We start from the raw sequence: 144,179 nt of genomic DNA on the forward strand, positions 1-144,179 counted from the left end.
CGTCACTTTGGTCACAGGCAGCTGTGCCATCGAGCGTGTCACGTAGCGCTCAGATATCAGTGGGCCTCACACAATCCACAAGTGTCCAGTGTCCAAAAGTGTGCGCAGAGATTCAAAATCTCCATTATCCTCTCGTCACTTTGGTCACAGGCAGCTGTGCCATCGAGCGTGTCACATAGCGCTCAGATATCAGTGGGCCTCACACAATCCACAAGTGTCCAGTGTCCAAAAGTGTGCGCAGAGATTCAAAATCTCCATTATCCTCTCGTCACTTTGGTCACAGGCAGCTGTGCCATCGAGCGTGTCACATAGCGCTCAGATATCAGTGGGCCTCACACAATCCACAAGTGTCCAGTGTCCAAAAGTGTGCGCAGAGATTCAAAATCTCCATTATCCTCACGTCACTTTGGTCACAGGCAGCTGTGCCATCGAGCGTGTCACGTAGCGCTCAGATATCAGTGGGCCTCACACAATCCACAAGTGTCCAGTGTCCAAAAGTGTGCGCAGAGATTCAAAATCTCCATTATCCTCTCGTCACTTTGGTCACAGGCAGCTGTGCCATCGAGCGTGTCACATAGCGCTCAGATATCAGTGGGCCTCACACAATCCACAAGTGTCCAGTGTCCAAAAGTGTGCGCAGAGATTCAAAATCTCCATTATCCTCTCGTCACTTTGGTCACAGGCAGCTGTGCCATCGAGCGTGTCACATAGCGCTCAGATATCAGTGGGCCTCACACAATCCACAAGTGTCCAGTGTCCAAAAGTGTGCGCAGAGATTCAAAATCTCCATTATCCTCTCGTCACTTTTGTCACAGGCAGCTGTGCCATCGAGCCTGTCACATAGCGCTCAGATATCAGTGGGCCTCACACAATCCACAAGTGTCCAGTGTCCAAAAGTGTGCGCAGAGATTCAAAATCTCCATTATCCTCTCGTCACTTTTGTCACAGGCAGCTGTGCCAACGAGCCTGTCACATAGCGCTCAGATATCAGTGGGCCTCACACAATCCACAAGTGTCCAGTGTCCAAAAGTGTACGCAGAGATTCAAAATCTCCATTATCCTCTCGTCACTTTTGTCACAGGCAGCTGTGCCATCGAGCCTGTCACATAGCGCTCAGATATCAGTGGGCCTCACACAATCCACAAGTGTCCAGTGTCCAAAAGTGTGTGCAGAGATTCAAAATCTCCATTATCCTCTCGTCACTTTGGTCACAGGCAGCTGTGCCATCGAGCCTGTCACATAGCGCTCAGATATCAGTGGGCCTCACACAATCCACAAGTGTCCAGTGTCCAAAAGTGTGCGCAGAGATTCAAAATCTCCATTATCCTCTCGTCACTTTGGTCACAGGCAGCTGTGCCATCGAGCGTGTCACATAGCGCTCAGATATCAGTGGGCCTCACACAATCCACAAGTGTCCAGTGTCCAAAAGTGTGCGCAGAGATTCAAAATCTCCATTATCCTCTCGTCACTTTGGTCACAGGCAGCTGTGCCATCGAGCGTGTCACATAGCGCTCAGATATCAGTGGGCCTCACACAATCCACAAGTGTCCAGTGTCCAAAAGTGTGCGCAGAGATTCAAAATCTCCATTATCCTCTCGTCACTTTGGTCACAGGCAGCTGTGCCATCGAGCGTGTCACATAGCGCTCAGATATCAGTGGGCCTCACACAATCCACAAGTGTCCAGTGTCCAAAAGTGTGCGCAGAGATTCAAAATCTCCATTATCCTCACGTCACTTTGGTCACAGGCAGCTGTGCCATCGAGCGTGTCACGTAGCGCTCAGATATCAGTGGGCCTCACACAATCCACAAGTGTCCAGTGTCCAAAAGTGTGCGCAGAGATTCAAAATCTCCATTATCCTCTCGTCACTTTGGTCACAGGCAGCTGTGCCATCGAGCGTGTCACATAGCGCTCAGATATCAGTGGGCCTCACACAATCCACAAGTGTCCAGTGTCCAAAAGTGTGCGCAGAGATTCAAAATCTCCATTATCCTCTCGTCACTTTGGTCACAGGCAGCTGTGCCATCGAGTGTGTCACATAGCGCTCAGATATCAGTGGGCCTCACACAATCCACAAGTGTCCAGTGTCCAAAAGTGTGCGCAGAGATTCAAAATCTCCATTATCCTCTCGTCACTTTTGTCACAGGCAGCTGTGCCATCGAGCCTGTCACATAGCGCTCAGATATCAGTGGGCCTCACACAATCCACAAGTGTCCAGTGTCCAAAAGTGTGCGCAGAGATTCAAAATCTCCATTATCCTCTCGTCACTTTTGTCACAGGCAGCTGTGCCATCGAGCCTGTCACATAGCGCTCAGATATCAGTGGGCCTCACACAATCCACAAGTGTCCAGTGTCCAAAAGTGTACGCAGAGATTCAAAATCTCCATTATCCTCTCGTCACTTTTGTCACAGGCAGCTGTGCCATCGAGCCTGTCACATAGCGCTCAGATATCAGTGGGCCTCACACAATCCACAAGTGTCCAGTGTCCAAAAGTGTGCGCAGAGATTCAAAATCTCCATTATCCTCTCGTCACTTTGGTCACAGGCAGCTGTGCCATCGAGCCTGTCACATAGCGCTCAGATATCAGTGGGCCTCACACAATCCACAAGTGTCCAGTGTCCAAAAGTGTGCGCAGAGATTCAAAATCTCCATTATCCTCTCGTCACTTTGGTCACAGGCAGCTGTGCCATCGAGCGTGTCACATAGCGCTCAGATATCAGTGGGCCTCACACAATCCAAAAGTGTCCACTGTCCACAAGTGTGTGCAGAAATTCTAAATCTCCCCTGTCCTATAGACACCTTGTACCTTGTTTTACATTACTATATAGTTTGTTGGATTTTGTCTACATTTCTACCAAAAATGAGGAAGGTTGGTGGAAGAGGCCGTGGAATTGGGCGGGGGTTGGCAGCTGGTAATGATGGTGTTGGTGGTGGATCTGATGGTAGTGGCAAGAGCAAAATAGGACCGAATGCAAGAGGTGCTGACCCTGCGTCATCGTCTGGCTACATAAGGCCTCGAACGCTTAGTTTTCTAGGAGTTGGCAAACCGCTTTTAAAGGCAGAGCATCAGGAAAAAGTTTTGTCTTACATTGCTGACTCAGCCTCCAGCTCTATCGCCTCCTCTTCTTCAGTTGTAAAAAGTAAAAGCACTGAGTCGTCATTGGAGGCTCATGTTCATGAACCACACCTTTCCTTGTGTCCTTCACCCCAACCAAGATTGAAGGATGACGCAGGCCATACTACTGATTACTCCATGGAGCTGTTTTCACATACGATGCCTGGATTATCAAGTGAAATGGTGAATTACCCAGGCCAAGATGAATCTGACATGGAGTGCACTGATGCACAGCCGCTGATGGATAATTCTGCTGGTACATTCACTCAGAGCACGACATTGTCCTCGCAGTGTACAGAGCCAGATTTTGACCCTGATGAGACTCAGGTGCCCCTTCCCGCACACTATACCACCATACACGGTGACACAGAGAAAGGTACACATGACATAGAAGAGGAGGTGATGGATGACCCAGTTGTTGACCCAGATTGGCATCCATTGGGGGAAGAGGGTGCTGCTTCCAATAGCTCAGATGAGGAGCATCCACAGCAAACATCGACATCGCAACAGCTGTTATCTGGCAGGCCCGGAGCACTCCAAAGACAGGTTCCAAACATCAAAAGAGTTGCTGGACAGCTTGTCCAGAGGGTCAAAAGATCACAGCGTGCTAGGCCGCAAAATGTCTGCCAAAGTAGGAAGAGTGCAGTGTGGCACTTTTTTGAACAAAATCCTCATGATCAGGCCAAGGTTATCTGTAAGAAGTGCGCAAAGACCTTTAGCCGAGGGAAAAATCTGAAAAATTTGAATACCAGTTGCATGCTTAGACATTTAACCAGCATGCACTTGCAAGCGTGGACACAACACCAAACCTCAAGTGCCACATGTGCAACTGATCACAACGAAGGTAGTCAGCAACGCTACATTGTTTCCCCCACTGTAAGCCCACCGGTTAGCACAGCAGCAAATGTTGAGGTGTCGTTGCAAGACCACAGCAGTCAGGGAATCCCACTGTTATATCAATGAAAGACTGATTCTAGGCCATCAGAAAGAACACCAACTCCATCACCATCATCAACCCTCTCTCAGTCCGCCCTGTCCACCGCTACTTCCACCATATGCAGCTCTCAAGTCCAGCTCACCCTCCCAGACACTATGAGTAGGTCAAGAAAGTACTCAGTCTCTCATCCGCGTACACTGGGTTTGAACGCCCACATTGCCAAACTAATCTCGTTTGAGATGATGCCCTTTCGGTTGGTGGAAAGCACAGCTTTCCGCGAACTCATGGCCTATGCAGTACCACGCTATGACCTACCCAGTCACCACTTCTTCTCTCGCAAAGCCATCCCAGCCCTCCACCATCATGTGAAAGACCGAATTGTCCATGCACTCAAGCAGTCAGTGAGCGGAAAGGTGCACCTCACAACTGATGCATGGTCCAGTCGGCATGGCCAGGGCCGTTACGTGTCCATCACTGCGCACTGGGTTAATGTGGTGGATGCAGGGTCCACAGGGGACAGCGGTGGTGGGACAGTGCTGCCTAGCCCACGGTATAGGAAACAGTTGGCTGTAGGCGTTCGACCCTCCTCCTCCTCCTCCAGAAGCGAAAGCTCGTCCACAGAGCGCAGTCGTACGAGCACTCCATCTGCAGCTGCCACTGTTGCACACGATGTGTCCCCCTATCGAGCAGCTAGTGGAAAGTGTCAGCAGGCTGTGTTGCAGATGATGTGTTTGGGCGACAGACACACCGCCGAGGTGCTGGCAGAGTACTTGAAGCGACAAACTGAGTGATGGCTGGACAGTGTACATCTTGAGGCAGGCAAGGTAGTTAGTGATAACGGCGGTAATTTTGTGGCAGCCATAGCCCTTTCAAAACTCAGCCACATACCTTGCTTGGCTCACACCTTGAACCTGGTGGTGCAGTGCTTCCTCAAAAATTATCCGGAGTTAACAGCCCTGCTCCAGAAGGTGCGAAGACTGTGCGCGCACATCCGCCGGTCGCCTGTACACTCCGTTCGTATGCAGAAGCTGCAGCGATTGCTCCACCTTCCCAACCACCGCCTCATTATCGACATTGCAACAAGGTGGAACTCCACCCTGCACATGGTGGAGCGGCTGTGCGAGCAGAGGCAGGCCATAATGCATTTGTGGGAGGATACACGGCCAGGCACTTTGAGAGCAGACATGGAGTTGACAGGCGTGCAGTGGTCGAAGCTGAAAGACCTTTGTAAAGTCCTTCAGTGTTTTGAGGAATGCACACGGCTGGTAAGCGCAGACGACGCCATCCTAAGCATGAGCATCCCACTTATGCGTCTGCTCATGCAAACTTTGACGCACCTTAAGGAGCAGGCGTCTGCAGCCAATGTTGATGAGGAGGAAGAGGAGGAGGGAATCCTTGATGACATTCAGCCATTGTCTGCTCAGGGACCTCTCCTGGACGAGGTGGAGGAAGAAGAGGAGGAGGAGGAGGATGATGGGGATGATTACTTAGGGGAGGAGGATGCATCTCGTGGGGCAAGTGAAAATGTTGGCGTGGCAAGGTCTGGTACAGGGTTTGTGCGTAACTGGAGGGATGTAGATTTGCCAGAAAGTGCTCCTCCACCCAGCACTCGCAGTGCATCATTGACACCGGGAACATTGGCCCACATGTCAGATTATGCCTTGCGGATCCTAAAAAGGGACCCCCGCATTGCCAAAATGATGAACGATGACGACTACTGGTTGGCCAGCATCCTGGATCCACGCTATAAAGGCAAATTACAAAACATCATGCCACAGGAGAACCTTGACCTAATATTGGCTAATAAACAAGCAACTCTGGTAAATCGGTTGCTTGAGGCATTCCCAGCACACAGCAGCGGTGATGGTTCTCACACGAGCCGTACGGGCCGGGGGCAGCTTGGCAGAGGTGTTCGTGGTGCACACAGCAGAAGTGGCATTGGAGACAGGGGTTTCATGACAATGTTGTGGACTGATTTTTCAAATACCGCTCACACAACTGGTAATACTGCATCGATGGAAAGTGACAGGAGACAGCAGTTGTCAACTATGGTTACAAACTACTTTTCCTCCCATATCGATGTTCTCCCACACAGGTCATTCCCCTTTGACTATTGGGCCGCTAAACTGGACACCTGGCCTGAATTGGCCCAATATGCCTTACAGGAGCTCACTTGCCCAGCTGCAAGTGTGCTATCGGAAAGAGTCTTCAGTGCAGCTGGATCAATCCTGACAGAAAAAAGGACCCGTCTGTCAACCCAAAATGTGGATGATCTAACCTTCATTAAAATGAACCACGCATGGGTTTCCAAGGATTTTGTCCCACCTTCCCCTGATGACACATAGGGTGACAGAAAAATGGCTTGCTTTGGTCCACCTCTTCCTGGTACTTCACCTATTTCGCCTTTTGCATCAGCTGAATGTCCAACATCAACATATGCCACTTTCTAAAACTCCCTAACTGTGCTGCCTACCCCCCCATGGCCGGGGTCACCACCTACCGCACGACACCGTGCGAGTGCCGTTGCCCTGGACAGGTGGGTAGGCTGACTCTTGGGCGCGGGCACTGGCACAGGGTCCCTCATAGTGCAATCAAGTGTCTCTGACGGTGGTGGTGCACACCCGCCGTCAGACACACCGCTCTACTATGAGGGGCCCAGTGCCAGTACCGACGCCCACGAGTGGGCCCCCCTTGCTTGGGCAGGGCCCCAGCATTTGCAATCTTTACCTCTCCCTGCTCCTCCGCTGTGTAATCTGGGCCGTCAAATCCATACTGTGCCTGACACCGTCTGAGCCTGCCTCCTGAGACATATATTTTGAATGTGTACGCTATCCATACATGTTATCCGGGGATACGGTACCCTTTCTTACCTTTGTGCAATCACGTGCAATCCATACTGGGCCTAACACCGTCTGAGCCTGCCTCATGCTGTATAGACATATATTTTGAATGTGTACGCTATCCATACATGTTATCCGGGGATACGGTACCCTTTCTAACCTTTGTGAAATCACGTGCAATCCATACTGGGCCTAACACCGTCTGAGCCTGCCTCATGCTGTATAGACATATATTTTGAATGTGTACGCTATCCATACATGTTATCCGGGGATACGGTACCCTTTCTAACCTTTGTGCAATCACGTGCAATCCATACTGGGCCTAACACCGTCTGAGCCTGCCTCATGCTGTATAGACATATATTTTGAATGTGTACGCTATCCATACATGTTATCCGGGGATACGGTACCCTTTCTAACCTTTGTGCAATCACGTGCAATCCATACTGGGCCTAACACCGTCTGAGCCTGCCTCATGCTGTATAGACATATATTTTGAATGTGTACGCTATCCATACATGTTATCCGGGGATACGGTACCCTTTCTAACCTTTGTGCAATCACGTGCAATCCATACTGGGCCTAACACCGTCTGAGCCTGCCTCATGCTGTATAGACATATATTTTGAATGTGTACGCTATCCATACATGTTATCCAGGGATACGGTACCCTTTCTAACCTTTGTGCAATCACGTGCAATCCATACTGGGCCTAACACCGTCTGAGCCTGCCTCATGCTGTATAGACATATATTTTGAATGTGTACGCTATCCATACATGTTATCCAGGGATACGGTACCCTTTCTAACCTTTGTGCAATCACGTGCAATCCATACTGGGCCTAACACCGTCTGAGCCTGCCTCATGCTGTATAGACATATATTGTGAATGTGTACACTATCCATACATGTTATCCGGGGATACGGTACCCTTTCTCACCTTTGTGCAATCACGTGCAATCCATACTGGGCCTAACACCGTCTGAGCCTGCCTCATGCTGTATAGACATATATTTTGAATGTGTACGCTATCCATACATGTTATCCAGGGATACGGTACCCTTTCTAACCTTTGTGCAATCACGTGCAATCCATACTGGGCCTAACACCGTCTGAGCCTGCCTCATGCTGTATAGACATATATTTTGAATGTGTACGCTATCCATACATGTTATCCGGGGTTACGGTACCCTTTCTAACCTTTGTGCAATCACGTGCAATCCATACTGGGCCTAACACCGTCTGAGCCTGCCTCATGCTGTATAGACATATATTTTGAATGTGTACGCTATCCATACATGTTATCCGGGGATACGGTACCCTTTCTAACCTTTGTGCAATCACGTGCAATCCATACTGGGCCTAACACCGTCTGAGCCTGCCTCATGCTGTATAGACATATATTTTGAATGTGTACGCTATCCATACATGTTATCCAGGGATACGGTACCCTTTCTAACCTTTGTGCAATCACGTGCAATCCATACTGGGCCTAACACCGTCTGAGCCTGCCTCATGCTGTATAGACATATATTTTGAATGTGTACGCTATCCATACATGTTATCCGGGGATACGGTACCCTTTCTAACCTTTGTGCAATCACGTGCAATCCATACTGGGCCTAACACCGTCTGAGCCTGCCTCATGCTGTATAGACATATATTTTGAATGTGTACGCTATCCATACGTTATCCAGGGATACGGTACCCTTTCTAACCTTTGTGCAATCACGTGCAATCCATACTGGGCCTAACACCGTCTGAGCCTGCCTCATGCTGTATAGACATATATTTTGAATGTGTACGCTATCCATACATGTTATCCAGGGATACGGTACCCTTTCTAACCTTTGTGCAATCACGTGCAATCCATACTGGGCCTAACACCGTCTGAGCCTGCCTCATGCTGTATAGACATATATTTTGAATGTGTACACTATCCATACATGTTATCCAGGGATACGGTACCCTTTCTAACCTTTGTGCAATCACGTGCAATCCATACTGGGCCTAACACCGTCTGAGCCTGCCTCATGCTGTATAGACATATATTTTGAATGTGTACGCTATCCATACATGTTATCCAGGGATACGGTACCCTTTCTAACCTTTGTGCAATCACGTGCAATCCATACTGGGCCTAACACCGTCTGAGCTTGCCTCATGCTGTATAGACATATATTTTGAATGTGTACGCTATCCATACATGTTATCCGGGGTTACGGTACCCTTTCTAACCTTTGTGCAATCACGTGCAATCCATACTGGGCCTAACACCGTCTGAGCCTGCCTCATGCTGTATAGACATATATTTTGAATGTGTACGCTATCCATACATGTTATCCAGGGATACGGTACCCTTTCTAACCTTTGTGCAATCACGTGCAATCCATACTGGGCCTAACACCGTCTGAGCCTGCCTCATGCTGTATAGACATATATTTTGAATGTGTACGCTATCCATACATGTTATCCGGGGATACGGTACCCTTTCTAACCTTTGTGCAATCACGTGCAATCCATACTGGGCCTAACACCGTCTGAGCCTGCCTCATGCTGTATAGACATATATTTTGAATGTGTACGCTATCCATACGTTATCCAGGGATACGGTACCCTTTCTAACCTTTGTGCAATCATGTGCAATCCATACTGGGCCTAACACCGTCTGAGCCTGCCTCATGCTGTATAGACATATATTTTGAATGTGTACGCTATCCATACATGTTATCCAGGGATACGGTACCCTTTCTAACCTTTGTGCAATCACGTGCAATCCATACTGGGCCTAATACCGTCTGAGCCTGCTTCATGCTGTATAGACACATATTTTGAATGTGTACGCTATCCATACATGTTATCCGGGGATACGGTACCCTTTCTAACCTTTGTGCAATCACGTGCAATCCATACTGGGCCTAACACCGTCTGAGCCTGCCTCATGCTGTATAGACATATATTTTGAATGTGTACGCTATCCATACATGTTATCCAGGGATACGGTACCCTTTCTAACCTTTGTGCAATCACGTGCAATCCATACTGGGCCTAACACCGTCTGAGCCTGCCTCATGCTGTATAGACATATATTTTGAATGTGTACGCTATCCATACATGTTATCCAGGGATACGGTACCCTTTCTAACCTTTGTGCAATCACGTGCAATCCATACTGGGCCTGACACCGTCTGAGCCTGCCTCCTGAGACATATATTTTGAATGTGTACGCTATCCATACATGTTATCCAGGGATACGGTACCCTTTCTAACCTTTGTGCAATCACGTGCAATCCATACTTGGCCTGACACCGTCTGAGCCTGCCTCCTGAGACATATATTTTGAATGTGTACGCTATCCATACATGTTATCCAGGGATACGGTACCCTTTCTAACCTTTGTGCAATCACGTGCAATCCATACTGGGCGTGAGAACGGCTGGCGAGCTGTTAAGCAAGCTACAGCACCTGTCCAGACAAGTACAGGGATTCCCTAGCGAGGAGACTTATTTGATTGTTTTCAATGTTGGGACAGCAATTTTTGGGGAGCACTATACTCTGGAGAATGATAGATGGGGCCCACCATACACTGGAACATTCCAAAGGTGGACATCAGACACTGGAGCAGCATTTACAGGGCCCATTATACACTAGAGCATTAGAAATGGGGCCCATTATGTTTGGAGCATTATTTGGGCCCATAAGACAGTGGAGCTTCATCCATGGGGACCAACATATACTGTAGCATTATGTGGAGCTCATCATATACTGTTTCAAACATTATATGGGACCAATGATTCTGTATGGAGAAATAGATGGGCCTCGTCCTGAGATGTAAAAAGTGAGGTATTTTTCATTGTACTATACCGCTATTTATCTGCCGTATCGGAGCATGATGAGTTGTGGTATGTGTTAAAGGGGCGCTCTTTCACCCAGGGCACATGAAAACCTGCAGCCAGCCCTCCCCCCCCCCACAACTTTAGCCAAATAACCCCCATTTTTCAGTGCGTAACTTGTATTATGAAGTTAATTAAGGTTGACAAGCTTAAGTAAGAAGAATTGATGCTTTTGGCATTCAAATGGGTACTGTAGGTGTGTTTCCTGTCCTCCTCTCACTGCCGACTTTTATTACCCATTGACTTACATTGGGTTCCGTGTTTCGGGACGACCCCGACTTTTCCCTATAATCGGACGATCTTGCTCGACCCGACTTTTGGAAAAGTCGGGTTTCACGAAACGAAACGCGACCCTAAAAAACCAAAAGTCGCTCAACTCTAATAATAAGCTGTGTTTTTTCTGTGGAGACGCCTCTCGTACTATTTCTGTCTGCCCTAAACGAGAGAAACGTTTTGCACACACATTTCTGGTGGGCGGTGTACAACCTAAGTTTCTTTTGGCAATTACTCTGATCTGCTCCTTATCCACATTTTCCGCTAAGGCTTTTGTAGATTCAGGAGCTGCTTTGAATCTGATGGTTTTGGACTTTGCTAAACGTTGTGGTTTTCCCATGATACCTCTGTGGACGCCTATTCCTTTGAGGGGTATTGATGCTACGCCTCTGGTGGAGAATAAACCCCAGTTCTGGACCCAGGTAATAATGCGAGTTGCCCCAGACCACCAAGAAAATTGTAAATTTTTGGTGCTGCACAATTTGCATGATACTATTGTTCTGGGTTTCCCTGGTGGCAAACTCATAATCCAGTTTTGGATTGGAAATCTGTGTCTGTGGTGAGTTGGGGTTGTCACTGTGTCCTTAGGGACATTCCTGTTTTCTCCACCTCTCCTCAGTCTCATGATATTCCTGATTATTTGGCTGATTTTTCTGATGTATTTAGTGAGAGTAAGTCTGCGTCTTTGCCTCCTCATAGGAGTTATGCCTGTGCAATTGAGTTGATGCCTGGGTGTAAATTTCCCAAGGGTCAGCTTTTCAACTTATCAGTACCCAAACATGATGCTATGCAATCCTATATTAAGGAGTCGTTGGAGAAGGGTCATATTAGACCATCCTCTTCACCCTTAGTTGCTGGGTATTTTTTGTGGCTGAGGCTGGTTTCACATTCGCGTTAAAACGCTGCGCACTGCGTCGGTAAGCCCCACCCCGGCTCCCTGCCTGCCCCATCCAGGATCACCGCCTACTATCGCATTCCCTTACTATACTATCGTTCCCTTAACAAGATGATGGTTAAATATCAGTATCCGTTACCCTTGATTTCTGATTTATTCTCCAGAGTTAAAAGTGCCTGCTGGTTTACTAAGCTTGACCTCAGGGGGGCGTATAATCTTACTCGCATCAAGCACGGGGATGAATGGAAGACGGCGTTTAATACTCCGGAGGGACATTTTGAGTACCTGGTGATGCCTTTTGGGCTCACTAGTGCCCCTTCTGTCTTCCAATCCTTTATGAAGTTTTTGATTATCTATCTGGATGTTTTGATCTTTTCCAGTGATTGGGATTCTCATGTGGAACATGTCTGGACTGTGTTCCGGATTATGAGGGAGAATTCCCTGCTTGTTAAGGGATCGAAATGCCTCTTTGGTGTACAGAGGATTTCATTATTGGGATTTATTTTGTCTCAGTCGACTATTGAAGTGGACCCGGCCAAGGTACAGGCCATTTATGATTGGGTTCAGCCCACTTCTTTGAAGGCTCTCCAGAAGTTTTTGGGTTTTGCTAATTTTTATCGTAAATTTATAGCTAATTTTTCTGGTATTGTGAAACCACTGACTGATTTGACCAAGAAGGGCGCTGATGTGCTGAATTGGTCTCCAGAGGCTGTCTCGGCATTTCAGGAGCTTAAGCGGAGATTCACTTCGGCTCCGGTTTTACGGCAACCTGATGTCTCACTTCCATTTCAGGTGGAGGTAGATGCTTCTGAGATTGCTGCAGGAGCTGTTTTGTCCCCAAAAGATCCTGTGACTTCTAAAATGAATCCCTGTGCCTTCTTTTCTCGAAAGTTCTCCCCATCTGAATGTAACTATGATGTGGGGAATCGGGAATTGTTGGCCATGAAATGGGCATTTGAAGAGCGGAGACATTGGTTGGAGGGAGCTAGACATTAAGTTGTGGTCCTCACTGACCACAAGAATTTGATTTATCTGGTGTCGGCCAAACGCTTGAATCCTAGACAGGCTAGGTGTGGGCCTTGTTTTTTGCGCGTTTTAATTTTGTGGTCTCTTTTCTTCCGGGCACTAAGAATATTAAGGCAGACGCCCTTTCTAGGAGTTTCTTTGCCGATTCTCTTATTGTGACCGAGCCTACTACCATACTAGGTGAGGGGGTAGTTCTTTCTACCATTTTGCCCGATTTGAGATGCGCCCTGGAGGAATTTCAGGAGGATTAACCTGAGCGTTGTCCTATGGGAAAATTGTATGTTCCTGACCAGTGGAGGAAGAGTGTGATGTCTGAAGTTCATTGCTCCACATTGGCTGGTCATCCAGGTATTTTTGGTACCAGAGATTTGGTGAGTCGGTCTTTTTGGTGGCCTGCCTTATCTCGTGATGTCAGGAATTTTGTGCAGTCCTGTGGGATTTGTTCTCGGTCTAAACCGTGTTCTCGTTCTAGGGGGTTGTTGATGCCCCTGCCGGTGCCCAAGAGGCCATGGACCCATATCTCAATGGATTTTATTTCTGAACTTCCTGTCTGTCACAGAATGACTGTTATCTGGGTGATTTGTGATAGATTTTTAAAGATGGTCCATCTTGTACCACCCCCAAAGTTGCCATCTTCCTCAGAGTTGGTGCCCTTGTTTTTACAACAGGTGGTTCGGTTGCATGGGATTCCTGAGAACATTGTGTCGAACAGGAGTCCAGTTTGTTTCCAGATTCTGGAAAGCCATTTGTTCCAATCTGGGAATTCAGTTATCTTTCTCCTCTGCGTTTCATCCTCAGACCAATGGACAGACTGAGAGAACAAACCAGACTTTGGAGTCCTATTTGAGATGATTTAAATCTGCTGATCAGAATGACTGGGTCTCATTTTTGCCCTTGGCCGCATTTGCGCTAAACAATAGAGCTAGTTCTGCCACTTTGATGTCGCGCTTTTTCTGTAACTTTGGGTTTCACCCTCGATTTTCTTCAGGGCAAGTGGAATCTTCAACCTGCCCAGGTGTGGACACTGTGGTAGAGAGAATGCAGCAGATTTGGGACCAAGTGGTGGATAAGTTGTCAGTCTCTCAGGAAAAGGCCCAGTGGTTTTCCAACCGGCATAGGACCATTGGTCCCCAGTTTAAGGTTGGTGATATGGTGTGGTTATCATCAAAGAATATCTCTATGAAGGTTGCGTCTCCAAAGTTCAAGCCAAGATTTATTGAACCTTATAAGATCTTGGAGATTCTTAATCCTGTTTCTTCCAGTTGCGTTTAAAATCCATAACGTGTTTCATAAGTCTCTGTTGAAGAGGTTTGTTGAGCCAGTAGTTCCTGTGGCGGCGCCTCCTGACCCTGTATTGGTTAAAGGCAATGTGGAATATGAGGTAGAGAAAATATTGAATTCTCGTTTGGTTAGACGGAGACTCCAGTATTTGGTCAAATGGAAGGGTTATGGCCAGGAGGATAATTCTTGGGTCTCTGCCTCTGACATTGATGCCAATAGATTGGTTCGTGCTTTTCACCGGGGCCCATCCTGAACGGCCTGGTGGCATCGATGAGGGTTCGGTGAGCCCTCCTCAAGGGGGGGGTACAGTTGCAAACTCATTTTCTGGTCTGCCTCTGGTTTCTGGTGAGGGAGCTGGTTGTGCTGACAGAGGAGTTGTGAGTTCTCTTTCCGGGCTCCCTCTGGTGGTGGCAGGAGGTAATGAAGCTGATCTAATTAAGAGACCTGCCACCTGATAATGAGGATGAGGATTGGACATCTGGAGTCTCAGACTGGATTTAAGACAGCCGACTCCATATTCCCATGCTGGTGATTTTTTTCCTGCCTCCTGAGGTCTTGGTTTCCAGTTCAGTTCCTGCCTTCTCAAGCTAAGTGTTCTCTGCTAATGTTCACATTTGTTTTGGTTTGGTCTATTCAGTTTTTTGTGTGGTCAGCCAGCCCCGGCTGGGGCTGTGCTGAAGTTCCATTCTTTTGTCACTGTATGTGCCAGTTTGCTTTTTGTCCCTTATTAGATTGGCCTCTTTTTGCTCTGTTCTCAGAATATGCCAGAGTGCTGATATAGTGGGATTAGTCTAGTGACTTCAGGGTATTTTTTGCTATCAGAAGTATTCGACATTTTTGCAGGTTTTTTTTGGCATGAATGTATCTTTCCTTTCCTGTCCTTACTAGTTAGTGTGGGCCCCATCATTTGCTCAGCCTATTTTCCTACCTGTTTGTGCTTTCATCTTGTCTCACCATCAATACATGTGTGGGGGCTGTCTATTCCTTTGGGGCCTGCTCTGGGGCAGTTTAGATTTCCCCTTTTCTTGTTTTTGGCTTATTTAGTCCTCCGGCTGTGATGAGGCGTCTAGAATCATCGTAGGTATGCTCCACGGCTGCTGTTAGTTGTGTGGTTAGGCTCAGGGTTCTGCAATCCGTGTAGTTACCAACCTCTCTGGTTTTCTGTGACTTAGCTTGGTCTTGTTTTCCTCCTCGGTGACCCATTCATAACAGGTACATTCTGTCTCCCATGCAAAAGACTGTGTGTGCTGTTCTGCCAGCACTGGAGAGGGGAGGGCTGTTTTCCTGTACATGTGTGCTGAGCTGAAGCTGCTGCAGGAAGCTGGCGTGCCTGGATCTGTGAAAAGACACGCAGACTGTGTCTGACTAAACTTATGAGATTGTGTAGACTCTTCTGGGGATAACAAAGGTGGCTGTCCTGTGTTATTGTGAGGAGCCACGAAGAAATACAAGAAAGGAATGTCATTTTCAAGGAGCATCTCCAGGACCCTCAAGCAAGTAGACTACGTTTCAGAGTTTCCAGAAATACGTGCGCACCATCTTACAGTACTGCTGGGGGACCCCGAGACTAGACTGAGGCTTCAACGTTACTGCGAGTTTTAACCCCTTGTGTGTAACCCCTTGTGTGTATATGTTAGGGCTTAGGATAGGCTGCAATAGACAGAGCACGGCAGCTGTGGCCTGCGTAGCAGAGGCCAGTGAGGCTATAGTTAAAGTAGCATCATACTGCGTTTACTGTGTTTTGCCTGTTGGAAAATATATTGTTCTGTAATAATTGGAGCACCATGCTATTTGATGGCCCAGCAAAAAATTATCACTCTTGTAAATTGTCTTGTGTCATTGCATACCTCTGCTTACACGTCTCTATCACTTCATTCCTTGCCTGTCCATAAATTAACAGTGTTGTTTGCACATCATCTTGTGTACCGTAGTCTCCCCAGCCATTGCTTCACATACACAACCTCCATATGCCAGCTCACTGCTGTATATGCCACGCACAACCTCCATATAAAGTAATGAAGATAAATGTCCAGCTCCACGATATAGTGAAATATAATTCTTTATTCACTTAGTCCATACAAGTGAGGTTAAAAGCCAGCATAAATCACAAGGCTTGCGATCAGATCGTCACCTTCTCATTAATCTCATTTCCACCTTGACAGTGACACTCTCTTAGGATACATTTTACTCTATGATGGCACTTTTGCACAGTCACTAGATGGAGCTCCATTTGCCTGTATTTTTATATCTACACATGGTTCACACAAATAATATTTTCTTGTCCTAACTATATACTATTTAACATTAGAAGCTGTTATTTTTGTAATTACTTGTAAGTATACATGTTTACCAAACAATCCCCTTTAACCCCTCTCTGACATCAGGAGTAAATGTACGCCATTGTCAAACTCCCTCCATTTGATGTGGGCTCCAGCGCTGAGCCCACATCTTTTCTGGCACGTCAGCAAGCGTGCCGGAAATCCCGCCCTTCAGTGACCCCGTCATGATTGTGGGTCACCGATGCGTTGGCCTCCAGCAGAAGTCTATGGTTGTCACTGCCGAATTGCTATGAGCGCCCCCACTAGCCGAAAACGCATGGACCATGGATCGTCCTGCCGAACTCCCGCTCTCCTTATAACATGGGCAAAATGTTATTCAGGCAACACAGGGTGAGGGTAAAACAGAGTGGCAATGCTTTATTGTACCACAAAACAGGCAGATAACACATAGAACAGTCCCAGCACAGTACCCAAGATGATGCACATTACTGAGTCTCACCCTTCCACTGACTTGCCAGGGTGGTAGCAGCTGTGACTACAGATCTTCCAGGGTCACTACCTCACCTGTGGCACGCACACAAAGAGGAGGTAATGACAAGCGTAGGAAGACGACAGTCCATACAAGGCCAGTTGATTTGAGGATCACAATCTGGCTTCTCCAAATGTATCCAAGGTTCAGTGATGGTCAATGGAGATCTGTATTCTTCCAACTCAGGCTGAAAACCCCTAGGTTGTTTCCTATAGAATGATACATCCGTGTCCCTCGTAATGGAGTCATGCTGTAAAATGGCTGCTGTCCTGTCTCTGGTCCTTTTAAGATGTATGGATGTCTTGGCAGAATCTCTGGCTGTTTCTCTCTCTCAGTCTCTTTATACAGAGGCATGTAACCTATTTTTAGACTTAACAAGTGTCCCTCATTCAGTATTTACATGAAGGGTAAGAATGGAGATGAGATCAAGTAGCATTACTTGATTATTTAAACTATTTGCATAGTTTTTCCCTCTCTGCTTTAGAAGTCAACAAACTGGCTCCATAACACAATGTATAAATTAGCATATCAGCAATCATCACTAGTGATCAAGGATAAGCGCACAATAAAAGTCAATATTACGGGCTTACACAAACAAAAGTCTGTTTTCTTGACCAACCAGAAATCTACACTTAAATTTGAAAGCCAACATACAGATAACATTCTACTATTCTTCTTTTGCTAAAAATAGTCATCTGGTTAATTAAGATACAATGCTGTATGTCTTCGCAATGCCAAAAGTTGCAAAAAATTATTTCGAAATATAGAAAAAAAATATATAAAAGTTCAAATCATCCCTCCACCCCATTCAAAATAAAACAATACAAAGAAAATAAAACATGCACATATTAAACCAATCGCTAAACGGCATAATGAGAAAAAGCCAAAACACCAGAATTATGTTTTTTTGATCGCCGCAACATTGCATTAAAATGCAATAACGGGCGATCAAAAGATCTTATTTGCACCAAAATGGTATTCATTAAAAGCGTCAGCTCGGCACACAAAAAATAAGCCCTCACCCAACCCAAAATCATGAAAAATGAAGACGCGACAAGTATCGGAAAATGGCGCAATTCTTTTATACTTTACCTAATAAAGAGGAGTTATTTTTACTGAAAAATATTTGTTTTGGGTCGTTTATTTTCTGTTGGTATTTCATTTATGCTATAAAAGTATTAAGTTACGTACCGGTAACGGTATTTTTCGGAAGCCCATGACAGCACCACGAGAGAGGGGATCTGCCCTTCGGGAACAGGAAACCTACAGATACAAAAGGGCGGCACCTCTCCCACGCATCAGTTGGATTACAGAGCTTGAGAGGCTACCATGGTTAGTACACCGCATATACACAATATATACAACCTATCTATCCTATTTACAATTCTTTAAACCATCTCCCACATAAGGTGAACTCGCGAAAACCATCCTCTAAAGGGGTGCACCCTTATACATGAACAAGGAGGGAACTAAGGGTGCTGTCATGGGCTTCCGAAAAATACCGTTACGTAACTTAATACTTTATTCGGACTCCCATGACAGCACCACGAGAGAATTACAGAGATGTAAACTAATTTAGGGAGGGACTACAGCCTGCAGCACCCTTAGCCCGAAGGTGAGATCTAAGGAGGCACCCATGTCTAACCGATAGTGGTTAAAAAAGGTGGAAGGAGATGACCAGGTGGCCGCCTTACATATCTGGTCAATTGATACTCCCGATCTCTCTGCCCAGGATGATGCCATGGCACGAGTGGAATGCGCCCTCAGGTTCTGTGGAGCCGGACCGCCACCTGCTGTGTAGGCAAGAGAGATAGCCTCCCTAATCCACCTTGCTAACGTGCGCTTTGACACTCTATACCCTTTCCTGGGACCTTGGAAGGATAAAAATAATGCGTTCTCCTTCCTCCAAGGATCTGTGGCTGCTAAATATTTAAGTAGGCATCTCTTAACATCTAGAGCCTGAAGCTTTTGTTCTTTAGGATTGGTTGGATTAGGGAGGAAGGAAGGCAGAACTATCTCTTGTGTCCTATGAAAATGAGATGCTACCTTGGGAAGGTATGTCGGGTCTGGCCTTAGGATTACTCTATCCTGTAAGAATTCTGTGTAAGGGGGCAATCTGGAAAGTGCCTGTATGTCGATTATTCTACGTGCAGATGTTATTGCTACCAAAAAGGCTGTCTTAAGTGATATCATTTTTAGTGAAGCAGAATCCAGAGGTTCAAACGGTTTCTCTGTCATGGCTGTCAAGACTAAATTTAAGTCCCAAGGCATACACCTATCTTTGAGTATGGGTCTCAATCTGGTAACTGCCTTAATGAATCTCGCTACCCAATGGTTACCGGCAATGTCGCATGCAAATAGGGCCCCTAAAGCTGAAACTTGTACTTTCAATGTACTAGTGAAAAGGCCCAACTCGAGACCCCTCTGGAGGAATTCTAGAATCTGTTTTACGGGTATTCCATCCCTGATATTAAACTCACAGGTGAACAGGAATCGCCTCCAGGTTCTAGCATATATACCTGTGGTGGTTTGTTTCCTACTTTTTAGGAGTGTATCGATTACATTTTTTGAGAACCCTCTATCCCTCAATAGTGTCCTCTCAAACACCATGCCGTCAAACGGAGTCCCGCTACTTGTGGGTGGTTGACTGGCCCCTGGTAGAGGAGATCTGGAAGGTTCGGCAGTACTCAAGGATCGCTTACTGACATGGTCCTCAACCATGCAAACCAGGTCCTTCTGGGCCAGAAGGGGGCAATCAATATGACTCTTGCCCTGTCTTCCCTGATCTTCCTCACTACCAGAGGTAGAAGATTCAAAGGCGGAAACGCATAAGCAAGCGAGAAGTCCCATTTTATTAGGAGGGCGTCCACGGCCAGTGGATTTTCCCTGGGATTTAGGGAACAAAGTTTTTCCTTCCTGTTTTCCTTGGTGGCAAAGAGGTCCACCTCCGGTTGACCCCATTTGCGGACAATCTGGTTGTAGATGTCTGAGTTTAAGGCCCATTCTCCCTGCCTTAGGGCCCTGCAGCTTAGAAAGTCTGCCTTCATGCTTTCTTTTCCGCTGATGTGGAGCGCGGTTAAAGATAGAAAATTTTTCTCTGCTATCTGAAGGAGACGTTCCGTTATCCGCATCAGGGCGTTGGAGCGGGTTCCACCTTGGTGGTTGACATAGGCTACCGCTACCTGGTTGTCCGAGAGTACCCTCACATGATGGCCCTGTAGATACATAATGAGTTTTTTAATGGCCAATTCAATCGCCAGCAGCTCCCTCTGGTTAGATTAGATCTCAGCATCAGAGTCCCACTGTCCCTGTACCACTATGTCCCCCATATGGGCCCCCCAACCCCAAGGACTAGCGTCTGTGGTTATTACGCGGGTTATCTGTATCACCCAGGGCACCCCCGAGGCTAAATTTCCGACATCGAGCCACCACCTAAGAGATGTAATAGTTGAGGGGCTTAGCAATACCTGACCCTGCAAGAAGCCCTCTAAGGTTCTGCTATTAACCAGGACGTCATTCTGAAGGGCCCTAGTGTGGAATTGTGCCCACTTGACCGCTGGGATACATGAGGTTAGGGAGCCTAACAGGAACATGGCCTGCCTGGGGGTCATGGAGGGTCTATCGATTGCCCGAAGAACCTGCTGCTCTAATTTATCTACGGGTAACAGACACTGCTGAGTTTCTGAATTTAACAGCAAGCCTAGAAACTTCTGGACCTTTAAGGGCTGAAATCGGGACTTCTCGTAATTTATTATCCATCCGAGGTTCTCTAATCTGGACTTAGCTTTTTTTATCTGAGATAGACAATGGTCCACTGAATTTCCCACAATCAAAAAATCATCCAAGTATGGGATAATTAAGATGTCAACTTCCCGTAAATGAGCCATAACTTCGGCCACTATTTTTGTAAATACCCGGGGAGCTGCTGAGAGACCAAAGGGAAGGGCTCTATATTGATAATGATGGATTATACCGTCTATTGATACCGCCACTCTCAGGAACTGCTGGAAATCTGCGTGGATGGGCACATGATAGTATGCGTCTTTTAAGTCCACTACCACCATAAACCACCCTTCAAACAGCATCTTTATTGTAGAACTAATGGATTACATTTTAAAGGTGCGTTTAACCAAAAATTCTTTAAGGAAACGCAAATAATCGTTGTGAATGTTTTATCCGGCTCTTGGATTAGGAAATAAGGGAGAGTAGAATCCTCTTCCTCTCTCAGACTCTGGAACCTCTATCAGAACGTTAAGGGTGTTGGTTTAAAGGTATCCCGTGGGACTTGAGTGAACTCCAACCTGAGTCCGGTGGATATCACATTCCGCACCCAGTCACTATTGGTGACCTGTAGCCATGCTGGGAGGAAGGATGACAGTCTACCCCCCACGGGAATTGCTAGTCATTGGTTCTGTCTTTTTCGCTCTCTCGACGAGCGTCTGAACATGAAGCCCGTACCTCTTCTCCTTCTATCCTCCCATCTGGGACGGTCTCTATTAGGTGAAGGGTTATGCCTTCTCCCTTGACCGAATCTCCTATTAAACGGACGTCGGTAAGATGGGGACAAAAGATTTGGGAATTTCTTTTTATCATCCCCGGCCTTCTCCAGTAGTTCGTCCAGGACTGCTCTGAATAAATATTCCCCCTCACACGGGATAGTACAGAGTTTCGCCCTGGACTGAATATCTCCCGGCCAGTACTTCAGCCACAGGGCTCTCCGAGCCGCATTAGAGTCCTGCTGCCCTGGCGGCCATTCTGACTGCATCAGCCGAGGCATCTGCTAGGAAGGCTGCGCCATCCTGGATTATTGGTAGGGCCCCAAGGATTTCCTGTCTAGATGTTCCTTGTTTTAACTGCGACTCTAACTGGTCCAACCAGACCATCATGGACCTGGCCGTGCAAGTCGATGCTACTGCTGGTCTTAAGGAACCGGCTGCCATTTCCCAGGTATTTTTAAGGAAGGTATCTGCCTTCCTGTCCAGAGGATCTTTAAGGGACCCCATGTCATCAAAGGGTAGCGAGGATCTTTTTGATGCTTTCACAATAGCTGCATCTAATTTGGGGGCCTTGTCCCAAGTATTCATTGCTGAATCGTCAAAGGGATATCTAAGCTTGAGGGCTGGTGGTAGCGACCCTCTTTTATCTGGCTTTTTCCACTCTCTGCGGATGAGATCCTGGATCTTTTCGTTTAGTGGGAAGACCCTACGCTTCCTCTGCTCCAGCCCCCCCAAACATCACATCCTGCATGGATAATTGAGGCTTCGGCTCCTCCACCTCCATTGTTCCTCTGACCGCTTTTACCAATTTGTCTACTCGGTCGAGCGGCAGGCAAAACCGACCAGAGTCCTCTTCTTCTGAGGACGAGGGAAATGAAATATGGGAGCCCTTACTTCTCCTCCACTCTGTCGAGGAATCCGACTCCACCAGGTCCTCACCCCTTACACTCTCTGGTTGGGACAGGGATTTTAGGGTTTCCTTCATCTCTGCCCTTACTATATCCCTTAAACACGCCGCTACTGCGGGCCACTGTCTGCTGGATACAGGGGGGACATAACTTTTTGGGGCATGAATTTGGTAACGGGCATGCACAGAGTGCGCATTCCCTGTGTCTGGTTTTACTCGTAGCTTTCTTCCCCTAGAATAAAACACAGAAGGAGGCCCCGTCACTGAGTGAACATTCACGAAGATCACTTACCAGTGCCACAATCAAGTACCGGAGAATGAGGGGGATTTTTCTCAGTCGCTGCTCCTGACCGCCTAGAGGAGCTTTTATGACTGGACTGGTCACTTCGTCCTGGATGCTCCTTACTGTCACGAGCCTCTTTCTTCTTCTGTTTGACCTGCCTAAGATCATCCAGGGGCGGCAGTGAAGATTGTCGCTGTTGCCGCCGTTGCTGCTGCTTTTGCTGCTGCTCCTGATTGCTCTCCATTACTAGCTTGCAATAATGTGGCCAAGGCAAGGCACCCATCTAGGGTCCTGCCTATATACCCCTCCTCCGGACAGATTTCCTCTTGCCGTGCCCTCCCCCCTAATAGGGCCCCCCTCCCCAGCTGGCGCCGCTTTGGGCAGGGGAACCGGCGCTTACCGGCGTCCCCCCGATGGGCGCCGCCATCTTGGGTCCCCGCACCTGCGCAGTGGCGCCGCTGACCCGGAAGCGCCCCGAGGCTGCGCCCCGACGTCACCGCGACTCCGACGTGACCTGAAGTCACGCGGGGCGCTCCACCATGGAGCACTCCCCGGCCCCAGCGCCCTGCAGCTGCGCCGGCCCCCCTCAATCCACCGTGATCGCGCCGCCGGAGCTGGGAGCCCCCGGGGGGCATACTTACCGGCGGCGGCGCACATATGGAGACGGACCTCCTCCGGATGCCGCTCCCTGCTGTAACCACTACCGCCGTGCCACCCATCCTGGGCCACAGTGGCGTCCTCCAGGAGCTCCGCACCAGGCCGAGGTAGGAGACCCCCTCGCTACCTGTACCGGCCGGCCGGCCTGGGATCTGGTCTGTAGGATCCCGTCCCCTCAGGAACAGGAAACCAACTGATGCGTGGGAGAGGTGCCGCCCTTTTGTATCTGTAGGTTTCCTGTTCCCGAAGGGCGGATCCCCTCTCTCGTGGTGCTGTCATGGGAGTCCGAATAAACTCCCATATAATATTCATCCTTGAATTTATCCTATAAAACTTCCATACAATATTCCATCCTTGAACGCACGCCGCGTGCATCATGTTCTTGTACAATTTGTGAATAATATATATAGGTTCTCCTCGTCGGAGTTATTTTTGAAGGTCAACAAAAAATGATTTTCCTGTAATTCATTTCTCACGCTCTAGGTATAATAATGACTTTTCCCTGTGTGGGATTTTTGATAAAGAGGTTGACAACTAGTTGGACAACCCCTTCTCATTCCTCATGTTTGGTCCTGTTACAATAAAAACACTTACACAAACCTCCCATGCTGGCACCGTCTCAGTGGTGTCGGCACTTGTGTTCTTGGGGCTCTTTTGAGGTTTTTACATCATGTGAGCCCTGTGCCCAATCAGCGCTGACGTCACTGTCCCCACCTTCAGACAAATCAAGCATCATGAGGCCGTCAGAGAGCAGCCGCAGCCCTGGCCTCCTGTTGATGTTCAATACGTGTGAAGGAACAGTGAAAGCTGCTGCTGATTGGGTGCAGGGCTCGTGTGATGTGACAACCTCACATAAGCCCCGGGACAGTGAGTCTCAACACCGCTGAAGTGGAGCCGGCACGCCAGCGGAGTATGAGTGTTTTTATTTTAATGAGGCCAAACATGAGGAATGAGTCCTTTGAAAAAAAAAAATATATACCGTATTTTTTGGACTAAAAGATGCACCTAGGTTTTAGAGCAGGAAATTAGGAAAAAAATTAACGCAAAAAGTGTGGTCAATTCTGTACTTAATATCCCCTATCCTGGTATGTATGGTCCCCTCACCCCCATCCTGATACACATGGCCATCTCATCCTTACTTAGTATGCATGGATCACTCATCCCTATCCTGGCAGAAATGATCACCCTCATCCCTATGCTAGTATGCATGGTCACATCCCTATCCTGGTATACAGTGCCCCATCCTTATCCTGGTATGCAGGGCCCCCATCTCGTCCTAGTATGCAGGGCCCCATCCCGGTCCTGTTATGCATGGCCCCATCAGAAAATATTAAAAAAAAAAATTACACTTACCTACCCAGGGCTCCCTCACAGCATCCTGCTCCGATGCCAGCAATTGTTTTAGGCTATGTGCCCACGCTGCAGAAATGCTGCAAAATTGTCTGCAGCATTTCCACAACTCCCTGCCGTGGGTAAAATGCATGCGGAATTTGCAAGCGTTTTCCGGCAAAACACAAGCATTTTTAGCTTCCATAATGCTAGCGCTTTCCAACCGATTTGAAGCATCGCTTGAAAAAGTGATACAGGTTGGTCCCACTTGTCAAGCATAGTGCTTGACAAGTGCGACCAACTTTTTACTATTGATGCTGCCTATGCAGCATCAGTAGTAAAAGATAGAATGTTAAAAATAAAAAAATATGTGTATACTTACCCTGTCAGCCCCCAAAGTCCTCCAGGTCCTTAGCGACGCTGCCAGCAACTTCCGTTCAGAGATGCATTGCGCGAATGACCTCTGATGACGTAGCTGTCACGCAACCGTGACGTCACAAAGCTCATTCGCGCAATGCATCCCTGGGAACGGAAGTTGCTGGCAGCATCGCTGGGGGCCGACAGAGGGTAGATATCCATTTTTTTAATTTTAATTCTATTTTGTACAGAAATATGGTACACAGGGCATGGAGGAAAGTCTCCTCCAGACCCTGGGTACCATCCGCACATGAAGCACTCACTTTACGTATAGTGGGCATAGCCACATGTGTAAAGTGAGCGTTTCAATGCAATCCTATAGCAGCGGAATCGCCGAGATTCCGCAAAATTAATGGACATGGTGCGGATTTTACTGCGATGCGATTCTACAGCGGAAAAATCCACGGCATGGGCACAGCAATTGCGGATTCCCATAGGATTGCATGGGAATGCGTTGTTATAGCGTTATTTGCACAGCTGCCGGAGTGCTCACCGGGACTGTTCATCAGAGATAGCGGTGAGTATTCATTACTCTTCAGTAGCGCGCAGTGTCAGCCACCGGCTTCCTGCTGCTGCTGGCGGTCACGTGTGCCGCTACTTAAGAGAAATGAATATTCATTGGATTCATTCATTCATTCATCAGGAGACTATTTGATATTGAACTATATTCAAGCGGGACTAGATGAAGAAAACCCTAAAATCATGTATCATGTTATCCGAAACAGTCAGAAAACTAGCCCCATATTGGCAGATCCCAGAACTCAAACTATATACTTTGTAAGTTTATAAGTCACTCCAGTGTCAGGAATAGATAGTATGTGACAATACCGTATATACCGCTCAGGGAGCACTTACCTTTCAGAGATAGTTTCCATATTCATACTAAATAATGGCACAGATCTCCCAGACATTATGATTGCACATATCCCTAGTCTTTATAACGATATTGCACTCATTCCCTGACAGACCGCAGCATGGCCATTAGTTAGAAGCTGCTAATGATCTTTGGAGCAGGTAAGTTTTCCCTGAGTGGTACGTATTGGGCCGTCTGAAGACTGAGTTTAGTCTAGGATAATTTGTCTGCACTACTAATTAACAGCAGTTACATTACCAAACTAGGGAAGTCCCTATAGGAGAAAAACACAAGAATTATACTGTATTTTCACATACTATCTATTCCTGACACTGGAGTGACTTATAAACTTACAAAGTATATAGTTTGAGTTCTGGGATCTGCCAATATGGGGCTAGTTTTCTGACTGTTTTGGATAACATGATAAATGATTTTAGTTTTTTTTTTTGTCTAGTCTCGTTTGAATATACACTCACTGGCCACTTTATTAGGTACACCATGCTAGTAAGGGGTTGGACCCCCTTTTGCCTTCAGAACTGCCTCAATTCTTCGTGGCAGAGATTCAACAAGGTGCTGGAAGCATTCCTCAGAGATTTTGGACCATATTGACATGGTGGCATCACACAGTTGGCGCAGATTTGTCGGCTGCACATCCCTGATGCGAATCTCCCGTTCCACCACATCCCAAAGATGCTCTATTGGATTGATATCTGGTGACTGAGGAGGCCATTTGAGTACAGTGAACTCATTGTCATGTTCAAGAAACCAATCTGAGATGATTCGAGCTTTATGACATGGCGCATTATCCTGCTGAAAGTAGCCATCAGATGTTGGGTACATTGTGGTCATAAAGGGATGGACATGGTCAGCAACAATACTCAGGTAGGCTGTGGCGTTGCAACGATGCTCAATTGGTACCAAGGGGCCCAAAGAGTGCCAAGAAAAAATTCCCCACACCATGACACCACCACCACCAGCCTGAACCGTTGATACAAGGCAGGATGGATCCATGCTTTCATGTTGTTTACGCCAAATTCTGACCCTACCATCCGAATGTCGCAGCAGAAATCGAGACTCATCAGACCAGGCAACGTTTTTCCAATCTTCTACTGTCCAATTTCGATGAGCTTGTGCAAATTGTAGCCTCAGTTTCCTGTTCTTAGCTGAGAGGAGTGGTACCCAGTGTGGTCTTCTGCTGCTGTAGCCCATCTGCCTCAAAGTTCGACGCACTGTGCGTTCAGAGATGCTCTTCTGCCTACCTTGGTTGTAACGGGTGGCAATTTGAGTCACTGTTGCCTTTCTATCAGCTCGAACCAGTCTGCCCATTCTCCTCTGACCTCTGGCATCAACAAGGCATTTCCGGCCACAGAACTGCCGCTCACTGGATTTTTTTTCTTTTTCGGACCATTCTCTGTAAACCCTAGAGATGGTTGTGCGTGAAAATCCCAGTAGATCAGCAGTTTCTGAAATACTCAGACCAGCCCTTCTGGCACCAACAATCATGCCACGTTCAAAGGCACTCAAATCACCTTTCTTCCCCATACTGATGCTCGGTTTGAACTGCAGGAGATTGTCTTGACCATGTCTACATGCCTAAATGCACTGAGTTGCCGCCATGTGATTGGCTGATTAGAAATTAAGTCTTAACACACAGTTGGACAGGTGTACCTAATAAAGTGGCCAGTGAGTGTAGGTCAATATTAAATAGTCTCCTGATGAGTCGTCTTTGGTGAGGACGATGAAACCCATAGAAATGAGAGGCTTGGAGAGTGAGTGTGTATACATCACCTCACCCTATGTACTGTACTGAACTGTGGGGTACATGTTTTTTCTATTAGTCACCTATTGACTAACCTTCAGGGGATGAATTATGGGTATAGTTTTATATTTGGAATTAATAAAACTTAGTTTTATCCTTTTGTCAGCAAACATGAGGAATGACAAGAGACAACCCATTTAAGAAGATTCAATTTTGGCTAAAACTATTCCAACAATATGAACATAAAAAAGTCTTCTCCCCTATGTGACATCTCTGATGTTTATTAACAGTTGATTTCCAAGTAAAACATTTCCCACATTAAGAAAATAAAAAAGGTTTCTCCTCTGTGTGACTGCTCTGACGTCTAACAAGAAGCACTTTCTGGTTAAAATATTTCCCACATTAGCAGGAAAAAGGCTTCTCTCCTGTGTGAGTTCCATGGTGATTAACCAATTGTGATTTCTGGTTAAAACATTTCCCACATTCTGAACAGGAAAAAGGCTTCTCCCCTGTATGAGTTCTATGGTGATCAACCAATTGTGATTTCCGGTTAAAACATTTCCCACATTCTGAACATGAATATGGCTTCTCTGCTGTGTGAATTCTCTGATGTGTAACAAGACTTGAATTCTGAGTAAAACATTTCCCACATTCTAAACATGAAAAAGGCTTCTCTCCTTTGTGAGTTCTTTGGTGTTCATCAAGATTCCTTTTCTGGTTAAAACATTTCCCACATTCTGAACAGGAAAAAGGCTTCTCCCCTGTATGAGTTCTATGGTGATCAACCAAATGTGATTTCCGGTTAAAACATTTCCCACATTCTGAACATGAATATGGCTTCTCTGCTGTGTGAATTCTCTGATGTGTAACAAGATTTGAATTCTGAGTAAAACATTTCCCACATTCTAAACATGAAAAAGGCTTCTCTCCTTTGTGCGTTCCTTGGTGTTCATCAAGATTCCTTTTCTGGTTAAAACATTTCCCACATTCTGAACAGGAAAAAGGCTTCTCCCCTGTGTGAGTTCTGTGGTGACTAATAAGAGTCCCTTTGTGGTTAAAACATTTCCCACATTCTGAACAGGAAAAAGGCTTCTCCCCTGTATGAGTTCTATGGTGATCAACCAAATGTGATTTCCGGTTAAAACATTTCCCACATTCTGAACATGAATATGGCTTCTCTGCTGTGTGAATTCTCTGATGTGTAACAAGACTTGAATTCTGAGTAAAACATTTCCCACATTCTAAACATGAAAAAGGCTTCTCTCCTTTGTGAGTTCTTTGGTGTTCATCAAGATTCCTTTTCTGGTTAAAACATTTCCCACATTCTGAACAGGAAAAAGGCTTCTCCCCTGTGTGAGTTCTGTGGTGACTAATAAGAGTCCCTTTGTGGTTAAAACATTTCCCACATTCTGAACAGGAAAAAGGCTTCTCCCCTGTGTGAGTTCTATGGTGACTAATAAGAGTCCCTTTGTGGTTAAAACATTTCCCACATTCTGAACAGGAAAAAGGCTTCTTCCCTGTGTGAGTTCTATGGTGATTAACCAATTGTGATTTCCATTTAAAACATTTCCCACATTCTGAACATGAATATGGCTTCTCTTCTCTGTGAATTCTCTGATGTGCAATAAGAGTTGAATTCTGAGTAAAACATTTCCCACATTCTGAACATGAATGTGGCTTCTCACCTGTGTGAGTTCTATGGTGATCAACCAATTGTGATTTCCGGTTAAAACATTTCCCACATTCTGAACATGAATATGGCCTCTCTTCTCTGTGAATTCTCTGATGTGTAACAAGACTTGAATTCTGAGTAAAACATTTCCCACATTCTAAACATGAAAAAGGCTTCTCTCCTGTGTGGGTTTTTTGGTGTGCATCAAGATTCCCTTTGTGGTTAAAACATTTCCCACATTCTGAACAGGAAAAAGGCTTCTCCCCTGTGTGAGTTCTATGGTGACTAATAAGATTCCTTTTGTGGTTAAAACATTTCCCACATTGTGAACATGAGAATGGCTTCTTTGCTTTAGGAGCAGTTTGTGTTTTAATGCCTCTTTTGTGACTTTGATTTTCCTTAGTAGTCAGTAATGAATCAGAAGATGGGACCTGTTTCATAGGATCAGATGACAGATCTTTGCTGTGAATGGATGATGATATATCTGGAGTAATGGCATTCACTTCATCTGTCAATAGAAAAACAGATTAGGCAGGTTACAGTTAATACAATAGTTAGGGTTACTGTTAGGCTAAAGTAAGGGTTATTGTTAGGGTTACTGTTAGGCTAAAGTCAGACTAAAGTTAGGGTTACTGTTAGGGTTAAATGGTTAAAATGGTCCGTCAGTATTATAGTGCAGAGGAGGCTTATGCACTTTTATGTTCTGACAGTGAAGAAAGTGCAGTGTCAGATGGCGATGTGGATTTCGAGGGCTTTAGTAGCAGCGACAGTGATAGCTCAGAAATGAGCAGTGATTCTGGTCCATCCTCACACACAAGGACCAGTACAACAAGAAGGACAAATAGCGCTTCTGGAGAAATGTCTCCAACTCAGGGAACAATGCCCAGTACTAGCGCTGTCCCTAGTGCTCTTGAATTGGCGCACACCAATGACAAATTGCACTACAACTTTTGGGGTCCAATTTCTCCTGTTACCCTTTGGAAAAAAAAATGGAGGGCGAAAAGATCATTTTTTGTGGAAAAAACATGACTTTTTATTTTCACGGCTCTACGTAATTAACTTCTAAGAAGCACTTGGAAGCTCAAAATGCCCATCACACATTTCCTTGGGGGGGGGGGGTCTAGTTTCCAAAATGGGGTCACTTGTGGGTTTCCACTGTTTAGGCACATCAGGGGCTCTCCAAACACGACATGGCAACCACTAATTATCCCAGCATATTTTACATTCAAAAAGTTAAATGGCGCGCCTTCCCTTCTCAGCCCTGCAGTGTGCCCAAACAGTAGATTTCCCCCACATATGGGGTATCATCGGCATGCTCAGGAGATATTGCAAAACAAAATGTATAATCCATTTTCTCCTGTTACCCTTGCGAAAATAAAAAAAAACTACGTCTAAAGGAAAATTTCTTGTTATAGAAATGTTTATTTTTTCCTTCCACATTCCATTCATTCCTGTGAAGCACCTGAAGGGTTAATAACCTTCTTGAATGTGGTTTTGAGCACCTTGAGGGGTGCAGTTTTTTTTTGAATGGTGACACTTTTGGGTATTTTCTGTCATATTGACCAGGGCTGTGGAGTCGGAGTCGGAGTTAGTTTTGGTTGGAGTCGGAGTCGGTAGAAATGTACCGACTCCAGCTTTAAAAAAAATGTATTAATATTTCATAATTGAACTTTCATATGAATTTTATAAATGTTACTCAAATATATATGTTCTATCAAACTATGAACAACAGTGATAAGCAGTTCTGCTGGAGATAGAGACATTTCTTACTTCTTGCGTGTCACTGTTCTCCACTGCCATTATCTAATCTTATACTTGGTTAACCTCATGCTGCCCCAACCCCCCTACTTACAATGTATGAAACTGAAAGTGAAAATATGTTGCAAATTCTTAGTAGTAAAGCTCCTCCTCTAGACTAGATCATACTAGGTGTGCGTCTTCCAAGCATCTCACAGCTGCCTGCTACTAAGAGGAAGACTGTAAGAAGTATTATCCTTTCAACAAACTTTGCATCAGTTAACTGTGAGTACATGAGGAATAATAACAGTATTACTGACCACTATATCAGTTGTACGACCTGGCAATAATTTTGTACAATTGTTTTTAGGAAAAACAATTGTCATTTGGATTGTGAATGCAACATTAAAAACCTGAGAATGTCAAAGAAGCATCACATTAAATCAGCTGTATTTGAACATTTCACCATCACTCAAGATAGAAAACATTATGTCTGTCTGTGTATGACAAATGATCCAGACGAAAACAAATGCTGTGAAGCCAAGATGAGTGCATATTCAGGCAAAGATAAAAATGCTCCTACCAGAGCTTCTAAGCTAAAGAGACATTTACAGCGCTTTCATCCAGAAGTACTGAAAGCAGTGGATGAGAAAGACTGCAGCCAAACCAATGAACCAGTGCCCAGCTCTTCCAGCCAAACAAAGGAGCAGAGAACTTTGCAGCCATCAGTTGCAAGATATTTTGTCAGTGACAAAGTTACTGTGACAATGACAGTAGATACATTTCAAAAACAGATCATAGAGCTTGTTGTAAAGGATAGTGTGCCTATTTCATTATTTTCACGACCAGCTTTTGTGTGTCTGAATGGGGAAATGGCCCGCAAGCTTGGTGTTTCTCTGGAGAGAGAATTAGAAAATTAGTAATCGAAGAAGCTTTTAAACAAAAGGAAGAACTTAAAAAAACTTTCAAGGGACGCTTTCTGTTTCTTAAAATGGATGCCTGCACACGTCACAGAGTGAACTATTTTGCCATCAATGTCCGATTTGTTTGTGACAAAAATGAAATAGTTACCAAGACATTGGCCTTAAAAGACACCAAAGCTCATCACACCAGTGAGTTTCTCCAGGTCTTGGTGGAAAAGGTTCTGCAAGACTATGAACTTAAAAAAGAGCAAGTTCTTTCTGTCGTAACTGACAATGCTTCAAATATGATAAGTACTATTAAGCTAATGAATGAGAGTAATGATGGTGACCAGCAGCTAGAAGAACATTCTGGGTCCACAGACACAGAAATGTTTGAAATAGAGGAACACAGTATTGTAACTGAGGAGCAAACTGAAGTTGCTTCAGATGAACAGCAACATGATAGTTTAGATGATCTTGTTGAAACTGTGTCAATATGTTCTTTCATTCATCACATGCGGTGTTGTGCATACGCTACAGCTGGCTATAAGAGACAGTCTGCAAGAAGGACATGCTGCTGCACTGATTGGCAAGGTGAGAAAATTGGCTACTGTTGCCAGAACCCCTAAAGTTGACTCAATTTTGAAGAGACGTGCTGGAAAAGGGGCAATTATTGATCAAGCCACACGATGAGGCAGTACTTACTTAATGATTCAGCGCTTGGTTGAACTGAAAACCTTTCTTGTAGACATGGCTAACCCTTAACTGACGCTAAATGAAAGTCAGTGGAATCATGTGACTGAGCTGGAAAAATTGCTAGAGCACCCATTTACAGTGACTAAAAAATTACAAGCAGAGGACTTAACTCCAGGTATTTTCTTAAAGGAGTGGAAGAACCTGATGTTTCGCCTGTCCCAAAGAGGAGGGTTAATTGCAAGTGGCATTGCTACATCAATGAAACGGAGAGAGGAGCTACTATTACAAAATAACATTCTTTTGGCAGCTGTTTATGTAGACCCAATGCATCGGATTCTTCTAGATGATCAACAGCTAAGTAAAGGAAAAGAAGCTCTGTTTGAAATAGCAGTAAGGATGAAAGGGTTGCAGAACAGTCAGGAGGAACAAGAAGAATTTGGTTGTCCTGCCACATCTTCACCCTCATCATCAACTGATGAAGAATTTAATTTTGAAAAATATTTGGATCACAAGGACCTTGCAAAGCGTTCCCGCATAGAAGAAGAGTCATCCCCATCAAGGAACACAGCCAGTACATTTCAGCAGAATTTTTCATGTGCACTAAAAGAAATTGAGAAATTTGACCGTTCATCAAAAATAACAGTGCAACAAGCGATTCCTCTGTATCCTGACATTGTCAGAGATGTTGCCCGAGTGGTTACTGCTTTGCCACCAACACAAGTTAGTGTACAGAGGTTGTTCTCTGCTCTCAAAATAATTAGATCAGATTTGAGGGCATCCATGAAGGAGGATCTGACAGAGGCAATACTTTTTCTGAGGACAAATGTATAGATTTCTTCTTATTAACTGCATAAAAGTGTTTATTGCATATTTACTTACAGTTTAGAAAAGTTTATAAAAGTTATTTGCTATATTCTAATTGTATTCTAATAAATGTAGTTTTTGCTCTAAGTGGTCTGATTACTTATATGATGGTGAGAAACTGAATAAGCACGATGTTTAATATTTTACAACAGTAAATTTGTTGTTATGAATTGGCCATTTATGAAGGAGTCGGAGTCGGAGTCGGAGCCTGATAAAATCCAGGAGTCGGAGTCGCAACTGTGGCTTACCGACTCCACAGCCCTGATATTGACCCCCAAACTCACTTCAAATGTGAGGTGGTTCCTAAAAAAATGGTTTTATAAATTTTGTTGTAAAAATGAGAAATCGCTGGTCAACTTTTAACCCTTATAATCTCCTAACAAAAGAAAATTGTTTCCAAAATTGTGCTGATGGTAGACATGTGGGAAATGTTAATTTATTAACTATTTTGTGCGATATGACTCTCTGATTTAAGAGCATTAAAAAATGTGAACATTGCAAAATTTTCAAAATTTTTGTCAAGTTTCCTTTTTTAACAAGTAAACGCAAGTCATATCAAATAAATGTTACCACTATCATAAAGTACAATATGTCACAAGAAAACAATCTCACAATCACCAGGATTCCTTGAAGCATTTTAGAGTTATGACCTCATAGAGTGACACAGGTCAGAGCTGAAAAAATTGGTCACAAAGGCAAAAACAGGTTCTGGCGTGAAAGGATTAATATTTTGTTGCACAACCTTTTGAGGCAATCACTGCGATCAAACGATTCCTGTAACTGTCAATGAGACTTATGTGGTGCTCTGATTACATGTTCATCTGTATTGGCTTATGACAGGTCGCTGATCCCTCACTGACCTGCCCCCATTATTACATAATGCATATAATAGCATTGATATTATTGGTGATAATGCCTATTATATTGTGGCTATTGTGAGGCATAGAAAAAAATTACATCCAGCAAATTGTCACCGGCGATGGCGGCGCCTGCGTAGTAGCATCTATTAGAGACTACACTCATCACTGTCCCCAATCTCCTCTTTTTCCTGTACTGATCTGGCTGTTCATCACTACAATGACACTCTTAGAAGCACCCTTGACCAAGTAGCTCCCCTCACCCTCAGAACCTCCAAGCACAGAGTGAAACAGCCGTGGCTCACATCGCAAACTCAACTTCTCCAGCGATGCTCTAGGAGTGCTGAACGCCTATGGAGAAAAACCTGCACACCAGAAGACTTTATCCACTTCAAATTTATGTTAAGAACCTATAACGCTGCCCTTCACCTCGCCAAACAGAGCTACTTCACCACCCTGATCTCCTCACTAGCCAACAACCCCAAGAAACTTTTTGACACCTTTCACTCCCTCCTCAGGCCGAAAGCACAAGCCCCTATCACAGACATTTGTGCTGATGACCTGGCCTCCCACTTTACAGAAAAAATAGATAATATCCGTCAGGAAATCTGCACCCAACCACCAAGTGCTGTGATTCCCATGGCTCACTTTCCATTTGATCCCATCACAGAAGAAGTCTCCAGACTCCTGTCTTCTTCTCGTCCGACTACATGCACGACCGACCCCATTCCCTCTCTCTCCAGTCATCACAACTCACCTAACTACAATCTTTAACCTCTCCTCGGGCATCTTCCCATTCTCCTTCAAACAAGCCATCGTTACTCCATTACTAAAGAAACCCGCTCTCGACTGGGGCGTGGCCTGGCGCGGATGTGAGAGGACGTGAGGCTGAGGAGCTCCACTGTCATTCTGAAGAATAATCCTTAATAGGCCGACATAACAGAGACCCGTGCACACTTACTGCTGTGGTGGGTGCCCGAGGGCCGAGTGGAGACACCGGGAGTGAAGAAGAGTGCGGAGATGGGGAGGAGGAGGCAGAAAGACGTCGGGGAGGACGGCAGTGTGGCTGCACAAGATGGCGCCGGGAGAGTGGAGGAGGCACAGAGACTGACTGAGAACTATGGCAGAAGGTCACAAATTATCCAGAAGCTGCAGCGCTTTGCAAGGGAAGATGAGGGGGGCACCGGAGAAGGTACTGTGCTGGAGGGAGAGAGAATGAGCAACGAAGCTGCAGGAGAGGCTGAAAGCAGGGAGGAGGGGGGAGGGGGAGTCACTGTCTCTGAGTGTGCATCTGAAGAGGAGGATAGTGAAGCTGACGAGGAGGGCCCTGAAGGGGAACCAACTTTAAAAGATGTCTTTCTGGTGGTATTGTTCTGTAAAAAAACACTGACTAAGTTGAGCAGCCGGGTTGATAATATTAAGGAAGAAATTATTGGAATTAAAGAGGCACTAAACAAGGCGGATGCTAGGATGGGTGCTGTGGAAGAGAGAGTGAGCACCACTGAGGACACTGTAAATAAAATGCAGAAAACTCAGAACCAGCACACGCAAAAGATTTCAGAAGTGCACTTAAAACAAGATGATCTAGAAGATAGATCTAGGAGAAACAATCTTAGATTTGTGGGATTCCCGGAAAAAGTAGAGGGTAACGACCCCACTGACTTTACTGAGTAATGGATCCTATCTAAAATTGGCAGAGACACACTCTCCAGTGTGTTTGCGGTAGAGAGAGCACACCGCGTTCCCCTGCGACCCCTCCCTCCGGGTAGTGCCCCCCGTACAATGTTGGCCAGGATACTTAACTGCAGAGATAGAGAGACTATCCTCCGGGAGGCTAGGAAGAAGGAGGACCTCATATTTAATGGACGCCGTATTGAAATATATCCGGACTATTCAGCAGAGGTTCAGAAAATGCGGATGAAATTTGGCGAGGTCAAGAAAGGACTGAGAGTGCTGGGAGTGAAGTACTCTATGTTATATCCCGCCAAACTGAGAGTAGCAGCTTTGGGGTCTGTTCAGTTTTTTCCAACCCCAGAGGAGGCCGTCAAGTGGATGGAAATCAACCACTCCAAACTAAAGGCTGAGAAAGAAGGAAAAGGCTGAAGAAGATGAATTTTTCGGACATTTTTTCTCTATTTTTGAATCTGTGCCCCGCGACGCCTGGGTACTCAGATCTATTTTTGGGTCGTAGATCCTGGGTTTTTTTTTTTTCTTTTATGTTTATTGAATTATCCATGTTAGAAAAAGTTATGTGGCCTATTGGGCATGTTTGTATGTGACGGTGGGAGCGATGTACGCCCAAGTGAAGGAGGTTCAGTGGCTATTCGAGGGCTCACAGTAGCTAGGTGCCAGTTGCACCCTCTCTCGTTGGAGAGAGAGAATCTGTTATACGGGGAAGGAGGGGAGAGGGGGGGCGGGGGGGATCAGGGGGGGATATGTTGTGGGAGAGTTTTCATACTGCAATGTGATAAAGGGACTACAAGAGACCGACTAGAACTGATGTTCATAGGACATAATGAGTGGTGATACAAGAATTCTAAGTTGGAATGTGAGGGGGGTTTCAGATCCAAGTAAAAGAGCGGCAGTCATGGCAGAAATTAGAAAGTACAATCCAGCTATTACGTGTTTACTAGAAACTCACTTGATTAAAGGAAAAGAAAAATGGCTGGAGAAAAAATGGATTACCCGGGCCTATCACTCTATGTATTCGGCCTACGCGAGGGGAGTCTCTGTACTGATACATTCTCATGCTCACTACGAGGAAATTGAATCTTACGTAGATAGGGATGGGCAGTTTGTTTCCCTGAGATGCCGAATTTCTGGTGTATGTGTGATTATAGTGGCACTTTATATTCCACCCCCATATTCGAAAAAGAAACTACAAGAGATTTTTGAGTGGACGGGGAGGGGAGGGGAATGTCCGGTGTTAATATTAGGGGACGTTAACAATGTCATGAACGAGTATTGGGATCGTGTGGGAATCGGGGGAATTAACCCCAGGAAGGATAGGATGACTCCATTCGGGACATATGTTAGTGAGATGGGTATGATAGACTTATGGAGAGTGCGGAATGAGGGGAACAAATGCTTTTCGTGTTATTCGTCCTCGTATCATGCCTTATCGCGCATAGACTTAGCATTAGGTAACAGGGGCATGGACGGAATAGTTGGGACGGTGGAATATTTACAGAGAGTTATCTCCGACCATAAGGCAATTGAAGTTAGTTTGAGACTGGGAGTGGGAAAAAGGAGGAGAGTAGGGGGGACAATACATCCGGAATGGCTCAAATATCTTAATATGGAAATTATTAAAAAAGATCTTATTGAATTCTTCCAATTAAATGAAGGTTCTGCTGACTCACTTATAGTGTGGGATACCATGAAAGCATATTTAAGGGGACTATTCATACGAGATATTTCGAGACGTAAGACACAAACGAGACAGGTAAACCAAGAGACTACAGACAGATTGAGCAGGGCAGAGGAGGAAATGATATGTAGGCCCAGTATCGCCACTAAAAAGGCATTAAAAGAAGCACAAGAAGAAGTAAATAAGTTATATTTACAAGGGATAGACAAGAAAAGGGCATTCCAGAGAGCACTGTTCTATGACGAAGGGGAAAAGGTGGGACACTTACTGTCAGTGATATCTGCGGCGCAGAAAGGGTCCACACAGATATATAAAATTGTCAAGGAGGATGGGGTAACTCATAAAGCCACCTCTGGGATATTGGAATGTTTCCGGGAATACTATGTAAAATTATATACCTCAGAATTGGGGGTGAGAGAACAAGAAATGGATAGATACTTACAAGAGATAGAGATACTTAAGTTAGATGATACTGATAAACAGAATCTGGAAGAATTATTTACTGTAGAGGAAGTGGAGAAGGCTATTCTGTCATTGGCAAATAATAGGTCACCTGGCTCTGACGGTATCCCGGGAGAAGCAAATAAGGAACTAATAGAGGTCGTAGCACCTAAACTTAAGGAGGTATTTGAAGATGCAGCGGAGAGAGGGGCTTTGCCGAGGTCTATGAGGGAGGCCGTAATTGTGGTTATTCCTAAGGAGGGGAAAGATGCCTCATCCGTTGAATCCTATAGACCCATCTCGTTATTGACGTCAGACGTTAAAATATTAGCTAAAATGTTGGCGATAAGAATGTCTGGGGTTGTTCAAAAATTGATACATCCAGACCAATCGGGTCTTTTACAAAATAGATCTACCGCCATTAACCTACGTAGACTCTTTCTTAATGTACAACTCCCGGCAGATAATGTAGGGGAAAGGGTGGTGGCCTCGCTGGATGCACGAAAGGCATTTGATAGGGTAGAGTGGAATTATCTATGGGCAGTATTGAAGTTAATGGGATTCGGACATAGATTTAATTCCTGGATTAAATTATTATACGCGGATCCAAAGGGGTACATTAGGATTAACGGGGAGACCTCGGAGTCGTTTGGGTTGTTCAGAGGAACTCGTCAGGGATGCCCCTTATCGCCGTTGCTATTTGCTACTCTGCAAGGAGTTTGTATGTTCTCCCTGTGTTTGCGTGGGTTTCCTCCCACATTCCAAAGATAGAGAATTTAGATTGTGAGCCCCATTGGGGACAGTGATGATAATGTGTGCAAACTGTAAAGCGCTGCGGAATATGTTAGCGCTATATAAAAATAAAGATTATTATTATTACTGCAATGCTCTATTAATTGGCCTCTCAGTTACTCTACTATCCCCTCTCCAGTCCATCCTCAATGCAGCAGCCAGGGTCATCCATCTGGCTAATCGGTACTCGCCCGCTCTTCGCCAATCCTTACATTGGCTGCCTATTCATTATAGGATCCAATTCAAAGTACTTGTTCTCACCCACAAAGCTCTCCACAGTGCGGCACTCCCCTACATATCCTCCCTAATTTCTGTCTATCGGCCTGACTGTTGCGCTCTGCAAACGACTTTCGACTAGCATCTGCACTAATCAGTACCTCCCACTCCTGACTCCAACACTTCTCCCGCGCTGCGCCAATCTTTTGGAATGCTCTACCCCAAGAAATGACTATCCACAATTTGCATAGTCTCAGGCGTTCCTTTAAAACACATTTGTTCAGAGCAGCCTATCACGTTCACTACTCAAAGTCATTGTATGTGTAAGTGTGCGTGTGTATCCCATTCACTATCTCCATCCATTCCTCACTCCCACAAGATGGTTGGACCATCATTGTAAATACACCATTGTAAATACACACCAGTACTTTGTATCTCCCCCACCTCATTGTAGATTGTAAGCTCTCACCAGCAGGGGTGCCTTATTTTGCTTTAATTATTGTATTGTTAACATTGTTACTTATGACTTGTGTTTTGAAACTGTTAAACTGTAAAGCGCTGAGGAATATGTTGGCGCTATATAAAGATTATTATATAAAAATGGGGGGCAGGTCAGTGAGGGATCAGTGACCTGTCATAAGCCAATACAGACGAATATGTAATCAGAGCACCACATGAAGCCCCGCCCACAGCCCCACCACAGAGCACGAGAATTTCATTAACTGAAAGCTACAAATACAGATTAAACAGTAAACCAGAGTTGCCCTCATTTATGGTGGACCATTGGAGCTACTATGGATCCTGAGCAGAAGATTAGAGAAAATAATATTGCTCCCCATTTCAGGAGAGATTGTGCAGTAATCTGAATTCCTTAGGATCAAAAACAATGTAATGTATGACGTGGAGTGAATCCATGACACCAGGGCTGGAGCCAACACATCTTCTGCAGGCGGGAATAAATGTATATTACAGCCATCAGCCACGCACAGCTTAGAGATCTATCATGGCACAGGTGGAATGTTTGTCCTGTAGATTATCACAATCCTCCCTGAAGTTAGTTGGTTTTAATACAAACTGAAATGTCAGGATAAAGGGAAACTCTGCTGTTATTGGACAGAAATTCACACTTGGCCTCACTGCACATTTACTGGTGTCACTCATAAAAGGGAAGTTTGGCCAGAAAGACTGGACCTGGTCTTGTAGGGACCATGAGACATTCAGCAGCACAGAAGGGAGAGAAGATTCATCCGATAAGATCTCAGTGATCTAGGAAGCCAACAGCATCATTACCCTCCGCTTTCTCTTACAGGCCCAGCATAAGATTTTTCTTCAAGTGATTTTCTAACCCGTCAGCACATTCTACGCACGCTGTCATTTGGCTTTATAGTTACAGATCTGGGCAGGTAACGGTCACCGTCTCCTAATGTGAAGTAGAGAATGGCTAATGAAATCAATTATTAACCCTTATACAAGTCAGTTCACATATGGTGTACCAAGATGGCGTCTGTGTCTTCAGACAACACCCTGGAAGGAATCCTTAGAATGCAGAAGCTGAGATACTGGATACCATATATGGAAGTGAAGCTGAAATGGACCTATCATAGACTGACACTGGCTCCTCAGAAGATTGTGCGACACCCATTTCCTGTCTCTCTGTCATAAGAATAAACTTCAGTTGTGTAGAAGCCTTTGCTGAGAAAGGAGTAGACATCTAAATCTGTGTTCGGTGTGACTCTTGAAGCGCACACTCAGCCTATATTGGGTCAGGTACAAGCAATCATATAGATCTCGCTTTAAGGGATCACCTTCACACTAATCCCAGGGGGTAGGATGATCCTCCAGGTTGTAAGTTCTATTGAAAAGGGCTTTCAATGCCCAAAGTCATTTGAACAGTTTTGGGTGGAGAATGTTGTGGTCTAGAGGCAAAATGGTGATCATGGTAATACGGCCGGACTACACCACCGATAAAGCAGCCACAGCCGGTGACTGAGAGGAATCTGTGACGTCTCTGCATTCAGTGGTTACTACTCACCTGGGTAGTCATATGTGGGAATCTCCTCTTTACACCACTCATCTTCTCTCACATATGTCTCTGTAGTATTAATATGGGTCAGATCTTCACCCTGAAACAAATATTGTAAAAGTCACAGACAGATGGAGAAGTCCCATCTATGATCAGCTCTAATCCTGCCATCTCCACCGTTCTCATTACACAAGTATAAAACATATCATACTGGTGGATAAAACAAGACTGAGCACAAGACCTTCACAGCCGTCTACACATCATAGGGGAGATCTCCTGACACCTTCTCTCCATCTACCTGATGATCCTGAGGAGCACTGGGATCTTCTTGGTTACAGTCCTGTGGAAGAAGAGGACGGGGACATCTCTCTGGTGTTGTTCTCTTACTGGATAGATCTGGAGGAAACACATACAGGGACTGAATTCATTCTCTACATACAGATAATTATAGGCCGTGTGTATTTAGTCCTATTACCTGGAGATGTGAGGGGCTGGGGAACCTCCATTATGACGTTCTTGTACAGATAGCTGTGTCCTTCTAAATACTCCCACTCCTCAATGGAGAAATAGACAGCGACATCCTGACACCTTATAGGAACCTGACACATACAATGATACAGTCATCCCCCGATCCCTTCATAGCGTTACCTTATAATGTCCCAGCATTCCCAGCAGTGTCACCTCTCCAGTCAGCAGCTCAATCATCTTGTAGAGGAGTTCTAGGATCTTCTGGTCATTGATGGCCTCATGGATCAGGGGGTGAGGTGGAGGCCCCGTGATTGGGCTCAGGGGTCTTCCCCATCCCTCAGACACAGGGTCCTGACAGCGATCACTAGAGGTCTTCTTCACCACTGTGTAATCCTGGTAATGGAGGGACACATTAATAAATCTCACTACAGACATTTCCAGAGTCCTCACCTCTCCAGTTCTGTCCATCTGTTATTCCCATAGATGAGAATAATGTAATGTGACGTCATCAGAATCTCTCACCTCTCCAGTGAGACGGAAGAGGATCTCTAGGGTGAGGTGTAACATCCTCTCCGCCATCTTGTCTCTGTCCATATCCATCCTTGATGGGTAAATCAGGAAAATTCTCTTCTGTAGAAGATCTTCCCTGAGAGGATCCGATATTGTAGAGACCTGAATGAGAAGATGATGATCCAATGTAACATCATAAGAATCCTGTGTAATAATACAATTACTGGAGATAATAAGGGAAACATATGAGGAGATTTATTATCTTACAGGGTTTAGTTTTCCTCCCTGACATCTACTAATAAAACCTATATATTTAGGCCACAGACAACAAGCAGTTTCCTCCTCGGAGTCGGCAGCTGAACACGTTCCTCATAGACTCATCTTCCATAACGCTAATTCTCGTCTCATTACCGACACTGGAATCGGCATTAGCTATACTGCAGGAGATATTCATTACACGCGACATGAGAAATAACTCCTTCATGATGAGGACGACATCTTCATCTTCTACTGCGGCTCTAGAAACAGATTTGGCCAGTCGGTCACTGACTCCATCCCCACCGGCCGTCTATATGAAGGTTTCCCGTCTTCCCCGCACTAGAATCTTCTATCACGTTAGATCTCAGCTCTGAGTCATACACAGAAGTTTGAGGCTTTTAGAAAAGATTTTTTGTTTCCACAAACACAACGGACAGAAATGATCTGATCCCAAAGTCTCCATGTACAGTGATTTATGGGGTTTATTTCTGGCCTTAGACTTTCCTATATAACAAGAAAAACTCAAGAAAAAGCCGACATTAAAACGTTTCTAATGAAAAATTGGCTCCAATAATTCTTGTAAAAAGAAAAACAAAGCAGAAGACACGTTTTACTATTTTTTAACAAGTGAAACATTTTTTTTTTTTTTTACAAATTAACTCTTTTTGGAACCATAAGGCTGAGTTCACACGTGGCGTTTTTCCGCGTTTCCGCGGCGGTTTTAACCGCGCGATTTTGCCGCAAAAACGCGAAAAATAAGCATCCCATGCATTCCTATGGGATTCCGCAATGCTGTGCTAATGCTGCGGTTTTTACCGCGGCGGAATCGCTTTGCGGTAAAAACCGCAGCATGCTCATTAATTTGCGGAATCGCGGCGATCCCGCACCCATAGGAATGCATTGTTCCGCTTATTTCCCGCATGTGGCTGTGCACACCATGCGGAAAGTAAGCAGAACAATTGCGGATGGTACCCATGGTCCGGAGGAGAGGAGACTGTCCTCCGGGCTTTGGGTACCATATCCCTGTAAAAAATAGAATTTAAAATAAAAAATATTGTTATTCTCACCCTCCGACGTCCCGCGCAGCCTTCCCGCTTCTCTTCACGCTCTCGTTCCCAGTAGTCCTTTGCGAAAATGCTCGCGATGACGTCCATTCTCGCGGGATCGCGAAGTCTCGCGGTTATTCTCGCGACGTCATCGCGAATTACCGCGAGACGTCGCGATCCCGCGAGAACTGACGTCATCGCGGGCATTTTCGCAAAGGATTACTGGGAACGGATGCGCGGGACGTCGGAGGGTGAGAATAACACCGTTTTTTATTTTTTTTTTACATTCTATATTTTACTACTGATGCCGCATAGGCAGCCTCAGTAGTAAAAAGTTGGTCACACTCATCAAACACTATGTTTGACGAGTGTGACCAACCTGTCAATCAGTTCTCCAAGCGATGCTACAGATCGCTTGGAAAACGCTAGCATTTTGCAAGCTAATTACGCTTGCAAAATGCTAGTTTTTCCGCGGGAAAATCGCGGGAATTTAAAATGTGATTTTCCCGCGGACTGGAATTCCGGAATTCTCGCGGTAATTTCCGCGAGAGTTCCGGTACGTGTGCACTTAGCCTAACAGATGTACACCGCAGGGACGGCACAGGAGCGGCTGCAAAAAAAACCCAAGGCAGTTTAAAGGGAAGATGCCATCAAAGCCGGATGTGGCGTTGGCCTGCGTTCCACATGCCGCATTGGCGTGCGTTCCACATGCCGCATGTGGCATTAGCGTGCGTTCCACATGCCGGAAATAAAAGGCTGTGGACCGCGCGTCATCAAGCCAAATCGGTTGCATATTCTACTTCTATGTGGTTCAAGAAACCACAAGTTATTTTGGCTTGCGTTCCACTTACTGGAAACACTAGGTTGTGGAGTGCACGCCTCTGCCTCATGGGACACAATTAGTAGTCTGCCTTCATTTGAGTGTCGCAGATTTTTTCCTTGCGGCTCACGCACCTTTATGGCATCCTGGCGTGCGTTTCAACCACCGGAAGTACTATGGTATGTATTTCATACCCCCCCTTTAGCTCAGCACTATGGCACCTCACCTCCTATCACAAGGATAAGTCCCCTGATGACTCAGCTTGGAAGAAACGCTTTGGGCCCTTCCATGGGGGGTGCAGGGCTTGTTTAGCACAGGGGGAGCTGTGGACGGTCAGGGGGGAGTCTTGGGGATAGATTACTGTTAGCCATTTAGGGTCTTGTAGGGCATTTTCTTCCCCTTGTCCTATATGGAGCATCCTGGACCCAGGATCTCCTTTTCCTCCCGCACCCCCTTCATGAATTGCTGAGCTTGTGCCTTTCCTCACTTATTGCTCTGGCATATTTCGGGTGGTAACTCTATTAATGTCATCCAGATTCCAGTCATTACTGTTATATGCAGCCAGAATCTGTCAGTCGTTGCTTGCAGGGTTCTGTGGGATTCTCCCAGATCCACAACGTGAGATTCTGGGACTTGCTGATTGCAGTTCAGCCATTGCAAGTGGGAATCATTCCTCCTGATCGGGCTGTGCTCCTCACGCCCCTTTATTTGTGACTTCACCCAAACATTTATATTCACTCACTCTGGGGGACACAAAATTGTTTTTATCCTACTATCTTACTAAAGGTTATGTCTTATCTCCCGTCCACCACACTCCAGCTGTGATGGAAATATATACATTTCATACAGATCTCACTTGCATATATCCTTATATACTGATAGACACATTTTCATAGCTATCTTGAACCTTATAATCAATTGCTGAAAATGACCTACTAACCCCATGAGCCAGTCTGGAGAACCAGCATAATCTCGTGGTAGCATTGTCTTGTGATATATCAGCCAGCCATGGGAAAGGAGGAAGTTGGACCAGATGCACTAGCTGATATCGGAGGTTTGCTGACATTGCAAGACAATGCATAAGAGTAAACCATATGATGCTAAATCACCCTCATGTCGGACACTGCCATATAAGTTCATTTACTCAAATAGCCAATAGCATTAAAACACAAGCCTTATGTTAATTGACTAACCACTCCTTTCTGTATGTAATGAAAAAACCATATATGTGCAATAAACCAGCAGACTGGAAAGAGATACTGCTAACAAGGTGTTTAGGGTGTCTTTTCTGTTGAGCGCTCAATGAGACTGTTCTAATTAGGACAGGCCGCAGCACACAGAGATATATCTATCCAAATTTCCATATCATCTGGCGCAGAGACGCGGGGCTGTGGACAAAACGCACGGGGACCCTGTTGACCAGAGAGACGGAGGTGCCGACTAAGGCCTTGACTCATGGGGACGGAGATTTGCGCAACTCCATAAGGTAAGAAAATCTGGTTATCTTACCTGAATGTCCCCTGTGCCCAGTCCGGGTCTGTACCTCTAGCGGGTCAGGTGTGGTCACCACCGCATTCCCAGGTAGTGTAAAAGTCCACACCCTTATCCAAACCCTGGGATAAGCCAAGGTGTCTGCTTTGTGTCCTGTTTGTGTCTAGATCCGGGAGAAAGCTGGTGGAACGGTGATTGATTGTGCATGTGGTTGCTGGGAAACAGATATCTGAGAGATTCAACTTCCCCTGCTAAGTCCTCACAAATAAACCTGTACACAGGGAGGACTGGAGAGGCCTATCCAGGTATGAGTTGTGGGGGCTTAGAGAGATATCACTAGTCGAGTCTCCTATCAAGCTATCACATATACACCCATGCATCGGAAGGGACAGGAGCACCCAGATCGCCAGGCACGTGGTGGTGTTTAGTTTGGGGGAGATATCGCAAGCCAAATCACTTGACAGGTTGCCACCGATTCACCTGTACATCGGAAGGACAGGAGAGGCCGGCCAGGTACAGATGGTGGCAATTTTGTGGGAGTTATCACTGATTCCTGTTACCGGCGGGACGAGTGTGTTAACATTCCCGGGTGACCGAGCGCAGTACACCCAGTGTGATTGGCAGTTGTCGGTTACCAGAGCTGCTTGTGCTACGTGTCACTAAAGAGGGCCTCGATTTCTCCCCGGACGTCTATATGTGCATCAACCTATAAATTCACTGCTGTTCTCCATGAAGATCTGAAGCAGAAAGTTTTTTTCCTTTCCTTTTACACTTCCTCTTTTGCCCGTGGGGTGCGTCTCTGATATTTTTCATATTGTCACATTTGTTCTGTACTCTGCTTTTCCCTTGTTTTATCTTGCATTTGGTGGAAGTTTTTTACTGTAGTGTGAGAATTTTTGGGAATGCTGGGCTGTTGAATATATACCATTGTCTCAGTTTGCTCTTTTGTTTCCATTGTTCTCAAAAGATTTTACTGAGAGACGCAGGCAGAGGAAAGGGGAAGTGTGTGTATCCTGCATTTGTGCATGGACATTTTATTGTTGGAAGTTGTACTGAATTTTGGATTTTTGATTTCTTTTTGGAGTGTTCTTTCCAAGTTTTACCAACTTCTTGATTATTCTTGTTTTCTTTTTTCTCCATTTTTTGAGTTTTTATTAGTTTTCCATTTTCTTTTGAAGTTTTTATAAATATTGTTTTTTTTGCTTTTTTCTTTCCTTTTTAAGCAAGTTTAAAAAGGGTTGTGAAGTTTTTATCACTTTTTTTGAAGTTTTTGGAATAGACAGTGTTATTCAGAAAGTTATGTAGATTTACAGGGGCAGCTTTTAAGCTGCAGCATGGCATAATGTATTGAGAAGAAAAAAGGGAAGTTATTTAGTTGAGCTGAATTGAAGTACGCGTTTTATAAAGTGGCAGCGGATTTACAGCATAGAAGTACTGAGAGTTAGGTGAACAGGAAAGGATTATTTTTACGTGTACAAGAGAGAAAAAAGTGTTTTCAGCGGAATTCTAAGCTGTGCCGTCTGTGAGGCACCCCGCTCCCCCCCCCCCCCCCGGGAGAAGGCACAAGTCCAAGCATGCCTTCTCTGACTGCAGAAAAGGTGAAGGCATGCTCTCCTCCCTCCATCTTCACTCCTCCCTCTCTTACCTCCCCTCCCTCATCTATTTTTCCTCCTATATTTCCTCCTCCCTCATCTTTTCCCTCTGTCTTTCCTCCTCCTTCATCCCCCTCCTCTTCTATCACCTTCCTCCTCTCCTCCCTCTTTCTTTTTTCATCTCCCCACCTTTCCACTCTCTCCTCTACCCCTCCCTGCTCCTCACCCTCTCTCCCACCTCTCAGTTCATTGTCACCAGCTGGGCCAGTGCCAAATCCAGAAAATTAGGTGTCCTTATCTCCACAGGGCACCCTCTCTAAAGAGCCAGCTGATACCAGGAGAAGAAAGTGAAACACTCCTTACACATAACACCACAGGTGCGCCCCCCCCAATACAACAGCTAGCAGAAGGGAGGTGTGAGTCATCAGCGTCTGCAGCTGCTGGGTCTTACAATGAGGATCCTAAGTGCCAGGCAGACCTGCAACCTCAGAAGGGGGGAGCACCCACACAATGTCACAGTTTCTCCTCTGATGAATATGAAGAGGGGACATCATACATGCTGCCCAGTACTAGGCGAAGAAACCCACAGACACCAAGAAGGCAGGGGCAGATAGAGCCAGAACTCTTACATTATGCGCCCTTCACCCCTAGTCAGGTGTTCAGTATTCTGAAAAATCTGCCAGACCTAGATATGGACCCCATGCCATTTTACTGAAGAATGCAGCAGAGCCAGCAAACATATCTGCAATCTGAATTGATCTCTGGTCCATAATGGAATTAAAAGCAGGTGAAACACTCTGGCCAATCATGAAGGAACACTTCAAGCTTCCATCAGAATTAGATGTGCACTCCTGGGAGTCAGGATCAAAGCTAATTGAGCAGCTCAGAGAGTGGGCCAAAGCCAGACAAGCACTCAGCCTACATAACATGAGCCAGGCCGAGACAGAGTCTGTAGACAAGTTTCATGGCAGAGTGAGGCAAGTATTCCAAGACTTAGGCTTCACTATTCATGATCAGATACACAGACAAATGTTGGCAGAGGCCTTTAGGCATGGACTAAGAGAACCAATCAAGAAGCTGCTGACAGTGACCAGGCATGAGTACAGGTCAATAGCCGTAGATGCCCTACTCGTAGTAGCCAGAAGAATTCAGTCCCACCCAGGAGTGCGCAAGACAGCCCCTCCTATGGTGGCCACCGATGTGGAAGAGCACCCACCCTGCAGGGACGCGAGACCCATCAGGTGTTACAACTGTGGCAACCTTGGTCATTTCCAGAACCAGTGCACAGCACCCCGGCAGCCCAGGACATCACGCAGGGGAATAGGCCAAGCAAGAAACACAGGAAACAGTGAAGAACCCTGTCTATAGGACAGAGGCAAGCCAGGTCCGCAAGACATCACGCCCCTGACATGTAAAACTCCATCAGCGGACCCAATACCTCAAATCTCCAGGGGTTGTCATATCTTTCCTTGTGGACACTGGTGCAGTCAGAAGTGTGATGAGGCATGTGGAACTCCCCGACCCCACCTGCCTATCAGAACACTATGTCTTGTGTGGGGATTGAAGGTCAAGTCAGACATTCCCAGCTTAGGGCCCCGTCACACATAGCGACTCACCAGCGATCCCGACAACGATATCACCTTGTCAGGATCGCTGGTGTGTCGCTACATGATCGCTGGTGAGCTGTCAAACAGGCAGCTTCACCAGCGATCAGCATCCATGCTAATTCGCTTGGATCTCTCTGCAGCATTCGACACTGTGGATCATCAGCTCCTCCTCACTATGCTCCATTCCATTGGCCTCAAGGACACCGTTCTCTCCTGGTTCTCCTCCTATCTCTCCGACCGCTCCTTTACTGTTTCTTTTGCCGGTTCCTCCTCCTCTCACCTTCCCCTTACTGTTGGGGTTCCTCAAGGATCGGTTCTAGGCCCCCTCCTCTTCTCCTTGTACACTGCCCCTATTGGTCAAACAATCAGTAGATTTGGTTTCCAGTACCATCTCTATGCTGATGACACCCAATTATACGCTTCTTCTCCTGACATCACGCCAGCCTTTCTAGAAAACACTGGCGATTGTCTAAACGCTGTGTCTAATATCATGTCCTCACTATATCTGAAACTGAACCTGTCAAAGACTGAACTCCTGGTGTTTCCTCCCGCTACTAATGTACCTACACCCGACATTGCCATTTCCGTGTGTGGTTCCACTATTACTCCCCAGCAACATGCCCGCTGTCTTGGGGTCATACTTGATTCCGAACTTTCCTTTGCCCCCCACATTCGATCACTGGCTCGCTCTTGTCATCTGCACCTCAAAAACATTTCTAGAATTCGACCTTTTCTTACTTTTGACTCTGCAAAAACTCTTACTGTTTTTCTTATTCATTCTCGTCTCGACTATTGTAACTCTCTTCTAATCGGTCTCCCTCTTACCAAACTCTCCCCTCTCCAATCTGTCTTGAATGCTGCAGCCAGGATCATATTCCTCACCAATCGTTACACCGATGCCTCTACCTTGTGCCAGTCATTACACTGGCTACCCATCCACTCCAGAATTCAGTATAAACTTATTACCCTCACCCACAAAGCCCTCCATGGCTCAGCACCACCCTACATCTCCTCCCTTGTTTCAGTATACCACCCTACCCGCGCCCTCCGTTCTGCTGATGACCTGAGGTTAGTATCCTCAATAGTCAGAACCTCCCACTCCCGTCTCCAAGACTTTACACGTGCCGTGCCAATTCTTTGGAATGCACTTCCCAGGTCAATACGATTAGTCCCCAATCCCCACAATTTTAAGCGTGTCCTGAAAACGCATTTATTCAGACTGGCCTATCGCCTCAACACATTAACCTAACCTATCCCTGTGTGGCAGAGCCAAAAGTTTTACCATAACCAGGTTCCCAGCATCATGTTCCCACATGCTTTATGCATCCATTAGCCCTCTGTGTCTGTACTGTTACACACTTAACATTATTGCTGGTCCATACAATCAGAGCAACTGTTACCACCCACCTTTCGTGTCTCCCTCTTTCCTCATAGACTGTAAGCTTGCGAGCAGGGCCCTCACTCTTCTTGGTATTTGTTATAATCTACTGTATGTGATTATTGTTATGCTGTAATGTCTATTGTCTGTACAAATCCCCTCTGAAATGTAAAGTGCTGCGGAATATGTCGGCGCTATAAAAATAAAATTTATTATTATTATCAGCGACACGCGGGTAACAAGCAACGCACGTCGCTTAGTTTACCCGCATTATATCTTAGTTACCAGCGTGCTGATGCAGGGAGCTGGTAACCAAGGTACACATCGGGCTTCTAAGGGGCGCGCGCCCCTTAGAAACCTGATGTGTACCTTGGTTACCAGCTCCAGTTCGCTGGTCTCCCGCCTGTCACACGCAGCGATGCGTGCTGGCCAGCGGGAGACCAGCGACCCCAAAAATGTCCAGATGTTTCAACAACGATCAGCGATACCCGGCAGGGGGCCAGTCACTGATAGCTGTCACACACAACGATCTCGCTGGTGAGATGGCTGTTGCGTCACAAAACTTGTGACTCAGCAGCGATCTCGCTAGCGAGATCGCTATATGTGATGGGGGCTTTACAAGCCCCTGAGCGTGTGGACACAGCCAGGACACCCCATCCTGTTTCAGTTTATGGTGGAGACCAGCCCACCCCACCTGATGAGACAAATTGACATGACATTTTCTCCACCTCTGACCCAAGAAGAATCCATCATGCTGGTTGCCCTGCAAGAGCCTCGAACAACCGGTGCAAGCCTACTCAAGGAGTAGGAAACGACCTATGCCAAAACATGGTATCCATCCACAGACAGCTGTTTCGGGGTATTGCCCCTCATCAGTGTGGAGTAGAAAAAATGGCCAGTAGGAGCAATGTCTAGAGGCATAGGTGGTTTCCTTCATTGGAGACTGCCCTTCCCGTAGTAGTTCCTTCCCGAGGAAAGACCTGGCTAGTCATTGCTTGCATTGAGAAACATGTGATGGTGTCTCCACGGCTTGTGTTTTGCATGTTTTTACATATTTCCCATAAGGGATGGGGGCATTGCTCTAGAATCACTGCGTTGAGAAACATGTGATGGTGTCTCCGCAGTGTTGGATGTTGATCTCCATGAGTTCATTCATCCTCATTTTTCACAGTCTTCTACTAGACATTGCTCCTACATTGCTCTGCCCCCGTCCGCCACGCACCAGCTCCGGCTCTGCCCCCGTCCGCCACGCACCAGCTCCGGCTCTGCCCCCGTCCGCCAGGGCTGTGGAGTCGGAGTCGTGGAGTTGGTGCTCATTTTGGTGGAGTCGGTATAAAATGGACTGACTCAGACTCCTAAAATATATAATAAATTGGGTACAGTAGTTTGATGCAGAATGTGCTGAATATTTTTTCATAGGAATTTGGGAAAGTTATGAAATGTCCTATAAATGGCTGTTCTATTCCTGATCTAAGGCTACATTCACACACAGCGTTTTCCCTGTTTTTTGAGGATACGTTTTTCAGTTGCCAAAGCAGATCAGCTTTTTAATACACTGCATCACCTGAAAGGTTTTTGAGCTCATAGATAATGTTTTCAATAGCAAAAGCAGATTAGAAATCTGCTCTATCCATTTATCCATATCTGTCTATCCATATCATATCTGTACCAAAAAGAATGAAAGCCGGATAGCACACAGACTAACACTCCTTTTTTTTAGCACCAGTCAGGTCCACCTCATAGCTGCCCAAAAGGACGCCCAGGACAGGCAGTGCTCGTCTTCAGTAACACATCAACATCAATTGATAGTTGAAATAAATAGACTGCATTCATCAACACATCTTCTTAAGGTGCAGGCTTTATTTTCAAGTGTAGGGGTGTGCAGTATGAGGTTCTGCAGCAGCTGAGGTGTGCAGTATGAAAGTCTGCGGAACAGTATGAGGTTCTGCCCCCCCCCCCAGGTTTGATCCTGGCTACGCCCATAGTGTGAATGTAGCCTGAGGATCTAGGCTTTATCTTAGCCGAGATAAGTCATAGTGTGTGTGTGTGTGTGTGTGTGTGTGTGTGTGTGTGTGTGTGTGTGTGTGTGTGTGTATATATATATACATATACACACACAGTACAGACCAAAAGACTCTTGGTCTTCCTTTCCTGGGGCGGTCCTCATGTGAGCCAGTTTCTTTGTAGCGCTTGATGGTTTTTGCCAGTGCACTTGGGGACACTTTCAAAGTTTTCCCAATTTTTTGGACTGACTGACCTTCATTTCTTAAAGTAATGATGGCCACTCGTTTTTCTTTACTCAGCTGCTTTTTTCTTGCCATAATACAAATTCTAACAGTCTATTCAGTAGGACTATAAGGCAAGAAATCCCACTTATTAAACCTGACAGGGCACACCTGTGAAGTGAAAACCATTTCCGTTGACTACCTCTTGAAGCTCATCAAGAGAATGCCAAGAGTGTGCAAAGCAGAAGAACCTAGAATATAAGACATATTTTCAGTTGTTTCACACTTTTTTCTTAATTATATAATTCCACATGTGGTAATTCATAGTTTTGATGCCTTCAGAGTGAATCTACAATTTTCATAGTCATGAAATAAAGAAAACTCTTTGAATGAGAAGGTGTGACCAAACTTTGGTCTGTACTGTGTGTAATCGATATTGTACAGTGTATTACATATTTACAATTTATTACAGTTTTTTGTGTTCTAAAGTTGTATTCCAATAAATAGATATTCTGTTCTATCTAAATATCTTGATTATTGGATCACAGAAATGATTAAATGTCTGATGTTCACATTGTACTACATTTTTCACTTAAATATAAGCAATATATGTGGGAGTCGGAGTCGGTGTAAGGGAAATTGAGGAGTTTGAGTCGCAGGTTTGGCTTACCGACTCCACAGCCCTGCCATCCACCACACTCGAGCTCTGCCCCCGTCCGCCACGCACCAGCTCCGGCTCTGCCCCCGTCCGCCACGCACCAGCTCTGCCCCCGTCCGCCACGCACCAGCTCTGCCCCCGTCCGCCACGCTCCAGCTCTGCCCCCGTCCGCCACGCTCCAGCTCTGCCCCCGTCCGCCACGCTCCAGCTCTGCCCCCGTCCGCCACGCTCCAGCTCTGGCTCTGCCCCCGTCCGCCACGCACCAGCTCTGGCTCTGCCCCCGTCCGCCACGCACCAGCTCTGCCCCCGTCCGCCACGCACCAGCTCTGCCCCCGTCCGCCACGCACCAGCTCTGCCCCCGTCCGCCACGCACCAGCTCTGCCCCCGTCCGCCACGCACCAGCTCTGCCCCCGTCCGCCACGCACCAGCTCTGCCCCCGTCCGCCACGCTCCAGCTCTGCCCCCGTCCGCCACGCTCCAGCTCTGCCCCCGTCCGCCACCCTCCAGCTCTGCCCCCGTCCGCCACCCTCCAGCTCTGCCCCCGTCCGCCACCCTCCAGCTCTGCCCCCGTCCGCCACCCTCCAGCTCTGCCCCCGTCCGCCACACTCCAGCTCTGCCCCCGTCCGCCACACTCCAGCTCTGCCCCCGTCCGCCACACTCCAGCTCCGGCTCTGCCCCCGTCCGCCACACTCCAGCTCCGGCTCTGCCCCGTCCGCTACACTCCAGCTCTGCCCCCGCCCCCGTCCACTACACTCCAGCTCTGCCCCCGCCCCCGTCCACTACACTCCAGCTCTGCCCCCGTCCGCCACGCACCAGCTCCGGCTCTACTCCCGTCCGCCACGCACCAGCTCCGGCTCTACTCCCGTCCGCCACGCACCAGCTCCGGCTCTACTCCCGTCCGCCACGCACCAGCTCCGGCTCTACTCCCGTCCGCCACGCACCAGCTCCGGCTCTACTCCCGTCCGCCACGCACCAGCTCCGGCTCTACTCCCGTCCGCCACGCACCAGCTCCGGCTCTACTCCCGTCCGCCACGCACCAGCTCCGGCTCTACTCCCGTCCGCCACGCACCAGCTCCGGCTCTACTCCCATCCGCCACGCACCAGCTCCGGCTCTACTCCCATCCGCCACGCACCAGCTCCGGCTCTACTCCCATCCGCCACGCACCAGCTCCGGCTCTACTCCCATCCGCCACGCACCAGCTCCGGCTCTACTCCCATCCGCCACGCACCAGCTCCGCCTCTGCTCCCGTCCGCCACGCACCAGCTCCGGCTCCGCCCGCCACACTCCAGCTGTGGCTCTGCCCCCGTCCGCCACGCACCAGCTGTGGCTCTGCCACCCCATGCCCAGTCTCTGCTCCCCCCACACTCTCTCTCCACACACCGTCTCCCTTCTGTCCTCTGCGGCGTGTCAGCCGCTCCCTCCTCCGGGCTCCTGTGCTGCGCGCTCTCCACACTGCTCTCCTGTAGCTCCACAAGAGCGATGATCTGTGATACCGGAAGTGAGCCGCTTCTACTTCCGTTTACAGCTGTTAAAAAAAAAAAGGTAGAGGCTAAATCCAAGTCGGCTCGGAGCTGTGCTGACGTCATGCCCATGTGACCAGAAGGGGCGGGGCCTCCTCTTCCTCCATAGAGCAGAGCAGCAGACAGGAACCTGCCGGTGTCATGGCAGGTAAGTGGATGTTCATGCACGAGCTGGGAGGGGGTGATGTTGCTTGCATAGGGCTGCATGCTGGAGGGGGGTCTGCCTGGGGAGAAGGGGGTGATGCTTGCATGGGGCTGCATGTGCATGCTGGAGGGGGGTCTGCTTGGGGAGAAGGGGGTGATGCTTGCATGGGGCTGCATGCTGGAGGGGGGCTGCTTGGGGAGAAGGAGGTGATGTTGCTTGCATGGGGCTTCATGTGCATGCTGGAGGGGGGTCTGCCTGGGGAGAAGGGGGTGATGTTTCTTGCATGGGGCTTCATGTGCATGCTGGAGGGGGGGCTGCTTGGGGAGATGGGGGTGATGTTTCTTGCATGGGGCTGCGTGTGCATGCTGGAGGGGGGTCTGCTTGGGGAGAAGGGGGTGATGCTTGCATGGGGCTGCGTGTGCATGCTGGAGGGGGGGCTGCCTGGGGAGAAGGAGGTGATGTTGCTTGCATGGGGCTGCGTGTGCATGCTGGAGGGGGGTCTGCCTGGGGAGAAGGGGGTGATGTTTCTTGCATGGGGCTGCGTGTGCATGCTTGAGGGGGGTCTGCTTGGGGAGAAGGGGGTGATGCTTGCATGGGGCTGCATGTGCATGCTGGAGGGGGGCTGCTTGGGGAGAAGGGGGTGATGTTGCTTGCATGGGGCTGCGTGTGCATGCTGGAGGGGGGTCTGCCTGGGGAGAAGGAGGTGATGTTGCTTGCATGGGGCTGCGTGTGCATGCTGGAGGGGGGGCTGCTTGGGGAGAAGGAGGTGATGTTGCTTGCATGGGGCTGCATGTGCATGCTGGAGGGGGGTCTGCCTGGGGAGAAGGGGATGATGTTGCTTGCATGGGGCTGCATGCTGGAGGGGGGGTCTGCCTGGGGAGAAGGGGGTGATGTTGCTTGCATGGGGCTGCGTGTGCATGCTGGAGGGGGGCTGCTTTGGGAGAAGGGGGTGATGCTTGCATGGGGCTGCATGTGCATGCTGGAGGGGGGTCTGCCTGGGGAGAAGGGGGTGATGTTTCTTGCATGGGGCTGCGTGTGCATGCTGGAGGGGGGGCTGCTTGGGGAGAAGGGGGTGATGTTTCTTGCATGGGGCTGCATGTGCATGCTGGAGGGGGGTCTGCCTGGGGAGAAGGGGGTGATGTTTCTTGCATGGGGCTGCGTGTGCATGCTGGAGGGGGGTCTGCCTGGGAAGAAGCCGGTGATGTTGCTTGCATGGGGCTGTGTGTGCATGCTGGAGGGGGGTCTGCCTGGGAAGAAGGGGGTGATGTTTCTTGCATGGGGCTGCATGTGCATGCTGGAGGGGGGTCTGCCTGGGGAGAAGGAGGTGATGTTGTTTGCATGGGGCTTCGTGTGCATGCTGGAGGGGGGTCTGCCTGGGGAGAAGGGGGTGATGTTTCTTGCATGGGGCTGCATGTGCATGCTGGAGGGGGGGGCTGCTTGGGGAGAAGGAGGTGATGTTGCTTGCATGGGGCTTCATGTGCATGCTGGAGGGGGGTCTGCCTGGGGAGAAGGGGGTGATGTTTCTTGCATGGGGCTGCGTGTGCATGCTGGAGGGGGGGCTGCTTGGGGAGAAGGAGGTGATGTTGCTTGCATGGGGCTGCGTGTGCATGCTGGAGGGGGGTCTGCCTGGGGAGAAGGGGGTGATGTTGCTTGCATGGGGCTGCGTGTGCATGCTGGAGGGGGGGCTGCTTGGGGAGAAGGGGGTGATGTTGCTTGCATGGGGCTGCGTGTGCATGCTGGAGGGGGGTCTGCCTGGGGAGAAGGAGGTGATGTTTATTGCATGGGGCTGCATGTGCATGCTGGAGGGGGGTCTGCCTGGGGAGAAGGGGGCGATGTTGCTTGCATAGGGCTGCATGCTGGAGGGGGGTCTGCCTGGGGAGAAGGGGGTGATGCTTGCATGGGGCTGCATGTGCATGCTGGAGGGGGGTCTGCTTGGGGAGAAGGGGGTGATGCTTGCATGGGGCTGCATGCTGGAGGGGGGGCTGCTTGGGGAGAAGGAGGTGATGTTGCTTGCATGGGGCTTCATGTGCATGCTGGAGGGGGGTCTGCCTGGGGAGAAGGGGGTGATGTTTCTTGCATGGGGCTTCATGTGCATGCTGGAGGGGGGGCTGCTTGGGGAGATGGGGGTGATGTTTCTTGCATGGGGCTGCGTGTGCATGCTGGAGGGGGGTCTGCTTGGGGAGAAGGGGGTGATGCTTGCATGGGGCTGCGTGTGCATGCTGGAGGGGGGGCTGCCTGGGGAGAAGGAGGTGATGTTGCTTGCATGGGGCTGCGTGTGCATGCTGGAGGGGGGTCTGCCTGGGGAGAAGGGGGTGATGTTTCTTGCATGGGGCTGCGTGTGCATGCTTGAGGGGGGGTCTGCTTGGGGAGAAGGGGGTGATGCTTGCATGGGGCTGCATGTGCATGCTGGAGGGGGGGCTGCTTGGGGAGAAGGGGGTGATGTTGCTTGCATGGGGCTGCGTGTGCATGCTGGAGGGGGGTCTGCCTGGGGAGAAGGAGGTGATGTTGCTTGCATGGGGCTGCGTGTGCATGCTGGAGGGGGGGCTGCTTGGGGAGAAGGAGGTGATGTTGCTTGCATGGGGCTGCATGTGCATGCTGGAGGGGGGTCTGCCTGGGGAGAAGGGGATGATGTTGCTTGCATGGGGCTGCATGCTGGAGGGGGGGTCTGCCTGGGGAGAAGGGGGTGATGTTGCTTGCATGGGGCTGCGTGTGCATGCTGGAGGGGGGCTGCTTTGGGAGAAGGGGGTGATGCTTGCATGGGGCTGCATGTGCATGCTGGAGGGGGGTCTGCCTGGGGAGAAGGGGGTGATGTTTCTTGCATGGGGCTGCGTGTGCATGCTGGAGGGGGGGCTGCTTGGGGAGAAGGGGGTGATGTTTCTTGCATGGGGCTGCATGTGCATGCTGGAGGGGGGTCTGCCTGGGGAGAAGGGGGTGATGTTTCTTGCATGGGGCTGCGTGTGCATGCTGGAGGGGGGTCTGCCTGGGAAGAAGCCGGTGATGTTGCTTGCATGGGGCTGTGTGTGCATGCTGGAGGGGGGTCTGCCTGGGAAGAAGGGGGTGATGTTTCTTGCATGGGGCTGCATGTGCATGCTGGAGGGGGGTCTGCCTGGGGAGAAGGAGGTGATGTTGTTTGCATGGGGCTTCGTGTGCATGCTGGAGGGGGGTCTGCCTGGGGAGAAGGGGGTGATGTTTCTTGCATGGGGCTGCATGTGCATGCTGGAGGGGGGGGCTGCTTGGGGAGAAGGAGGTGATGTTGCTTGCATGGGGCTTCATGTGCATGCTGGAGGGGGGTCTGCCTGGGGAGAAGGGGGTGATGTTTCTTGCATGGGGCTGCGTGTGCATGCTGGAGGGGGGGCTGCTTGGGGAGAAGGAGGTGATGTTGCTTGCATGGGGCTGCGTGTGCATGCTGGAGGGGGGTCTGCCTGGGGAGAAGGGGGTGATGTTGCTTGCATGGGGCTGCGTGTGCATGCTGGAGGGGGGGCTGCTTGGGGAGAAGGGGGTGATGTTGCTTGCATGGGGCTGCGTGTGCATGCTGGAGGGGGGTCTGCCTGGGGAGAAGGAGGTGATGTTTATTGCATGGGGCTGCATGTGCATGCTGGAGGGGGGTCTGCCTGGGGAGAAGGGGGCGATGTTGCTTGCATGGGGCTGCATGTGCATGCTGGAGGGGGGTCTGCCTGGGGAGAAGGGGGTGATGTTGATCGCATGGGGCTGCATGTGCATGCTGGAGGGGGGTTTGCCTGGGGAGAAGGGGGTGATGTTGTTTGCATGGGGCTGCATGCTGGAGGGGGGTCTGCCTGGGAAGAAGGGGGTGATGTTGCTTGCATGGGGCTGCGTGTGCATGCTGGAGGGGGGTCTGCCTGGGGAGAAGGGGGTGATGTTGCTTGCATGGGGCTGCGTGTGCATGCTGGAGGGGGGGCTGCTTGGGGAGAAGGAGGTGATGTTGCTTGCATGGGGCTGCATGTGCATGCTGGGGGGGTCTGCCTGGGGAGAAGGGGATGATGTTGCTTGCATGGGGCTGCGTGTGCATGCTGGAGGGGGGGGTCTGCCTGGGGAGAAGGGGGTGATGCTTGCATGGGGCTGCATGTGCATGCTGGAGGGGGGTCTGCTTGGGGAGAAGGGGGTGATGTTGCTTGCATGGGGCTGCGTGTGCATGCTGGAGGGGGGTCTGCCTGGGGAGAAGGGGGTGATGTTGCTTGCATGGGGCTGCGTGTGCATGCTGGAGGGGGGCTGCTTGGGGAGAAGGGGGTGATGTTGCTTGCATGGGGCTGCATGTGCATGCTGGAGGAGGGTCTGCCTGGGGAGAAGGAGGTGATGTTTATTGCATGGGGCTGCGTGTGCATGCTGGAGGGGGGGTCTGCCTGGGGAGAAGGAGGTGATGTTGCTTGCATGGGGCTGCGTGTGCATGCTGGAGGGGGGGTCTGCCTGGGGAGAAGGGGGTGATGTTGATTGCATGGGGCTGTGTGTGCATGCTGGAGGGGGGGCTGCTTGGGGAGAAGGGGGTGATGTTTCTTGCATGGGGCTGCGTGTGCATGCTGGAGGGGGGCTGCTTGGGGAGAAGGAGGTGATGTTGCTTGCATGGGGCTGCGTATGCATGCTGGCGGGGGGTCTGCCTGTGGAGAAGGGGGTGATGTTGCTTGCATGGGGCTGCGTGTGCATGCTGGAGGGGGGCTGCTTGGGGAGAAGGAGGTGATGTTGCTTGCATGGGGCTGCGTGTGCATGCTGGAGGGGGGATGCTTGGGGAGAAGGAGGTGATGCTTGCATGGGGCTGCGTGTGCATGCTGGAGGGGGGTCTGCCTGGGGAGAAGGGGGTGATGTTGCTTGCATGGGGCTGCGTGTGCATGCTGGAGGGGGGCTGCTTGGGGAGATGGAGGTGATGTTTGCATGGGGCTGCATGTGCATGCTGGAGGGGGGGCTGCCTGGGGAGTAGGGGGTGATGTTGCTTGCATGGGGCTGCGTGTGCATGCTGGAGGGGGGGCTGCTTGGGGAGAAGGAGGTGATGCTTGCATGGGGCTGCGTGTGCATGCTGGAGGGGGGTCTGCCTGGGGAGAAGGGGGTGATGTTGCTTGCATGGGGCTGCGTGTGCATGCTGGAGGGGGGTCTGCCTGGGGAGTAGGGGGTGATGTTGCTTGCATGGGGCTGCATGTGCATGCTGGAGGGGGGGCTGCCTGGGGAGTAGGGGGTGATGTTGCTTGCATGGGGCTGCGTGTGCATGCTGGAGGGGGGGCTGCTTGGGGAGAAGGAGGTGATGCTTGCATGGGGCTGCGTGTGCATGCTGGAGGGGGGTCTGCCTGGGGAGAAGGGGGTGATGTTGCTTGCATGGGGCTGCGTGTGCATGCTGGAGGGGGGCTGCTTGGGGAGAAGGAGGTGATGTTTGCATGGGGCTGCATGTGCATGCTGGAGGGGGGTCTGCCTGGGGAGAAGGAGGTGATGTTGCTTGCATGGGGCTGCGTGTGCATGCTGGAGGGGGGTCTGCCTGGGGAGAAGGGGGTGATGTTGCTTGCATGGGGCTGCGTGTGCATGCTGGAGGGGGGCTGCTTGGGGAGAAGGAGGTGATGTTTGCATGGGGCTGCATGTGCATGCTGGAGGAGGGTCTGCCTGGGGAGAAGGAGGTGATGTTTCTTGCATGGGGCTGCGTGTGCATGCTGGAGGGGGGGGTCTGCTTGGGGAGAAGGAGGTGATGTTGCTTGCATGGGGCTGCGTGTGCATGATGGAGGAGGGTCTGCCTGGGGAGAAGGGGGTGATGTTGCTTGCATGGGGCTGCGTGTGCATGCTGGAGGGGGGGCTGCTTGGGGAGAAGGGGGTGATGTTGCTTGCATGGGGCTACATGTGCATGCTGGAGGAGGGTCTGCCTGGTGAGAAGGGGGTGATGTTGCTGGAGGAGGGTTCTGCCTGGGGAGAAGGGGGTGATGTTGCTTGCATGGGGCTGCATTCTGGAGGTGGGTCTGCCTGGGGAGAAGTTGGTGATGTTGCTTGCATGGGGCTGCATTCTGGAGGTGGGTCTGCCTGGGGAGAAGGGGTTGATGTTGGTTCCATGGGGCTGTATGTGCATGCTGGAGGGGGGGTCTGCCTGGGTAGAAAGTGGTGATGTTGGTTGCATGGGGCTGGATGCTGGAGGGGGGTGTCTTAATGTGGAGAAGGGGGTGATGCTTGCATGAGGCTGAATGCTGAAGGGGGGGCTGCCTGGGGAGAAGGGGGATGTTGCTTGCATGGGGATGCATGCGCATGCTGGAGGGGGGTCTACCTGGGGAGAAGGGGGTAATATTGCTTGCATGGGACTGCGTGCTAGGAGTCTGCCTAGGGAAGGAAGTGCGCTGCCGCTCTCCCTGCCGGGGGCGCTGCCACTGTAACCAAGGTCGCACCTTTAAAAGATTCTGTAATGCTGTAGATAAGCCCCGGATGTAACCTGAAAGATAAGAAAAACAAGTTATATTATACTCACCGGGGGCGGTTAGTGTCGCGGTCCGGTCTGGGTCCTCCCATATTCATGTGATGACGTTCCCCTTCTTACTTCTGCTGCGGCTCCTGCGCAGGCGTACTGCTCTGCCCTGTTGAGGGCAGAGTAAATTACTGCAGTGCGCAGGCGCTGGGAAAGGTCAGAGAGGGCCTGCGCTGCTGCAGAAGTAAGAAGGAGGACGGCATCACATGAAGATGGGAGGACCCGGACCGAACCGCAACACCCATCGGATCGGATCCCGGGGTGAGTATAATCTGACTCTTTTTTTTCTTCTCTTTCAGGTTACATCCGGGGCTTATCTACAGCATTACAGAATCTTTTAAAGGTGCGACCTTGGTTACAGTGGCAGCGCCCCCGGCATTACAGAATGTTGTAGATAAGCCCCTGATGGCGGTGGCCGCAGCTTATAGGCTTAAAATGGGATCACAGATTCCCTTTAAAGCTAGGGCCCCCATGTTTTGGTAACAGTGACGTGGTAGTGGGCTTCATACAGGCTTATCAGAATGTAAAGTAATAACCTCATGTTCAGTTTGTACATTGTTGCTGATGGGCATTTATTGGGAGGGGCGGCCATGGCTTTTTGTACAATTTAGGCAGGATTTTTCTTACATAAATTTCTTTGTTTTCTTCTAGGTGTTGGGGGTTTCCTCTGTCTCTTTTCACCTTGCCCTCCACAGTAGTGACCTCTTTGGATGGCAATTCATCATTTGCCATCTCTCCACCAAGTGGAGTGCTGGTGCCTCCACCATCCGTGTTCTGCCAAAATTGGTGTGACCCAGCGCCCCTCCGATGTCAGATAGATGAGTCTAAGATCTCCGAAGTTCCCGTCCCCTCTTTCCACTTCTCGTGGCTTGCTAGGGTTGGTCCTGTGGGGGTCTACCACCTTTTCATTTCCTTTGTCCAATATTTATTTCTCACCTTTACCTTATCTGCTGTACATACTCTCTGTACTGTCATGCTTCTCTCTATTTTTTCGGGGCTTTGTTTTATGGGTTTTTTTTGGGTCATCCTAGGACTTGTTATATATGGCACAGGGCCCACCTAGGTCCCTGATAAAATTTGGTCACCGAGGAGGATAGCAGGCCCAGGCTAAGCCACAGAAAACCAGAGAGGTTGGTAACTAAGCGGATGCAAACCCCTGATCCTATCCACACAACTAGCAGTAGCCGTGGAGCGTACCTACGATGATCCTAGACGCCTCGGCACAGCCGGAGAGCTAACTAAGCCTAAAGCAAGAAAGGGGAAATCTAAACTGCCCCGGAGCAGACCTCAAAGGAATAGCTAGCCCCCAAACATATACTGTCAGTGAGACAAGATGAAAACACAAACGCAGGCAGAAAAATAGACTGAGCAAACGATGGGGCCCACACTGACTAGACAGGACAGGAAAGGAAAGGCACTGTCTGCAATCACGCAAAAAACCCTGCAAAAATCCAACACGTCTGATGCACAAAAACACAGAAGTCGCACAACTTCGCCCCCCACTATATCAGCACTCTGGTATATTCTGGAAGCAAAGCAAAAAGAGACCAATATAAAAGGGGACAAAACAAATTGGCACATGCAGTAACATATGGGCGGTGATACAGCCCCAGGCAGAGCTAGCTGACCCGCATAAAGCAGAGATAAACAAAACCAGATCAAATGCAAACAGAATAGCAAATGAACCACTTAGCTGAACATGCAGGGAAAGAGCAGGAGCCATCAGACCTCAGGAGGCACAGGAAGAAAATCACCAGCAGGGATAGAGGGAGTCAGCTGTCTTCGGCATGAATGTCAGAAGCAGAGACCCAAGAATTATCCTCCTGGCCATAACCCTTCCATTTGACCAGGTACTGGAGTCTCCGTCTAGCAAACGAGAATCCAATATTTTCTCTACCTCATACTCCAAATTACCTTTAACCAACTCAGGGTCAGGAGGTGCCACCATTGAAACTACTGGCTCTACAAACCTCTTCAACAAGGATTTATGGAACACGTTATGAATCTTAAACGTAACTGGAAGAGCCAAACGGGATTAAGGATTTCCAAAATCTTATAAGGTCCAATAAATCTTGACTTGAATTTTGGAGATGCAACCTTCATAGGAATATTCTTTGAAGACAACCAAACCATATCACCCACTTTAAACCTGCGACCAATGGTCCTATGCCGGTTGGAAAACCGTTGGCATTTTTCTTGAGTGGGACAACTTATCCACCACTTGGTCCAAAATCTGCTGAATTCTCTCTACCACAGAATCCACACTTGGCCGAAGATTCCACCTGCCCTGAAGAAAATTGAGGATGAAACCCAAAGTTACAGAAAAAGGCGACATCAAAGTGGCAGAACTAGCCCTATTGTTTAGCGCAAATTCGGCCAAGGGCAAAAATGAGACCCAGTCATCCTGATCAGCAGATAGGAAACATCTCTAATAGGATTCCAATGTCTGGTTTGTTCTATCAGTTTGCCCATTGGTCTGAGGATGAAATGCAGAGGAGAAAGATAACTGAATTCCCAGTTTGGAACAAAAAGCTCTCCAAAATCTGGAAACAAACTGGACTCCTCTGTCCGACACAATGTTCTCAGAAATCCCGTGCAACCGAACCCACCTGTTGTAAAAACAAGGGCACCAACTCAGAAGAAGATGGCAACTTTGGGAGTGGTACAAGATGGACCATCTTAGAAAATCTATCACAGATGACCCAGATAACAGTCATTCTCTGAGAGACAGGAAGATTAGAAATAAAATCCATTGAGATATGAGTCCATGGCCTCCTGGGCACCGGCAGGGGCATCAACAACCCACTAGAACGAGAACAGGGCTTGGACCGAGAACAAGTCCCACAGGACTGCACAAAAATTCCTAACATCACGAGATAAGGCAAGTCACCAAAAAGACCGACTCACCAAATCTCTGGTACCAAAAATACCTGGATGACCAGCCAATGCGGAGCAATGAATTTTAGACATTACTCTTTTCCTCCACTGGTCAGGGACATACAATTTCCCCATAGGGCAACGTTCAGGTTTGTCCTCCTGAAATTCCTCCAGGGCACGTCTCAAATCGGGTGAGATGGCGGAAAGAACTACACCCTCATTTAGAATGGTAGTAGGCTTGGTCACATCAAAAGAATCTGCAAAGAAACTCCTAGAAAGGTCGTCCGCCTTAACATTCATAGTGCCTGGAAGAAAAGAGACCACAAAATTAAAACGCGTGAAAAACAAGGCCCACCTAGCCTGTCTAGGATTCAAGCGTTTGGCTGATTCAAGATAAATCAAATTCTTGTAATCGGTGAGGACCATAACTTGATGTCTCGCTCCCTCCAGCCAATGTCTCCACTCTTGAAATGCCCATTTCATGGCCAACAATTCCTGATTCCCCACGTCATAGTTACGTTCAGATGGGGAGAATTTTTGAGAAAAGAAGGCACAGGGATTCATCTTAGAAGTCACCGGATCTCTTTGGGACAAAACGGCTCCTGCACCAATCTCAGAAGCATCTACCTCCACCTGAAATGGGAGTGAGGCATCAGGTTGCCGTAGAACCGGAGCCGAAGTGAATCTCCGCTTAAGCTCCTGAAATGCCAAAACTGCCTCTGGAGACCAGTTCACCACATCAGCGCCCTTTTTGGTCAAATCAGTCAGTGGTTTAACAATACCAGAAAAATTACTTATAAATTTACGGTAGAAATTAGCAAAACCCAAAAAATTCTGGAGAGCCTTCAAAGAAGTGGGCTGAACCCAATCATAAATGGCCTGTATCTTGGCCGGGTCCATTTCAATAGCCGACGGGTACAAAATGAATCCTAAAAATGAAATCCTCTGTACACCAAAGAGGCACTTCGATCCCTTAACATACAGAGAATTTTCCCTCAAAACCGGAACACCATCCGGACATGTTCCACATCAGAATCCCAATCACTGGAAAAGGTCAAAATATCATCCAGACAAATGATCAAAAACTTATCCACAAGGTCCCGGAAAATATCGTTCATAAAAGACTGGAAGACAGAAGGGGCATTAGCCCAAAAGGCATCACCAGGTACTCAAAATGTCCCTCCGGAGTATTAAATGCTGTCTTCCATTCATCCCCGTGCTTTATGCGAATAAGATTATACGCCCCCTGAGGTCAAGCTTGGCAAACCAACAGGCACTTTAACTCTGGAAAATAAATCAGAAATCAGGGGTAACGGATACTGATATTTAACAGTGATTTTGTTAAGGGAACGATAGTCCATACATGGCCTTAATGAACCATCTTTCTTGGCCACAAAAAAAAGCCAGCACCTAAGGGTGAAGAGGATGGTCTAATATGACCCTTCTCCAACGACTCCTTGATATAAGATCGCATAGCATCATGTTCGGGTACCGATAAGTTGAAAAGCCGACCCTTGGGAAATTTACACCCGGGCATAACTCCTGTGATGAGGCAAACATGCAGACTTACTCTCACTGAATACATCAGAAAAATCTGCCAAATAGGAATATCATGAGACTGGGGAGAGGTGGAGAAAACAGGAGTGTCACTAAACAGGAGTGTCACTAAGAACACATTGACAACCCCAACTCACCACAGACACAGATTTCCGATCTAAAACAGGATTATGAGTTTGCAACCAAGGGAAACCCAGAACAATAGTATCATGCAAATTGTGCAACACCAAAAATTTACAATTTTCTTGGTGGTCTGGGACGACCCGCATTATCACCTGGGTCCAAAACTGGGGTTTATTCTCCGCCAAAGGAGTAGCATCAATACCCCTCAAAGGGATAGGAGTCCACAGGGGTATCATGGGAAAACCACAACGTTTAGCAAAGTCTAAATCCAGCAGATTCAAAGCTGCTCTTGAATCTACAAAAGCCTTAGCGGAAAATGTAGACAAGGAGCAGATCAGGGTAATCGCCAAAAGGAACTTAGGTTGTACACTGCCCACCGCAAATGTGTGAGCAAAACGCTTTTCTCGTTTAGGGCAGACAGCAATAGTACGAGAGGCGTCCCCGCAGAAAAAACACAACTTATTACGCCTTCTAAACTCCAGACGTTGCGCCCTAGACAAAACCCTATCACATTGCATGGGTTCAGAAGTTTGTTCGAAAGGCGGCAACGCCTCTCGTGTAGTTTTACGTTCACGTAAACGCCGATCAATTTGAATGGCCAATGACATGGAGTCAAGACCAGAGGGGACAGGAAATCCCACCATAACATATTTTATGGTTTCTGCCCAACCCTTCTGAAAGAGAGCTGCTAGGGCATCGTCATTCCATTTATTAAGGACCGCCCACTTTCGGAATTTTTGACAATATAACTCTGCAGAATCCTGACCCTGGTTCAATGCCAATAAGGTTTTCTCAGCTTGATCAATAGCATTAGGTTCATCATACAACAATTCCAAGGCTTGAAAAAATGCATCCACATTAGCCAGAATAGGATCTCCAGGTGTCAGAGAAAAAGCCCAATCCTAGGCATCGCTGCGCAGCATGGCGATGACAATTTTAACCTGCTGCACCGAGCTCCCCGAGTAGTTAGGCTTCAAGGCAAGAAATAATTTACAATTATTCTTAAAATTCAGAAATTTAGACCGATCCCCAGAAAACACATCAGGAGTAGGGATTTTTGGTTCAACAGCAGAAGATTGAGCGAGATAGGCAGAAATTCCCCGCACTTCAGCAGCGAGCTGCTCCACACGATAGGACAATTGTTTAGTCTCCATTTAGACAGAAAATATCCTCCTACGGCCCCAGAAAAAAAAAAAAGTCAGAATTTTTTTTCCATATATTTTTTTCAATTCTTTCCTTCTTTAGAGTACCCTAGATTCTACAGTTAGGCTGGTGATTCTGTTATGAATGGGTCACCGAGGAGGATAGCAGGCCCAGGCTAAGCCACAGAAAACCAGAGAGGTTGGTAACTAAGCGGATTGCAGACCCCTGATCCTATCCACACAACTAGCAGTAGCCGTGGAGCGTACGTACGATGATCCTAGACGCCTCGGCACAGCCGGAGAGCTAACTAAGCCTAAAGCAAGAAAGGGGAAATCTAAACTGCCCTGGAGCAGACCCCAAAGGAATAGCTAGCCCCCAAACATATATTGTTGATGAGACAAGATGAAAACACAAACGCAGGCAGAAAAATAGACTGCAAATGATGGGGCCCACTGTTATGAATGAGTCACCGAGGAGGAAAAAACAAAAAGCAAGCTAAGCCCAGAAAACCGGAGAGGTTGGTAACTAGCGGATTGCAGACCCCTGATCCTATCCACACAACTTGCAGTAGCCGTGGAGCGTGCCTACGGTAGTCCTAGACGCCTCGTCACGGCCGGAGAACTAAATAAGCCTAAAGAAAGGGAAAATCTAAACTGCCCCAGAGCAGACCCCAAAGCAATAGACAGCCCCCAACATGTATTGAAGGTGAAACAAGATGAAAACACAAACACAGATAGAAAGGCTGAGCAAACGATGGGGCCCTCACTAACTAGAAAGGCCAGGAAAGAAAAGCTGCTGTCTGCAATCACGCAAAAAACCCTGCCAAAAAATGTCCAACACGTCTGATTAAAAAAAAGGCCCCCTATATCAGCAGTCAGGTATATTCTGAAGACAGAGCAAAAGAGATCAACTGATCAGAGACAAAATGGGGATTCAGCCCAATCCCAGCCAGGGCTGGCTGAACACAAAAACCAAGCAAACCAGACAAAAACTCATATGAACAAAGCAGAGAAAACTTAGCTTTAAGAAGGCAGGAACCAAACTGGAAACCAAAAGCCACAGTCAGGAGAAATCACCAGCAAGAAACTAGGGAGTCGGCTGCCTTAAATCCAGTCAGAAACTCCTGACATCCAATCACAGTCCTCTTCCTCAGGTGGCCGGTCTCTGCCATTTAGATCAGCTTCATTACCTCCCTTCACCAACAGAGGGAGTCCAGATAGAGAACTCACTACTCCTCTGTCAGCACAGCCAGCTGCATAACCCTCACCAGAAGCCAGAGGCAAACACGAAAATGAGCTCACAACAGCCCACACTGACTAGACAGGACAGGAAAGGAAAGACACTGTCTGAAATCACGCAAAAAACCCTGCAAAAGGTTCAACACGTCTAATGCACAAAAACACTGAAGTCGCACAACTTCGCCCCCAGTATATCAGCACTCTGGTATATTCTGAAAGCAAAGCAAAAAGAGACCAATATAAAAGGGGACAAAACAAACTGGCACATGCAGTAACATATGGGTGGTGATTTAGCACAGCCCCAGCCGGAGCTGGCTGACCCACACAAAACTGAGATAGACAAAACCAGATCAAATGTAAACAGAATAGCAAATAAACCACTTGGCTGAACATGCAGGGAAAGAGCAGGAGACATCAGACCTCAGGAGGCACAGGAAGAAAATCACCAGCAGGGATAGAGGGAGTCAGCTGTCTTAAATTCCAATCAGAAACCCCAGATCTCCAGTCGTCTTCCTCATTATCAGGTGACAAGCCTCTGTCAATCAGATCAGCTCCACTACCTCCAGTAACCACCAGAGGGAGTCCAGAAAAAGAACGCGCAACCCCTCTGTCAATCTGACCAGCTCCACTATCTTCAGTAATCACCAGAGGGAAGCCAGAGAGAGAATTCACAACAGGTCCTCTTCCCTTTACCCATGCTCGTGTCCTATAGTGGATTCAACGAGAGAGGAATTTTGTGTTATGTACCTCAATACATTTTTTGCAGCTAAAGAACAGGGGACTTTGGTACAAAATGTTTTTTTTCTTTTCTCATTAATCTCTAATGTGCCTTAACCCCTTTCCTACATTAGATGTACTATTCCGTCCATCTGACCTGGGACTTACAGTAAGTCCCAAGGATGGAATAGTACATCTAACGCGATCAGCAGCACTCACGGGGGGAGCGCCGCTTATGGCAGCCGGGTGTCAGCTGATTATCACAGCTGACACTCTGCACTATGTGTCAGGGGTGGTCACGGACCGCCCCTGGCACATTAACCCCTGGCACACTATGATCGCAGTGTACTGGGACATAGGAGAGAAGCGTGCAGGGAGAGGGCTCCATCCGTGCTTCCCTGATACCCCGGAGCGATGTGATGTGCTGCGTCACTCCGAGGGTCCTCCCTGCAGGCCTCCAGATCCGATATGGCCGCGGGGGCCTGCAGGGAGGCGGCTTCCTCAGTGCCTGCGGAGTGCAGGCACGGAGGAAGCCAGCAGTGCCTGTCATATCGCTGATCTGACAGTGCTGTGCAACCTGTCAGATCAGCGATCAGACACATGACAGTGATGTCCCCCCCCCGGGACAATGTAATAAAATAAAAAAAATGTAAAATTTATTAAAAAATCGCTAAATAAAAAAAAAATCCCTAATTCATTTTTTGGAAAAAAAAGCAATAAAAATTCACACATTTAGTATCGCTGCATCAGTAACGACCCGCCCTATAAAACTGTCCCACTAGTTAACCCCCTTGGTAAACCCCTTTAAAAAAAAAAAAACAATGCTTTATCATCATACCGCTGAACAAACAGTTCAATAAAGCGTGATAAAAAAACGGATATGAATAAACATGGTACCGCTGAAAACGTCATCTTGTCCCGCAAAAAAACGAGCCGCCATACAGCATCATCAGCGAAAAAATGATAAAATTATAGCTCGCAGAACAAAGCGATGCAAAAACAATTATTTTTTTATATAAAATTGGTTTTATTACATAAAATCGCCAAAACATAAGAAAAGACAAATGAGGAATCGCTGTAACCGTACTGACCCGAAGAAAAAAACGCTTTATCAATTTTACCACACGCGGAACGGTGTAAACGCACCCCCCGAAAAGAAATTCATGAAATGCTGGTTTTTATTCATTCTGGGTCCCAAAAATCAGAATAAAAAGCGATCAAAAGATGTCATGTCCCCGAAAATGGTACCAATAAAAACGTCAACTCGTCCTGCAAAAAATAAGACCTCACATGACTCAGTGGGTCAAAATAGGGAAAATTATAGCTCTCAATATGTGGTGATGCAAAAACTATTTTTACAATAAAAAGCGTCTTTTAGCGTGTGACAGCTGCCAAATATAAAAACCGCCATAAATAGTAAATCAAACCCCCGTTATCACCCCCTTAGTTAGGGAAAAATAATATTAAAAAAATGTATTTATTTCCATTTTCCGGTTAGGGTTAGGGCTGAGATTAGGGTTAGGGGTGTGTTGGGGTTAGGGTTGGAGTTATAATTGGGGGGTTTCCACTGTTTGGGCACATCAGGGGCTCTCCAAACGCAACATGGCGTCTGATCTCAATTCCAGCCAATTCTTCGCTGAAAAACTGAAATGGTGCTCCTTCCCTTCCGTCCTCTGCCATGCGCCCAAACAGTGGTTTACCCCTACATATGGGGTGCCAGTCTACTCGGGACAAATTGGACAATAACATTTGGGGTCCAATTTCTCCTGTTACCCTTGGAAAAATACAAAATTAGGGGCATAAATATCATTTTTGTGGAAAAAAATATAATTTTATTTTCACACCCGGGCGTTATAAACTTCTGTGAAGCACTTGGAGGTTCAAAGTTCTCACCACACATCTAGATAAGTTCCTTGGGGGGTCTAATTTCCAAAATGGGGTCACTTGTGGGGAGTTTGCACTGTTTAGGCACATCAGGGGCTCTCCAAATGTGACATGGCGCCCCATCTCAATTCCATCCAATTTTGCATTGAGAAAGTCAAACGGCGCTCCTTCCCTTCCAAGCTCTGCCATGCGCCGAAACTGTAGTTCCCCCCATATATCAGGTATCAGCGTACTCAGGACAAATTGCCCAATAACTTTTGCAGTCCTATTTCTCCTGTTACCCTTGGGAAAATAAAAAAAAATTGGACCTAAAGTAATTTTTTTTTTGTGAAAAAGTTAAACGTGTTTTTTTTTTTTTTTTTTTTTTACATTCAAAAAATTCCTGTGAAGGACCTGAAGGGTTAATGATCTTCTTGAATGTGGTTTTGAGCATGTTGATGGGTGCAGTTTTTAGAAAATACCCCAAAGTGACACCATTTTATCATATAGACTCCTCAAAGTGACTTCAAATGTGATGTGGTCCCTAAAAATAAAATGGTGTTGTAAAAGTGAAAAATCGCTGGTCAACTTTTAACCCTTATAACTTCCTAACAAAAAACATTTTTGGTTCCAAAATTGTGCTGATGTAAAGTAGACATGTGGGAAATGTTACTTATTAAGAAAATTCCAAGTTGGAAAATTGCGAAATTTTCAAAATTTTCACCAAATTTCATATCAAAGAAATGTTACCACTAACATGAAGTACAATATGTCACGAGAAAACAATGTCAGAATCACCGGGATCCATGGAAGCGTTCCAGAGTTATTACCTCATAAAGGGACAGTGGTCAGAATTGTAAAAATTGGCCCGGTCATGAATGTGCAAACCACCCTTGGGGGTAAAGGGGTTAATTCATTGTTTTGATTTCTAACACTCATTATCATTCATTTGTATGTATGCATAGGTTTATATATTTTAGTTCTAACTATTTGACTTGTAATAAAATAGTGTGACAGATACGAGTTGAATTTTCATTTCTAGAATGATAAAGCTCGGTGTGACATTAGTCTTTGTAAGACGCACTTTTTTCACCCAAAATTTTGGGGGAAAATGGGGGTGCGTCTTACAAAGCTGTGGGTGTTGGCCGCAGGCTGGGATGAGGGGGGTGTCCGGGTGCCTGGCGGTTGCTGGCTGCTGCTGCGGGTGTCTCCGGTGCCTAGCGGTACTGCATGGGTGTCTGGCGCTGGGCGGGGTTCTGCCGACATTTTGCGACATGCCAGAGCCCCAGAGCCTTCTATGTTTCCCTGTGCGTGTGCTGTTGACTCCGGGATTATGGCCGGCGGCGCATGCGCAGAAAATGATCTCGGGACCAAGATCTCAAGAGATGAGATCTCAGCGCTGAAATCTCCTCTCTCAAGATATTGGTCCCGAGACCACCGTCTGCGCATGCGCCGCCACTGCGGCGGCGTACAAATTATCGGAGTCCACTACCCACGCACAAGGAAACGCGTGGAGGTATCGGGGCTCTGGCATGTCGCAAAGTGTTGGCAGATCTCCGGGCAGCGCTGGACTCCCACGCAGCACCGCTGTGCATCGGAGACACCAGCAGCAGCGGCCAGCAACCACCGGAGACACCCGCACCAGCGCCGCACATCAGAGCACCCCCTCATCCCTGCCTGCGATCGGCAGAATCACCCCACTTCTGCCTCCTCCAGCAGCGACCCTGGGACACCGCTTCACCGCAGCCACCACCCCCCAATAAGCAATAAGACGCATGGATTTTAAGAAGCACCACCATTTTATTAAAAAATATTTTTTCCTTATTTTTCTCCGAAAAATCCAGTAACCGCAGTTGGATCTGTATCGGGCTGTGTCCACACCGTGCGGTTTATTGGGGGAACTACCTGCAGGGAAGTCCTCACCAGTAGATCAGACCCGCACTTCCGTGGAGCCCGTACAGCCGGATCAGCTGTATGTTTTGTATTTTTTTGTCCATAATTGTTTTTTCTTTCTTAAGCTGCTCCTCGCTGAGGGTCTGACTGCTGCTGTCACCACTGATGGGACAGGCGATGGTAGATTTTCCAGAGGAAAAATATCTTTGTAACGTTAGGCAATATTCACGTTTTATTTTTTGGATACTAACGGCTTACAAAATTCTGACGACCTGTGACAGAGCTGGAATGAATGTGTCGCGTGGATTTATGTCTTGCTACATCAATGAAGGAATGTGCTCCTCAGACCTCCTGAAGACCACAACCCTGGATCAGACCTAAAATCACAGGACAACAAGGGGATGTGCACACGTTGCGGAATTTTCCGTGGGGAATCTACATCTTTTGGCAGAATCCGCAGGTCAAAATCCGTGCGGATTTAGTGTGGATTTGCTCTGCGTTTTTACAGCTGTGGATTCCTATAATGGAATGGGTGTAAAAACGCTGCGGAATCCGCACAAAGAATTGACATCCTGCGGTTCTGCGCAGATTTTTCCGCAGCATGTGCACAGCGTTTTTTTCTCCATAGAATAACATTGTACTGTAAACCACTTGCGGATCCGCAGGAAATCCGCAACGTGTGCACAGACCCTAAAACCTCCCCCTCCTTATCTATGAACTTTCCCAATATTTATGGCTACCACTGTTTATCACTCTCCCATATTGATAGTTCTGCTTCCCTTATTTCCTGCCTGTTCTGTGTAATATGTGACTCTTCACATTCTGGGTCTCGCTCTTGCTGGCATCCAGCGTTGTACAACAAATCCATGTAGATGGCCAACATGTAATGTCCTCAGTCCACAATGTCCCCATCTTACATCTCCAAAACTCCATAGTCCATGGGGTCCTTTAAACGATGGTCCGTCTTCTGGTGGCAGCGGTCGGTCTCCAGCACTTTCCGCTGAGCCTCTAGTCCATAAACACATGCAGCCGAAACAAAACCGCAGCGCTCCCAGAGTGAAGCGTAAAAGGCCGTGCATCAACTGGCAGGGAGGCCGCAACCGTATGTCCGGTGCTCGGCATTCTCTGCTCTGCACGTGTGCGGTACTCACAGTCACGGAGTGCACAGCACCTTTCTCTGTTTCTGTCATGGGGCCCAAGGCACCTTTATCTCCCGAGGTCCCGCTGTGGACAGCGAACGCAGCCTGCCGCAGCGCCGATGCTCGGTGGATGGAGCGTACTGCTCTCTCAGCTGTGCGCTGCTGCTGGTTATCGCCAAACTGACTGCTGTAGCGCGCGCTTTTCCTTTTATCCTGGGTCATGAGGTCGGTCCAGCTCCTCATTACGGCCCCATGCAACATGGGAGGCAGCCTCAACAGTTCTGGACCAGGCTCGGTACAGGTACCTGCAGCCCAGTCTTCGTCCGTACAACAGCACCACCACCAGCAGTGTCACCGAGCATCTGCACCCCGTCCCATGGAAGTGTCCAGCTCTCCGTCACCCAAACCCTAGACAGAAAGAGGAAATACACTACTCACCCACTGGCCCTGAATAACAGCATGTACAGATTCCTGGCCTTTGAAACGCTGCCATTCCATCTAATGGAGAAAAACAGTTTTAAAAAAGTGATTGTGGTGGCTGTTGTGCAGTACGTGGTTCCCATGCACCACTAATTTTTCAAGCGGGGCCATCAGTGTCCAGCACACACATGTTGCAGCCAAAATCAGGTGTGCAACACCATCAGTGGCAAGGTCCAGATAACTACCGATAGGCGGAACAGTAAGCACGGGCAGGGACGTTACTGCGCAGGACTTGTGGACAGTGACTAAACAAGAGACCGATGAGTGGTTGGGGCCGCTGAACATAAGTCTTGGCCTGGTGGGTGCGATAAGGGCTCATGCTCACTTGCGGTGAAATCGGACAAATTCAATCCAATAAAAAAATCAAATTGAATTTGTACCAATGTTAATCTATGATGGTGTGCTCATCTGCGGTTTTTTCCAGCTCAGATCGGATCAAGATCAGGCTGGAGAAAAAAATCGCAGCATGCTGCAATTGTAATCACAAATCGGATCGCATCCTGCAATAGAAGTCAATGGGTACGATAAAAAAATCGGACAGCACTCGGACCATGCGAATGCTGTCCGATTTATACGCACCGCTGTCCTTTGAAAAGCCGGCAATTCATGTCCAGCTATTGTAAAATCACACTGACAGCTCAGAAAAGAATAGATAGAATAGATACAGTATATACACATAGAATACCGTATTTTTCCGACCATAAGACGCACTTTTTTCCCCCAAAATTTTGGGGGAAAGTGGGGGGTGCGTCTTATGGTCGCAATACAAGAAACTAACCTAGCTGGTGGCAGCGGGCGGGGCTCTGCGGTGCGGTGGTGGCAGCGGGCAGTGCTCCGGTGCAGGGGAGGCGGCTCCGCCGGCATTTCTTCGCACCCCGGAGGCCCCCGCAGATCCCTTGCTGGCCGCCGCCATGTTGCCCCTGCACCGGAGCACTGCCCGCTGCCACCACCGCACCGCCGAGGGCCACGCGCTGCCACCACCGCACCGCAGAGCCCACCTGCCCCAGCCCAACTGCCCCTACCCCAGCACAGAGCCGCCCACTGCCACCACCGCAGAGCCCACCTGCCCCAGCCCAGCTGCCCCAGCCCAGCTGCCCCTGCCCCAGCACAGAGCCGCCCGCTGCAACCACCACAGAGCCCACCTGCCCCAGCAGTTGCCCCAGCGCAGCTGCCCCTACCCCAGCACAGCTGCCCCAGCACAGAGCCGCCCGCTGCCACCACCGCAGAGCCCACCTGCCCCAGCAGTTGCCCCAGCGCAGCTGCCCCTACCCCAGCACAGAGCCGCCCGCTGCCACCACCGCAGAGCCCACCTGCCCCAGCACAGCTGCCCCAGCACAACCAACCTGCCCCAGCACAGAGCCGCCACCGCACGAGCCTGGACCACTGAGTGACCCCTGTGACTACTTCTCCACCTGTGCCGGATCCCTTCCCAGGTAAGCTGAATTCGGACTGTAAGACGGACCCCCATTTGACACATTATTATTTTTTTCCCTATTTTCCTTCTGAAAATTGGGGTGCATCTTATGGTCCGGTGCGTCTTATAGTCCGAAAAATACGGTACATAAATATATATACATGTCAGTGACACAAACACAGTGCCTTGCGAAAGTATTCGGCCCTCCGGAACTTTTCAACCTTTTCCCACATATCGTGCTTCAAACATAAAGATACCAAATGTAAATTTTTGGTGAAGAATCAACAAGTGGGACACAATTGTGAAGTTGAATGAAATTTATTGGTTATTTTAAATTTTTGTGGAAAGTCAAAAACTGAAAAGTGGGGCGTGCAATATTATTCGGCCCCTTTAGCGTAATACTTTGTCGCGCCACCTTTTGCTGCGATTACAGCTGCAAGTCGCTTGGGGTATGTCTCTATCAGTTTTGTACATCGAGAGACTGAAATTCTTGCCCAATCTTGCTTGGCAAACAGCTCGAGCTCAGTGAGGTTGGATGGAGATCGTTTCTGAACAGCAGTTTTCAGCTCTTTCCACAGGATGCCGTCAATCACCACTGGGAGGACCGGTCGCCCTCCAACATACTTGGCTCGCCACTTCTTTGGGCCTTGTGGTCCTACTCCTGGGGGGATGGCCCTCTGCCCCAGGGGTTGCTCATTTAAATAACAGAATCTTGCGATGTGGCCTGCCTTGCAGCAGTGACGACAGATGGGACGTCCATCCTGGTCATAGCGATCGTTGTCACTCCCCTCGGAGTGGCAGGATCCTCTTCTTCCGTAGCCACGGGACATCCTCTGGAGTGGAGGCCAGCTGGATCTTCTCCTTTGAGGACATCTGCATGGACTGCACAGTTTTGGCGAGTGCAGCCATATTTTTGGTCAGCTCTTGGACCTGAAGGCGCAGTTCTGTAGATGGATCATTATCCAAAGTCTGTGCGTCAGCCTCCGAGGGAAAGATGCTGCTTCTTGGTGGTATGTGATTGCTGGGCGCCTAGGGGGTGCTGGACGGCTGACATTTGGTTCATTCAGCACCCGGTTAGCCCTGTCTTTAAAGTCTGCAAAGTCTAGATCAGGGGTTTGTAGGGCTATGATGCGCAGCTGTGCTCTGGGTGCTGGATAGGAGTCCCTCAGTAAATTGGTCCTTTAACAACCTGTCTCCATCTTTCACACTGTCTGAGTCAATCTGCTTTATGGCTCGCAGCGCCTCCTGCAAGTTAAGAGCATAGTCCCATATACTGTCCTGCACTCTTTGCTTACACCCAAAGAATCTCATTTTTATTTCAGCTGCAGTGTGGGTGTCAAAGGTGCTTAGCTTAGCCAGAATCTTTTTAACAGTCTCTTTATCAGTGTCCTGCCAGGACTTTACTTCTCTTTGCGCTGCACCAGTTAGCTGCCCAATAAGGATGTTCACTTTTTGGTTTTCAGACAGAGGATACACCTCAAACAAGCTGCACAGTCTCTCTTTGAATTCACTCAGGGTATGTGACTCCCCTGAGTACTGCGGTAACCAGGCCACTCCCGGTATATAGGGCATGGACAGCGGCATTATGGGGACTGCTGCGCTGGTTCTTGAGGTGCTCTGGAGGTGGCGCTGGCTGCTGGATTCTGCGGTGCCATTGGAGCCGCAGCTGCGCTGGCCCCTGCATCTTGCACCGCTGTGGGGGGTGCGGTGGCGTCCACCGCTGCATCTTCTCTTGCCTCAGACATTCTCTTCCCCCCTAGTTAACGTTTGCCAGGCCCTGTGTTTCACTGGCTTACCGGTTGCCGCTCCAGAGGCTGGATGATCGGGGCTACCAGGACTGCAGGCCTCAGTTCCTCACTTCCCGCCCGCTGGTCTCTTCCCGCGCAGCACTTCACTTTTCGCGCTCTCTTGCAGGTTCCACCCATGAAGGCACACCCCTTTGGCTTCGCGCACGCGCCAAATGGCGGGGTAATGGCGGCAATTGCAAAATAAGTCTATGGCACACAATACAGTCTCTGGCACACAGGACCCGGTAGCACCGGGCTTCGTAAATCCTGTTCGTGACGCCAAAATGGATCGCCTGCCAGGGCAGTGGGGTTACTCGGTACCGGGCCGGTGTCTCAGAGGGACGTGTCACGGTGGCGGTGACCCGGTCTGTGGCCCTAGGAGTCCATGCAAAAGGGGTGAAATGTGGCTGAATAAAGTTTATAGGTGGATGATACGTGACACCACCTGTGGTGCTCGGCAATGAAGGGGTTAAGCCGACACTGCAGGCAGATCTTCTGGGACAGATGGTATAAGGCAGCAAGGTGTTAGAGCTCCCCACAGGTAGAGCTATAGTCCCAGGGCAGTGGTAATAGGTGTTGAGGGAGAGGGTGCAGTGTTACGCACAGAGATGTAGCAGTGCGGAAGAGGTTGCAGGAAGGAGGCAATGGCACAACAGGGTGCTGTTTCCTTTACCTTTACTTTGCTTTGTAAGTGCAGTCGAGGATCCAGATTACAGATGGAACAGGAGTTAATCAGCCTGGAAGCAACTTAGGAATCTCTTTATGCAGATGGGTTGTGTAGTCTCCTTCCTAGCGCTTATCTGAGGTACTTGCGGTACTGAGTTACACTGAAGTTCCCCTTGCTTGCTCTCTTTTAGAACTCCCCTTGTATGGCAGACAGCCGTAGCCTCCTCCTTCTCTGGCTCACACTCGTTGCTGCTGTGCCTCCGAGTCTTATGTGGGAACAGAGCATTTACAGCCTCCTGTTCCTCCGGTTTCTGTTGCCGGAACATCAGCATCCATACAACCTTGGAGACCAGAATCCCGTCCATGCGCTACAGCTAGAAGTGAGCCTGAATTCCGCTCAATCCTCCAGCTCATCTCTCCCACATCCATACACTTCGCCTTCTCCACACGAACTCACTAACTTCCCTTTCCTGGCCACAGAGAGCAGCTCCTCAGCAGTTTGGGTTCAGAGCTCACTCTGCTGGCCTGGAGTGGGAACTGTGCTGTGTGCTGGATTTACCTGACAGAGAGTTCCTTCATTGCTTCCAAGCAAGACATCACACTCCCTAGGAGGAAGGTAATGCCACTGTGGCGACCATACTCCTGGGGGTGCCACAGAAGCACTCGGCTGAGTGGTTCTGTTCTGAATTTAGACGTTGGGCAGCTGAGATTTCTTGGAGTGATGCTGCCCTTTGGGGGTTCCGTAGAGGCCTGTGTGAACGTCTGAAGGATGCCCTGGCACTTCATCCTCCACCTGACTCCCTGGAGGATGCATGACCCAAGCGGTTTGTATGGATCGCAGACTGCGGTCAAGAGGCGTTATGCAACTCAAAACATCGTTATTCTCCAGTCGAGGTGATACCCGGACTCCTCCTGTGGCTATGGAGGTGAGCGCTGTCACCTGTGAGGAGAAGGAAAGAAGACGCCGCCAGGAGAAGCAGTTGTGCTTCTATTGTGGGGAATCTGGATATTGGAAGAAGGACTGCCCTTCCTGTTCGTCGTCCTCCAAGGTGGCGGGAAATGCCTAAGTCTGGGTAGTAGTGGAGGAGGCTACAAAGACAATCAGGTACACTTTTCCTCACTTGCAAAAATTGTGCTTCAGTTGGAACTGGAACTTGATGATGGTCCTGTTCAGACTACCACCTTTGTTGACTGTGGTTCTGTTGTTAACCTGATTGATACCCATATTATGACTCTTAATAAGATAGGGACAGTCAGCAGGATCCTGTTAAACTTGTGACAATTGACTCGTCCCTTCTTACCCAAGATGGTATCTGTTTCAGGTCTGAACTTTTTTCTCTGAAAGTGTGTCCCACTCATGTGGAAAAACTAAGTTGTCTTGTGTTAGATAACTTGCCTGTGGGACTGGTACTGGGGATGCCTTTGCTTCAACGCCATAATCCTACCATTGATTGGGTAACGGGGGAGCTCACTCAATGGGGATGCAAGGATAAATGTTGTAACCTGAGACCTCTTGTTAACTCTGTTAAATCCGTACCTGTGTCATCTGTCGGTCTGGAAGGTATTACGGAATACCTGAAGGATTTCGAAGATGTGTTTTCCGAAAGCAAGGCTGAGGTGCTGTCACCACATAGACCATACGATTGTGCCATTGATTTACTACCTGGAGCCAAGTTACCTAAGGCTCGGTTGTTCAATTTGTCTGGGCCAGAGTGCCAAGCCGTGAAGGAGTACATAGCTGAGAGTCTCCGCAAAGGGCATATCAGGCCTTCTGTTTCACCCGTGGCAGCAGGGTTCTTCTTCTTTGAAGAAGAAAGATGGTGGTTTGCGGCCGTGCCTTGACTTTCGGGAACTTAACAAGATAACGGTTCGGAACACTTACCCGCTTCCCCTCATCCCTGACTTAAGGCCCCGTCACACACAGCGATCTTGCTAGCGAGATCGCTGATTTTGTGACACATCAGCGATCTCTCCAGCAAGATCGCTGTATGTGACGGGGATCAGCGACCGACCCCCCTGCTGGTTATCGCTGATCGTCGTTGAATGTCCCGGGCCATTTTTTGAACGCTGGTTTGTAATGTAAACGTCAGGTAACTAGGAGCCCCGCGGCTCTTGGATACCCGCTGTTTACCTTGGAAATGAGCATGCACGCTGATTTCCAGGGTAAACAGCGGGTATCTAGGAGCCGGGGGGCTACTAAAAAGAGAAGCAAAATGGATTGTGGATTGCGATGCACAAGTTCCCCTTGGCCTCAGTGATACATTGAATATGTCTGTGTGGCTATGATCTATGTTATATTTCTTTTAATCTTATATATTAATCATCTCACTGTACTCACTTTACATGTTTTGCACTTCTCAGTTAACCATTCCCTAACCCTTGTTAAGAGGAAGTGGTGTTACCCCCTGACAAGCATGTACCGGTAGAAGTGCTAAGCAAGTGCGAAATGGCCATAGTCCGTCAGGCTCTCTCCTCTGTATAGCTCCCTGCTACCTGCACGCCGCACTCTAATATGGTTTGATGTCACGGTTCACCACGGAATAAAATTGTAAGAAGGATCTGGGTGACAATTCTTTCAATTCCTTATGATTACTCTTATACGTATACACAATGGTGATGAATGGAAGGCCGCATTCAATACACCTGAGGGGCATAGTGAAAATTTGGTGATGCCATTCAGATTAAACAATGCTCCGGCAGTCTTTAAATATTTCATTTTTTTTCTCCTCGATGGGTAGGTTTGCGGTAGTTTACCTGGATGATATATTGAGTTACTCACGTCCTCTGCAGGAGCATCATGAGCATGTCAGACAGCTGGAATGGGAAAAACATTACCCAGCAATCCCTTTTTGACATTTTGAAGACTTCCATCATTGAAAAATGTCCTAGCACCAATAAACAAAAGAGAAGGAAAATTTGCTAAAAATCGCCTGTCTCCCGAATAAAATCATTACATGCAATCTGAAAACTTGCCTCTGTTGTGACTCGATCTGCCATGGTCTCTCTGAATTCACCCTTATTTCTACTGGTGAAATTTTCCCTATCAAAACTCCCATGTCATGTTCCACCAGTCATGTTACATACGTGATTATATGCTCATACCAGACATTATATGTGGGAAGGACGACCCAACCCCTCCACAAAAGGCTGAACTCACACCGCTCCAATACTCCATAGGGTTTTCTCCAACATGGGCTTTCACGTCACTGCACCATCAAACACAAGAAAGATTCCCCACAACTGAAAATATTCCCCACAGAGGAGATTCCCCCACAGGATCAGAATCGCATTGGACAACTACATCGGGAAGAAATCTTCTGGATTTATAAACTAAACCCCCTTACTCCAAATGGCCTCAGTGAGATTACAGATGTTACAGAGGCTCCTGCTGCACCAGCCTGGGATAAGTCAGATCATCGCCGGATCCCCGAACTCCTCCTGTGACCCAGCTCCACCAGCGCTGCCGACCCCCCCCGGGTTTACTGAATTCAGACTGTGGGACAGACCCTCATTTGACACATTAACTTTTGCCCTATTTTCCTTCTGAAAATTTGGGCTGCGTCTTATGGTCCGGTGCGGCTTATAGTCCGAAAGATACAGTATATCTTTATTCATTCTTTTAGGTGACCTCACTTCATTCATAGGCGCTTTATAATATAATTATTGTATGTAAGTGTGTTCTGTTTTCTCATGAACTATAATTTATCTTTGTGTGACGGACTTTCTCATGAGCTTTGACATTTTGTGATTTGTTGGCGTTTTTTTCATTTGAAAGACATACTGATAGGGAATTTAGATTGTGTGCCCCATCGGGGACAGCGATGATAATGTGTGCAAACTGTAAGGTGCTGCGGAATATAAGTAAATAAACATTTTTAATGAAAATCTCCATCTCCGATCGTCTCCATCAGCAGCGCAGGTACAGACACATTATACCCGGATCAGCTCTTCTGCTCGGTCTTTGGCCCCGGGTCCGGCAGCAGCTGATTTATGCATTGAGCATGGTGTATAGGCGCCACTCCATCAGGTGAGTGTAATACTCCCCTACTCTCATTACATCTGGTTATCAGGTAAGACTCTATTTTTCGCTTGTTTGTTCCTCAGTTTCTCGACTACAAGAAACCTCTGTAACACTTTCAGGTTACTTGGCTAAAACCAATGAAGGGACTGCTGGGACCGTAACGGGGTCCATCTGAGACCCCAATGCAGAAGCCAAATGTCCTGAGAACTGGACCTGCTGTACCACAAATTGTCATTTCTCCAGGTTACCAAATAAATAGTTGTCACATAGAACCTGGAGACCCTGTCTGACAGGCTCAGCATGCTCCTCCAGAGGACGGGAGTAACTCACTATATCATCCAGGAAAATTAACACAAATCTACCAATCAGTGAGAAAAAAATATAATTACTGACATTGTCACAGACTGCCGGAGCATTGGTTACCCCGAATGGCGGCATCAGGTTGGGTTTTCTTACAACGAATATTGGATTTATGCTGGGGCCCCCTGTCCCTGACAGCCGGTGTCGTTTCCCCTACAGAGGCTAATCCACAAGGGCACTGAGGAGCGAGACTCGGGCGAGTTTCTCCCAAGTGTGACCCCGGCCTCAGCCGGACTCTGGAAGGGGGGAAATAACCGAGATTTGGGCATTTTAGCTCCTGGAGTGGAGTCGATAGCACAATCATATGCCGCCATATAGTAGACGGCCGGTAACTGGGGAGAATTCCCTCCTGTGTGGGGTCTATTTGTCTCCAGAGAAATCACACGTTACATTCCACACATAACACTGTGTAGAGAAGGCGGCGCGGGGTAATTGTGCCAGTAGTGAGGGGCAAATAATGGCGGGAATATCACTGACTGAGGAGAAGGCTCCATGGAGCCTCTTCACTCCGGAGATCATGTGACCTCTGACTCCTCCCCTTCTGTGACCTCATCACAGGTCCTGTGCACAGAGCAGCCATATATGTGGAGTGCGGCTCTGCAGGTTAGTGATGGGCAGTCCGGCTCTTCTTGCTCCTTCCCCCACTTTTCTCCCTCCTGTCCCTTCACTAGACCCCTGTACAGCTGTATAATGAGGCCCAGGCTTTATAGTGAAGGCTTTTTAGCCCTTTCCTCAGTCTGTAGCTCCTGGGCACAGGCCCTCACTCCTGTCCCTTCACTATAAAGCCTGGGCCTCATTATACAGCTGTACAGGGGACTAGTGAAGGCTTTTTAGCTCTTTCCTCAGACTGTAGCTCCTGGGAACAGGCCCTCATTCCTGTCCCTTCACTATAAAGCCTGGATCTCATTATACAGCTGTACAGGAGTCTAGTGAAGGCCTTTTAGCCCTTTCCTCAGACTGTAGCTCCTGGGCCCAGGCCCTCACTCCTGTCCCTTCACTATAAAGCCTGGGCCTCATTATACAGCTGTACAGGGATCTAGTGAAGGCTTTTTAGTCCTTTCCTTAGACTGTAGCTCCTGGGAACAGGCCCTCCTGTCCCTTCACTATAAAGCCTGGGCCTCATTATAAAGCTGTACAGGGGTCTAGTGAAGGCTTTTTAGCCCTTTTCTCAGACTGTAGCTCCTGTCCCTTCACTATAAAGCCTGGGCCTCATTATACAGCTGTACAGGGGTCTAGTGAAGGCTTTTTAGCCCTTTCCTCAGACTGTAGCTCCTGGGAACAGGCCCTCACTCCTGTCCCTTCACTATAAAGCCTGGGCCTCATTATACAGCTGTACAGGGGACTAGTGAAGGCTTTTTAGCTCTTTCCTCAGACTGTAGCTCCTGGGAACAGGCCCTCACTCCTGTCCCTTCACTATAAAGCCTGGACCTCATTATACAGCTGTACAGGAGTCTAGTGAAGGCCTTTTAGCCCTTTCCTCAGACTGTAGCTCCTGGGCCCAGGCCCTCACTCCTGTCCCTTCACTATAAAGCCTGGGCCTCATTATACAGCTGTACAGGGATCTAGTGAAGGCTTTTTAGTCCTTTCCTTAGACTGTAGCTCCTGGGAACAGGCCCTCACTCCTGTCCCTTCACTATAAAGCCTGGGCCTCATTATAAAGCTGTACAGGGGTCTAGTGAAGGCTTTTTAGCCCTTTTCTCAGACTGTAGCTCCTGTCCCTTCACTATAAAGCCTGGGCCTCATTATACAGCTGTACAGGGGTCTAGTGAAGGCTTTTTAGCCCTTTCCTCAGACTGTAGCTCCTGGGCACAGGCCCTCACTCCTGTCCCTTCACTATAAAGCCTGGGCCTCATTATACAGCTGTACAGGGGTCTAGTGAAGGCTTTTTAGCTCTTTCCTCAGACTGTAGCTCCTGGGAACAGGCCCTCACTCCTGTCCCTTCACTATAAAGCCTGGACCTCATTATAAAGATGTACAGGAGTCTAGTGAAGGCTTTTTAGCCCTTTCCTCAGACTGTAGCTCCTGGGCACAGGCCCTCACTCCTGTCCCTTCACTATAAAGCCTGGGCCTCATTATACAGCTGTACAGGGATCTAGTGAAGGCTTTTTAGTCCTTTCCTTAGACTGTAGCTCCTGGGAACAGGCCCTCACTCCTGTCCCTTCACTATAAAGCCTGGTCCTCATTATACAGCTGTACAGGGGTCTAGTGAAGGCTTTTTAGCCCTTTCCTCAGACTATAGCTAATGGACACAGGCCCTCACTCCTGTCCCTTCACTATAAAGCCTGGGCCTCATTATACAGCTGTACAGGGGTCTAGTGAAGGCTTTTTAGCCCTTTCCTCAGACTGTAGCTCCTGGGCACAGGCCCTCACTCCTGTCCCTTCACTATAAAGCCTGGGCCTCATTATACAGCTGTACAGGGGTCTAGTGAAGGCTTTTTAGCCCTTTCCTCACACTGTAGCTCCTGGGCACAGCCCCTCTCTCCTGTCCCTTCACTATACAGCCTGGACCTCATTATACAGCTGTACAGGGGTCTAGTGAAGGCTTTTTAGCCCTTTCCTCAGACTGGAGCTCCTGGGCACAGGCCCTCACTCCTGTCCCTTCACAATAAAGCCTGGGCCTCATTATACAGCTGTACAGGGGTCTAGTGAAGGCTTTTTAGCCCTTTCCTCACACTGTAGCTCCTGGGAACAGGCCCTCACTCCTGTCCCTTCACTATAAAGCCTGGGCCTCATTATACAGCTGTACAGGGGTCTAGTGAAGGCTTTTTAGCCCTTTCCTCAGACTGTAACTCCTGGGCACAGGCCCTCACTCCTGTCCCTTCACTATAAAGCCTGGGCCTCATTATACAGCTGTACAGGGCTCTAGTGAAGGCTTTTTAGCCCTTTCCTCAGACTGTAGCTCCTGGGCCCAGGCCCTCACTCCTGTCCCTTCACTATAAGGCCTGGGCCTCATTATACAGCTGTACAGGGGTCTAGTGAAGGCTTTTTAGCCCTTTCCTCAGACTGTAGCTCCTGGGCACAGGCCCTCCTGTCCCTTCACTATAAAGCCCGGGCCTCATTATACAGCTGTGCAGGGGTCTAGTAAAGGCTCTTTAGCCCTTTCCTCAGACTGCAGCTCCTGGGAACAGGCCCTCACTCCTGTCCCTTCACTATAAAGCCTGGGCCTCATTATAAATCTGTACAGGGGTCTAGTGAAGGCTTTTTAGCCCTTTTCTCAGACTGTAGCTCCTGGGAACAGGCCCTCCTGTCCCTTCACTATAAAGCCTGGGCCTCATTATACAGCTGTACAGTGGTCTAGTGAAGGCTTTTTAGCCCTTTCCTCAGACTGTAGCTCCTGGGCACAGGCCCTCACTCCTGTCCCTTCACTATAAAGCCTGGGCCTCATTATACAGCTGTACAGGGGTCTAGTGAAGGCTTTTTAGCCCTTTCCTCAGACTGTAGCTCCTGGGCACAGGCCCTCACTCCTGTCCCTTCACTATAAAGCCTGGGCCTCATTATACAGCTGTACAGGGGTCTAGTGAAGGCTTTTTAGCCCTTTCCTCAGACTGTAGCTCCTGGGCACAGGCCCTCACTCCTGTCCCTTCACTATAAAGCCTGGGCCTCATTATACAGCTGTACAGGGGTCTAGTGAAGGCTTTATAGCCCTTTCCTCAGACTGTAGCTCCTGGTCACAGGCCCTCCTGTCCCTTCACTATAAAGCCTGGGCCTCATTATACAGCTGTACAGGGCTCTAGTGAAGGCTTTTTAGCCCTTTCCTCAGACTGTATCTCCTGGGCACAGGCCCTCACTCCTGTCCCTTCACTATAAGGCCTGGGCCTCATTATACAGCTGTACAGGGGTCTAGTGAAGGCTTTTTAGCCCTTTCCTCAGACTGTAGCTCCTGGGCACAGGCCCTCCTGTCCCTTCACTATAAAGCCCGGGCCTCATTATACAGCTGTGCAGGGGTCTAGTGAAGGCTCTTTAGCCCTTTCCTCAGACTGCAGCTCCTGTGAACAGGCCCTCACTCCTGTCCCTTCACTATAAAGCCTGGGCCTCATTATAAATCTGTACAGGGGTCTAGTGAAGGCTTTTTAGCCCTTTTCTCAGACTGTAGCTCCTGGGAACAGGCCCTCACTCCTGTCCCTTCACTATAAAGCCTGGGCCTCATTATACAGCTGTACAGGGGTCTAGTGAAGGCTTTTTAGCCCTTTCCTCAGACTGTAGCTCCTGGGCACAGGCCCTCACTCCTGTCCCTTCACTATAAAGCCTGGGCCTCATTATACAGCTGTACAGGGATCTAGTGAAGGCTTTTTAGTCCTTTCCTTAGACTGTAGCTCCTGGGAACAGGCCCTCACTCCTGTCCCTTCACTATAAAGCCTGGGCCTCATTATACAGCTGTACAGGGGTCTAGTGAAGGCTTTTTAGCCCTTTTCTCAGACTGTAGCTCCTGGGAACAGGCCCTCCTGTCCCTTCACTATAAAGCCTGGGCCTCATTATACAGCTGTACAGGGGTCTAGTGAAGGCTTTTTAGCCCTTTCCTCAGACTGTAGCTCCTGGGCACAGGCCCTCACTCCTGTCCCTTCACTATAAAGCCTGGGCCTCATTATACAGCTGTACAGGGGTCTAGTGAAGGCTTTTTAGCCCTTTCCTCAGACTGTAGCTCCTGGGCACAGGCCCTCACTCCTGTCCCTTCACTATAAAGCCTGGGCCTCATTATACAGCTGTACAGGGGTCTAGTGAAGGCTTTTTAGCCCTTTCCTCAGACTGTAGCTCCTGGGCACAGGCCCTCACTCCTGTCCCTTCACTATAAAGCCTGGGCCTCATTATACAGCTGTACAGGGGTCTAGTGAAGGCTTTATAGCCCTTTCCTCAGACTGTAGCTCCTGGTCACAGGCCCTCCTGTCCCTTCACTATAAAGCCTGGGCCTCATTATACAGCTGTACAGGGCTCTAGTGAAGGCTTTTTAGCCCTTTCCTCAGACTGTAGCTCCTGGGCACAGGCCCTCACTCCTGTCCCTTCACTATAAGGCCTGGGCCTCATTATACAGCTGTACAGGGGTCTAGTGAAGGCTTTTTAGCCCTTTCCTCAGACTGTAGCTCCTGGGCACAGGCCCTCCTGTCCCTTCACTATAAAGCCCGGGCCTCATTATACAGCTGTGCAGGGGTCTAGTGAAGGCTCTTTAGCCCTTTCCTCAGACTGCAGCTCCTGTGAACAGGCCCTCACTCCTGTCCCTTCACTATAAAGCCTGGGCCTCATTATAAATCTGTACAGGGGTCTAGTGAAGGCTTTTTAGCCCTTTTCTCAGACTGTAGCTCCTGGGAACAGGCCCTCACTCCTGTCCCTTCACGATAAAGCCTGGGCCTCATTATACAGCTGTACAGGGGTCTAGTGAAGGCTTTTTAGCCCTTTCCTCAGACTGTAGCTCCTGGGCACAGGCCCTCACTCCTGTCCCTTCACTATAAAGCCTGGGCCTCATTATACAGCTGTACAGGGATCTAGTGAAGGCTTTTTAGTCCTTTCCTTAGACTGTAGCTCCTGGGAACAGGCCCTCACTCCTGTCCCTTCACTATAAAGCCTGGGCCTCATTATACAGCTGTACAGGGGTCTAGTGAAGGCTTTTAAGCCCTTTTCTCAGACTGTAGCTCCTGGGAACAGGCCCTCACTCCTGTCCCTTCACTATAAAGCCTGGGCCTCATTATACAGCTGTACAGAGGTCTAGTGAAGGCTTTTTAGCCCTTTCCTCAGACTGTAGCTCCTGGGCACAGGCCCTCACTCCTGTCCCTTCACTATAAAGCCTGGGCCTCATTATACAGCTGTACAGGGGTCTAGTGAAGGCTTTTTAGCCCTTTTCTCAGACTGTAGCTCCTGGGAACAGGCCCTCACTCCTGTCCCTTCACTATAAAGCCTGGGCCTCATTATACAGCTGTACAGGGGTCTAGTGAAGGCTTTTTAACCCTTTCCTCAGACTGTAGCTCCTGGGCACAGCCCCTCTCTCCTGTCCCTTCACTATAAGGCCTGGGCCTCATTATACAGCTGTACAGGGGTCTAGTGAAGGCTTTTTAGCCCTTTCCTCAGACTGTAGCTCCTGGGCACAGGCCCTCACTCCTGTCCCTTCACTATAAAGCCTGGGCCTCATTATACAGCTGTACAGGGGTCTAGTGAAGGCTTTTTAGCCCTTTCCTCAGACTGTAGCTCCCGGGCACAGGCCCTCACTCCTGTCCCTTCACTATAAAGCCTGGGCCTCATTATACAGCTGTACAGGGGTCTATTGAAGCCTTTTTAGCCCTCTCCTCAGTCTGTAGCTACTGGGAATAGAGTTGAGCGACTTTTGGTTTTTTAGGGTCGCGTTTCGTTTTGTGAAACCCGACTTTTCCAAAAGTCGGGTCGAGCAAGATCGTCCGATTATAGGGAAAAGTCGGGGTCGTCCCGAAACACGAAACCCAATGTAAGTCAATGGGGAATAAAAGTCGGCAGTGAGAGGAGGACAGGAAACACACCTACAGTACCCATTTGAATGCCAAAAGCATCAATTCTTCTTACTTAAGCTTGTCAACCTTAATTAACTTCATAATATAAGTTATGCACTGAAAAATGGGGGTTATTTGGCTAAAGTTGTGGGGGGGGGCTGGCTGCAGGTTTTCATGTGCCCTGGGCGGAAGAGCGCCCCTTTAACACATACCACAACTCATCATGCTCCGATACGGCAGATAAATAGCGGTATAGTACAATGAAAAATACCTCACTTTTTACATCTCATGACGAGGCCCATCTATTTCTCCATACAGAATCATTGGTCCCATATAATGTTTGAAACAGTATATGATGAGCTCCACATAATGCTACAGTATATGTTGGTCCCCATGGATGAAGCTCCACTGTCTTATGGGCCCAAATAATGCTCCAAACATAATGGGCCCCATTTCTAATGCTCTAGTGTATAATGGGCCCTGTAAATGCTGCTCCAGTGTCTGATGTCCACCTTTGGAATGTTCCAGTGTATGGTGGGCCCCATCTATCATTCTCCAGAGTATAGTGCTCCCCAAAAATTGCTGTCCCAACATTGAAAACAATAAAATAAGTCTCCTCGCTAGGGAATCCCTGTACTTGTCTGGACAGGTGCTGTAGCTTGCTTAACAGCTCGCCAGCCGCTCTCACGCCCAGTATGGATTGCACGTGATTGCACAAAGGTTAGAAAGGGTACCGTATCCCTGGATAACATGTATGGATAGCGTACACATTCAAAATATATGTCTATACAGCATGAGGCAGGCTCAGACGGTGTTAGGCCCAGTATGGATTGCACGTCATTGCACAAAGGTTGGAAAGGGTACCGTATCCCTGGATAACATGTATGGATAGCGTACACATTCAAAATATATGTCTATACAGCATGAGGCAGGCTCAGACGGTGTTAGGCCCAGTATGGATTGCACGTGATTGCACAAAGGTTAGAAAGGGTACCTTATCCCTGGATAACATGTATGGATAGCGTACACATTCAAAATATATGTCTATACAGCATGAGGCAGGCTCAGACGGTGTTAGGCCCAGTATGGATTGCACGTCATTGCACAAAGGTTAGAAAGGGTACCGTATCCCTGGATAACATGTATGGATAGCGTACACATTCAAAATATATGTCTATACAGCATGAGGCAGGCTCAGACGGTGTTAGGCCCAGTATGGATTGCACGTCATTGCACAAAGGTTAGAAAGGGTACCGTATCCCTGGATAACATGTATGGATAGCGTACACATTCAAAATATATGTCTATACAGCATGAGGCAGGCTCAGACGGTGTTAGGCCCAGTATGGATTGCACGTCATTGCACAAAGGTTAGAAAGGGTACCGTATTCCTGGATAACATGTATGGATAGCGTACACATTCAAAATATATGTCTATACAGCATGAGGCAGGCTCAGACGGTGTTAGGCCCAGTATGAATTGCACGTGATTGCACAAAGGTTAGAAAGGGTACCGTATCCCCGGATAACATGTATGGATAGCGTACACATTCAAAATATATGTCTATACAGCATGAGGCAGGCTCAGACGGTGTTAGGCCCAGTATGGATTGCACGTCATTGCACAAAGGTTAGAAAGGGTACCGTATCCCTGGATAACATGTATGGATAGCGTACACATTCAAAATATATGTCTATACAGCATGAGGCAAGCTCAGACGGTGTTAGGCCCAGTATGGATTGCACGTGATTGCACAAAGGTTAGAAAGGGTACCGTATCCCTGGATAACATGTATGGATAGCGTAAACATTCAAAATATATGTCTATACAGCATGAGGCAGGCTCAGACGGTGTTAGGCCCAGTATGGATTGCACGTCATTGCACAAAGGTTAGAAAGGGTACCGTATCCCCGGATAACATGTATGGATAGCGTACACATTCAAAATATATGTCTATACAGCATGAGGCAGGCTCAGATGGTGTTAGGCCCAGTATGGATTGCACGTGATTGCACAAAGGTTAGAAAGGGTACCGTATCCCTGGATAACATGTATGGATAGCGTACACATTCAAAATATATGTCTATACAGCATGAGGCAGGCTCAGACGGTGTTAGGCCCAGTATGGATTGCACGTGATTGCACAAAGGTTAGAAAGGGTACCGTATCCCTGGATAACATGTATGGATAGCGTACACATTCAAAATATATGTCTATACAGCATGAGGCAGGTTCAGACGGTGTTAGGCCCAGTATGGATTGCACGTCATTGCACAAAGGTTAGAAAGGGTACCGTATCCCTGGATAACATGTATGGATAGCATACACATTCAAAATATATGTCTATACAGCATGAGGCAGGCTCAGACGGTGTTAGGTCCAGTATGGATTGCACGCCATTGCACAAAGGTTAGAAAGGGTACCGTATCCCTGGATAACATGTATGGATAGCGTACACATTCAAAATATATGTCTATACAGCATGAGGCAGGCTCAGATGGTGTTAGGCCCAGTATGGATTGCACGTGATTGCACAAAGGTTAGAAAGGGTCCGTATCCCCGGGTAACATGTATGGATAGCGTACACATTCAAAATATATGTCTCAGGAGGCAGGCTCAGACGGTGTCAGGCACAGTATGGATTTGACGGCCCAGATTACACAGCGGAGGAGCAGGGAGAGGTAAAGATTGCAAATGCTGGGGCCCTGCCCAAGCAAGGGGGGCCCACTCTTGGGCGTCGGTACTGGCACTGGGCCCCTCATAGTACAGCGGTGTGTCTGACGGCGGGTGTGCACCACCACCGTCAGAGACACTTGATTGCACTATGAGGGACCCTGTGCCAGTGCCCGCGCCCAAGAGTCGGCCTACCCACCTGTCCAGGGCAACGGCACTCGCACGGTGTCGTGCGCTAGGTGGTTACCCCGGCCATGGGGGGGGAGGCAGCACAGTTAGGGAGTTTTAGAAAGTGGCATATGTTGATGTTGGACATTCAGCTGATGCAAAAGGCGAAATAGGTGAAGTACCAGGAAGAGGTGGACCAAAGCAAGCCCTTTTTCTGTCACCCTATGTGTCATCAGGGGAAGGTGGGACAAAATCCTTGGAAACCCATGCGTGGTTCATTTTAATGAAGGTTAGATCATCCACATTTTGGGTTGACAGACGGGTCCTTTTTTCTGTCAGGATTGATCCAGCTGCACTGAAGACTCTTTCCGATAGCACACTTGCAGCTGGGCAAGCGAGCTCCTGTAAGGCATATTGGGCCAATTCAGGCCAGGTGTCCAGTTTAGCGGCCCAATAGTCAAAGGGGAATGACCTGTGTGGGAGAACATCGATATGGGAGGAAAAGTAGTTTGTAACCATAGTTGAAAACTGCTGTCTCCTGTCACTTTCCATCGATGCAGTATTACCAGTTGTGTGAGCGGTATTTGAAAAATCAGTCCACAACATTGTCATGAAACCCCTGTCTCCAACGCCACTTCTGCTGTGTGCACCACGAACACCTCTGCCAAGCTGCCCCCGGCCCGTACGGCTCGTGTGAGAACCATCACCGCTGCTGTGTGCTGGGAATGCCTCAAGTAACCGATTTCCCAGAGTTGCTTGTTTATTAGCCAATATTAGGTCAAGGTTCTCCTGTGGCATGATGTTTTGTAATTTGCCTTTATAGCGTGGATCCAGGATGCTGGCCAACCAGTAGTCATCATCGTTCATCATTTTGGCAATGCGGGGGTCCCTTTTTAGGATCCGCAAGGCATAATCTGACATGTGGGCCAATGTTCCCGGTGTCAATGATGCACTGCGAGTGCTGGGTGGAGGAGCACTTTCTGGCAAATCCACATCCCTCCAGTCACGCACAAACCCTGTACCAGACCTTGCCACGCCAACATTTTCACTTGCCCCACGAGATGCATCCTCCTCCCCTAAGTAATCATCCCCATCATCCTCCTCCTCCTCCTCTTCTTCTTCCTCCACCTCGTCCAGGAGAGGTCCCTGAGCAGACAATGGCTGAATGTCATCAAGGATTCCCTCCTCCTCTTCCTCCTCATCAACATTGGCTGCAGACGCCTGCTCCTTAAGGTGCGTCAAAGTTTGCATGAGCAGACGCATAAGTGGGATGCTCATGCTTAGGATGGCGTCGTCTGCGCTTACCAGCCGTGTGCATTCCTCAAAACACTGAAGGACTTTACAGAGGTCTTTCAGCTTCGACCACTGCACACCTGTCAACTCCATGTCTGCTCTCAAAGTGCCTGGCCGTGTATCCTCCCACAAATGCATTATGGCCTGCCTCTGCTCGCACAGCCGCTCCACCATGTGCAGGGTGGAGTTCCACCTTGTTGCAATGTCGATAATGAGGCGGTGGTTGGGAAGGCGGAGCAATCGCTGCAGCTTCATACGAACGGAGTGTACAGGCGACCGGCGGATGTGCGCGCACAGTCTTCGCACCTTCTGGAGCAGGGCTGTTAACTCCGGATAATTTTTGAGGAAGCACTGCACCACCAGGTTCAAGGTGTGAGCCAAGCAAGGTATGTGGCTGAGTTTTGAAAGGGCTATGGCTGCCACAAAATTACGGCCGTTATCACTAACTACCTTGCCTGCCTCAAGATGTACACTGCCCAGCCATGACTCAGTTTGTCGCTTCAAGTACTCGGCCAGCACCTCGGCGGTGTGTCTGTTGCCCAAACACATCATCTGCAGCACAGCCTGCTGACGCTTTCCACTAGCTGCTCGATAGGGGGACACATCGTGTGCAACAGTGGCAGCTGCAGATGGAGTGCTCGTACGACTGCGCTCTGTGGACGAGCTTTCGCTTCTGGAGGAGGAGGAGGAGGGTCGAACGCCTACAGCCAACTGTTTCCTATACCGTGGGCTAGGCAGCACTGTCCCACCACCGCTGTCCCCTGTGGACCCTGCATCCACCACATTAACCCAGTACGCAGTGATGGACACGTAACGGCCCTGGCCATGCCGACTGGACCATGCATCAGTTGTGAGGTGCACCTTTCCGCTCACTGCTTGAGTGCATGGACAATGCGGTCTTTCACATGATGGTGGAGGGCTGGGATGGCTTTGCGAGAGAAGAAGTGGCGACTGGGTAGGTCATAGCGTGGTACTGCATAGGCCATGAGTTCGCGGAAAGCTGTGCTTTCCACCAACCGAAAGGGCATCATCTCAAACGAGATTAGTTTGGCAATGTGGGCGTTCAAACCCAGTGTACGCGGATGAGAGACTGAGTACTTTCTTGACCTACTCATAGTGTCTGGGAGGGTGAGCTGGACTTGAGAGCTGCATATGGTGGAAGTAGCGGTGGACAGGGCGGACTGAGAGAGGGTTGATGATGGTGATGGAGTTGGTGTTCTTTCTGATGGCCTAGAATCAGTCTTTCGTTGATATAACAGTGGGATTCCCTGACTGCTGTGGCCTTGCAACGACACCTCAACATTTGCTGCTGTGCTAACCGGTGGGCTTACAGTGGGGGAAGCAATGTAGCGTTGCTGACTACCTTCGTTGTGATCAGTTGCACATGTGGCACTTGAGGTTTGGTGTTGTGTCCACGCTTGCAAGTGCATGCTGGTTAAATGTCTAAGCATGCAACTGGTATTCAAATTTTTCAGATTTTTCCCTCGGCTAAAGGTCTTTGCGCACTTCTTACAGATAACCTTGGCCTGATCATGAGGATTTTGTTCAAAAAAGTGCCACACTGCACTCTTCCTACTTTGGCAGACATTTTGCGGCCTAGCACGCTGTGATCTTTTGACCCTCTGGACAAGCTGTCCAGCAACTCTTTTGATGTTTGGAACCTGTCTTTGGAGTGCTCCGGGCCTGCCAGATAACAGCTGTTGCGATGTCGATGTCTGCTGTGGATGCTCCTCATCTGAGCTATTGGAAGCAGCACCCTCTTCCCCCAATGGATGCCAATCTGGGTCAACAACTGGGTCATCCATCACCTCCTCTTCTATGTCATGTGTACCTTTCTCTGTGTCACCGTGTATGGTGGTATAGTGTGCGGGAAGGGGCACCTGAGTCTCATCAGGGTCAAAATCTGGCTCTGTACACTGCGAGGACAATGTAGTGCTCTGAGCGAATGTACCAGCAGAATCATCCATCAGCGGCTGTGCATCAGTGCACTCCATGTCAGATTCATCTTGGCCTGGGTAATTCACCATTTGACTTGATAATCCAGGCATGGTATGTGAAAACAGCTCCATGGAGTAATCAGTAGTATGGCCTGCGTCATCCTTCAATCTTGGTTAGGGTGAAGGACACAAGGAAAGGTGTGGTTCATGAACATGAGCCTCCAATGACGACTCAGTGCTTTTACTTTTTACAACTGAAGAAGAGGAGGCGATAGAGCTGGAAGCTGAGTCAGCAATGTAAGACAAAACTTTTTCCTGATGCTCTGCCTTTAAAAGCGGTTTGCCAACTCCTAGAAAACTAAGCGTTCGAGGCCTTATGTAGCCAGACGATGACGCAGGGTCAGCACCTCCTGCATTCGGTCCTATTTTGCTCTTGCCACTACCATCAGATCCACCACCAACACCATCATTACCAGCTGCCAACCCCCGCCCAATTCCACGGCCTCTTCCACCAGCCTTCCTCATTTTTGGTAGAAATGTAGACAAAATCCAACAAACTATATAGTAATGTAAAACAAGGTACAAGGTGTCTATAGGACAGGGGAGATTTAGAATTTCTGCACACACTTTTGGACACTGGACACTTTTGGATTGTGTGAGGCCCACTGATATCTGAGCGCTATGTGACACACTCGATGGCACAGCTGCCTGTGACCAAAGTGACGAGAGGATAATGGAGATTTTGAATCTCTGCGTACACTTTTGGACACTGGACACTTGTGGATTGTGTGAGGCCCACTGATATCTGAGCGCTATGTGACACGCTCGATGGCACAGCTGCCTGTGACCAAAGTGACGAGAGGATAATGGAGATTTTGAATCTCTGCGTACACTTTTGGACACTGGACACTTGTGGATTGTGTGAGGCCCACTGATATCTGAGCGCTATGTGACACGCTCGATGGCACAGCTGCCTGTGACCAAAGTGACGAGAGGATAATGGAGATTTTGAATCTCTGCGTACACTTTTGGACACTGGACACTTGTGGATTGTGTGAGGCCCACTGATATCTGAGCGCTATGTGACACGCTCGATGGCACAGCTGCCTGTGACCAAAGTGACGAGAGGATAATGGAGATTTTGAATCTCTGCGTACACTTTTGGACACTGGACACTTGTGGATTGTGTGAGGCCCACTGATATCTGAGCGCTATGTGACACGCTCGATGGCACAGCTGCCTGTGACCAAAGTGACGGGAGGATAATGGAGATTTTGAATCTCTGCGTACACTTGTGGACAGTGGACACTTGTGGATTGTGTGCGGCCCACTGATATCTGAGCGCTTTGTGACACGCTCGATGGCACAGCTGCCTGTGACCAAAGTGACCAGAGGATAATGGAGATTTTGAATCTCTGCGTACACTTTTGGACACTGGACACTTGTGGATTGTGTGAGGCCCACTGATATCTGAGCGCTATGTGACACGCTCGATGGCACAGCTGCCTGTGACCAAAGTGACAAGAGGATAATGGAGATTTTGAATCTCTGCGTACACTTTTGGACACTGGACACTTGTGGATTGTGTGAGGCCCACTGATATCTGAGCGCTATGTGACACGCTCGATGGCACAGCTGCCTGTGACCAAAGTGACGAGAGGATAATGGAGATTTTGAATCTCTGCGTACACTTTTGGACACTGGACACTTGTGGATTGTGTGAGGCCCACTGATATCTGAGCGCTATGTGACACGCTCAATGGCACAGCTGCCTGTGACCAAAGTGACGAGAGGATAATGGAGATTTTGAATCTCTGCGCACACTTTTGGACACTGGACACTTGTGGATTGTGTGAGGCCCACTGATATCTGATCGCTATGTGACACGCTCGATGGCACAGCTGCCTGTGACCAAAGTGACGAGAGGATAATGGAGATTTTGAATCTCTGCGTACACTTGTGGACAGTGGACACTTGTGGATTGTGTGCGGCCCACTGATATCTGAGCGCTATGTGACACGCTCGATGGCACAGCTGCCTGTGACCAAAGTGACCAGAGGATAATGGAGATTTTGAATCTCTGCGTACACTTTTGGACACTGGACACTTGTGGATTGTGTGAGGCCCACTGATATCTGAGTGCTATGTGACACGCTCGATGGCACAGCTGCCTGTGACCAAAGTGACCAGAGGATAATGGAGATTTTGAATCTCTGCGTACACTTTTGGACACTGGACACTTGTGGATTGTGTGAGGCCCACTGATATCTGAGCGCTATGTGACACGCTCGATGGCACAGCTGCCTGTGACCAAAGTGACGAGAGGATAATGGAGATTTTGAATCTCTGCGTACACTTTTGGACACTGGACACTTGTGGATTGTGTGAGGCCCACTGATATCTGAGCGCTATGTGACAGGCTCGATGGCACAGCTGCCTGTGACCAAAGTGACAAGAGGATAATGGAGATTTTGAATCTCTGCGTACACTTTTGGACACTGGACACTTGTGGATTGTGTGAGGCCCACTGATATCTGAGCGCTATGTGACACGCTCGATGGCACAGCTGCCTGTGACCAAAGTGACCAGAGGATAATGGAGATTTTGAATCTCTGCGTACACTTTTGGACACTGGACACTTGTGGATTGTGTGAGGCCCACTGATATCTGAGCGCTATGTGACACGCTCGATGGCACAGCTGCCTGTGACCAAAGTGACGAGAGGATAATGGAGATTTTGAATCTCTGCGTACACTTTTGGACACTGGACACTTGTGGATTGTGTGAGGCCCACTGATATCTGAGCGCTATGTGACACGCTCGATGGCACAGCTGCCTGTGACCAAAGTGACGAGAGGATAATGGAGATTTTGAATCTCTGCGTACACTTTTGGACACTGGACACTTGTGGATTGTGTGAGGCCCACTGATATCTGAGCGCTATGTGATACGCTCGATGGCACAGCTGCCTGTGACCAAAGTGACCAGAGGATAATGGAGATTTTGAATCTCTGCGTACACTTTTGGACACTGGACACTTGTGGATTGTGTGAGGCCCACTGATATCTGAGCGCTATGTGACACACTCGATGGCACAGCTGCCTGTGACCAAATTGACGAGAGGATAATGGAGATTTTGAATCTCTGCGTACACTTTTGGACACTGGACACTTGTGGATTGTGTGAGGCCCACTGATATCTGAGTGCTATGTGACACGCTCGATGGCACAGCTGTGACAAAAGTGACTAGAGGATAAGGGAGATTGGATTGCTTTTAAAAAAGCAGTTTGCGGAGCAGTGGGTAAACAGCAATGCCAGCGTGTCAGGAAGCCTTAAAAGGCAGCCCAACAACCAACACCACTGATACACCACAATATAGCCTCCCCTTGCACTGCACACACAGTGACTTGTGTGTTGTGCAGGCCAAATCGCTAGCAGCAGAAGCAGTTTTTTGGTCTTCTTCCCTGCCTAACGCTCTCCCTACAGAATCAGCAGCAACCTCTCCCTATACTAAGATCGGCAGAAGTAAGATGACGGTCGGCGTGCACGCCCTTTTATACCCCCTGTGACGCCCACCAAAGCAAGCCAATCACTTGCATGCCCTTCTGAAAGATGGTGGTGACCCGTGCCTAGGTCATCACGTTGCCCACAGTGTCCGTGGATCCTGATTGGCTGAAAAAGAGCGCAAAACAAACTTTTGAAACGCGACTTTGGCGCGTAAATCGCCGACCTCGTGGCCGACCTCATCCTAGGGTCGGGTTTCGTTTCATGAAACCCGACTTTGCCAAAAGTCGGCAACTTTTGAATTTTTTCGACCCGTTTCGCTCAACTCTAACTGGGAACAGGCCCTCACTCCTGTCCCTTCACTATAAAGCCTGAGCCTCATTATACAGCTGTACAGGGATCTAGTGAAGGCTTTTTAAACCTTTCCTCAGACTGTAGCTCCTGGGATCAGGCCCTCACTCCTGTCCCTTCACTATAAAGCCTGGGCCTCATTATACAGCTGTACAGGGGTCTAGTGAAGGCTCTTTAGCCCTTTCCTCAGACTGTAGCTCCTGGGCACAGGCCCTCACTCCTGTTCCCTCACTATAAAGCCTGGGCCTCATTATACAGCTGTACAGGGGTCTAGTTAAGGCTTTTTAGTCCTTTCCTCAGACTGTAGTTCCTGGGAACAGGCCTTCACTCCTGTCCCTTCACTATAAAGCCTGGGCCTCATTATACAGCTGTGCAGGGGTCTAGTGAAGGCTTTTTAGCCCTTTCCTCAGACTGTAGCTCCTGGGCACAGGCCCTTCTGTCCTTTCGCTATAAAGCCTGGGCCTCATTACACAACTGTACAGGGGTCTAGTGAAGGCTTTTTAGCCCTTTCCTCAGTCTGTAGCTCCTGGGCACAGGCCCTCACTCCTGTCCCTTCACTATAAAGCCTGGGCCTCATTATACAGCTGTACAGGGGTCTAGTGAAGGCTTTTTAGCCCTTTCCTCAGACTGTAGCTCCTGGGAACAGGACCTCACTCCTGTCCCTTCACTATAAAGCCTGGACCTCATTATACAGCTGTGCAGGGGTCTAGTGAAGGCTTTTTAGTCCTTTCCTCAGACTGTAGCTCCTGGGAACAGGACCTCACTCCTGTCCCTTCACTATAAAGCCTGGACCTCATTATACAGCTGTGCAGGGGTCTAGTGAAGGCTTTTTAGCCCTTTCCTCAGACTGTAGCTCCTGGGCACAGGCCCTTCTATCCCTTCGCTATAAAGCCTGGGCCTCATTATACAGCTGTACAGGGGTCTTGTGAAGGCTTTTTAGCCCTTTCCTCAGACTGTAGCTCCTGGGCACAGGCCCTCACTCCTGTCCCTTCAATATAAAGCATGGACCTCATACAGCTGTGCAGGGGTCTAGTTGAGGCTTTTTAGCCCTTTCCTCAGACTGTAGCTCCTGGGCACAGGCCCTCACTCCTGTCCCTTCACTATAAAGCCTGGGCCTCATTATACAGCTGTACAGGGGTCTAGTGAAGGCTTTTTAGCCCTTTCCTCAGACTGTAGCTCCTGGGCTCAGGCCCTCACTCCTGTCCCTTCACTATAAAGCCTGGGCCTCATTATACAGTTGTACAGGGGTCTAGTGAAGGCTTTTTAGCCCTTTCCTCAGACGGTAGCTCCTGGGCACAGGCCCTCACTCCTGTCCCTTCACTATAAAGCCTGGTCCTCATTATACAGCTGTACAGGGGTCTAGTGAAGGTTTTTTAGCCCTTTCCTCAGACTGTAGCTCCTGGGAACAGGCCCTCACTCCTGTCCCTTCACTATAAAGCCTGAGCCTCATTATACAGCTGTACAGGGGTCTAGTGAAGGCTTTTTAGCCCTTTCCTCAGACTGTAGCTCCTGGGCACAGGCCCTCACTCCTGTCCCTTCACTATAAAGCCTGGCTTCATTATACAGCTCTACAGGGGTCTAGTGAAGGCTTTTTAGCCCTTTCCTCAGACTATAGCTCCCGGGCACAGGCCCTCACTCCTGTCCCTTCACTATAAAGCCTGGGCCTCATTATACAGCTGTACAGGGGTCTAGTGAAGGCTTTTTAGCCCTTTCCTCAGACTGTAGCTCCTGGGCACAGGCCCTCACTTCTGTCCCTTCACTATAAAGCCTGGGCCTCATTATACAGCTGTACAGGGGTCTAGTGAAGGGTTTTTAGCCCTTTCCTCAGACTGTAGCTCCTGTGCACAGACCCTCACTTCTGTCCCTTCACTATAAAGCCTGGGCCTCATTATACAGCTGTACAGGGGTCTAGTGAAGGCTTTTTAGCCCTTTCCTCAGACTGTAGCTCCTGGGAACAGGCCCTCACTCCTGTCTCTTCACTATAAAGCCTGGGCCTCATTATACAGCTGTACAGGGGTCTAGTGAAGACTTTTTAGCCCTTTCCTCAGACTGTAGCTCCTGGGATTAGGCCCTCACTCCTGTCCCTTCACTATAAAGCCTTGGCCTCATTATACAGCTGTACAGGGGTCTAGTGAAGGCTTTTTGGCCCTTTCCTCAGTCTGTAGCTCCTGGGAACAGGCCCTCACTTCCGTCCCTTCACTATAAAGCCTGGGCCTCATTATACAGCTATACAGGGGTCTAGTGAAGGCTTTTTAGCCCTTTCCTCAGACTGTAGCTCCTGGTTACCATGTGATCTCACCATAACCCTAACAAGCTAATTAAGGTGTGAAATCTTGGTCAAAATTATCTCAGTACACAAATCTCCAAGGGTGCCCAAAGTTTTGCATCGCCCTTTTTCCTTTTTGCAATTATGAAATTGTAAAAAAGTCTACATATAAATATTTTATTATTATTTTTGCCTAAGATACAAAGGCCATGTGTCATCTTAGAGGTTCGGCCTCTTAGAGATCATTTCATCTTCATCTTACTACTGCCCACAATAACTGTCATTTTGACCAGGGGCGCCCACACTTTTACATGCCGCTGTTAATGCTTCATCCCGCTGGTGCTCAATATTTAATAGGGTCTCGCTATTAATCTTAATGAAAAGTTTGGTGAATTTCTTTGAGCTGTTATTACTAGAGATGAGCGAATATCGTCGGAGAAGTTGTTATTGGCTAATATCGCTTACCGAATAGCTGCATCGGGACCCCGGATCCCTGGAGCGCTCCCGATAATCAGCTGCATGTGTCGCCCTCCATGCAGGTGCTGTGACTATCACACAGCGCGACACACGCAGCTGATTATCGGGAGCGCTCCAGCACACTGAGTCCTGCACACACTGAGGCCCCGATCATGTGACCCCTGACTCCTCCCCTCCTGTGACCTCATCACAGGTCCTGTGTGCACAGAGCAGTCATATATGTGGCGGACACTCCTGGATCTTCTGCTTTCTGGGCCGGTTCCTCCTGGGAGTCCTATTAACCCTTTTGCTCCCTGTATTCTCCTTTCTGACAGGACAATATCTGAATTCGGACAGTGTGACAGGAATTTAAGCAATGTGGAAGGAAGAAATGACAATTTTACTTTATTTCCTCACAAAAATGTGACTTTAGCCCCAAAATTGTCAGCGTAACAAATCCTTGTTTTCCCCACTGTAGTTTGTAGACTCCATATACAGATCCCTTAAGTGTGAAAAGAGCTGAATTCCCCACTTAAGTTATTGTATTTTGGAAATTGCCCCCACTGGGAATTTATCTACAGGTAAAGGCACAATTGTGTCTCCATGGGGGTTGTGCTCACAGCCCAACATCGTGTGGCCTCCAAAGAAATGCCACCCCGCACCATTACTGACCACTGCCAAACCGGTCATGCTGAAGGATGTTGCAGACAGCAGATCGCTCTCCACGGCGTCTCCAGACTCTGTCACGGCTGTCACATGTGCTCAGTGTGAACCTGCTTCCATCTGTGAAGAGCACAGGGCGTCAGTGGTGAATTTGCCAATCCTGGTGTTCTGTGGCAAATGCCAAGCGTCCTGTACGGTGTTGGGCTGTGAGCACAACCCCCATCTGTGGATGTCGGGCCCTCAGACCATCCTCATGGAGTCAGTTTCTAACCGTTTGTGCAGACACATGCACATTTGTGGCCTGCTGAAAATCATTTTGCAGGTCTCTGGCAGTGCTCCTCCTGTTCCTCCTTGCACAAAGGCGGAGGTAGCGGTCCTGCTGCTGGGTTGTTGCCCTCATACGGCCCCCTCCATATCTCCTGGTGTACTGGTCTGTCTCCTGGTAGCGCCTCCAGCCTCTGGACACTACGCTGACAGACACAGCAAACCTTGCCACAGCTCACATTGATGTGCCATCCTGGATGAGCTGCACTACCTGAGCCACTTGTGTGTGTTGTAGAGTCCGTCTCATGCTGCCACGAGTGTGAAAGCACAACCAACATTCAAAAGTGACCAAAACATCAGCCAGAAGCATTGGTACTGAGATGTGGTCTGTGGTCCCCACCTGCAGAACCACTCCTTTATTGAGGGTGTCTTGATAATTGCCAATAATTTCCATCTGTTGTCTATTCCATTTGCACAACAGCATGTGAAATTGATTGTCAGTCAGTGTTGCTTCCTAAGTGGACAGTTTGATTTCACAGAAGTTTGATTTACTTGGAGTTATATTCTGTTGTTTAAGTGTTCCCTTTATTTTTTTGAAGTGTATATAGATAGATTTTTTTTTCTTTGCGTTGGAGGGCCCAATTCCAGCTATTGCTGTGGGATCTGTGATTTCTATCTACTCCACTGTGTACAGGATAATAGAGTATAATAAAGTAGTTATGGACGTGACGTAACTAACATTGTGCAGTGACTCTGCTTTCCATATAGTGATGGATATTTCTTGTTGCTGAAACTGTGATATTTTTTTCCTCTTTAAACCTTTTTAAACCCCTCTGATCAGTGCGATCATACAACATACAAGCCTCTGATGGCTCCGGTGATGCCCTGTACTACTGTAGTGCCGTGTATCATCACTGCCTGTCAGTGTAATACTAGCGGCCCCATACACATGAGATCAGAGTTGGCTGAACGGTCATTTGGCAGACGGCGATCTCTCCCGACTCCCCCATACACACAAATATTCCAGCTTTCCTGTGGTCTGTATGAGAGAGTCGCCTCCAGACTCCTCTAGAGGAGGATTATCTACAGGAAGAACAAACAGATTATCCTCTGAAATTCAGGATGCCAGATCCTTCTCTGCCCTGACATCATCTGTCGGGAGGCCCCCAAATACATTATATGGTCGGCTAAACCCCCCGAATACAGTGCTTTCATGGAACTTTAGTCTAATGTGTATGGGGGCGCTATAAGGTAACTTATTGGACGCTGCCTCTGGCCTAATAGACCTTCATACATTGCAGCCCAGACCCCATTATTAGGCATGTAAGTATCGCAGTAACTAGGCCGCCCCATACTATCGAGTACTTGGAGGCGGGGGGGCATTCAGCCAAACTCTGTCACACCTTCTTAGATGCCATGTTTGCTTTTCACAGCAGCAAGTGGTAAAACTGTCAAGGTTTTTGTTGAAGCCTCATCTGTGCCGTCCCTGCGGTGTACATCTATGTTCTGGGGACCAAAAAGATTAATTTATTTTTAATAAATGTTTCACGTTAAAAATTATAAAATGTGTCTTCTGCTTTTTGCATATTTTTTTCTTCTTACAAGAATTGTTGGAGACAATTTTCTTTAGAAACATTTTAATATCGGCTTTTTCTGGAGTTTTTCTTGTAATATAGGAAAGCCTAAGGCCAGAAATAAACCCCATAAATCACTGTACATGGAGACTTTGGGATCAGATCATTTCTGTCCGTTGTGTTTGTGGAAACAAAAAATCTTTTCTAAAAGCCTCAAACTTCTGTGTGTGACTCAGAGCTGAGATCTAACGGGATAGAAGATTCCAGTGCGGGGAAGACGGGAAACCTTCATATAGACGGCCGGTGGGGATGGAGGCAGTGACCGACTCTGGCCAAATCTGTCTCTAGAGCCGCAGTAGAAGATGAAGATGTCGTCCTCATCATGAAGGAGTTATTTCTCATGTCGCGTGTAATGAATATCTCCTGCAGTATTGCTAATGCCGATTCCAGTGTCGGTAATGAGACGAGAATTAGCGTTATGGAAGATGAGTCTATGAGGAACGTGTTCAGCTGCCGACTCCGAGGAGGAAACTGCTTGTTGTCTGGGGCCTAAATATATAGGTTTTATTAGTAGATGTCAGGGAAGAAAACTAAACCCAGTAAGATAATAAATCTCCTCATATGTTTCCCTTATTATCTCCAGTAATTGTATTATTACACAGGATTCTTATGATGTTACATCGGATCATCTTCTTCTCATTCAGGTCTCTACAATATCGGATCCTCTCAGTGAAGATCTTCTACAGAGGAGAATTTTCCTGATTTACCCATCAAGATGGATATGGACAGAGACAAGATGGCGGAGAGGATATTACACCTCACCCTAGAGATCCTCTTCCGTCTCACTGGAGGGGTGAGAGATTCTGATGACGTCACATTACATCATTCTTATCTATGGGAATAACAGATGGACAGAACTGGAGAGGTGAGGACTCTGGAAATGTCTGGAGTGAGATTTATTAATGTGTCTCTCCATTACCAGGATTACACAGTGGTGAAGAAGACCTCTAGTGATCGCTGTCAGGACCCTGTGTCTGAGGGATGTGGAAGACCCCTGAGCCTAATCACGGGGCCTCCACCTCACCCCCTGATCCATGAGGACATCAATGACCAGAAGATCCTAGAACTCATCTACAAGATGATTGAGCTGCTGACTGGAGAGGTGACACCACTGGGAATGCTGGGACATTATACAGTAACACTATGAAGGGATCGGGGGGATGACGGTATCATTGTATGTGTCAGGTTCCTATAAGGTGTCAGGATGTTGCTGTTTATTTCTCCATGGAGGAGTGGGAGTATTTAGAAGGACACAGAGATTTGTGCAAGAACGTCATAATGGAGGTTCCCCAGCCCCTCACATCTCCAGGTAATAGACAGGACTAAATACACACGGCCTATAATCTGTATGTAGAGAATGAATTCAGTCCCTGTATGTGTTTCCTCCAGATCTATCCAGTAAGAGGACAACACCAGAGAGATGTCCCCGTCCTCTTCTTCCACAGGACTGTAACCAAGAAGATCCCAGTGCTCCTCAGGATCATCAGGTAGATGGAGAGAAGGTGTCAGGAGATCTCCCCTATGATGTGTAGACGGCTGTGAAGGTCTTGTGCTCAGTCTTGTTTTATCCACCAGTATTATATGTTTTATACTTGTGTAATGAGAACGGTGGAGATAGCAGGATTAGAGCTGATCATAGATGGGACTTCTCCATCTGTCTGTGACTTTTACAATATTTGTTTCAGGGTGAAGATCTGACCCATATTAATCCTACAGAGACATATGTGAGAGATGATGAGCGGTGTAAAGAGGAGATTCCCACATATGACTACCCAGGTGAGTAGTGACCACTGAATGCAGAGAAGTCACAGATTCCTCTCAGTCACCGGCTGTGGCTGCTTTATCGGTGGTGTAGTCCGGCCGTATTACCATGGTCACCATTTTGCCTCTAGACCACAACATTCTCCTCCACCCAAAACTGTTCAAATGACTTTGGGCAGTAAAAGCCCTTTTCTATAGAACTTACCGCCAATTACATTGTTTCTGATCCTAAGGAATTCAGATTACTGCACAATCTCTCCTGAAATGGAGAGCAATATTATTTTCTCTAATCTTCTGCTCAGGATCCATAGTAGCTCCAATGGTCCACCATAAATGAGGGCAACTCTGGTTTACTGTTGTATAATCTGTATTTGTAGTTTTCAGTTAATGAGATTCTCGTGCTCTGGGGTGGGGCTGTGGGCGGGGCTTTATGTGGTGCGCTGATTACATATTCATCTGTATTGGCCTATGACAGGTCGCTGACCCCTCACTGACCTGCCCCCATTATTACATAATGCATATAATAGCATTGATATTATTGGTGATAATGCCTATAATATTGTGGCTATTGTGAGGCTTAGAAAAAAATTACATCCAGCAAAATGACACCAGCGGCGCTTGCGCAGTAGTATCTATATCAACTATATCACATTTTTTTTGTTGGGAAGTTATAAGGGTTAAAAGTTAAACAGCGATTTCTTATTTTTACAACAAAATTTAGAAAACCATTTTTTAGGGACCACCTCACATTTGAAGTGAGTTTGGGGGGTCAATATGACAGAAAATACCCAAAAGTGACCCCTTTTTAAAATCTGCACCCCTCCAGGTGCTCAAAACCACATTCAAGAAGTTTATTAACCCTTCAGGTGCTTCACAGGATTGAATGGAATGTGGAAGGAAAAAATAAACATTTACTTTTCTATAACAAAAATTTTCCTTTAGACCTAATTTTTTTTACTTTCACAAGGCTAACAGGAGAAAATGGACGATACATTTTGTTTTGCAATTTCTCCTGAGCATGCCGATACCCCATATGTGGGGGAAATCGACTGTTTTGGCGCACGGCAGGGCTCGGAAGGGAAGGAGCGCCATTTGACTTTTTGAATGTAAAATATTCAGGAATAATTAGCGGTTGCCATGTCGCATTTGGAGAGCCCCTCGGAAAAAGCTAAACACGAAACGCATGTCGGGGTACCAAGGCCATTTAAAGGTACAGTACTTTATATCCAGAAATTAGCTATTTTCTCCCTATAATTCGCTATATTGCATTCCTATACACCACCACATGGCCAAGATCTGAATCTGAGCATGCGCCGCCTACAGCGGCCATTTTTGCGAAGACCGCCGCATCGCAGCAATGGAACTGCGTGGGTCTCCGGGCTTTGACAAAATGCCAGCGGAGCCCTCCACACAGCACCACCACCGCCGCAGCATTTGTAAGTATATTCCGATTATTAGACACACCCCCATTTCCCCCAAAAATTTCTTAGGAAAAAGTACGTCTTATAGTCTGAAAAATATGGTTTATTTTACAACTAAAATGTTGTTTTAACCCCAGATTTTACATTGGAAAATAGGTAGATAGGTAAATGGTCACTACCCAGAGATGAATTCACAGAGGGGTGTCATTTCCAAAATGGGGTCACTTCAGGGGGGATTCTGCTGTTATTGCACTTTGGAGAGCCGCTAAGTGCCAGAACAACAGAATCCCACCTGAAGTGACCCCATTTTGGAAATGACAACCCTCTGGGAATTAATCTATGGATATAGTGACCATTTTCACTACATGGATGATTTCCAGAAACACGTAGTAGAAGTTTCAGAGCAAAAATTGCAAAATGTCATTGTAGTGCCCAATATATTGTGCCCGGTTTGTGTCTCTGGAGACCTCCCCCCACCTACCCCCGGAAATTGTTAAGTCAGCTCTACTCAAATGTGTCTGTCACTAAATAATCCAAATGCTTGAATGTCAAAACAGTTCAAAAACGTGGTTCTGTGTGGAAGATTGTAAAGCCGTCATGGAGGCATAAGGCTGGCAGTGATGGGCATTGTGGGTAATAATAGCGGGGATCATGCCTCATTCCTCTCTAGGAGCATACACGACATCTTCTCTGGGGGTTCTTTCTTGTTTCAGTTACTGGGATGAGTGCAATAAAATGTCGCTCAGTGAGTCTTCTCACATCTTCACATTCTAAAGGATTGGTGGGGACAAAATTTTCAAAAACAAGATTTTCAGTGACCTTTTCCTGATAATCAAGGAAAGTATCTGCATTTCCGGCTTTTTTGTATAATACAAAAGAATTATATGTGGCCACCTGAAACAAATACATGACTAACTTTTTATACCAGACATATGATTTTCTTGATACCTGGTATGGCTGTAGAACCTGATCTGCAAGGTCCACACCCCATATATTTGTTGTAGTCACTGACAGACACAGGTTTTGGAGTAGTGGATCCCTGTTGGTCTGCAGTGGCCCTTGTGGCATCTGTGGGGATCGAGCTCAGGATAAAAATATCTTTTATTTATCCTTGTACTTAAGGGCAAGCAGCTCTCCATTGTCTAAAGCCCCTGACTGCCCCTTTCGGTACTTTTTGTTGACCAATGATTGTGGAAACCCCTGATGGTTTTTGTGAATGGTCCCACAATCCCCTATGTTATGGTCAACCAGACTTTTAAATAGGGGTATGCTGGTGTAGTAGTTGTCAACATACAGATTGTAGCCTTTTTGTAAAAAAAGGCTCAAAACCATTTTTCCAGATGTCCCCAGATAAGTAGGGCCTCCTGGTGGGTTTAGTTGGCTGTCTTTCCCCTCATAAATGCGAAAAGCTGTTTCATTTCTAGGACATTAGTTGGTTCCATAAATTTGACCTACCATAATAGGATTGTGGATTCTGGCTGATGAACTGGGACACATACAGTCATATGTTAAAGTTTGGGCACCCCTATTAATGTTAACCTTTTTTCTTTATAACAATTTTGGTTTTTGCAACAGCTATTTCAGTTTCATATATCTAATAACTGATGGACTCAGTTATATTTCTGGATTCAAATGAGGTTTATTGTAGCAACAGAAAATGTGCAATCTACATTTAAACAAAATTTGACCGATGCAAAAGTATGGGCACCCTTATCATTTTCTTGATTTGAACACTCCTAACTACTTTTTACTGACTTCCTGAAGAACTAAATTGGTTTTGAAACCTCATTGAGCTTTGAACTTCATAGCCAGGTGTATCAAATCATGAGAAAAGGTATTTAAGGTGGCCACTTGCAAGTAGTTCTCCTATTTGATTCTCCTATGAAGAGTGGCATCATGGGCTCCTCAAAACAACTCTCAAATGATCTGAAAACAAAGATTATTCAACATAGCTTTTCAGGGGAAGGATACAAAAAGTTGTCTCAGAGATTTAATCTGTCAGTTTCCACCGTGAGGAACATAGTAAGGAAATGGAAGAACACAGGTACAGTTCTTGTTAAGCCCAGAAGTGGCAGGCCAAGAAAAATATCAGAAAGGCAGAGAAGAAGAATGGTGAGAACAGTCAAGGACAATCCACAGACCACCTCCAAAGACCTGCAGCATCATCTTGCTGCAGATGGTGTCACTGTGCATCGGTCAACAATACAGCGCACTTTGCACAAGGAGAAGCTGTATGGGAGAGTGATGCGAAAGAAGCCGTTTCTGCCAGCACGCCACAAACAGAGTCGCCTGAGGTATGCAAAAACACATTTGGACAAGCCAGTTACATTTTGGAAGAAGGTCCTGTGGACTGATGAAACAAAGATGGAGTTGTTTGGTCATACAAAAAGGCGTTATGCATGGAGGCTAAAAACCACAGCATTCCAAGAAAAACACTTGCTACCCACAGTAAAATTTGGTGGATGTTCCATCATGCTTTGGGGCTGTGTGGCCAATGCCGGCACCGGGAATCTTGTTAAAGTTGAGGGTCGCATGGATTCAACTCAGTATCAGCAGATTCTTGACAATAGTGTGCAAGAATCAGTGACGAAGTTGAAGTTACACAGGGGATGGATATTTCAGCAAGACAATGATCCAAAACACCGCTCCAAATCTACTCAGGCATTCATGCAGAGGAACAATTACAATGTTCTGGAATGGCCATCCCAGTCCCCAGACCTGAATATCATTGAACATTTGTGGGATGATTTGAAGCAGTCTGTCCATGCTCGGCGACCATCAAACTTAACTGAACTGGAATTGTTGTGTAAACAGGAATGGTCACAAATATCTTCATCCAGGATCCAGGAACTCATTAATAGCTACATGAAGCGACTAGAGGCTGTTATTTTTGCAAAAGGAGGATCTACGAAATATTAATGTCACTTTTATGTTGAGGTGCCCATACTTTTGCACCGGTCAAATTTTGTTAAAATGCAGATTGCACATTTTCTGTTAGTACAATAAACCTCATTTGAATCCAGAAATATAACTGAGTCCATCAGTTATTAGATATATGAAACTGAAATAGCTGTTGCAAAAACCAAAATTGCTATAAAGAAAAAAGGTTAACATTAATAGGGGTGCCCAAACTTTAACATATGACTGTATAAATTTGTAGGACAATATGCTCTAGCAAACTATCTGTCATAAACAAATTAATATAATTGGTCCAAAATTTTCCACCTCCACATTTATACCAGGAATGGCATTAAAATGAGGGATGAATGGAGTAGCCGAATCCGAAGCCTCCCATCTGGGAAATGCTACATCAAGAGGCAAAGCCCCTTGGACATTGGTGTGCGCCAATTCACGAGCACTAGGGACAGCGCTAGTACTGGGCATTGTTCCCTGAGTTGGAGACTTTTCTCCAGAAGCGCTATTTGTCCTCCTTGTTGTACTGGTCCTTGTGTGTGAGGATGGACCAGAATCACTGCTCATTTCTGAACTATCACTGTCGCTGCTACTAAAGCCCTCGAAATCCACATCGCCATCTGACACTGCACTTTCTTCACTGTCAGAACATAAAAGCGCATAAGCCTCCTCTGCACTATAATAGTGACCGGCCATTTTTTTCATTTTATTTTTTTACCGGAAATAGAAAACTCTGACATGACTGATGTGACCAAATTATTGGGGAGACAATTGAGAAAAGCAAAATTCTTTACCCTACCCCTAACTTTAGCCTAACACTAACCCTAACTATAGCACTAACCCTAACCTGCCTTATCTGTATTGTTACTTTATAGCACAATCGCTGACTGACACAGCTGTTCCCAGCAGCACTTGTAACACTGTTTCTCCTCTAATCTCTCACTGACAGGAGATCTGAGGAGAAACAGCGTTTTTATGAGGCAGATCACCCGGGAAAGTTCGCTGCTACAACAAACTCTCCTAGTGATTTGTCTCATTGGCTGGTGTGACGCTGACGTCATCAGGACCTGAACCAATCAGATGTCGATGAGGGCGGGGTCACAGGAAGCGATGTGCGCCGGAATCGTTATAAGATACGTGGGGGTCCTGATGAGCATAAAACCGCCAACAGAAGACAAACAGCGCTAGCGCCAACGTTTATCGTTGGCAGTCATGAAGCGGTTAAGTTAAGGGTACCATCATTTCTGTAAAGGCAATTTCTTGAGTTGTTTTTTATTTATTTTTTTTAAATTCTGTGGAAGCATGGATGAAAAGCAATGTCTGACTTTCATTTGTTAATTTTCATAGATTTTTAATTTATTATTACTTTTGTCAGATTCAAGTTATTTCTGTGACCATTGTGGGTTTTTCTGTCATTAAACGAGGGGTACCAACAATTTTGACCACGTGTGTAGGAGGATTGAATATTTTGACTCCACGGCCACTTTCTGGAAATTAACACACAGTGGATGTTGGAGAGTGAAAATTACACATTTGCCATTTTATTACCCAGCACATAGTGCCCAGATTGTGCTCCAGGAGACACCGCAAATTAAGTGGATTCTTCTCACTATAATATTGCTAAATACAGGGATCCTAAATGTTGTTTGCGCACACTGCAAGACTCCGAAGTGAGAGTGGATTTTGCCGGATTGGTTTATAGAAACCTTGCTGCTTTTCAACAGCCTTTGAGCCACTAATAGTGTGGGAACCTCTGTTTTTCCAATGACAGATGATGGACCTGAGTGGGGACTTGTTTTTTGTGAGATAAGAATTGGTATTATTTTCGCCTACATAACATTGAATGGTTTCCTTTTTATTTGATATTTGGGAGGCAGAATGAGCAAACAGTTGAACACCACACACTACTGGCTCATCCAACAAGGTTTTCTATTAGACTGTGAACTGTCATTGACTTGGTAAATAATTAAAGCTTTTACATAGCTTGCCATTTTTATGGACAATACGAGTAGACATGTTCAAACATATAAAACTCAAGGATATTTTATTAATAAATAATAATTGTTTTTTATCTTAGCAGATGACTGTACCAAGAGATCAGAGGGACAGCTGACATCTTCAACTTTTAAATCAGATGGTCTTGAGATCCTACAAGATACACCTGAAATGAATGCCATTACTCCAGATATATCATCATCCATTCACAGCAAAGATCTGTCATCTGATCCTATGAAACAGGTCCCATCTTCTGATTCATTACCGACTACTAAGGAAAATCCAAGTCACAAAAGAGGCAATAACAAACAAACTGCTCCTAAAGCAAAGAAGTCATATTCATGTTCAGAATGTGGGAAATATTTTAACCAGAAATGGAATCTTGTTAGTCACCATAGAACTCACACAGGGGAGAAGCCTTTTTCATGTTCAGAATGTGGGAAATGTTTTGCACGTAAATCACATTTTGTTGACCACCAGCGAACTCACACAGGAGAGAAGCCATATTCATGTTCAGAATGTGGGAAATGTTTTATAGATAAATCAACCCTGAGTAAACATGAGAAAATTCACACAGGGGAGAAGCCTTTTTCCTGTTCAGAATGTGGGAAATGTTTTAAACGGAAATGGTGTCTTGTTAGTCACCAGAGAACTCACACAGGGGAGAAGCCTTTTTCATGTTCAGTATGTGGGAAATGTTTTATAGATAAATCAGCCCTGACTAAACATGAGAAAATTCACACAGGGGAGAAGCCTTTTTCCTGTTCAGAATGTGGGAAATATTTTAACCATAAGTTGCATCTTGTTACTCACCAGAGAACTCACACAGGAGAGAAGCCTTTTTCCTGTTCAGAATGTGGGAAATGTTTTAACCAAAACGCATCTTGTTAAATATCAGAGCAGTCACAAAGAGGAGAAGCCTTTTTCATTTTCTTAATGTGGGAAATATTTTACTTGGAAATAATGTGTTAATAAACATCAGAGACGTCACATAGGGGAGAAGCCTTTTTTATGTTCATAGTGTTGGAATAGTTTTAGCCAAATTTGAATTTTCTTAAATGGGTTGTCTCTTGTCATTCCTCATGTTTGCTGACAAAAGGATAAAATTTAACTTTATTAATTCCAAATGTAAAACTATAATTCACCCCCTGAAGGTTAGACAGTAGGTGACTAATAGAAAAAACATGTACTCCACAGTTCAGTATATAGGGTGAGGTGACATATACACACTCACTCTCCATGCCTCTCATTTTTAAGGGTTTCATCGTCCTCACCAAAGGCGACTCATCAGGAGACTATTTAATATTGACCTATATTCAAGAGAAACTAGACAAAAAATCTAAAATCATGTATCATGTTATCCGAAACAGAAAACTAGCCACATATTGGCAGATCCCAGACCTCAAACTATATACTTCATGAGTTTATAAGCCACTCCAGTGTCAGGAATAGATAGTATGTAAGAGTGAGCGTCAGCATGTGAGTGCGTCAGCATAAGTGAAAGCATCAGCGTATGAGCGAGTGGCAGCATGTGAGCGTTGGCATGAGTGTAAGCCAATCACGTTGGTGGTTATTGTTTATACTGGCCCTTTCCTGTCCAGGTTCATGTTATTGACGTGACACCTAATAGTGGTTGGGACATACCCCTGATGACTTATTGGTAGAAACTGAACCACCTGGGGCAAATGCCAATCAGAGGTCACAGGGAGCGAGTATACCCCACGTGAGTAAATGTATCTGTGACGCCCCCGGGTGGTGGGTCACGTGCGGGATCCAGAAAAGAGCGTCACACACCATCCCGGGTAACTCCGCCTCCAGGCACCTCCGATTGGATGGCGTCACAGAGGGAGAGTGACCAGAATGATGCTGGATGGACTCGTTGCCATGGAGACCAGACGGGCCCACACCACGCAAGCGTTTAGCATCCTCAGGGAAGCAGGAGGTTCAGGATGAAAGCCTGTTGGTAAGACCATGATGAATAATGCTGTATAGAGCCATCTAATAGCGATCAATCAGGTGAAGTGATAGTGAGGGGGGTCCGGAAACAAAACAATGCAGGTGAAAAGAGCCAAATGTGACACTACCAAGTGACCAGTGAGAGTGCAACTGTGCAACGCGTAAGAAAAGAGAATAAAAAGTGATATGGTAAAGATAGTCATGCCCGCCATGGCTGTTATGCCGCATGACCCCTGGAGCAGTGTGCACATGCACCTCATAACTGTTGTGCTGCAAGATGCCTGGAGCAGTGTGCACGTGCACCCTATCTCATGGCTGCCTGCCATTGCCAGTGCGCATGTGTGCTTTACCTCATGGCTACACGTCGTTGCTGTGTGGCCATCCGTCTCTGCTCTGCCTGCAGCTGTCCTCTCTGTGATCCTGGAGACCCTGACCATGTGACCTTTCCTATGGTCCAGCACAGTCTGATCCAGCAATCCTCTCTATGTTCCTGGAGACCCTGACCATGTGACCTTTTCTATAGTCCAGCACAGTCTGACCCAGCTATCCTCTCTATGGTCCTGGAGGACTCTACCATGTGGTCCTCTCTATGGTCTTGGAGGACTCGAACATGTGATCCTCTCTATGATCCTGGAGGATCTGAACCAGAAGTCCCCTCCTGGTTCTGATCCGGAAGTGCAGGTGCTAATGCCCTATATCAGACCGCCCCTTCCTATGGTCGGGGCCTGAGTATCGTGTTGCTTCCCTGCATAGCTGCTTGGTCTGCTTGGTCGCTCCCTGTATTCTGTGCCCCTGCACTCTGCCCTGTTGTGCGTCTTTGCACACGCTCTGTGCTTGTTCTCTGCCTCTTGTCCCGTGCCTTGTCTTGTGTTGTCTTTTGTGCCATGTTTTGTCCTTGCTATGCTTTGCCTTGTAATCCTTCCTATGTTCTCTGCTTTTGCCTGTTTTTCGCCATGTATTGTCCTTGCTATTCTTGGACTTGTAGTACTTCCTATGTTCTCTGCCTTTGCCTGTTTCGCCATGTCTGGCCTTTGCTATTCTGAGCCTTGTAGTACTTCCACGTTCTCTGTCTCTGCCCTATGATGCTCTCTTGCACATTTCCAGGCTAGTCTCAAGGCTCTGTCTTGACCCGGCTCTGGACTTCGGCCTACACTCCGCTGCTAGTCCTATACTCTCTCTGACCCAGCTCTGTGCTTTTGCCTATGTTCCGCTCCTTGTTCTGTACTTTGCCTAGCCTTGCCTTGTTTCTTGCCTTGCTTTGTTTCTTCAAGTGCCCTTTGCACACGCCTGGCCTTCCTAGCCTCCTGTCTGTGCCTCAGCCGTGCCCGTCTGCTTGTGCCTCAGCCGTGCTCATCGGCCAGTGACAGCTGTGTCGCCTGTTATGCCTCAGCCGGGTTCGCCTCAGTCTTGCCCGTCTGTCTGTGCCTCAGCCCGACCAGCTAGCCAGTGCCTCAGCCGTGCTCTCTGTGCTTTCTTGCACCCACGCTGTCTCTGCACTGGGCATTGCGTGCCCTCTTAGCACGCGCAGGCCATAGCCTGCTCCTTGGCATACCTCCCCGTGCTTCTCTAAAAGTATGCGCAGGTCTTGCCATGTACCCTGTCGTGCCCTCATGTACGTACAGGCCCTAGTCTGAACCCTGTCGTGCCCTCTTGCAGGTATAGGCCCTAGCCTGAACCCTGTCATGCCCTCTTGCACGCACAGGCCCTAGCTCGAACCCTGGCATGTCTCCTAGCATGCACAGGCCCTTGCCTTAGCCTGAACCCTGGCGTGCCTCCTAGCACACGCGGGCCCTTGCCTTAGCCTTAACCCTGGTGTGCCCCTCTGCACGTGCAGGATCTTGGACTTTGAACCCTGACGTGTCCCCTACACACGCGCCTTGCCCTGGACCCTGGTGTGCCCCTAGCACACACCCTGCCTGGAACTTTGCCTTGGACCTTGGCATGTTCCCTAACACGCACCCTGTCTCGACCTCTGTCGTGCCTCCTTGCCTGAACCCTGCTGCCTGTTGGCTGCCCAGAACCTGCCGATCGCTGCCAGATATTGTAAGCCTGGCGACTGCGGCCTGATGTCCGGAGCTGATGTCTGCAGCCTGATGCCCTGATCCTGTCGATCGTTGCCAGCTGTCTGGAGTCCGATGCCATCGAGCCCTTGCCTGTACCCAGGCGTGCCACCTGGCACGTACCATGCCATGGACCTTGGCGTGCCCATGCATGCACCTTGCTGTGTTTTTCCTGTTATCACGTTTTGCACCTGATGTTACCAAGTTCGCCTTAATGAAGATACCTTGAATTCACGTCTTGTCTGGTTTCCTGCACATCCTTTGTCGTCAGACACTCTCAGTGTCTACCTGAGCCGGCTGTCTGTTTCCAGCAGTCGTGGTGGCTCACCCTCTTGGTCTTGCCCCTGACACTCCCTGTATACGGGGTGGTTCCTCACAAGGTCAGCTCGCCCTAGGTGGGTGGGTGCCACGACCCAGAGGGTCCACTCTAAAGAAAACGACTCAGCGTAAGCTGACTTCGTCACAGAATACTTAGGCCATGGACTTCACTGGTACCTCGGCCACTGTTCTGATGAAGAATCAGACCCGACCCATGTCCTCTGAACTCGCCTGGAAAATTGTGGCCGCCAGAAAAAGAAGACTTCCTTGTCTACTCACAGTCCTCCTCACTGGATCTCCATGTCTTCGTCTTCGGCTCCCGTATCTTGACGGGTGCAGATGTCCGTTTCAAGATGGCGGATCAACGTTGTTAGGAGTGGTGTTATGAATGAGTCACCGGAGGAGAAAACAAAAATACAAGCTAAGTCCAGAAAACCGGAGAGGTTGGTAGCTATCGGATTGCAGACCCCTGATTCTATTCACCACAACTAACAGTAGCCGTGGGGGGTTCCTACGGTGCCCTAGACCCCTCGTCACAGCCGGAGAACTACATAAGCCTAAAGAAAGAAAGGGGAAATCTAAACTGCCCCAGAGCAGACCCCAAAGCAATAGACAGCCCCCAACATGTATTGTCAGTGAAAAACAGATGAAAACACAAACACAGACAGAAAGACAGGCCGAGCAAACGATGGGGCCCAACTAACTAGATAGGACAGGACAGAAAAGATGCTGGCTGCAATCCGCAAAAAACCCTACAAAAAAAATTTCCCAACCGTCTGATAGGAAAAAAGGCCCTGAAGTCGCTAGACTTCAAAATCACTATATCAGCACTCAGGTATATTCTGAAAACAGAGCAAAGAGATAAACTGATCAGAGACAAAAATGGAATTCAGCCAGTCCCAACCAGGACTGACTGAATACAAACACTAAGGAAACCAGGCAAAATCTCATGGAATAATAGCAGGGCAAAAACATAGCTTTTAGTAGACAGGAACTAAACTGGAGGCAAGAGCTCAGAGCAGAAAGGATCACCAGCAGCCCTGCAGGGCGTCAGCTGCCTTATATCCACTCAGAAATTCCAGATGCCCAATCACACTCCGCCTGTTCAGATGACAGGTTCTTCCCATCCCAATCAATTTCACTACCTCTCTTCACCAGCAGAGGGAGTTCATCAGACATCAAAGATGAAGGAGAAAATGAACTCACAACAGAGTGGCTTGTACTAAAACTCTGGATTCTGCCAAAGAATTGTTTTTTGCAGCCCTGGTAAGAGGGGGCTTAAGAAGGGGGGTACTGTCATGCTCGCCATGGCTGTTATGCCGCATGACCCCTGGAGCAGTGTGCACACGCACCGAACTGTCTTGCCCGCCATGTCTGGTATGCCGCATGACTCCTGGAGCAGTGTCCACGTGCACCGAACTATCAAGCCCGTTATGTCCTATGCTGCAAGATCCCTGGAGCAGTGTGCACATGCACCTCGTGACTGTTGTGCTGCAAGATGCCTGGAGCAGTGTACACGCGCGCCTCATCTCATGGCTGCCTGCCATTGCCAGTGCGCATATGTGCTTTACCTCATGGCTGCACGTCGCTGCTGTGTGACCGTCCGTCTCTGCTCTGCCTGCAGCTGTCCTCTCTGTGATCCTGGAGACCCTGACCATGTGACCTTTCCTATGGTCCAGCCCAGTATGATCCAGCAATCCTCTCTATGTTCCTCGAGACCCTGACAATTGTGACCTTCTCTATGGTCCAGCAAAGTCTGACCCAGCTATCCTCTCCATGGTCCTGGAGGACTCTACCATGTGGTCCTCTCTATGGTCTTGGAGGACTCGACCATGTGATCCTCTCTATGATCCTGGAGGATCTGAACTGGAAGTCCTCCCCTGGTCGTCACCCGGAAGTACAGGTGCTAATGCCCTATATCGGACTGCTCATTCCTATGGTCGGGGCCTGAGTATCGTGTTGCTTCCCTGCATAGCTGCTTGGTCTGCTCGGTCGCTCCCTATATTCTGTGCCCCTGCACTCTGCCCTGTAGTGCTTCTCTGCATACGCTCTGTGCTTGTACTCTGCCTCTTGTCCCGTGCCTTGTCTAGTGTTGTCTTTTGTGCCATGTTTTGTCCTTGCTATGCTTTGCCTTGTAGTCCTTGCTATGTTCTCTGCTTTTGCCTGTTTTTCGCCATGTATTGTCCTTGCTATTCTTGGACTTGTAGTACTTCCTATGTTCTCTGCCTTTGCCTGTTTCGCCATGTCTGGCCTTTGCTATTCTGAGCCTTGTAGTACTTCCACGTTCTCTGTCTCTGCCTGGTTTTCCTTACTCTGCCCTATGGTGCTCTCTTGCACATTTCCAGGCTAGTCTCAAGGCTCTGCCTTGACCCGGCTCTGGGCTTCGGCCTACACTCCGCTGCTAGTCCTATACTCTCTCTGACCCGGCTCTGTGCTTCTGCCTATGTTCCGCTCCTTGTTCTGTACTTTGCCTAGCCTTACCTTGTTTCTTGCCTTGCCTTGCTTTGTTTCTTCGAGTGCCCTTTGCATGCGCCTGGCCTTCCTAGCCTCCTCTCTGTGCCTCAGCCATGCCCGCCTGCTTGTGCCTCAGCCGTGCTCGTCGGCCAGTGACAGCTGTGTCACCTGTTATGCCTCAGCCGGGTTCGCCACAGTCTTGCCCATCTGTCTGTGCCTCAGCCCGACCAGCTAGCCAGTGCCTCAGCCGTGCTCTCTGTGCTTCCTTGCACTCACTCTGTCTCTGCACTGGGCATTGCGTGCCCTCTTAGCATGTGCAGGCCATAGCCTGCTCCTTGGCATACCTCCCTGTGCTTCTCTTAAAGTACGCACAGGTCTTGCCATGTACCCTGTCATGCCCTCTTGCATGTACAGGCCCCAGCCTAAATCCTGTCGTGCCCTCTTGCACGCACAGGCCCTAGCCCAAACACTGGCATGTCTACTAGCACGTGCAGGATCTTGGACTTTGAACCCTGGCGTGTCCCCTACACACACACCGTGTCTTGTACTTTGAACTTTGAACCTTTGCGTGTCCCCTACACACGCACCTTGCCTTGCACCTTGCCCTGGTGTGCCCCTAGCACGTATCCTGCCTGGAACCTTGCCTTGGACCTTGACGTGTTCCCTAACACGCACACTGTCTCGGCCTCTGTCGTGCCTCCTTGCCTGAACCCTGCTTTGCCTGCAGGATGCTCAGAACTTGCGATCGCTGCCAGAGATCGTAAGCCTGATGACTGCGGCCTGATATCCGGAGCTGATGTCTGCAGCCTGATGCCCTGATTCTGTCAATCTTTGCCAGCTGTCTGGAGTCCGATGCCATTGAGCCCTTGCCTGTACTCAGGCGTGCCACCTGGCACGTACCATGCCATGGACCTTGGCGTGCCCATGCACACACCTTGCTGTTTTTCCTGTTATCACGTTTTGCACCTGATGTTACCCTGAGTTTGCCTTAATGAAGATACCTTGAATTTACATCTCTTCTTGTCTCCTGCACGTACTTTGTCATCAGACACTCTCACTTAGTGTCTACCTGAGCCGGCCGTTTGGTTCCAGCAGTTGTGGTGGCTCACCCCCTTGGTCTTGCCCCTGGCACTCCCTGTATAGGGGTGGTTCCTCACAAGGTCAGTTTGCCCTAGGTGGGTGGGTGCCACGACCCAGAGGGTCCACTCTAAAGAAAATGACTCAGCGTAAGCTGACTTCGTCACAGAATACTTAGGTCATGGACTTCGCTGGTACCACGGCCACTGTTCTGATGAAGAATCAGACCCGGCCCATGTCCTCTGAACTTGCTTGGAAAGTTTTGGCAGCCAGAAAAAGACTTCCTTGTCTACTCACAGTCCTCCCCACTGGATCCCCTTGTCTTCGTCTGCGGCTCCCGTATCTTGACGGGTGCAGGTGTCTGTTTCAAGATGGCGGATCAACGTTGTTAGGAGTAGCTTGTACTAAAACTCTGGATTCTGCCAAAGAATTTTTTTTCCAGCCCCGGTAAGAGGGGGCTAAAGAAGGGGGGTACTGTCATGCCCGCCATGGCTGTTATGCCACATGACCCCTGGAGCATTGTGCCCGCGCACCGAACTGTCATACCCGCCATGTCTGTTATGCCGCATGACCCCTGGAGCAGTGTGCACGCGCACCGAACTGTCTTGCCTGCCATGTCTGGTATGCCGCATGACTCCTGGAGCAGTGTCCATGTGCACTGAACTATCATGCCCGTTATGTCTTATGCTGCAAGATCCCTGGAGCAGTGTGCACATGCACCTAATGACTGTTGTGCTGCAAGAAGCCTGGAGCAGTGTGCACGCGCGCCTCATCTCATGGCTGCCTGCCATTGCCAGTGCGCATGTGTGCTTTACCTCATGGCTGCACATCGTTGCTGTGTGGCCGTCCGTCTCTGCTCTGCCTGCAGCTGTCCTCTCTGTGATCCTGGAGACCCTGACCATGTGACCTTTCCTATGGTCCAGCACAGTCTGATCCAGCAATCCTCTCTATGTTCCTGGAGACCCTATGTGACCTTCTCTATGGTCCAGCACAGTCTGACCCAGCTATCCTCTCCATGGTCCTGGAGGACTCTACCATGTGGTCCTCTCTACCGTGGACCTTGGCGTGCCCATGCACGCACCTTGCTGTGTTTTTCCTGTTATCACGTTTTGTACCTGATGTTACCCTGAGTTTGCCTTAATGAAGATACCTTGAATTCACATCTTGTCTTGTCTCCTGCATGTCCTTTGTCATCAGACACTCTCACTTAGTGTCTACCTGAGCCGGCCGTCTGGTTCCAGCAGTCATGGTGGCTCACCCCCTTGGTCTTGCCCCTGACACTCCCTGTATAGGGGGTGGTTCCTCACAAGGTCAGCTCGCCCTAGGTGGGTAGGTGCCACGACCCAGAGGGTCCACTCGAAAGAAAACGACTCAGCGTAAGCTGACTTCGTCACAGATATAAAGATAAATGCAGTTTAAAAAACAGTGATGATAATAAAATATATGGAAAAGTGTTTGTTGTGAAGTGTATACACTCCTAAAAAAGGTTTTCATTAAAATATAGAAATATAAATACGGTAAGTAAATCAGTATTAGGATGTGTAACAAAGAGATATGATAGTTTATTAAGGAAATGTAATGAACAATAAACGAAGTGAATAATCGTGAATGAAATTGTTATTAAAAAATCTAATTAAATCCCAGAACCTGAGATACTCTAGTTCCCGGTATATATGGGCTTATACACTGCTCAAAAAAATAAATGGAACACTAAAATACCATTCTGTAGTATGTAAGCCCGAAAGGGCAGGGTCCTCTCTCCCCTCTATATCAGTCTGTGATTGTTAGTTTGTTTACTGTAAGTGATATCTGTAATCTGTATGTAACCCCTTCTCATGTACAGCACCATGGAACCAATGGTGCTATATAAATAAATAATAATAATAAAATACCACATCCTAGATATCTCTGAATGAAATATTCCAGTTGCAAATTTTTATTCATTGCATAGTGGAATGTGTTCAGAACAAAAAAACATAACAATTATCAATGTAAATCAAACTGAATATCCCATGGAGGTCTGGATTTGGAATGATACTCAAAATCAAAGTGGAAAATAAAATTACAGGCTGATCCAACTTTAGTGGAAATGTATCATGATAAGGAAAAGATGTTCAGTAGTGTGTGTGGCCTCCACGTGCCTGTATGACCTCCATACAATGCCTGGGCATGCTCCTGATGAGGCGGCAGATGGTCTCCTGAGGGATCTCCTCCCAGGCTTGGACTAAAGCATCCTCCAACTCCTGGACAGTCTGTGGTGCAACATGATGGTGGATGGAGCGAGACATGATGTCCCAGATGTGCTCAATTGGATTCAGGTCTGAGGAACGGGCGGGCCAGTACATAGCTTCAATGCCTTCATCTTGCAGGAGCTGCTGACACACTCCAGCCACATGAGGTCTGGCATTGTGCTGCATTAGGAGGAACCCAGGGCCAACCGCAGCGGCATATGGTCTCATAAGGGGTCTGAGGTCTCATCTCGGTACCTAATGGCAGTCAGGCTACCTCTGGCGAGCACATGGAGGGCTGTGCAGTCCTCCAAAGAAATGCCACTCCAAACCATTTCTGACCCACTGCCAAACCGGTCATGCTGAAGGATGTTGCAAGCAGCAGATCGCTCTCCACGGCATCTCCAGTCTCTGTCACATCTGTCACATGTGCTCAGTGTGAACATGCTTTCATCTGTGAAGAGCACAGGGTGCCAGAGGCGAATTTCCCAATCCTGGTGTTCTATGGCAAATGCTAAGCATCCTGCATGGTGTTGGGCTGTGAGCACAACCCCATCTGTTGAAGTCGGGCACTCAGACCATCCTCATGGAGTTGGTTTCTAACCATTTGTACAGACACATGCATATTTTTGGCTTGCTGGAGGTCATTTTGTAGGGCTCTGGCAGTGCTCCTCCTGTTCCTCCTTGCACAAAGGCAGAGGTAACGATCCTGCTGCTGGGTTGTTGCCCTCCTACGACTCCCTCCACATCTCCTGGTGTACTGGCCTGTCTCCTGGTAGCGCCTCCAGCCTCTGGACACTTCGCTGACAGACACAGCAAACCTTCTTGCCACAGCTCGCATTGATGTGCCATCCTGGATGAGCTGCACTACCTGAGCCACTTGTGTGGGTTGTAGAGTCTGTCTCATGCTACCACGAGTGTGAAAGCACAACCAACATTCAAAAGTGACCAAAACATCAGCTCTGAGTCACACACAGAAGTTTGAGGCTTTTAGAAAAGATTTTTTATTTCCACAATCACAACGGACAGAAATGATCTGATCCCTAAGTCTCCATGTACAGTGATTTATGGGGATTATTTCTGGCCTTAGGCTTTCCTATATTACAAGAAAAACTCCAGAAAAAGCCGATATTATGTTTCTAAAGAAAATTGGCTCCAACAATTCTTGTAAGAAGAAAAAAATATACAAAAAGCAGAAGACACATTTTATAATTTTTAACATGTTAAACATTTATTAAAAATAAATGAATCTTTTTGGGCCCCAGAACATAGATGTACACCGCAGGGATGGCACAGATGAGGCTTCAACAAAAACCCTGAAAAGCAAACATGACATCTAAGAAGCTGTGACAGAGTTTGGCTGAATGCCCCCCGCCTCCAAGTACTCGATAGTATGGGGCGGCCTAGTTACTCCGATACTTACATGCCTAATAATGGGGTCTGGGCTGCAATGTATGAAGGTCTATTAGGCCGGGCCAGAGGCAGCGTCCAATAAGTTACCTTATAACGCCCCCATACACATTAGACTAAAGTTCCATGAAAGCACTGATTTCGGGGGGTTTGGCCGACCATATAATGTATTTGGGGGCCTCCTGACAGATGATGTCAGGGCAGAGAAGGATCTGACATCCTGAATTTCAGAGGATTATCCGTTTGCTCTTCCTGTAGATAATCCTCCTCTAGAGGAGTCTGGAGGCGACTCTCTCATAAAGACCACAGGAAAGCTGGAATATTTGTGTGTATGGGGGAGTCGGGAGAGATCGCCGTCTGCCAAATGACCGTTCAGCCAACTCTGATCTCATGTGTATGGGGCCGTTAGTATTACACTGACAGGCAGTGATGATACACGGCACTACAGTAGTACAGGGCATCACCGGAGCCATCAGAGGCTTGTATGTTGTACGATCGCACTGATCAGAGGGGTTTAAAAAAGGTTTAAAGTGAAAAAAATCACAGTTTCAGCAACAAGAAATATCCATCACTATATGGAAAGCAGAGTCACTGCACAATGTTAGTTACGTCACGGCCATAACTACTTTATTATACTCTATTATCCAGTACACAGTGGAGTAGATAGAAATCACAGATCCCACAGCAATAGCTGGAATTGGACCCTCCAACGTAAAGAACAAAAAATCTCTCTCTCTATCTATATACACTGTTCAGAAAAATAAAGGAAACACTTAAACAACAGAATATAACTCCAAGTAAATCAAACTTCTGTGAAATCAAACTGTCCACTTAGGAAGTAACACTGATTGACAATCAATTTCACATGCTGTTCTGCAAATGGAATAGACAACAGATGGAAATTATTGGCGATTATCAAGACACCCTCAATAAAGGAGCGGTTTTGCAGGTGGGGACCACAGACCACATCTCAGCACCAATGCTTTCTGGCTGATGTTTTGGTCACTTTTGAATGTTGGTTGTGCTTTCACACTCATGATAGCATGAGACTCTACAACCCACACAAGTGGCTCAGGTAGTGCAGGTCATCCAGGATGGCACATCAATGCGAGCTGTGGCAAGAAGGTTTACTGTGTCTGTCAGCGTAGTGTCCAGAGGCTGGAGGCGCTACCAGTAGAAAGGCCAGTACACCAGGAGATGTGGAGGGGGTCGTAAGAGGGCAACAACCCAGCAGCAGGACCGCTACCTCCACCTTTGTGCAAGGAGGAACAGGAGGAGCACTGCCAGAGCCCTGCAAAATGATCTTTAGCAGGCCACAAATGTGCATGTGTCTCCACACACGGTTAGAAACTGACTCCATGAGGATGGTCTGAGGGCCTGACGTCCACAGATGGGGGTTGTGCTCACAGCCCAACACCGTACAGGACACTTGGCATTTGCCACAGAACACCAGGATTGGCAAATTCACCACTGGCGCCCTGTGCTCTTCACAGATGGAAGCAGGTTCACACTGAGCACACGTGACAGACGTGACAGAGTCTGGAGACGCCGTGGAGAGTGATCTGCTGCCTGCAACATCCTTCAGCATGACCGGTTTGGCAGTGGTCAGTAATGGTGTGGGGTGGCATTTCTTTGGAGGCCGCACGATGTTGGGCTGTGAGCACAACCCCCATGGAGACACAATTGTGCCTTTACCTGGAGATAAATTCCCAGTGGGGGCAATTTCCAAAATGCAATAACTTAAGTGGGGAATTCAGCTCTTTTCACACTTAAGGGATCTGTATATGGAGTCTACAAACTACAGTGGGGAAATAAGGATTTGTTACGCTGCCAATTTTGGGGTAAAGTCACATTTTTGTGAGGAAAAAAAGTAAAATTGTCATTTTTTCCTTCCACATTGCTTATATTCCTGTCACACTATCCGAATTCAGATATTGTCCTGTCAGAAAGGAGAATACAGGGAGCGAAAGGGTTAATAGGACTCACAGGAGGAACCGGCCCAGAAAGCAGAAGATCCAGGAGTGTCTGCCACATATATGACCGCTCAGTGCACAGGACCTGTGATGACATCACAGGAGGGGAGGAGTCAGGGGTCACATGATCAGGGACCTCAGTGTGTGCAGGACTCAGTGTGCTGGAGCGCTCCCGATAATCAGCTGCGTGTGTCGCGCTGTGTGATAGTCACAGCACCTGCATGGAGGGCGACACATGCAGCTGATTATCCGGAGCGCTCCAGGGATCCGGGGTCCCGATGCAGCTATTCGGTAAGCGATATTAGCCAATAACAACTTCTCCGACGATATTCGCTCATCTCTAGTAATAACAGCTCAAAGAAATTCACCGAACTTTTCATTACGTTTAATAGTAAGACCCTATTAAATATTGAGCACCAGCGGGATGAAGCATTGACAGCGGCATGTAAAAGTGTGGGCGCCCTGGGTCAAAATGACCGTTATTGTGAGCAGTAGTAAGATGAAGATGAAATGATCTCTAAAAGGCCGAACCTCTAAGATCACACATGGCCTTTGTATTTTAGAAAAAAATAATAAAAAAAAATATATAGATATATAGACTTTTTTACAATTTCATAATTGCAAAAAGGAAAAAGGGCGATGCAAAACTTTGGGCACCCTTGAAGATTTTTGTACTGAGATCATTTTGACCAAGATTTCACACCTTAATTAGCTTCTAAGGGTTATGGTGAGATCACATGGTGACCAGGAGCTACAGTCTGAGGAAAGGGCTAAAAAGCCTTCACTAGACCCATGTACAGCTGTATAACGAGGCCCAGGCTTTATAGTGAAGGGACAGGAGTGAGGGCCTGTTCCCAGGAGCTACAGTCTGAGGAAAGAGCTAAAAAGCCTTCACTAGACCCCTGTACAGCTGTATAATGAGGCCCAGGCTTTATACTGAAGGGACAGGAGGGAGGGCCTGTTCCCAGGAGCTACAGTCTGAGGAAAGGGCTAAAAAGCCTTCACTAGACCCCTGTACAGCTGTATAATGAGGCCCAGGCTTTATACTAAAGGGACAGGAGTGAGGGCCTGTTCCCAGGAGCTACAGTCTGAGGAAAGGGCTAAAAAGCCTTCACTAGACCCCTGTACAGCTGTATAACAAGGCCCAGGCTTTACAGTGAAGGGACAGGTGTGAGGGCCTGTTCCCAGGAGCTACAGTCTGAGAAAAGGGCTAAAAAGCCTTCACTAGACTCCTGTACAGCTGTATAACGAGGCCCAGGCTTTATAGTGAAGGGACAGGAGTGAGGGCCTGCGCCCAGGAGGTACAGTCTGAGGAAAGGGTTAAAAAGCCTTCACTAGACCCCTGTACAGCTGTATAATGAGGCCCAGGCTTTATAGTGAAGGGACAGGAGTGAGGGCCTGATCCCAGGAGCTACAGTCTGAGTAAAGGGCTAAAAAGCCTTCACTAGACCCCTGTACAGCTGTATAATGAGGCCCAGGCTTTATAGTGAAGGGACAGGAGTGAAGGTCTATTCCCAGGAGCTACAGTCTGAGTAAAGGGCTAAAAAGCCTTCACTAGACCCCTGTACAGCTGTATAATGAGGCCAGGCTTTATAGTGAAGGGACAGGAGTGAGGGCCTGTTCCCAGGAGCTACAGTCTGAGGATAGGGCTAAAAAACCTTCAGTAGACCCCTGTACAGCTGTATAATGAGGCCCAGGCTTTATAGTGAAGGGACAGGAGTGAGGACATGTGCCCAGGAGCTACAGTCAGAGGAAAGAGCTAAAAAGCCTTCACTAGACCCCTGTACAGCTGTAAAATGAGGCCCAGGCTTTATAGTGAAGGGACAGGATTGAGGGCCTGATCCCAGGAGCTACAGTCTGAGAAAAGGGCTAAAAAGCCTTCACTAGACCCCTGTACAGCTGTATAATGAGGCCCAGGCTTTATAGTGAAGGGACTGGAGTGAGGGCCTGATCCCAGGAGCTACAGTCTGAGGAAAGGGCTAAAAAGCCTTCACTAGACCCCTGTACAGCTGTATAATGAGGCCCCGGCTTTATAGTGAAGGGACAGGAGTGAGGGCCTGTGCCCAGGAGCTACAGTCTGAGTAAAGGGCTAAAGAGCCTTCACTAGACCCCTGTACAGCTGTATAACGAGGCCCAGGCTTTATAGAGAAGGGACAGGAGTGAGGGCCTGTTCCCAGGAGCTACAGTCTGAGTAAAGAGCTAAAAAGCCTTCACTAGACCCCTGTACAGCTGTATAATGAGGCCCAGGCTTTATAGTGAAGGGACAGGAGTGAAGGCCTGTTCCCAGGAGCTACAGTCTGAGGAAAGGGCTAAAAAGCCTTCACTAGACCCCTGTACAGCTGTATAATGAGGCCCAGGCTTTATAGTGAAGGGACAGAAGTGAGGGCCTGTTCCCAGGAGCTACAGTCTGAGGAAAGGGCTAAAAAGCCTTCACTAGACCCCTGTACAGCTGTATAATGAGGCCCAGGCTTTATAGTGAAGGGACAGTGTCATGGTCACGTGTGTCTGGTCGCAGATGATGCCGCAAGGCGAACCCATAACACACGTGACCCTGGATACAGCGCCTCCAGTGGGGCAAATTTAAATAATAGAACGTGCAGGTGGATACGCCGCCTCCACCTGGCGAATTTAGGAATTACACGTTAATATATACATTTCTGGAAACACCGCCTCCAGTACGGCGAATTTAAATAATAAGGGGGGAACCTGGGAAACTTTAACAATGGTGGGCCCTGCGATAGGGAATGGGGACATGGAGACCTCCTAAGCTCCCCTGAGCCAGTGTCCCTGCACTCCTAGCATTCCCTATACAGGCTCCGCGCCTGTCGCCGCACGCGAACCTTAAAACCCTGGCTCGCCCTGCGCCTAAACCCTCACTAGGGAATAGGTCGGTGCGGAGACTAATCCCACCACTGCACTAACAACACACATGAGGAAAGAGACAATACAGGGGAAACACCACTTATCTTTGCTCTGATGCGTACGCTCCTAGCAACAGAGCCCACCACCTGTGTGCATCTTCTCCTCCACCCTGATCCATCACCATAACCGGATCCATCACCATCGTGCAGCCTGGGAGCAGAGTCCATCACCACTTGCAGCAGTCCAGTACACAGAGTCCCAAGATGAGTCCAGCCTCTGCCAAGAATCCAAGCATGCTCGAGTCCAGTTCTCAGCAACCAAGTCGAACATGCTGAGTGCAACTCTCTTCCAAGTCGCCACTCCTCTAAGCCATGCCCGCATTTCCCGCCGACACCATAAACTGCGACTCCACCAGGCCATGCCAGTCCTTCCTGCAGACACCTTTAGCTGGCACTCGTTCTCTCTGGCTGACTGCGCAGGACTCTTATCCAGCTCCATCCTTCCACCAGGCTCTCCAACAACTCAGCAAGAAATATCACCAGCAGTGAGTGAACTCCCTGAGACCCATTTATAGAGCCCCACACCTGAACCATAATTAAGTGCAACCTAACCTAAGGTGCAATACCACTAACCACCACCGGGGACAGTCAAAACACCTATGAACTTAACCAAAGTAAAAAAAGTTCACTTTGTGCTTTTAATACCGCCAGATCCAACACTGGATCATGACAGTACCCCCTCCTTAATGAGGGGCCTCTGAACCCTCAAGACCACCCCTCATTAGGGAAACACCTACAGTGGGGACGCCCAGACCCTGAGTTCACCCCACCACTACCTGACACTTCAGGTTTATGACAAACACCGCTGATATTGGCAATAAAGTTCCTTTTGGAGGCACCACTCATCTCCACAGCGCCGACCTGGGGAACGAGTTAATGTATGTGTATGTTTGCTCAGAGCTGATCAGACTCCACAACACATTTCCACAAGATGTTTTTTGGTGGCACCCATACATGCTCGTTCACACACAGGTCCGGACCTGAACGTTTATTGCACACATACATTTGTCATTTTTTGGTGAACTCACTCTGGACTTGACAACAGAGGCGTCCCCCTGTGTCACCACACTCACACCCCCGCTATTCACCAAGGGACACCACCCTCCAACCCTTTCACCATGAGGACTGCGCCTCCCAGAGTTGGTTAATGGCGAGGGTAGAGATTTGTCCCTACTCCCCCACAGCACACCTGCTGCACACACCAGGAGGAGATGGGGACCGGGAAATGGAGGAAATATACTCTCGCTGGTCGCCTCCACACGACCAGGAGGGCGGCTTCTTCGATGGTATGAAGATTTGGCGTAAAACCCCGCGGACTATCACACCAGTCAGCTCACCACAGGGGCGTACCCCTTCACCTCGGGGAATACCAGGCAGCTCCGTGGGGCACCATTCCTCCCACCTGCCTGGGTGCGCCCACCTGCATGAACCAGTCCTGCTCCCCAGCAGCGACTCTAGGGGGTTTTAGTACCATAGCCGCAGGAATATGGAGGAAAATATATACACTCGCTGGTCGACTCCACACGACCAGGAGGGGCGGCATCGAAGATTTGGCATGAGCCCCGCGGACTATTCACCAATCTGCTCACTACAGGGACGTACCCCTTCACCTCGTGGAATACCAGGCAGCACCGTGGGGCACCATTCCTCCCACCTGCCTGGGTAAGTCCCCTGTAAGAGCAAGTCCCGCTCCCCAGCAGCGACTCTAGGGGCTTTTGCCAGACCGCAGCCGCCATTTTTGTTTCTCTGGTTATCTGAGCAGAGGCCCCAGACCCTGATAACTGCTGCTGCAGCGGCTTAAACACACCTTGCCGCTCCCCACTGCACCTCAGTGAGGACCGGCAGCAATTACCACAGGTCTCCACATGGCCAAAGCTCACCAGAAAAAAAAAGTAAGGGCTGGTGATAATGTCACGATCACGTGTGTCAGGTCGCAGATGATGCCGCAAGGCGAACCCATAACACACGTGACCCTGGATACACCGCCTCCAGTGGGGCGAATTTAAATAATAGAACGTGCAGGTGGATACGCCGCCTCCACCTGGCGAATTTAGGAATTACACGTTAATGTATACATTTCTGGAAACACCGCCTCCAGTACGGCGAATTTAAATAATAAGGGGGGAACCTGGGAAACTTTAACAATGGTGGGCCCTGCGATAGGGAATGGGGACATGGAGACCTCCTAAGCTCCCCTGAGCCAGTGTCCCTGCACTCCTAGCATTCCCTATACAGGCTCCGCGCCTGTCGCCGCACGCGAACCTTAAAACCCTGGCTCGCCCTGCGCCTAAACCCTCACTAGGGAATAGGTCGGTGCGGAGACTAATCCCACCACTGCACTAACAACACACATGAGGAAAGAGACAATACAGGGGAAACACCACTTATCTTTGCTCTGATGCGTACGCTCCTAGCAACAGAGCCCACCACCTGTGTGCATCTTCTCCTCCACCCTGATCCATCACCATAACCGGATCCATCACCATCGTGCAGCCTGGGAGCAGAGTCCATCACCACCTGCAGCAGTCCAGTACACAGAGTCCCAAGATGAGTCCAGCCTCTGCCAAGAATCCAAGCATGCTCGAGTCCAGTTCTCAGCAACCAAGTCGAACATGCTGAGTGCAACTCTCTTCCAAGTCGCCACTCCTCTAAGCCATGCCCGCACTTCCCGCCGACACCATAAACTGCGACTCCACCAGGCCATGCCAGTCCTTCCTGCAGACACCATTAGCTGGCACTCGTTCTCTCTGGCTGACTGCGCAGGACTCTTATCCAGCTCCATCCTTCCACCAGGCTCTCCAACAACTCAGCAAGAAATATCACCAGCAGTGAGTGAACACCCTGAGACCCTTTTATAGAGCCCCACACCTGAACCATAATTAAGTGCAACCTAACCTAAGGTGCAATACCACTAACCACCACCGGGGACAGTCAAAACACCTATGAACTTAACCAAAGTAAAAAAGTTCACTTTGTGCTTTTAATACCGCCAGATCCAACACTGGATCATGACAGACAGTAGTGAGGGCCTGTTCCCAGGAGCTGCAGTCTGAGGAAAGGGCTAAAAAGCCTTCACTAGACCCCTGTACAGCTGTATAATGAGGCCAAGGCTTTATAGTGAAGGGACAGTAGTGAGGGCCTGTTCCCAGGAGCTGCAGTATGAGGAAAGGGCTAAAAAGCCTTCACTAGACCCCTGTACAGCTGTATAATGAGGCCTGGCTTTATAGTGAAGGGACAGGAGTGAGGGCCTGTTCCCAGGAGCTACAGTCTGAGGAAAGAGCAAAAAAGCCTTCACTAGACCCCTGTACAGCTGTATAATGAGGCCCAGGCTTTATAGTGAAGGGACAGTAGTGAGGGCCTGTTCCCAGGAGCTGCAGTCTGAGGAAAGGGCTAAAAAGCCTTCACTAGACCCCTGTACAGCTGTACAATGAGGCCCAGGCTTTATAGTGAAGGGACAGGAGTGAGGGCCTGTTCCCAGGAGCTACAGTCTGAGGAAAGGGCTAAAAAGCCTTCAATAGACCCCTGTACAGCTGCATAATGAGGCCCAGGCTTTATAGTGAAGGGACAGGAGTGAGGGCCTGTTCCCAGGAGCTACAGTCTGAGGAAAGGGCTAAAAAGCCTTCACTAGACCCCTGCACAGCTGTATAATTTGGCCCAGGCTTTATAGTGAAGGGACAGGAGTGAGGGCCTGATCCCAGGAGCTACAGTCTGAGGAAACGACTAAAGAGCCTTCACTAGACCCCTGTACAGCTGTATAATGAGGTCCAGGCTTTATAGTGAAGGGACAGGAGTGAGGGCCTGTGCCCAGGAGCTACAGTCTGAGGAAAGGGCTAAAAAGCCTTCACTAGACCCCTGTACAGCTGTATAATGAGGTCCAGGCTTTGTAGTGAAGGGACAGGAGTGAGGACCTCTTCCCAGGAGCTACAGTCTGAGGAAACGACTAAAAAGCCTTCACTAGACCCCTGTACAGCTGTATAATGAGGCCCAGGCTTTATAGTGAAGGGACTGGAGTGAGGGCCTGATCCCAGGAGCTACAGTCTGAGGAAAGGGCTAAAAAGCCTTCACTAGACCCCTGTACAGCTGTATAATGAGGCCCAGGCTTTATAGTGAAGGGACAGGAGTGAGGGTCTGTGCCCAGGAGCTACAGTCTGAGGAAAGGGCTAAAAAGCCTTCACTAGACCCCTGTACAGCTGTATAATGAGGCCCAGGCTTTATAGTGAAGGGACAGGAGTGAGGGTCTGTGCCCAGGAGCTACAGTCTGAGGAAAGGGCTAAAAAGCCTTCACTAGACCCCTGTACAGCTGTATAATGAGGCCCAGGCTTTATAGTGAAGGGACAGGAGTGAGGGCCTGATCCCAGGAGCTACAGTCTGAGGAAAGGACTAAAAAGCCTTAACTAGACCCCTGTACAGCTGTATAAAGAGGCCCAGGCTTTATAGTGAAGGGACAGGAGTGAGAGTTTGTGCCCAGGAGCTACAGTCTGAGGAAAGGGCTAAAAAGCCTTCACTAGACCCCTGTACAGCTGTATAATGAGGCCTGGCTTTATAGTGAAGGGACAGGAGTGAGGGCCTGTTCCCAGGAGCTACAGTCTGAGGAAAGAGCTAAAAAGCCTTCACTAGACCCCTGCACAGCTGTATAATTTGGCCCAGGCTTTATAGTGAAGGGACAGGAGTGAGGGCCTCTTCCCAGGAGCTACAGTCTGAGGAAACGACTAAAAAGCCTTCACTAGACCCCTGTACAGCTGTATAATGAGGTCCAGGCTTTATAGTGAAGGGACAGGAGTGAAGGCCTGTTCCCAGGAGCTACAGTCTGAGGAAAGGGCTAAAAAACCTTCACTAGACCCCTGTACACCTGTATAATGAGGTCCAGGCTTTATAGTGAAGGGACAGGAGTGAGGGCCTGTTCCCAGGAGCTACAGTCTGAGGATAGGGCTAAAAAACCTTCACTAGACCCCTGCACAGCTGTATAATGAGACCCAGGCTTTATAGTGAAGGGACAGGAGTGAGGGCCTGTTCCCAGGAGCTACAGTCTGAGGAAAGGGCTAAAAAGCCTTCACTAGACCCCTGTACAGCTGTATAATGAGGCCCAGGCTTTATAGTGAAGGGACAGGAGTGAAGGCCTGATCCCAGGAGCTACAGTCTGAGGAAAGGGCTAAAAAGCCTTCACTAGACCCCTGTACAGCTGTATAATGAGGTCCAGGCTTTATAGTGAAGGGACAGGAGTGAGGGCCTGATCCCAGGAGCTACAGTCTGAGGAAAGGGCTAAAAAGCCTTCACTAGACCCCTGTACAGCTGTATAATGAGGCCCAGGCTTTATAGTGAAGGGACGGGAGGGAGAAAAGTGGGGAAAGGAGGAAGAAGAGCCGGACTGCCCATCACTAACCTGCAGAGCCGCACTCCACATATATGGCTGCTGTGTGCGCACAGGACCTGTGATGAGGTCACAGGAGGGGAGGAGTCAGGGGTCACATGATCTCCGGAGTGCAGACCTCCATGAAGCCTTCTCCTCAGTCAGTGACATTCCCGCCATTATTTGCCCCTCACTACTGGCACAATTACCCCGCGCCGCCTTTTCTACACAGTGTTATGTGTGGAATGTAACGAGTGATTTATCTGGAGGGAAGTAGACCCCACACATGAGGGAATTCTCCCCAGTTACCGGCCGTCTACTATATGGCAGCATATGATTGTGCTATCGACTCCACACCAGGAGCTAAAATGCCCAAATCTCGGTTATTTCCCCCCTTCCAGAGTCCGGCTGAGGCCAGGGTCACACTTGGGAGAAACTCGCCCGAGTCTCGCTCCTCAGTGCCCTTGTGGATTAGCCTCTGTAGGGGAAACGACACCGGCTGTCAGGGATGGGGGGCCCCAACATAAATCCAATATTCGTTGTAAGAAAACCCAACCTGATGCTGCCATTCGGGGTAACCAATGCTCCGGCAGTCTGTGACAATGTCAGTAATTATATTTTTCCTCACTGATCGGTAGATTTGTGGTAATTTTCCTGGATGATATAGTGAGTTACTCCCGTCCTCTGGAGGAGCATGCTGAGCATGTCAGACAGGTTCTCCAGGTTCTACGTGACAACTATTTATTTGGTAACCTGGAGAAAAGACAATTTGTGGTCCAGCAGGTCCAGTTCTCAGGACATTTGTCTTCTGCATTGGGGTCTCAGATGGATCCCGTTACGGTCCCAGCAGTCCCTTCTTTAGTTTTATCCAAGTGACCTGAAAGTGTTACAGAGATTTCTTGTAGTCAAGAAACTGAGGAACAAACAAGCGAAAAATAGGGTCTCGCCTGATAACCAGATATAATGAGAGTAGGGGAGTGTTACACTCACCTGATGGAGTGGCGCCTTTACACCATGCTCAATGCATAAATCAGCTGCTGCAGGACCCGGGGCCAAAGACCGAGCAGAAGAGCGGATCCGGGTATAATGTGTCTGTACCCGCGCTGCTGATGGAGATGATCGGAGATGGAGATTTTCCTTAAAAACGTTTATTCAAATAGGTTTTCAAAGTCAAAGCGTTTCACAGTCACGCAGGACGTCTTCCTCAGGACGAAGCCTGATAGCGGATAAACATGTCAAGCCTGGAACGTTTTATATGCAGTCTTTATAATAATAATAATAATAATAATAATCTTTTTATTTATATAGCGCCAACATATTCCGCAGCGCTTTACAGTTTGCACACATTATCATCGCTGTCCCCGATGGGGCTCACAATCTAAATTCCCTATCAGTATGTCTCTGGAATGAAAAAAAAATCACCAACAAAGCACAAAATGTCACAGTTCATGAGAAAGTCCGTCACACACAGATAAATTATAGTTCATGTAAAAACAAAACATGACTTCCGGTTCCGGCGCCGCCATGTGCAGACACATGTGAGGGAGCTCCTGCTGACCGCCGCAAATACTCTGCATTTATACAGAGCCCTGACTCACAAAAGATACTGGGATAATCGTGAGACCATCCGGGACCATCCACAACATGGATCGGTTTGTCATGAGAGGCGCAGGGAAGGAGCAGAGGGAGGAGGAGGTCAGAGGAGGCCGGCAGAGTGGGAGCACAGTCATGGTGATGGAGACACAGGCACAAACAGGGCAAGCACATGAGGAGATAGAACGGGAGGAGGAAGCCCCAGAGAAAGAAGGAAATTTCAGCCAGGGGGAGACAGTGGAGACAAGAGGCACACTGGAAACACAGCTACATGCTCATGGCTTATTAAACTTTAAACAGCTAGCAAAAGAAATGGCATCATACCTTGCTGAAGACTTTAAGCAGGCAGTGGCGGACATGATCCAATCTACCACTAAAGAGCTGCAAAGCAAGATGACTCATCAGGAGCAGAAACTGCAGGAAGTCGAGCAGAGAATCTCTGAGGCGGAGGACAGTTATTCAGCTAGAAAAACAAGTGACTTAAAGAAACAAGCCTCCTACACTGTGGATAAACTAGAGGATCTGGAGAACAGGTCCCGCAGAAGTAATCTGAAAATGATAGGCCTCCCAGAGACAATAAATACATAGCAGCTAAATTATATCTATGAGGTGGAATTGCCAAAAGCACTGGGACTGTCCTATAACTGCAGAGTGGAGCGTGCACACAGGATAGGCCCCCCAGAGAGGCATCCGAGGCTGAGAGGGGCAGGAATAAGCAGAATAACAAGGAAGCTCAGAGACCAGCCAGGCAGCGGCAAAGTACTTGAACTAAAGATAAGGAAGAAATACTAATTGCTTATAAAGGAAGAAGACGACCGCTGATAATTCAGGGACTTAAAGTCCTTTTATTTGGAGACTATTCAGCAGAGGTGACACGGAGAAGAAGGGCATTCAGCGAAGCATGCACTCTGCTGTTTAAACGCAACATCAGATTCCAGCTAAACTACCCAGCAACTCTGCGTGTTAGGACAAGAGATGGTGTGATGAGGTCATTTACAGACCCCAAGGAGGCCATGAAAATTATGTCCCAGCAGCAACCTTCATCTGGCAAACAATCACCTGAAAATACCAGCCCGGCGAGAGAGGAGACAGGGGGAGATGCTGAGGACGAGATGGGGAGACCCTATCCGTATAGCCTGAGGTTGGATTTGCATTTGGAAGGAGATAATGAAAGAGAGACAATGGCTAAGGAACAAAGAACCCCAATGACAAGGGCGTTCAGGAAGACCCTAACAAGACAGAATACTAAGTGTTCTAATGCTTATGAGATTGTGTCAAGATATATCCTGGGGTCAGCATAAGTGAAAAGTATGACTGGAATACCTCACATGATAATATGAAGATGGAAGGGAGAAATTTTTGTGGTCCAGGTTGAGCTACAGAAAGACTACTTACACTCCCATTCACCTAAAATAGGAAGACGTACAGTAATAAGGGATATCATCTGTGAACCACATGGTCGTGGACTTGCCACAACAGGGCGGGAAACAGCGGGGGCGGCTGTATGCGACCGTATGAGGGGAGCGGTCACCGGTGGCTCTCATGTCTCACGTGTCGGTGAGTCCGCAGCTTTCCTTTCACAGGCCCCTGTCGGTCTCTCCACAACACACCGTCCGCTCCCTCGGTTCTCTCTGTCTCACACGGCTCCCTGTCTGCTGTCTGGCTCTCTGTCAACTGCCACTTCAGCGCGCCCCCTGCTCCCTTTAAAATTGCCCCGCCCCCTGTTTCCCTGACAACTTCAGTCAAGTCTTTCCTTTTACTGCCCTCCCAGTATCGTTCCCCTGGGTACCTGCCCATTTACTGTCTGGGAGTCCTCTTCCCCACACTCCCCCACCCTGTAAGCTCGCCAGTCCTCGGGCGAGGGCCTTAGTCTATTGAGCTCGGTCTGTAGGGGTTTCAATGTTCGTTGCCATATGAATTGATCTTGCTCATATCGTCGGGGGGTTTGCCAGCTGTTGACCGCTTGGAGCATCTAAGTTCAACTGGGGTAGAGTCGTCTGTGGTGGTGGACATCGGTGGGCTGGTTGGTGCGGGTGGGCTAATTGTGTCAGGTGATTCATTACTGCGTGGAGAGCCTCCGGGTCCTGGGAGACAATCTTCGTCGTCGTCCGGGTCCCAACATACGGAAGACGGTTCAGATGTCGACGGGGTAGGCTCCGGTTGCTTCAGGTCGGAGGAAGTACATGGGCGTAACATATTACGATGCACAACACGAGTGGGCAGTGTTTTATCCTCCTCAGATCGTATTTCGTACACCGGTCCGTCTGGATGGATACGGCGTAAGACCCGATAAGGACTTTCTTCCCAACGTGGCTCCAGTTTGTTTTGGGGGCGTTGATCTAGCACAAGCACCCGGTCCCCGCTTTGGAGGTGAGGAGGCGGGGTTGTATTCTTCCCTGGGTGCTCCCAATCTCGGAGCTTGGTGTGTACAATTCGGTGAAGAGTTTGCAGCCGATGACGATGATTTCGGACCCAAGACGACACCCCAGTCCAGGGCTGAGGTTCTTTGGGGTCTAACTCCACCTCTGTGATCCCTTTACCCAAACAACAGGGAATAGGGGGTATAGCCAGTCACTCGATGTACCCTATTGTTATAGACCCAAACTAATTCGGAAACATATTCGGGCCAACGGGCCTTCTTGTCACTCTCCAGAGTGCGCAACATCTGAATCAATGTCCGATTAAATAGTTCACGAGCCCCATTCCCTTGTGGGTGATACGGTGTGGTCCAGGATTTGTCAATTCCATAGAGGTGATGTAGTTCTTCCATGACTTTTCCCAAAAAATATGCTCCCTGATCAGAATGTATTCGTTGAGGACAGCCGTATACTTGTATAAAGTTTCTACAAATAGCGGAGGCAGCTGACTCTGCGGTCTGATCCCGAGTGGGGGTGACCACAGCGAACTTAGTGAAATGATCTATCATAACGAGACAGTGTTCGTATCCCTGAAATGCGGGCCCAATGGTCAAATAATCCACCGTCAGGAGCTCAAGGGGCGCTGAGGTCACAATAGTTTGTGTTGCAGTTCGCTGAGCGGGTGGTTTGGCTAATTCACACAACCGGCAGGTCCAGCAAATTTCGTCCACAACAGCCGGCAAGCGCGGGTGGTAAGCTTTCTGTTGCAGCCATTGCAAAGTTTTTTTTGTTCCGAAATGGGCCCCTTTTTCGTGAGCCTCCCGAGCCAATACGTGAAGTTGGGCTCCTGGCGTAACCACCTGCCAAACCGTCATTGAGGTTGTTTGTGATGTTAGTTTACGATACAATAATCCCTTTCGGATAACCAACCTCTCCCATTGTCGCAGCATAAGCAACTGGTCTTGAGGCAAATTTTGCCGTTGAGAGTCAGTGGGTAATTGTCCTGAGAAGACCAACCTCTTCATCTTCTTGTTGCTGCTGTATCCACTTATCCCGGGATTGTTCCAGTATGCCCCTTGGGGTCTCAGATGAAGATATCTTTTTATTGCCAGTTGTGAGCACGGTAGCAGTGAGAGCAAACAGGATTTCCTCCCCTTCCAATTCTTCAGCTCGATTCTGCCCTTGAGTTGTATGTCGAATCCTGGAGAGGGCGTCTGCATGGACATTCTCGGCCCCTCTTTTGTAGATAATCTTATAATTGTACTTCGTTATCCGGGCCACCCTTCGTTGTTCCAGAGCACCAAATTTGGCATTTTCCAGATGAGCCAGCGGGTGGTTGTCAGTTCGCACTACCACCTCAGAGCCCGCTAGGTACTCTGCGAATCTCTCCGTTATAGCCCACAGCTCAAGCTTAAAAGAGCTGTAATTGTCAGGGTTACGCTCGGAGTCATGGAGTGAGCGACTTCCATATGCGATCACCCTCTCCCGGCGATCCTGAACCTGTGACAACACAGCCCCCCAGCGTGTGAAGACTCCCGTCAGTGTGCAAGGTGACTGGCTGAGAGAAATCCGGATAAGCCAACACTGGGGCAGCCTTGAGGTCTCAGAAAGCCTCTTCCTGAGGGTGTTGCCACTGGATTTTTCGCCCATTGGCCCCAGCGGGAGCCCCCTTCAGTAGGTCGTGCAGGGCTCGAGCTCGACATGTAAAATTCTTTACGAAGCAACGGTAATATCCAGCTAATCCCAGAAAAGCCCGCACATCTTTCACCGTCTCGGGGGTAGGCCATTCCTGAATAGCAGCAACCTTCTCCCGGGATGGCCTCACACCCTCTGCCGAAACGACATGACCCAGATACTCAATCTGAGAGCGAAATAGGTGGCATTTCTGAGGCTTCACCTTCAACCCGTACTTTTGCAACTGGCTGAGTACCTGTCCCAACCGCTTCAGGTGGTCCTCGAAGGTGGCAGCATATACAATGATGTCGTCCAGGTAGATCAACGTGGCCTCAAAATTGAGATCTCCCAGACATCACTCCATCAATCGCTGAAAGGTCCCGGGGGCGTTGGCCAGCCCAAACGGCATCCGATTGAACTCAAACAGTCCCATGGGCAATATGAACGCCGTCTTGGCCCTATCTTCCTCTGACATGGGCACCTGCCAGTACCCACTGGCCAAGTCCAGGGTCAAAAAATATGTTGCCTTCCCCAATGTGGACAGGGATTCTTCTATGCGGGGCAGCGGGTATAAGTCCTTAATAGTGCAAGCATTCAGTTTACGATAATCCACACAGAATCGTAGTGTACCATCTTTCTTCCGGACCAACACAATTTGGGCCGCCCAGGGGCTTTGACTTTCCCATATCACCCCTTTTCACAGCATGTGGGCCAGCAATGTTTTCACCTCTTGATAGAGTTGTGGCGGAATATGTCGATATCGTTAATATCGAAAATTTGGTAGCAAAATGTCCGGTGGTTTGGACAGAAGTGGAGGGCCGGGCTGTCCGGTGCCTGGTGGACACGGGGTCACAAGTAACCCCTATGCCCGCAACGTACTTTCAACAGAACTTCCCAGAAGCAGCAAGGCCTCAGTGGGGGCCCGTGATCAGACTAGTAGCTGCCAACCAACTGCCGGTCCCAGTTGCCGGGGTGGTGTGGGTGCAATTGACGCTGTGCGATAAATCCCTTGGTCGCAGAGGGGTGGTACTGACTCAAGGAGAAGCTGATAGGCAACACACCGTCACCCTAGGCATGAATGTTCTACGAGAGTTTGGCAACCTAGTGCTCAAAGCAGAGGCGTATCTAGGCTTTCTGGCACCCGGGGCAAGAATTTGGTTCGGCGCCCCCCCCCCCCAAAAAAAAAAGTACATATGTGACTTACACACTTAGCCATGTACCCACGAGCTGCTCTCCCTAATGCTCTCAATGTTCAGTAAAAAACTGAAAGCAGGAAGAGAAGCTCTTGTCACAAGACCACATCTATGAAAATCGCATATGAGTGAAGTGTCCATGTGATGACACTGGAACCTGCAGAGCTGAATCCTGACACTGCAGCTTCTGAATTCTCACAATGAATGCACTGCACACTTTTAGGATTCTCCCTGGCCGATGTACAATCATGTCAGCACAAGTATGTGATTTATATACTTCTGGCCACATTCCGACTAGACGTGCCCGGCCTCGCTCCGTTCATTTTCATTGAGTGAGGCCACACATGTCTAGTCAGCATGTGATCGCATGTATGTAAATTACCGGCACGAGAGAATCCTATCAGCGTTCAGTGAGCACTGTGAGAATTCAGACGTCTGCAGTCACATAGAATGACTGTAGACTCAGCACAAACCTGGACATCCCCTTTAATGTTCCTAACAAATAAAAACATGAGAATTAGTCAGTATCACAAATAACATTTACATCCAGGTACCTTATAGATGACGTCGTCTCTGGAGTCAGTCTCCTTTTCTTCTTCTTGTCCAGACCTCATGATGAGTTTTCTCATCCACATCTCGTCTCAGCAGACTTCCATCTTTTCCGGTCTTCTGCAGCAAATCTTCACACGATGCCCTTAAAGATATAAGTGTCATTATAATGCTCCTAAATAAAAATGTCTGCAATATACTGTCGCCTCACACTATTCCCCTCCCTCCTCATACTGTCTCCTCTATCATCCTCCTGTTCACCATACTGTCTCCTCACATACCCCCTCACTCTCTATACTGTCTGCTCACACATACCCCCGACTCCCCATACTGTGTCTGCACACATCCCATCACCCTCACTCCCCATACTGTGCCCACATAAATTCATCCGTTCGCACCCCTTACTGTCTGCACCCATCCCCCATACTGCTTCCTCATATATGCCCTCATAAATACTCTTCATTTTGTGTCCTCAAATCTCCCCACACACGTTAAATACCATCCCCACTCCAAATCCACCACACACATTAAGTACCCCCCATCCCCACTCCAAATCCCCACACACATTAAGTATCCTCCATCCCCACTCAATAATCCCTTGTCCCTACTCCCAAATCCCCCCACACATTAAGTATCCCCCATCCCCACTCCCAAATCCCCCCACACATTATGTACCCCCACCCCCACTAATTAACCCCATCTCCACTCATTAAACCCCATACATTAACCCCCCTACACATTAACCCCCCCACTTATTAACTCCCATCCCCACATTAACCCCCATAGCCACTCATTAACCCCCACACTCATTAACGCCCCACTCATTAACCCCCATACTTTAACCCCCACACATTAACCCCCCCACTCATTAACCCCATCCCCACATTAACCCCCACACTTTAACCCCCATCTCTACATTAACCCCATCTCCACTCATTAACCCCCCACTCATTAACCCCCATCTTCACTCATTAACCCCCCCACTCATTAACCCCCATCCCCACATTAACCCCCTCACTTTAACCCCCACCCCCACATTAAACCCCATCTCCACTCATTAACCCCCACACTTTAACCCCCACTCATTAACCCCCCGACTCATTAACCCCCATCCCCACTCAATAACCCCCCCACTCATTAACACCCCCCCATCTCCCATCTTCGGTGGTTCTTCAGCTCCACAGAGGAGCATGTTTGCTCTGGGCTCCGGGTCAGAGCGACGTCAGCAGCGTGATCACATGACATGATCACGCTGCTGACGTCGCTCTGACCCGGCGGTCAGAGCTAATTGTACAGGCGTCTGTATAGACGCCAGTACAATTGCTGCCTGGGAGCCGGCGCGGCCTCCTTCTCTGCGCTGGCTGTCAGCTTGACAGCCGTCACAGAGAACAGCCGGCTCACAGGATGGTGGGCGGCAGAGCGCAGCCGCCGGGGGGAGACACTGCGGACCGCTGCATTAGGCGGCCCGACTGCGCCCCCCTGCTGGCTGCGCCCGGGGCAACTGCCCCGGCTGCCCCCCCCTGGATACGCCACTGGCTCAAAGACCCTACACAGAGGATACTGAAGCAGTGGGGTTCTCGCAGAGCCCAGGGACAGGTATTCCAGCAGCTGGTGCGGGGATGACGGGTACATCAGGACCGCCAGGAGGGCGAGGCTCTGAGTAAGGTCATCACGCCAGCGACTCCCCTGCTTGTGTTACCTCCTGGACAGACTGTGGTGGCCCTGCCCATTCGAGCCTCGATACCCTTGGAGGGCGTGGAGGTGCAGGTGGGGCCGTGTCACTCGGAGCGCTTATCTGGCATACTGGTGGCCCGTTCCCTGGCTTCCGTGCAGAAAGGAGCCATCCTGGTACGCTGCGTTAACTTCGAAGACCGAGACACCGTTCTGAAAGCATGGACTGTACTGGCCAAACTAGTAAGGCCTTTAGAAGAAGTGCTGCCAGCTCCGGCGGTTCAATTACGAGTACACCCCGAGGATCCTTGGGAAGTAACAATACGAACCTTACAGGCCCACAAAGTCTCGGCACAAGACAAGGGCTGAAATATTTTGGAGGAGATGCGGGCCAAGCTTTCTGGATTAACTGCGGCCCAACTCTCACAGATAAAAACATTGCTGGGACAGTACCATGAAGTATTTGCTAGTCATGAGGACGATTTTGGGTGTACCACCACCATCACTCATGAAATCCCCACAGCAGGAGCGGCAGAAAATCTAGGCAGGTTGTTCAGCATGGCCCACAATGATATGCTGGTATGGGGACCCTCATCATTTGTAGAGTTTACAGCTCTACCCTGATCTGGGGCACCACTGTCTGCGCTCGGAGACTGCATCCTGCCGACTACGTCACGTGTAGGGTTCAGCAGGTTCGCAGGATGCAGTGACGAGACACGAGACTGAGTGTGGTTTGTGGAATACACTTTTATAAAACTGTAGCTGCTGGGGCTATATTGAGCAAACCAAAAGTGTTAACAACAAACTAGTCCACGCAGGGACTCAACAATCCTAACAGCACTTCCTTATTGTAATGCGATTAACCTGGTTTGCCCCGGTGC

General features: G+C 48.3%; 1 protein-coding gene and 1 long non-coding RNA gene across 2 annotated transcripts; one reads left to right on the forward strand and one right to left on the reverse strand.

The window, feature by feature from the left end:
• Positions 1-28,034: 28,034 nt before the first annotated feature.
• Positions 28,035-54,898, reverse strand: LOC141078003 (uncharacterized). Its single transcript, XM_073564793.1, has 7 exons — positions 54,773-54,898; positions 42,330-42,479; positions 42,021-42,200; positions 41,815-41,938; positions 41,638-41,735; positions 41,349-41,439; positions 28,035-29,949 (listed from the first exon to the last, which is right to left on the reverse strand). The coding sequence occupies exons 2-7, from the start codon at positions 42,405-42,407 to the stop codon at positions 28,172-28,174; spliced, it is 2,349 nt and encodes a 782-aa protein (XP_073420894.1). The 5' UTR covers positions 42,408-42,479; positions 54,773-54,898; the 3' UTR covers positions 28,035-28,171.
• Positions 54,899-54,996: 98 nt separating this feature from the next.
• Positions 54,997-105,134, forward strand: LOC141078002 (uncharacterized). Its single transcript, XR_012227633.1, has 2 exons — positions 54,997-55,060; positions 105,072-105,134. It is a non-coding gene; the product is annotated as an uncharacterized lncRNA (long non-coding RNA).
• The last annotated feature ends 39,045 nt before the right edge of the window (positions 105,135-144,179 follow it).

This window comes from Dendrobates tinctorius, unplaced genomic scaffold (assembly GCF_039654945.1).
Source record: "Dendrobates tinctorius isolate UK_male_01 unplaced genomic scaffold, ASM3965494v1 ptg000489l, whole genome shotgun sequence".
Lineage (NCBI taxonomy): Eukaryota > Metazoa > Chordata > Amphibia > Anura > Dendrobatidae > Dendrobates > Dendrobates tinctorius.

What these genes read in the sequence shown, in the direction of transcription:
- LOC141078003 (XM_073564793.1), bottom strand. Translation starts at nt 42,407, where the DNA reads ATGGATATGGACAGAGACAAGATGGCGGAGAGGATGTTACACCTCACC. An exon ending in TTGAGCTGCTGACTGGAGAG is followed by an intron (nt 41,939 to 42,020) that starts GTGACACTGCTG and finishes TGTATGTGTCAG; the next exon opens with GTTCCTATAAGGTGTCAGGA. An exon ending in CCAGCCCCTCACATCTCCAG is followed by an intron (nt 41,736 to 41,814) that starts GTAATAGGACTA and finishes TGTTTCCTCCAG; the next exon opens with ATCTATCCAGTAAGAGAACA.